This window comes from Oncorhynchus tshawytscha, linkage group LG11, assembly GCF_018296145.1.
Source record: "Oncorhynchus tshawytscha isolate Ot180627B linkage group LG11, Otsh_v2.0, whole genome shotgun sequence".
NCBI classification, from domain to species: domain Eukaryota; kingdom Metazoa; phylum Chordata; class Actinopteri; order Salmoniformes; family Salmonidae; genus Oncorhynchus; species Oncorhynchus tshawytscha.
Genome location: NC_056439.1, coordinates 54,917,214 through 55,061,392, shown reverse-complemented (window position 1 = coordinate 55,061,392; position 144,179 = coordinate 54,917,214). Strand labels below are relative to the sequence as shown.

General features: G+C 44.7%; 2 protein-coding genes and 1 long non-coding RNA gene across 10 annotated transcripts; 2 read left to right on the top strand and 1 right to left on the bottom strand.

The window, feature by feature from the left end:
* Positions 1-3,645: 3,645 nt before the first annotated feature.
* Positions 3,646-7,709, bottom strand: LOC112236224. The gene is made up of 3 exons (XR_006084663.1): positions 7,392-7,709; positions 4,997-6,906; positions 3,646-3,684 (listed from the first exon to the last, which is right to left on the bottom strand). It is a non-coding gene; the product is annotated as an uncharacterized LOC112236224 (long non-coding RNA).
* A 185-nt stretch (positions 7,710-7,894) lies between these two features.
* On the top strand, positions 7,895-16,370 carry LOC112236223 (proline-rich protein 36). The gene is made up of 7 exons (XM_042330395.1): positions 7,895-8,025; positions 8,735-8,816; positions 11,899-11,969; positions 12,061-12,189; positions 12,760-12,937; positions 13,216-13,949; positions 15,008-16,370. The coding sequence occupies exons 4-7, from the start codon at positions 12,064-12,066 to the stop codon at positions 15,923-15,925; spliced, it is 1,956 nt and encodes a 651-aa protein (XP_042186329.1). The 5' UTR covers positions 7,895-8,025; positions 8,735-8,816; positions 11,899-11,969; positions 12,061-12,063; the 3' UTR covers positions 15,926-16,370.
* Positions 16,371-39,326: 22,956 nt separating this feature from the next.
* Positions 39,327-124,868, top strand: LOC112236226 (lysyl oxidase homolog 3B-like). Of its 8 annotated transcripts, none has more exons than XM_042330387.1 (18): positions 39,327-39,542; positions 55,721-56,054; positions 57,347-57,510; positions 60,792-61,003; positions 65,201-65,278; positions 71,565-71,621; positions 74,268-74,368; positions 74,533-74,639; positions 76,937-77,117; positions 79,912-80,066; positions 87,469-87,624; positions 91,897-91,960; positions 92,134-92,229; positions 98,571-98,814; positions 110,675-110,790; positions 111,336-111,472; positions 111,777-111,888; positions 121,341-124,868. In XM_042330387.1, exons 2-18 carry the CDS (start codon positions 55,730-55,732, stop codon positions 121,412-121,414), a joined length of 2,379 nt encoding a protein of 792 aa, XP_042186321.1. In that variant the 5' UTR covers positions 39,327-39,542; positions 55,721-55,729; the 3' UTR covers positions 121,415-124,868. The 8 variants fall into 8 exon arrangements, with proteins under 8 accessions (XP_042186321.1, XP_042186327.1, XP_042186326.1 ...); XM_042330386.1 differs by lacking the exon at positions 87,469-87,624 and adding an exon at positions 84,095-84,265 and having other exon boundaries at positions 39,330-39,542; XM_042330394.1 differs by lacking the exons at positions 65,201-65,278; positions 71,565-71,621 and adding an exon at positions 84,095-84,265 and having other exon boundaries at positions 39,329-39,542.
* Positions 124,869-144,179: the final 19,311 nt, after the last annotated feature.

The window sequence follows — 144,179 nt, the reverse complement described above, 5'->3', positions numbered from 1 at the left end:
CAAATCTGACCATAATTCTATCCTCCTGATTCCTGCTTACAAGCAAAAACTAAAGTAGAAAGTACCAGTGGCTCGCATCAGTACAGAAGTGGTTAGATGAAGCGGATGCTATGCTACAGGACTGTTTTGCTAGACTGGAATTTGTTTTGGGATTCTTACAATGGCATTGAGGGACACACCACCTCGGTCATCGGCTTCATCAATTAGTACATTGTCGACATCGTCCCCAATGTGACCGTATGTACATATCCCAACCAGAAGCCATGGATTACAGGCAACATGTGCATTGAGCTAAAGCAGCTACTTTCAAGGAGCGGGACACTAATCTGGACACGTATAAGAAATCCCGCTATGCCCTCAGACAAACCATCAAACAAGCAAAGCGTCAATAGAGTCTAAGATTGAATCCTACTACACCGGCTCTGACGTTCGCCGGATGTGGCAGGGCTTGAAAACCATTACGGACTACAAAGGGAAACCCAGACGCGAGCCCACCAGACGAGCTAAATGCCTTTTATGCTCGCTTCGAGGCAAACAACACTGAAGCATGCACGAGAGCACCAGCTGTTCTGGATTACTGTGTGATAACGCTCTCGGTAGCCGATGTGAGCAAGACCTTTAAAGAGGTCAACATTCACAAAGCCGCGGGAAAGACAGATGGATTACCAGGACGTGTACTCTAAGCATGCACGGACCAACGGGCAAGTATCTTCACTGACATTTTCAACCTCTCCCTGTCCGAGTCTGTAATACCAACATGTTTTAAACAGACCACCATAGTCTGTGTGCCCAAGGAAGCGAAGGTAACCTGCCTAAATGATTCCCGACCCATAGCACTCACGTCAATAGCCATGAAGTGCTTTGAAAGGCTGGTCATGGCTCACATCAACGGCATCCTCCCGGATGCCCTAGACCTACTCCAATTCGCATACCGCCCTAACAGTTCCAATGATGACGCAATCTCAATCACACTCCACACTTCCCTTTCCCACCTGTACAAAAGAAACACCCATGTGAGAATACTGTTCATCGACTACAGCTCAGCGTTCAACACCATAATGCCCACAAAGCTCATCACTAAGCTATGGACTCTGGGACTAAACACCTCCCCCTGCAACTGGATCCTGGACTTCCTGACTTTCCACCCCCAGGTGGTAAGGGTAGGCAACAACAATGTCTGCCATGCTGATCCTCAACACTGGGTCCCCTCAGGGGTGTGTACTTAGTCCCCTCCTGTACTCCCTGTTCACCCACGACTGCGTGGCCAAGCACAACGCTGACACCATCATTAAGTTTGCTGACGACAACAATGAGACAGCCTATAGGGAGGAGGTCAGAGAACTGGCAGTGTGGTGCCAGGACAAAAACCTCCCGCTCAATGTGAGCAAAACAAAAGAGCTGATCGTGGACTACGGGAAAATACATCAACATTAACATCAACGGAGATGTAGTGGAGCGGGTCGAGAGTCTCAAGTTCCTTGGTGTCCACATCACCAATGATCTATAATGGTCCAAACACACCAACACAGTCATGAAGAGGGCACAACGAAAAATTTTCCCCTTCAGGAGATTTGACATGGGTCCCCAGATCCTCAAAAAGTTCTACAGCTGCACCCTCGAGAGCATCCTGACCGGTTGCATCACCGCCTGGTATGGCAGCTGCTCGGTATCTGACCGTAAGGTGCTACAAAGGGTAGTGCGTACAGCCCAGTACATCACTGGGGCCAAGCTTCCTGACATCCAGGACCTATATTATAGATGGTGTCAGAGGAAAGACCATAAAATTGTCAGACTCCAGTCACCCAAGTCATAGACTGTTTTCTCTGCTACCGCATGGTACGTGGTACCGGAGCGCCAAGTCTAGGACCAAAAGGCTCCTTAACAGCTTCTACCCCCAAGCCATAAGACTGCTGAACAATTAATCAAATGGCCACCAGACTATTCACATTGACCCCCCCCTCCATTTGTTTTGTCCACTGCTGCTACTCGCTATTTAATATCTATGCATAGTTACTTCACCCCTACCTACATGTACAAATTACCTCAACTAACCTGTACCTGGGCACATTGTACCCTAACACCCTGTATATAGCCTCCACATTGACTCTTTACCAGCACCCCCTGTATATAGCCTCCACATTGACTCTGTACCAGCACCCCTTGTATATAGCCTCCACATTGACTCTGTACCGGTACCCCCTGTATATAGCCTCCACACTGACTCGGTACCGGTACCCCTGTATATAGCCTCCACACTGACTCAGTACCGATACCCCCTGTATATAGCCTCCGCACTGACTCGGTACCAGTACCCCTGTATATAGCCTCCACACTGACTCAGTACCGGTACACCCTGTATATAGCCTCCATACTGACTCGGTACCAGTACCCCCTGTATATAAATATAGCCTTATTATTGCTTTCAGGTCCCCCAGCAGGAAAACAGTAAATGACAGATCAACATCAGTCATCGTAGCCAATGTTCTATATAACTTAGTTAAGTACATCCGCTATACATCTGAAGCATCCATCCATTCACCCATCCACACATCCATCCATTCAACCACACATCCATCCATCCCATCCACACATCCATCCACACATCCATCCATCCATCCACACATCCACCCACACATCCATCCATACATCCATCCATCCACACATCCATCCATCCACACATCCATCCATCCACACATCCATCCATCCACGCATCCATCCATACATCCATCCATCCACACATCCATCCATCCATCCATCCACCCATCCACACATCCATCCATCCACGCATCCATCCATCCACGCATCCATCCATCCACGCATCCATCCATCCACGCATCCATCCATCCACGCATCCATCCATCCACGCATCCATCCATCCACATACTTCTCTCATCTCATCAGGATCAGGAACTTCAGCGGACGCTCGTGCGCCATCCCAAACACACCAGTTATGTCCCGTTTCTGGGTTTTGGGTTTGAATCACAGCTCATCCCCGGCTTGAAATCCCGGTAAAAAGGAAGTGAATAAGCACAAGTGAAAAAAAGGTCACATAAGTCAAATCAATTTATATAGCCCTACGTACATCAGCTGATATCTCAAAGTGCTGTACAGAAACCCAGCCTAAAACCCCAAACAGCAAGCAATGCAGGTGTAGAAGCACGGTGGCTAGGAAAAACTCCCTAGAAAGGCAAAAACCTAGGAAGAAACCTAGAGAGGAACCAGGCTATGTGGGGTGGCCAGTCCTCTTCTGGCTGTGCCGGGTGGAGATTATAACAGAACATGGTCAAGATGTTCAAATGTTCATAAATGACCAGCATGGTCGAATAATAATAAGGCAGAACAGTTGAAACTGGAGCAGCAGCACAGTCAGGTGGACTGGGGACAGCAAGGAGTCATCATGTCAGGTATTCCTGGGGCATGGTCCTAGGGCTCAGGTCCTCCGAGAGAGAGAAAGAAAGAGAGAATTAGAGAGAGCATATGTGGGATGGCCAGTCCTCTTCTGGCTGTGCCGGGTGGAGATTATAACAGAACATGGCCAAGATGTTCAAATGTTCATAAATGCATGGTCGAATAATAATAAGGCAGAACAGTTGAAACTGGAGCAGCAGCACGGCCAGGTGGACTGGGGACAGCAAGGAGTCATCATGTCAGGTAGTCCTGGGGCATGGTCCTAGGGCTCAGGTCCTCCGAGAGAGAGAAAGAGAGAAGGAGAGAATTCGAGAACGCACACTTAGATTCACACAGGACACCGAATAGGACAGGAGAAGTACTCCAGATATAACAAACTGACCCTAGCCCCCCGACACAAACTACTGCAGCATAAATACTGGAGGCTGAGACAGGAGGGGTCAGGAGACACTGTGGCCCCATCCGAGGGCACCCCCGGACAGGGCCAAACAGGAAGGATATAACCCCACCCACTTTGCCAAAGCACAGCCCCCACACCACACATAAGCAGTTCATGTTTCATGTAATCTGTTCAACTTAAAAAATACAATTATGGCCAGAATAGTCCAATGCTAGTCGCATCGCTAAGCTTCTCCTGATTTCAATCAAACCCTTTCAACTTCTCCAACATTAGACCAGCTGTTGGTTATACACACAAGACACACAGAAGAGGGCTACTGAAACTAACTGATTGTGAGACACGTTCCATTTCTTCCAAATCCAGTTGGTGTGTCTGATGCTCCTCCTACAAAACAGTAGACTTTGTCTTGGTCACAAAATAACCGCCCAGCAGGTTTGGGACCATCAATAGTGGTCCCAGATGATCTTTTCCTGGGAAAGCCCAAATAGGACATCAGCTGCAATGACTTGATGACCGATTTCCTTTGAAACAATAATGATAATAATGAATTATAGATACAGGAAATTGACGTTTGTAAGGGTTTTACTTTTAAACCCTTTTGTTCTTTGGGAAACATAGGTCATTCATGCTGTAGTTTCTTCGTGAATATATCTGTAATCGGTAGTATCAACTAAGCAGATGATTGGTCCACCTAGCTTTCCCAGAGCCCCGTCATCCAACGTGTTGTGGATCCAGGCAGGCCTACAACAAAACTTTACCCTGTCTGGCCGTACTTGATCTGTTTCCGCCTCCCTCGACTTGTCAGATTGTTTTCTTTTGGAGAGGCTTGTAATGGTATTGCTGCATAACATTACTGCTGTTTGGTAGAATATATATATATATATATATATATATAAGACAGACGACTGAGGTAGTATATATTTCCTCTTATACATGACAAACACTGAATGCAAATAAAAATCCTAGCTTACTGAGACTTTATAGTTGTTCCTTAATTCGTATCATTGCAATATCTGTGGACAGAGAGGACACTGTTCTGTCTGAGGTCAGTGGCGCCAACTTCCTGACAGTCTCTTGTTCAAACTGCCAGTGCTTGAATTCCTCAAATGACTCATTTGAGAGCTTCCGGGTAGAGCTCGACTGTCTGGAGAAGAAACTCCTCATAGTAGAAAAAAAAAAAACACTTACATGTACGGTTTGAGTTCCAATGTAAAATACAATATCTTCCTTCCGGAATTCCTTAAGTCTGGCCAAACCCCCCCTAACCCGGACGACGCTATGCCAATTGTGCGTCGCCCCACGGACCTCCCGGTCGCGGCTGGTTACGACAGAGCCTGGGCACGAACCCAGAGTCTCTGGTGGCACAGCTGGCGCTGCAGTACAGCGCCCTTAACCACTGCGACACCCGGGAGGTCCCTGGGGAGAAAATGTATTTTTTTTAAGAAGGACAAATCATAGATATTATGCTGGGAGGTAGATGTTCAGTCTCCCTTGTCCTCAGCTTTTCAAAACAAAGGAACAGGATGTCATTTATAACCCCCGACCCTAGCCTGGGGTTGACCAATCAGAAGTCCTTGCAGTACAACTGGGCCAATTGCCAAATAACAAGTATCCTGCCCCAGACTCAATGTACAGACCAATGAAAACGTGGCACACGTAGCTGAGTCCAGGACTGACATTCCACAGATTCTAAACAGCTGTTGAACTGAAAACCAACTCCTATTGATCGTTAATTCTAGTCCTCTCGTCCTCTGTGTATTTATCTTTCAAATATTATTTTACTTCCTAGCAAAGGCAGTCATTTTTTGATGTAATATCTGCTGGTACTTGATGGAGTCTATGATACCATGAATCGTAACAAGTTGTCCAGGGCCTTTGAAAGAAAAACAGCCCCACAACATCAAAGATCCACCACCATACTTCATAGTGGGGATGAGGTACTTTTCTGCATAGCTATCTTTCTGTCCATGCCAAAGCCACCTCTGGTGTTTGTTTCTAAAAAGCTCTATTTTGGTCTCATCTGACCATAGAACCCGTTCGTTCCCATTGAAAGTTCCAGTAACGTTTGGCAAATTGTAGGCGCTTGAGTTTGTTGTTATGTAGTTGGTGTCTGATCGTAGTTTTGGAGATTTTCTGACCCAGCTAACGTCTGACAACCCTCCTAAACAACTTGTGGTTATGTAGTTGGTGTCTGATCGTAGTTTTGGAGATTTTCTGACCCCATGACCCAGCTAACGTCTGCAATTCTCCAGCTGTGATCCTTGGAGATTATTTGACCACTCTAACCATCCTCCTCACTGTGCGTGGGGTCAATATAGACACACGTCCTCTTCCAGGCCGATTGTTAACATCTCCAGTTGTTTTAAACTTCTTAATTATTGCCTTGATAGTGGAAATGGGCATTTTCAACCTTTGAGCTATTTTCTTATAGCCATTTCCTGATTTGTGCAGCTCAACAACCTTTGTTGCAAATCATTACTGTATTCTCTAGACTATGGGTCTTTCCCATAGTGAAGGATGACTATGGGAACTTGGCCTGTGTGTCTCGTCATATTTATACCCCAGTAAAACAGGAAGTCATGGCTTACCACTTAAGTGTTCCTAATCACTCAGGTGAACTTTAAAAACGTAAAAAATGAATAGGAATATACTTCAGTTAGAATTTACTCATAAGAACTTCTTGGAGTGCCAATAATTGTGGCAAACATGTTTTTGTAAAAAAATATTTAATTTATTTTGCATACATTTATTTCAATCATTTGACTTCAATTAAAAGGTTCAATTTTTGTGAATATTTTTGAATGAAAGACCAAGAGGATAAACAGCAAAGAAAATAAATTCACAGCCCGTTTTGCTCATATTTACCATGGGTGCCAATATTAGTGGAGGGCACTGGAGATGTGTGGTGGGTGGAGTAGGGGCCTGAGGGCACACAGTGTGTTGTGACATCTGTGAATGTATTGTAATGCTTTTAAAATTGTATAAACTGCCTTAATTTGGCTGGACCCCAGGAAGAGTGGCAGGGGTGTACGTGCTATCCCGCCTCTAGTCAGGTCTCTGTAAACCAGAGTGGTTCTTTTTCTTCTAAAAGGTGGCATCTGTAAAGAAAAACAAGACAATGACAACTAAATTGGATTCATTCTAAATTAAGAAACTGAATTACAATTTTTATTTTATTACCTTTATTTTTAACTAGGTAAGTCCAGTTAAGAACAAATTCTTATTTACAATGACGGCTTAGGAACAGTCGGTTAACTGCCTTGTTCAGGGGCAGAACGACAGATTTTTACCTTGTCAGCTCGGGGATTTGAATTTACAACCTTTCGGTTACTAGTCCAAAACTCTAACCACTAGGCTGATTCTATATTCAGATCAAATTGCACTCAAGAAATCTTCCTCCCTACTATGGGTCATATCAGCGGGCTATCCCTGGATAAAAATACTTTTTTTAAATCCACGACATTAGCTTTGTAAATCACAGTTAAAAATAACGTGATTATGTACCCTTGACACAGGGAAAGGACGTCAGAAGAATTTATTCTAGATTCAGTTACAGGACAATAAAAATGACCATTATACTTACACAGGGGTGTAATAAAATCCGTGGTTGATGTTTTTTTGCCTACTCGGAAATGCCGATATGACACGTTGATTTGAACCTTCTGACCAACTAGTGGGCCAGGTGGCTCCCCACTGTCTGATTCATATCGCGTCATTTCTGATGAATGTTCTCGATTATATCGACTGATTGGTTCTGTATGGGAGAGGCGGAACATGCAGCGCGTCAACCCTCAAAATTAGAACAGGTTTTTATTTTAGCGCCTGGCGAGCAGTTTGGATGAAATGATTGAATAACATGAACATTTATTTATCAACCCTTGCGTTAGTGGTCGGCATGTTAGCAGGGAGGGAACAGTTACTATTTGCTGACTTTTTCATGCTCCCTACTGTCCTCCAATGATAAGCGAGAGATTGCGGATTTCAACCAACCAGATGACACGGTGGGTGGAGCCACCACCTCTTGCTGTTGCAGGCACATGGGTGATTAAACGGGACATCTGGTTTTTATATTTGGATGCGTCTCAATTGACCGAATCCGCCTATGTAACACTTCCGCATCTGCTGCGCTGACAGAAAACATCGGTCTTCTCACAAAAGCGTCTGTAGCCTCCGAACGGTTTGGCCTAAACACTAATATGACTCATCTGAGTCTAAAGGTAAGACTCGCACGAACACGTCGGTTGTTTTGCTCTAGGAGGCTCACAAGACGCGTCGGAAGGCCCTGGTACCAGTAGAAAAAAAGAATGGGTTAAATACATGTCAAAAATTAAATGTTTCCTGATCTTTCTTATATCTCAGATACAGGACAGACAATTTAGAACAAACTTCCTTTAGATTTTTTTGGTGGGACTATATGTTCCGTGTAGTGAATTCCATGTGTTTTTATGGGCAAACAGTAGTAAGGACAAACAAATTATGCCATCAAAATCTTCTTTTTTTAAATATATTTTTTGGATTACTTGAAGGGGTCTTAAAAGTGCTGCAAATATATTAGTCCCGCAAATAACAGCTACGACGCTAATAAGTGTGTAAACTCTGCCCAGTTGTGTTCTGTGGGTGTCACTGAGTAGACTGATACCCTATTTCATTGATCCACAATCCATAGGTACAGTTAACTGTATGCCCCAATGCAATCCTGAAGACGTACATATATATCTACAATGCGATTTCACATTATTGTCAACTTAACTAATTATTGTATTTTGTTGCATTCATGTAACATTCCCAACCTTGTTCAGAATTACTTGGTACAAATATGGCACGATTCCACTATTTGTGGCCGTTTGCATCACTTTCAATTAAGGACCTTTATTTTGAAGGCGATCTTCAAATTCCACTGTTGTGACTAATCCTTATTGTGGCTAGCTTCACATAGGTGCTGGCGTGTATGTACTTCAACCGCACAGGAGTGCCTAATTCATCGTCTGCCGAAGTGCTAAACGGAAAGGTAAGACCATTTGGTAATTCTGACATTTACGGGTCCCTCACTTCAACCGACATTGTTATTGCTTTTCTCCATCGTTGATCCGAGCTCAACTGTCGACAAAAGGATTTCCTGTATTTGGTCAGAAAATTGAATGAGGACGAAAATTGAATGAGGACGAAAGAACGACATAGCAGTTTGTTACTTCATAATATACAAGCTACTAGTCTGCTCAATGTTACAAACTTGAACATGGGAAATGTAGCGTAGAAGAGAGATCTGTTCCCTTCTGAAGTGCGCAACAGTCTCCAGACACTTCGGTCTTCACCTCACTTTTGCACTGAACATGGACTGATCATTAACGCAAAACATCTGTTTTATTTAATCTGTGATAATATTGAAAATATAAACGCATGATTTACACTTCAGTCTGCAGTGAATATGCGTTTCTTATTGTGTATTTTCTGATGTGTTTTTACATTTTTTTTTTAATTAAACAATATTGTAGTCCTTATCAATAATTTATTCTGGATCTTCTAAACATGGCTTGATAATATCCCTTACACACCTGAGCAGGTAACTGTCCAACCAGGTGAGCCAGTGTTTGACCTAGTGTTTAGACTAGAGGGCATTCCCCTGGCAGAGCTCTGCGCAGGTGCCCTTGTCTCCTCAAGGTGATTTTTCTCTCAACGTTTAACATAAAACATTTTATTAACTAGGCATGTCAGTTAACAACAAATTCTTATTTACAAAGACGGCCTACCTTGTTCATGGGGAAAATGACAGATTTGTACCTTTTCAGCTTGGGGATTCGATCCAGCAACCTTTGGGTTATTGGCCCAACGCTCTAACCACTAGGCTACCTGCCACCCCAAGTTCATTAGTCTGTCCTTTACTGTTTCACCCGAATACCTGTTTCTTAACTCTCTCAAAAGTAATTTTCTTACATTGTAAAACTTTTGCTACCCGCCCAACAATGGTTTCACAGGTTGTGTGTGTGTGTGAGAGACGGGTTAAGCAGAGAATGACGTATTAGCTCTTTAGCTGTAACAGCAGTTCAAAGGGAGAAGACTGCTCCTTGGCTTTATTCTACACTATTCATATCACCCTGACAGTCTCCTAGGTTGAGACACTCTCTCCGTGGGTTTAAATCAACCCTGACAGTTTCCTTGGTCTGGACACTCTCCGGGGTTTAAATCAACCCCAACAGTCTCCTAGGTCGGGACACTCTCTCCCGGGGTTTAAATCAACCCTAACAGTCTCCTAGGTCGGGACACTCTCTCCTAGGTCGGGACACTCTCTCCGGGGTTTAAATCAACCCTGACAGTCTCCTAGGTCTGGACACTCTCCCCGGGGGTTTAAATCAACCCTGACAGTCTCCTAGGTTGGGACACTCTCCGGGGGTTTAAATCAACCTGCTAGATTTCAACTGTCAACTTAAACTGAAAATCTGCAGTTCAAACAACAAAGTGGACACCCCGCCACTGTTTTGGTAAACGTGCTAGCTAGAAAGAAAGCAGCTATCAATGATAATGCTAGCTGTAGTGGGCCATGGAGAGAGGGCTTCCTGGGAATTAAGGAGTTCCTATTCCCTAGTGCACCACAGCCCTGAGTTCCTATGCCCTGTATAGTGCACTACTTTTGACCACAGCCCAACACGCTATGGGCAAAGGTAGTGCACTAGATATTGGATAGGGTGCCATTTGTAGTAGACTTATGTAGACTAGATGTCCTATGAATGAAGGGCTTCCTCCTTCCTTATTGAACATAACAACAACAGATTGTCTGGCAGTGTGTCTGTAGGTATGAACCCGGGAAGGATTGTAAGTGTATTCAATAAACAATGTTTGTCCTCTGCTGTAAAGGGCTGTGCCTGGTTTCCCGATAGCCATGGGGCTTAGGAGTTGTTTTTTTAACAATACATCTTTGGTCGTTGTAAGAAAGATGCACCATGCTTTTCCCAAAACAACACGCAGAGGGAACGGTTGCTAAATGCGTAGTTGGTGCACTGCCCTCAGGGAGTACTGCCCTCAGATCAGCTTTCTCTATTCAAATCTTTCCTTAACATTAGAATTATTTCAAAATACTGAAGATGGATCAGCTCCTAGAGATATTACCACCTACGGCTGTACATATTGAGGCAGCTTATTCTAATATTTACTGGTTCTAGTGGAGGTCCTTCGCGGTAGACACAGGCCTGGGTGTTTTCCCTGGTTCTAGTGGAGGTCCTTCGTGGTAGACGCAGGCCTAGGTGTTTTCCCTGGTTCTAGTGGAGGTCCTTCGTGGTAGACGCAGGCCTGGGTGTTTTCCCTGGTTCTAGTGGAGGTCCTTCGCGGTAGACGCAGGCCTGGGTGTTTTCCCTGGTTCTAGTGGAGGTCCTTCGCGGTAGACGCAGTTCTGGGTGTTTTCCCTGGTTCTAGTGGAGGTCCTTCGCGGTAGACGCAGTTCTGGGTGTTTTCCTGGTTCTAGTGGAGGTCCTTCGCGGTAGACGCAGGCCTGGGTGTTTTCCCTGGTTCTAGTGGAGGTCCTTCGCGGTAGACGCAGGCCTGGGTGTTTTCCCTGGTTCTAGTGGAGGTCCTTCGCGGTAGACGCAGTTCTGGGTGTTTTCCCTGGTTCTAGTGGAGGTCCTTCGCGGTAGACGCAGTTCTGGGTGTTTTCCCTGGTTCTAGTGGAGGTCCTTCGCGGTAGACGCAGTTCTGGGTGGTTTCCCTGGTTCTAGTGGAGGTCCTTCACGGTAGACGCAGTTCTGGGTGGTTTCCCTGGTTCTAGTGGAGGTCCTTTGGCTGCGTCTCAGATGACACACCATACAGGGCACTACTTTTGACCAGGGCTCATAGGGGGGAATAGGGTGCTACAGTAGTTTTTCCTCAGCTAGACTAAAGCTCCTTGACTTGTGATATTAAGCTCTCAGAGTCTGGAGGTCATTAATTAGTTACTAGACTAGGCCTGTCTCTCTCTCATTGTCCTGAACCATTATCAGACAGAGCAGCAGTGACTATTATCTTAACTTCTGAACATGAAACTATGTTGCCTGTACTGATGCTGCAACAGGAGTCTTGCATAATCTGACATACTTTTTTTTTTTTTTTTTTTTTTTTTTTTTCAGGGTTCAACACCTGCCAATAGGATCCGTTTGAGGTCCGTACTGAGGTAGAATATATCCGCCTGAGAGACCAGGTAACAACCCTGCATTGTTAGCAAGGCTGCATATTCATGCATCATAGCCACTGTACCTATGGTCATGTCTCCTCTCCTGCTCTCGCCACAGCACATGATGTCGTCGTTCACCCGTGAAAAACTGTCTTTGCACCTGCGGCGCAGAATGGGGGTGTTTGTGAGCAGAGTGAAAGCCACAGAGCTCATGGCCAATCTCCCTTGCCTTACACCTTCTGACAAGGTGAGTAGCTTCTGGCTGGGCGGGTAGCTGGGTGAGTAGCTTCTGGCAAGGTGGGTGGCAGGGTGGGTAGCTGGGTGGATAGCTTTTGGCTGGGTGGATAGCTTTTGGCTGGGTGGGTAGCTTTTGGCTGGGTGGGTAGCTTTTGGCTGGGTGGGTAGCTTTTGGCTGGGTGGGTAGCTTTTGGCTGGGTGGGTAGCTTTTGGCTGGGTGGGTAGCTTTTGGCTGGGTGAGTAGCTGCTGGCTGAGTAGCTGCTGGCTGGGTGGGTAGCTTCTGGCTGGGTGGGTAACTTCTGGCAAGGTGGGCGGCTGGGTGAGTAGCTTTTGGCTGGGTGAGTAGCTTTTGGCTGGGTGACTAGCTTTTGGCTGGGTGACTAGCTTTCGGCTGGGTGAGTAGTTAGTTGGATGTTGTTGGTCATTTAGGACATTTTATTCAGATTATTAATCCAATTATCACAATCTTTATTTGATGTATAATCTGAACCAGATTATGTACCTGGTAAATGAATATATTAACTATATTTTCTGATATGTTTATTTTTTAAATGAAACAATTATTCATTGTACTTTCAGGAGGAGATCCAGGCCAAGAAGGACTTTTCTGGTAACTATGCAGCCATGCAACTCCTGCTGGACTATGTACAGAAGAGAATGAATTGGCCAGAAGAGTTGATGTCAGCCCTGGAGCTGTTGGAGCATCAGGATCTGGCTGATGAACTGAGGGCAGAGTGGAACAAGCACAACCAGAACAGTAAGTCACACACAAATCAAACTTTATTTCAAGTGCATTTAAAAAAACTGGACACCTAGGATCTCTGTTGTGACTCAGTTCAACATTGTGGATATGATGACAGAGAACATGTATTTTTGTGTGTGTGCTATTGCTCAATCAACAATGCTGCCCAGAACTGTAAAATCCAATCCAAGGTTTCAACCACTTACAGTAAATGTCAAAACATAACATGGTGCTTATTATGTGTGAGGAATGGTGATATGCCTCAATCTGTTAGTGTTTCTCTTACTCCTTAGATCCCTACCCTCCTTCACCTGCTGCTACCACCACAGTCAGGACCCATGTTCATCCAATTCCTTCTACCAGCTCTGAGGGGTCGCCATGTTCTCTGGTCCTCCCAGGTCAGCCAGCCCCACCGGAGGTTGCTGCCCCACTGGAAGTAGCCCCACCTGAGGCTTCACTCCCTCCTGAAGTAGCCCCAGAGGTTTTGCCACCTCCTGTAGTGGCTGCCCAGCCAGAAGCCCCCCCAAGCTCAGTTCCCAAGGCTCCCATGGCTGGCTCCTCTTCAAAACATGCTCCCAAAGCAGCAGTGAGCCCTGAAATAGCCTCAGAGGCAGCACCTTCTCCTGTTGCTGCCCCTCAGGCAGAGCCCCAGGCAGCCCCTCTGTCTCCTGTCTCAGTGGAGGAGCCCACAGTGATCTCTGAACCTCCAGCCTCATCCCAGCCTGGTTCTATTGAAACCGTCAGTCTGGAGGACAACTTGTGTCATAGTGATGCTCCAACACAGATGGCCCTGTCTGAAACCACTCCTACCTTGTCTGGTTCACACCTAATCCCAGTTGTATCTGAAATCACTCCCACGTTGCCTGTCTCACACCTAGCCCTGTCCCAAACTGAATCCACCCCCACCCCTGCCGCCTTGGCCACATTCCAGTCCCCTGAGAGACGGCCAGTTCAGGACACCTCGCCACACACAGTCAAAGTGCCTACCTTCCACCAGGAGGCTGTGGAGAACTCTGATCCAACCCAGGTAAATAAGTCTACCTTCTACCAGGAGGCTGTAGACTCTGATCCAACCCAGGTAAATAAGCCTACCTTCTACCAGGAAGCTGTAGAGAACTCTGATCCAACCCAGGTAAATAAGCCTACCTTCCACCAGGAGGCTGTAGACTGATCCAACCCAGGTAAATAAGTCTACCTTCTACCAGGAGGCTGTAGACTCTGATCCAACCCAGGTAAATAAGTCTACCTTCTACCAGGAGGCTGTAGACTCTGATCCAACCCAGGTAAATAAGTCTACCTTCTACCAGGAGGCTGTAGACTCTGATCCAACCCAGGTAAATAAGTCTACTTTCCACCAGGAGGCTGTAGACTCTGATCCAACCCAGGTAAATAAGTCTACTTTCCACCAGGAGGCTGTAGACTCTGATCCAACCCAGGTAAATAAGCCTACCTTCCACCAGGAGGCTGTAGACTGATCCAACCCAGGTAAATAAGTCTACCTTCTACCAGGAGGCTGTAGAGAACTCTGATCCAACCCTGGTAAATAAGTCTACCTTCTACCAGGAGGCTGTAGACTCTGATCCAACCCAGGTAAATAAGCCTACCTTCCACCAGGAGGCTGTAGACTCTGATCCAACCCAGGTAAATAAGCCTACCTTCCACCAGGAGGCTGTAGACTCTGATCCAACCCAGGTAAATAAGTCTACCTTCCACCAGGAGGCTGTAGAGAACTCTGATCCAACCCAGGTAAATACGTCTACCTTCCACCAGGAGGCTGTAGAGAACTCTGATCCAACCCAGGTAAATAAGTCTACCTTCCACCAGGAGGCTGTAGAGAACTCTGATCCAACCCAGGTAAATAAGCCTACCTTCTACCAGGACGCTGTGTGTTGGATTTTCCTGTTTCTCCAGTTTTGCCTCGAGCTCTTTCAAATCAGCTTTGGGTGTGTTCGGTTCTTTTTTGAATTCAAGTTGCTAATGAAATGAAATCTGTTGACCACATCTACACTTTTTTTGAAATATGCCTGAAACTGAAGATAGTGAAAACATTGAGAAGCTTAGAACTAAAATAAATCTCTCCTGCAGGTGACTGAAGATGAGCAACACACTGAGCCGTCTCAGAGCCAGCACTTCTCCCCGGCCGCGGCCCCAGCGGATACCTCCATGAATGAGGATGACGTGAACTTTAGCAAGCCTGAAGTCCTCCGCAGTGAGGTCATGGACAGCCAGCCATACTCAGGAGACTCAACGCGTCTACAGAGGTCTGTGTCAGACCTTGTACTTGCTACAGCTGATGTGAACAGTCCTGTTGTTATCCCCAACCCCGTCACTACTTCCACCCCTCTGCCATGTCAGGAGAATGGAGTTCCTGAGGAAATAATCGAACCCCTGTCCCATAACGAGCCCCAAGAGGACACCTACGAGTCCCCCTGCCTGAGCTCCCTGGGGGACCAGGAGGTGCTGCTCAATGTTGTTCACGTGTCTGAGGACGCGTCCATCCAGAACAACGACGGCCAGACACCGAGCATGCTGGGTTTTGTAGTCCACGTGTCCGAGGAGCCATCTATCTGGAATCAAGATGGCCAAACACAGAGCATGCTGGGTAATAATGATGTGGCTGTGTCTGGAACCCCCCTACCAGTTCAGAACCACAACAGCCAATCTCAGATCACACCTCTCTCTGGATCTAATGCCCTTGACCTGTCGTCTGGTCCAAACCAGCACGGCCAATCACCGGGTCTGATTATGATCGTTAACGGCCAAGACGCCAGCCCCTCAACCAAACATCCTGATGCTCCTCCTCCAGCTCCTGGCCTCATCGTCAACGGCTCTTCCTCGGCTGAGAACCGTCATCCACTGGAGCCTATGGGGGCAGAGGTCATGATGGAGGCTAGAGCTGTTCCTGAACTGAAGCAGGAGGGAGCGATAGGAGAGAGATACTATCTTCTGGGGGCTGCTATAGTGGCCGTCTCGCTGTTCATGGCCTGGAGGATGAGGAATTAACAACCGGGGTTTAGGATAGGTTGTCTCAAATGGCACCATGTTTATATATAAAGGCAGGGTGAGTAACCTTGTGTTTGGCAACTGTCCTTTTGGGCGGTTCTGGCCGATCTACTGTTTCTGTAGTGTGAGGCAGCTTGAAAAATAATTACACAGCCTAGACAAAGTATTGCAATATATTGGAAATAGGGCCACGGCAAAAGTATTGCAAAAAAAACACAAAATATAATAGTTCAATATGTCAAGAGATTATTATATTGGTTCAGTCGCTTATTGTATTGATAGGAGTGAAGGAGCTGAAATTAATTATTTATTCGGTGAGGCAATGAGTTCAACCCAATTAATATATATATATATGAGTGAACAAAACATTAGGAACACCTGCTCTTTCCATAATATAGACTGACCAGGTGAAAGCTAGGATTCATTATTGATGTCACTTAAATCCACTTCAGTCAGTGTAGATGAATGGGAGGAGACGGGATAAAGGAAGGATTTTTAAACCTTGAGACATGGATTGTGTATCTGTGTCAATCAGAGGGTGAATAGGCAAGACAAAAGATTTAAGTGCCTTTGAACGGGGTATGGTAGTAGGTGCCAGGCACACCAGTTTGTGTCAAGAACTCCAACGCTGCTGGGTTTTTTACGCTCAACAGTTTCCCGCGTGTATCAAGAATGGTCCACCACCCAAAGGACATCCAGCCATCTTGACAGAACTGTGGGAAGCATTGGAGTCGACATGGGCCAGCATCCCTATGGAACGCTTTCAACACCTTGTAGAGTCCATTTCCTGATGAATTGAGGCAGTTCTGAGGGAAAAAGAGGGTGCAACTCAATATTAGGAAGGTGTTCCTAATGTTCTGTACACTCAGTGTAAGTACCTATCCAGGACTTTGATTGACGGTCAAAATCAATTAATAATTAGTAGCATGATACAGCATGTCCTAATTTGGGATAAATAAAATGTATCTTTTATGATGAATTTTAGAAGCCCAAGTGATTATTTGTCCACCATATACCTAAGCTGCTTAATCAGTAAACATATTCGTAATTTAGCAGACTCTTTTATCCAGAGCCACTACAGTAGTGAGTCATTTAACAGACTCTTTTATCCAGAGCCACTACAGTAGTGAGTCATTTAACAGACTCTCTGATCCAGAGCCTCTACAGTAGTGAGTCATTTAACAGACTCTCTGATCCAGAGCCACTACAGCAGTGAGTGCGTACATTTTCATATGGGAATCGACCCCACAACGCTCTACCAACTGAGCTACACTGAACCTTCCTACTGTATACAGGTGCAGGGTCTTAATTTGAACCAGTTTGTTACAGCAGGAAAATAATCCTGCAGCAACAGGAAATGTGTATTATAATGAATGACAAGAGGCTGCGCTCTTTGGTCTTTACTACTGAGTAGTGGCTGTTCCAGGTGTGTTCCAGGTATATAGGAGTTAATACGAATACTGGAGGAGATGGAGACCCGCACACTGTCGAGGAAAAAATAAATGCAAAAATGAAGACGTTTATTTAAAACGTCACAGTGCCCCCCCCAAAAAAAAAAAAAAAAAATCAGTGCATAAATAAAACACAAACATTTGTGTTCTCAGACCGTCATCAGTGTGGATGTCAGACCACACACCTGTCTTCTACAGATCATTTCATGTCACATGACCATGAAAGAAAACCTCAAAGTATAACAGAAGGTATAGTGATCACCAACCTGTCCATCTCCAAGCCTTGCTTGTCATTCACCAAATATACTTTATGGCCAAAAGTAGGTGAACACCTGCTTGTTGAACATCATCATTATAAAATCATGAGCTTTAATATGGAGTTGGTCCCCTCTTTGCTGCTATAACAGCCTCCAGTCTTCTGGGAAGGCTTTAATATGGAGTTGGTCCCCCCTTTGCTGCTATAACAGACTCCAGTCTTCTGGGAAGGCTTTCCACTAGATGTTGGAACATTGTTGCTATAACAGCCTCCACTCTTCTGGAACGGCTTTCCACTAGATGTTGGAACATTGCTGCTATAACAGCCTCCAGTCTTCTGGGAAGTCTTTCCACTAGATGTTGGAACATTGCTGCTATAACAGCCTCCACTCTTCTGGGAAGGCTTTCCACTAGATGTTGGAACATTGCTGCTATAACAGCCTCCAGTCTTCTGGGAAGTCTTTCCACTAGATGTTGGAACATTGCTGCTATAACAGCCTCCAGTCTTCTGGGAAGTCTTTCCACTAGATGTTGGAACATTGCTGCTATAACAGCCTCCAGTCTTCTGGGAAGTCTTTCCACTAGATGTTGGAACATTGCTGCTATAACAGCCTCCAGTCTTCTGGGAAGGCTTTCCACTAGATGTTGGAACATTGCTGCTATAACAGCCTCCAGTCTTCTGGGAAGGCTTTCCACTAGATGTTGGAACATTGCTGCTATAACAGCCTCCACTCTTCTGGGAAGGCTTTCCACTAGATGTTGGAACATTGCTGCTATAACAGCCTCCAGTCTTCTGGGAAGGCTTTCCACTAGATGTTGGAACATTGCTGCAGGGACTTGCATCCATTCAGCCACGAGCATTAGTGAGGTCGGGCGCTGATGTTGGGCGATTTAGGCCTGGCATGCAATCGGCGTTCCAATTCATCCCCAAGGTATTCGATGGGGTTGAGGTCAGGGCTCTGTGCAGGCCCGTCAAGTTCTTCCATACAGATCTCGACAAACCATTTCTGTATGGGCCTCGCTTTGTGCTCGGGGGCATTGGCATGCTGAAACAGGAAAGGGCCGTCCCCAAACTGTTGCCACAAAGTTGGAAGCACAAAATGTCAGCACACACACCTGGCTTCTACAGTGTGCTGAATGTCATTGTGCTGAATGTCATTGTATGTTAAGGTTTCCCTTCCCTGGAACTAAGGGGCCTGAACCAGCCGCAGACCATTATTCCTCCTCCACCAAACATTACAGTTGGCACTATGCATTCATGCAGGTAGTGTTCTGACATCCGCCAAATCCAGATTCGTCCGTCGGACTGCCAGATGGTGAAGCGTGATTGATTCTTCACTCCAGAGAACAAGTTTCCACTGCTCCAGAGTCCAATGGCGGCGAGCTTTACACCACTCCAGACGATGTTTGGCATTGCTCATTGTGATCTTAGGCTTGTGTGCGTGCGGCTGCTCGGCCATGGAAATTGCTTCCAGAGGCAGTTTGGAACTTGGTAGTGAGTGTTGCAACCAAGGACAGATTATTTTTTACACGCTACACACTTCAGCACTCTGCGGTCCCTGTTCTGTGAGCTTGTGTGGCCTACCATTTTGTTTCTGAACCGTTGTTTCTCCTAGACATTTCCACTTCACAATAATAGCACTTACAGTGGACTGGACAGCTCTAGCAGGGCAGAAATTTGATGAACTGACTTGTTGGAAGGTGGCATTGTACAGTATGATGGTGCCATGTTGAAAGTCACTACAGGCCATTCTACTGCCAATGTGTGTCTATGGAGATTGCTTGGCTGTGCACAATGTTATACACATCAGCAACGGGTGTGGCTGAAATGGATGAATTATCTGGATCCACTCATTTGAAGGGGTGTCCACATACTTTTGTCCACATCCATATTGTGTATTTCTGTAAAAAATAAATAAATGATAGCCTTTCCTTCCTAATTCGTTGTGTTTTTGACGCTACACCTGATTTAGCAGAAGGCAAAGTGTTTCCGTGTTGAACCATTTCATGTGTCTGAAGGTAGAGCTCCACCTACCCAGAGAGCAAATCAGAGGTCAGATCACTGTGACAGCAGTTTCCTCGCACCAATAGAAAGAAGACTCGAACACACAGCAAAGTTGATTGTTAGTTTTCTTTTAAAAAAGAGATATGACTAGAGAGAGACTCCATACATACAGCAAAGAGCTGTTGTTAAATAAATTCATTTTGAATGAAGTTGTTTTTCAGCACTTTGTTCAACAATTTTATGAACCATAAAATGCTTGTTTCGATGAGCTTGTCTTTTTTAATATCGAGGAATATTTCAACTTCTCTGATTATAGGAGTAACAACATCAATTGATGCATGAGGCAGAAATAATGCAGTGCGACTTGAGTTTCGCCATCAGCTGGAAGACGGTCCCCTTTTCTCAGCGGAGGGAGGGAGGGAGGGAGGGTTGGGAGATGGGGGGGATGGTGAGTCAGATGAGAGGCAGCCTCACCGCTGCCCCCCCACCTCCCCTCAGACTGGCCATCAGCTGGAAGACGGTCCCCTTTTCTCAGCGGAGGGAGGGTTGGGAGATGGGGGGATGGTGAGTCAGATGAGAGTCAGCCTCACCGCTGCCCCCCTCCCCTCAGACTGGCCATCAGCTGGAAGACTGTCCCCTTTTCTCAGCGGAGGGAGGGAGTGTTGGGAGATGGGGGGGACGGTGAGTCAGATGAGAGGCAGCCTCACAAGCAGTGGCGACCTGTCATTCAGAGCAAGTGGGAATTGTTTTTTTGGGGGGGTGCTTGCCTGTTTTGCATGTTGTTTTGGCATTAATACATGTCACATCAGTTTGCAAACATTAAGTTAATAAAGCCACGTACAAACATGGTCTCTTTTTTTGTTTTCTTGAGTAATGCAGCTCCAAAATGTAGGTGTTTCAGCTTAGCTCAGTGCTTTCTGTGGTGGTGGGGCATCCAGTGGAAAATACGGAGCGTTGCGCCGTGATTGGCTCAGTGTTCTGTCACTCATGGGGACACTACGTCACTGGGAAGTCCGGGTAGACTTAGAAAATTGTAGCCTTTTGGGTGCTACCATAGTTACATAAAAAAGTCCCATCCAAGAAGGGTCAAGGTCATTGGCCACAGATAAAATGTCAACATATTTTCAAAATCTACACTACTGGCAAATCCTTGTCATATGAAGAGAAATAATTAGGATAAATTATAGACATATTGGTGCTCATTGGACGTAAACATTACACAACAATTTGGAAATTACAAATTCAACAATGAGTGGTTTGGAAGGAAGTGAACACAACACAACAAGGTGAGTCCACAATATGCCTTGTGTGCTGCTGAATAAATGATGGAATATAACAGGGAGATGTGTATACTGTAGCTAAGAAACTAATACCAAGTGTATGTTGTGTTGTAAGCTGTTAGTAGCCCATGTGCCTCACGCTAATCATTTTAGTCCTTTTTCACCTCTTAATTTCACCTAGTTGGTGGTGACTTGGTGGTGCACATGTAGCCTATAGCCTGTTTTAGAGAAATGTAATGAACAAATATTGTAAGAGCTTTCATTGTCTGCTTATATGTCCCCGTTATTTATCCTACTGTTCTGACTTGGTGTACAGGGAGAATACTGTAAGAACGGCCCATGTTCTGAATTCTGTCGCTGTACATTTTAAAAAACGAATAGTTATACCGACAACATCCTTCCTAGCTCACTCATTGTCTTCATCGAAATTAGGTATAGCCTCTTATCAGCTCGTCGTTCCCTTATGCCATAGTTTCTACATCTCAATTGTCGTCAGTAGAAACTACATTTGTTTAAACAAGTCAGCCATATCAGCTGTGTTTTTTTAGAAGGCAGTAAATGAGGCTGAATGAACTGTTTCACTGCCAGACAAGGCTCTGCTGAAAGCCAGGTGTAGCAGTGGTAAGGTGTTGGGACAGCTTTATGTAGGCCCTAACAGTTTGTGGGCACCTTTTATCAACGTTATTTATCACCGTTATAGTGCAATTCATGTATTGTTTAGTGTTGTGTTGTGGCCATGCATCATTTCTTAATTTTTGCCCCATCAATATTTACATGCTAAAATTGCCACAAAAGTAATACAACAAATGACCAATGTGATCATATACCTACAATTTTAAATCTAATTTGAGAAGAACAACATTGGCAGGGAAATTCAAGTGTAGCCAATATGGAGTGATAATGTATTGGGCCTATAGCCTACTGCACAAACTGCTACAGAACTGTTTTTAATTGGTTAATGTTGCATAGGCTTATGTTTTCTAAGTCAATCAGAGCAGTGTATCTTGGCTTGCATTTTGACTCAGAAAGTGATCTTGGCTCAGAAAAGGTTGGTATTATTTAGTCTGTAAAAAGTGATTGACACTCCAGTACTGTAAGTGGCGGCATGTAGGTGACTGACACAGCTGATGCTTAAACCGGCTAGCCAAAAGCTAAAATTGACCCTTACCTTATTTTAATATATTCTGAATTGAAATATCGGTTTGGGCGCCAGGCATGTTATTATAGTATTTTCCAGCTCAGAGCTCCTGCCACTCGCATCCTCTTGTTGCGAAAACGGACTGACACATCAAAACATAGGTAAAATAGATCTTGCAAGCTAGATCATTTTTCATCTGGCTAGCTTGTTTGTCAACTATAGAGATTATCGCAGTCGGAATACAGAAGGTATACTATACTAATTGTATATCAAGTCACCCTTCCTTCAGCTGATTCAAATAACCAACTCCTGATTCAAATAACCAACTCCCGATTCAAATAACCAACTCCCGATTCAAATAACCAACTCCTGATTCAAATAACCAACTCCTCAAGCTTTGATAATGGTTGAAGTGGGATGCACTGTTGAGCACTACATCCTGAGGCGTTCGTGCTGATTGTGACAGCCGGTTAAATGGCGTCCCTTGATGTCAAATCTTGTCACGTGCCGAATACAACAGGTAGACCTTACAGTGAAATGCTTACTTACAAGCCCTTAACCAACAATGCAAAAAGTAAGAAATAAAAGTTACAAATATTTAAAGAGCAGCAATAAAATAACAATAGTGAGGCTATATACAGGGGGTACCGGTTGAGGTAATATGTACATGTAGGAAGAGTTATTAAAGTGACTATGCATAGATAATAACAGAGAGTAGCAGCAGGGGGGGTGGCAATGCAAATTGTAGCCATTTGATTAGATGTTCAGGAGTCTTATGGTTTGGGGGTAGAAGCTGATTAGAAGCTTCTTGGACCTAGACTTGGCGCTCCGGTACCGCTTGCTGTGCAGTAGTAGAGAGAACAGTCTATGACTAGGGTGGCTGGGGTCTTTGAACATTTTTAGGGCCTTCCTCTGACACCGCCTGGTATAGAGGTCCTGGTTGGCAGGAAGCGGTCCCGGTGATGTACTGGGCCGTACGCACTACCATCTGAAGTGCCTTGCGGTTGGATGCTGAGCAGTTGCCATACCAGGCACTGACGCAACCCATCAGCATGCTCTCGATGGTGCAGCTGAAGAACCTTTTGAGGATCTGAGGACCCAAGCCAAATCTTTTCAGTCTCCTGAGGGGGAATAAGTTTTGTCGTGCCCTCTTCACGACTGTCTTGGTGTGCTTGGACCATGTTAGTTTGTTGGTGATGTGGACGCCAAGGAACTTGAAGCTCTCAACCTGCTCCACTACATTCCCGTCGATGAGAATGGGGGCGTGCTCTGTCCCCTTTCCCCTGTTGTCCACAATCATCTCCTTTGTCTTGATCACGTTGAGGGAGAGGTTGTTGTCGTTGCACCACACGGCCAGGTCTCTGACCTCCTCCCTATAGGCTGTCTTGTCGCTGTCTATGATCAACCTACCACTGTTGTCATCTGAAAACTTAATGATGGTGTTGGAGGCGTGCCTGGCCGTGCAGTCATGATAGAACAGGGAGTACAGGAGGGGACTGAGCATGCCCCCTTGTTTAGGCCCCCTTGTTTAGGATCAGCGTGGCAGATGTGTTGTTATCTACCCTTACCACCTGGGAGTGGACCGTCAGGAAGTCCAGGATCCAGTTGCAGAGGGAGGTGTTTAGTCCCATGGTCCTTAGCTTAGTGATGAGCTTTGAGGGCACTATGGTGTTGAACGCTGAGCTGTAGTCAATGAATAGCATTCTCACATAGGTGTTCCTTTTGTCCAGGTGTGAAAGGGCAGTGTGGAGTGCAATAGAGATTGCATCATCTGTTGGGGCGGTATGCGAATTGGAGTGGGTCTAGGGTTTCTGGGATAATGGTGTTGATGTGAGCCATGACCAGCCTTTCAAAGCTCAGCCTTTAGGGGCGGCAGCGTACCCTAGTGGTTAGAGCGTTGGACTAGTAACCGAAAGGTTGCAAGATCGAATCCCCGAGCTGACAAGGTACAAATCTGCCGTTCTGCCCCTGAACAAGGTAGTTAACCCACTAGGCCGTCATTGAAGATAAGAATTTGTTCTTAACTGACTTGCCTAGTTAAAGGTAAAATAAATAAAGGTAAAATAAAAGATGGCTAAAGATGTGAGTGCTACGGGTCAAAAGTCATTTAGGCAGGTTACCTTTGTGTTCTTGGGCACAGGGACCATGGTGGTCTGCTTAAAACATGTTGGAATTACAGACTCAGACAGGGAGAGGTTGAAAAAGACACTTGCCAGTTGGTCAGTGCATGCTTGTAGTACACGTCCTGGTAATCTGTCTGGCCCTGCGGCCTTGTGAATGTTGACCTGTTTAAAGGTCTTCCTCACATCGGCTGAAAAGAGCGTGATCACACAGTCGTCCGGAATAGCTGATGCTCTCATGCATGTTTCAGTGTTAAATGCCTCGACGCGATCAAAGAAGTAATTTAGCTTGTCTGGTAGAGTATCTTATGATAAGCTGTATGTCAAACGAAGTGTAGTGTTATCATATGGAATACGGAGGAGGAATGGGGTGGAAAAGGACAGGAGATCTAAGAGAGAGAGAGGGAGGAAGAGGGTGAGCTTGAGTCTGTTAAAAATGTCAGAAAAAAGGGAGATGATTTGTTCAAGAAGAATGGTAGAAAGTGTAAGCAGAGGGAGCTGAAGACAGGAGGAGAAATGGAAGTGAAGGAGGGCGAAGTATTTGGAGGTGGTAGGTGTGGTGAAGTTCTCGGAGCCTCAGGCTTGCACCGAGGGTCAGGATAAAGGTGAATCTGTGACAGGAGGAGTGAAGTTTTTGGAAAAAGTGGACCCTTGCCTTTTGGCTGATCCATTTGTGGTTTCAGAGATGGGTGCTGTGGAATCGTGAGGTGGTCTGGTGATAATTGTTTCTGTTTCTGCAGGTCAGAGGAAGCAGGCGCTCCGTGTTAAACTAATGGGGACGAGATGTGAATTGTTTTTCTCTCAAGAAATTGGCCCCATTGATAGGACTGATTACTGGGGTAGAGGTAAATGTGAAAGCTGACCAACTGAAGGGGAAGATTCCAGGTGTTTGTGATGCTCATCGCTTTGGTCAGATAGGGTGGCGACAGTGGTGAAACAGAAGAGAGTCATTGTCTGTTCTTTTGAGTTTTTGCCCGACAAAGTGATGAAAAGGCTAGATCAGTTATCCTGTACGAGCTTTTGTGCCGAAAACATTAAGTTGTCAAGCTTATGGGCTTGTGGCAGCAGTGTGTAGAAGAGAGGTTCCTAGATGTGAGAAATGTGCAGAAGGGCACGAGACAAAGGAATGTGTAGTATTGGGGAAAGTAGTGGTATGTGTTAATTGTAGGAGCTGGAGATCAGAAATGTCCGGTGGGAGAGAGCCAGGTTTCCAGGGTAGTGCAGAAGTTGTCCTATGCTGAGCTGATGGGTTAAAGGGGAGGAGTGGTGAGAGTAGTAGAGAGAACCCAGTACAGAGGAAGGAGTGGTGAGAGTAGTAGAGAGAACCCAGTACAGAGGAAGGAGTGGTGAGAGTAGTAGAGAGAACCCAGTACAGAGGGAGGAGTGGTGAGAGTAGAGAGAACCCAGTACAGAGGGAGGAGTGGTGAGAGTAGTAGAGAGAACCCAGTACAGAGGGAGGAGTGGTGAGAGTAGTAGAGAGAACCCAGTACAGAGGAAGGAGTGGTGAGAGTAGTAGAGAGAACCCAGTACAGAGGGAGGAGTGGTGAGAGTAGTAGAGAGAACCCAGTACAGAGGAAGGAGTGGTGAGAGTAGTAGAGAGAACCCAGTACAGAGGGAGGAGTGGTGAGAGTAGTAGAGAGAACCCAGTACAGAGGGAGGAGTGGTGAGAGTAGTAGAGAGAACCCAGTACAGAGGGAGGAGTGGTGAGAGTAGTAGAGAGAACCCAGTACAGAGGGAGGAGTGGTGAGAGTAGTAGAGAGAACCCAGTACAGAGGGAGGAGTGGTGAGAGTAGTAGAGAGAACCCAGTACAGAGGGAGGAGTGGTGAGAGTAGTAGAGAGAACCCAGTACAGAGGGAAGAGTGGTGAGAGTAGTAGAGAGAACCCAGTACAGAGGGAAGAGTGGTGAGAGTAGTAGAGAGAACCCAGTACAGAGGAATAGGACAGTATTTGGGTGTGCAAGACTTGACATCAGAAGAGTTACAGGGTATGTTAAGTGATGGTGTACCGTAGGACTAGATAGGTTTAAATAGTGGACTAGGATTTTTTTTTTCGTGTAGTGTTAGGTGGTAGGGAATTTGTTTATTTAGTTTTTTTCAAGCAAAGTATAAGGGAGTTATACTCCAGTCCGGTAGGTGGCGGTAATGCAACATTTATTCAATGCCAACCGCTGTTAAACATCATCGGAGAAGAAGAAGAAACTTAGATGATTTTGTTATTTATAATGTGTTTTATGACAAGGCAACTGTTTTAATAGAGGGGAAGCTGTACAACGGTACGAAGGTACAGATTTATATAGGCTGGAAAGGCGACAACCACATTAATGCTTAGTTAGATATCGTTAAAAAACTGCCACAAGAAATGTTTTGAATGAGCTGTCTAGTTAGTCTGTTGTCTGATAAAATTTTATACCTGCTGAACAAATGTCACTCTCTCTTTCCTCCCACTGGCACAGAGACACTGAAGGGTCATTATGTTACTGGCTGATATGTCACTTTACCTACATGTACAAATTACCTCGACGAACCTGTACACCTGCACATTGACTCTGTACCGGTACCCCATGAATAGTGGGGAGAACAAGTATTTGATACACTGCCGATTTTGCAGGTTTTCCTACTTACAAAGCATGTAGAGGTCTGTAATTTTTATCATAGGTACACTTCCAGTGTGAGAGACGGAATCTAAAACAAAAATCCAGAAAATCATATTGTATGATTTTTAAGTAATTAATTTGCATTAAGTTACAGTTTTGTCTTAAATCTACGGCAAGACTTGAAAATGGTTGTTTAGCAATGATCAACAACCAATTTGCCAGAACTTGAATAAAAATTTTTTTTTTTTTAAGTGCAAATGTTGCGCAACCCAGGTGTAGAAAGCTCTTAGAGACTTACCAAAAAAGCTGTAATGCTGCCAAAGGTGCTTCTACAAAGTATTGACTCAGGAATATAGTTCAAAAGTATTGTGGATTTCCTGCAGCTATTCAGACCCCTTGACTTTTACACCATACACCATCATGACAAAGCGAAAACAGTTTTTTAGACATTTTTGCAAATGTAAAAATTATACTTTACAGAAGTATTCAGACCCTTTGCTATGAGCTCAGCTGCATCCTGTTTCCATTGATCATCCTTGAGATGTTTCTGTCCTCTCAGGTGGCTGGCCTCCTGTCCTCTCAGGTGGCTGGCCTCCTGTCCTCTCAGGTGTTTCTACAACTTGATTGGAGTTCACCTGTGGTAAATTCAAATGATTGGACATGATTTGAAAAGGCACACACCTGTCTATATAAGGTCCCACAGTTGACATGCATGTCAGAGCAAAAACCAAGCCATGAGGTTGAAGGAATTGTCCGTTGAGCTCCGAGACAGGATTGTGTCGAGGCACAGATCTGGGGAAGGGTACCAAAACATTTCTTCAGCATTGAAGGTCCCCAACAAAACAGTGACCTCCATCATTCTTAAATGGAAGAAGTTTGGAACCACCAAGACTCTTCCTAGAGTTGGCCACCCGTCCAAACTGAGCAATGGGGGAGAAGGGCCTAGGTCAGGGAGGTGACCAAGAACCCAATGGCCACTCTTGACAGAGCTCCAGAGTTCCTCTATGGAGAAGGGAGAACCTTCCAGAAGGATAACCATCTCTGCAGCACTCCACCAATCAGGCCTTTATGGTAGAGTGGCCAGACGGAAGCCATTCCTCAGTAAAAGGCACATGACAACCCGCTTGGAGTTTGCCAAAAGGCACCTAAAGGACTCAGACCATGAGAAAAAACATTATCTGGTCTGATGGAACCAAGATTGGACTCTTTGGCCTGAATGTCAAGCGTCACGTCTGGAGGAAGCCTGGCACCATCCTTACGGTGAAGCATGGTGGTGGCAGCATCATTCTGTGGGGATGTCTTTCAGTGGCAGGGACTGGAGACTTGTCAGGATCGAGGGAAAGATGATTGGAGCAAAATACAGAGAGATCCTTGATGAAAACCTGCTCCAGAGGACTCAGGACCTCAGACTGGTGTGAAGGTTCACCTTCCAACAGGACAACGACCTTAAGCACACAGCCAAGACAATGCAGTAGTGGCTTCAGGACAAGTCTTTGAATGTCCTTGAGTGGCCCAGCGGAGCCCGAAGTTGAACCTGATCGAACATATCTGGAGAGGCCTGACCATAGCTGTACAGCGATGCTCCCCATCCAACCTGACAGAGCTTGAAAGGGTATTTTAGGAAAGAATGGGAGAAACTCCCCAAATACAGTAGTGCCAAGTTTGTAACATCATCCGCAAGAAGACTTGAGGCTGTAATCGCTGCCAAAGGTGCTTCAACAAAGTAATGAGTAAAGGGTCTGAATACATATGTAAATGTGATATTTCCGTTTTTTTTTGCGAGCGTTTCTAAAAAACAGTTTTTCTTTGTCATTACTCCTCTCAGGTGGCTGGCCTAGTGTCCTCTCAGGTGGCTGACCTCCTGTCCTCTCAGGTGGCTGACCTCCTGTCCTCTCAGGTGGATGACTTCCTATCCTCTCAGGTGGATGGCCTCCTGTCCTCTCAGGTGGTTGACTTCCTGTCCTCTCAGGTGGCTGACCTCCTGTCCTCTCAGGTGGCTGACCTCCTGTCCTCTCAGGTGGCTGACCTCCTGTCCTCTCAGGTGGCTGACCTCCTGTCCTCTCAGGTGGCTGACCTCCTGTCCTCTCAGGTGGCTGACCTCCTGTCCTCTCAGGTGGCTGACCTCCTGTCCTCTCAGGTGGCTGACCTCCTGTCCTCTCAGGTGGCTGCCCTCCTGTCCTCTCAGGTGGCTGCCCTCCTGTCCTCTCAGGTGGCTGGCCTCCTGTCCTCTCCTGTCAGGTGGCTGGCCTCCTGTCCTCTCCTGTCAGGTGGCTGGCCTCCTGTCCTCTCCTGTCAGGTGGCTGGCCTCCTGTCCTCTCCTCTCAGGTGGCTGAACTCCTGTCCTCTCCTCTCAGGTGGCTGACCTCCTGTCCTCTCAAGTGGCTGACCTCCTGTCCTCTCAAGTGGCTGGCCTCCTGTCCTCTCAGGTGGCTGGCCTCCTGTCCTCTCAGGTGGCTGGCCTCCTGTCCTCTCCTCTCAGGTGGCTGGCCTCCTGTCCTCTCAGGTGTTTGGCCTCCTGTCCTCTCAGGTGGCTGGCCTCCTCTCCTCTCAGGTGGCTGGCCTCCTCTCCTCTCAGGTGGCTGACCTCCTGTCCTCTCAGGTGGCTGGCCTCCTGTCCTCTCAGGTGGCTGGCCTCCTGTCCTCTCAGGTGGCTGGCCTCCTGTCCTCTCAGGTGGCTGGCCTCCTGTCCTCTCCTCTCAGGTGGCTGGCCTCCTGTCCTCTCAGGTGTTTGGCCTCCTGTCCTCTCAGGTGGCTGAACTCCTGTCCTCTCAGGTGGCTGACCTCCTGTCCTCTCAGGTGGCTGACCTCCTGTCCTCTCAGGTGGCTGACCTCCTGTCCTCTCAGGTGGCTGACCTCCTGTCCTCTCAGGTGGCTGAACTCCTGTCCTTTCCTCTCAGGTGGCTGGCTTCTTGTCCTCTCAGGTGGCTGAACTCCTGTCCTCTCAGGTGGCTGAACTCCTGTCCAGATAAGGACTAGGTAGGGTTAGTAGTCAGTAGTCACTGGGACCAGGTAAGGACTAGGTAGGGTTAATAGTTAGTAGTTCCTGGGACCAGGTAAGGACTAGGTAGTGTTAGTAGTCTGTAGTTACTGGGACCAGATAAGGACTAGGTAGGGTTAGTAGTCTGTAGTTACTGGGACCAGATAAGGACTAGGTAGGGTTAGTAGTCAGTAGTCACTGGGACCAGGTAAGGACTAGGTAGGGTTATTAGTTAGTAGTCAGTAGGTAAGGACTAGGTAGGGTTAATAGTTAGTAGTTACTGGGACCAGGTAAGGACTAGGTAGGGTTAGTAGTTACCGGGACCAGGTAAGGACTAGGTAGGGTTAGTAGTTAGTAGTTACTGGGACCAGGTATGGTTAGTAGTCAGTAGTTACTGGGACCAGGTAAAGACTAGGTAGGGTTAGTAGTCAGTAGTCGGTAGGTAAGGTCTAGGTAGGGTTAATAGTTAGTAGTTACTGGGACCAGGTACGGACTAGGTAGGGTTAGTAGTTACTGCGACCAGGTAAGGACTAGGTAGGGTTAGTAGTTAGTAGTTCCTGGGACCAGGTAAGGACTAGGCAGGGTTGGTAGTTAGTAGTTACTGGGACCAGGTAAGGACTAGGTATTGTTAGTAGTTACTGGGACCAGATAAGGACTAGGTAGGGTTAATAGTTAGTAGTTACTGGGACCAGTTAAGGACTAGGTATGGTTAGTAGTTACTGGGACCAGATAAGGACTAGGTAGGGTTAATAGTTAGTAGTTACTGGGACCAGGTAAGGACTAGGTAGGGTTAGTAGTTCGTAGTTACTGGGACCAGGTAAGGCCTAGTTAGGGTTAGTAGTTAGTAGTTATTGGGACCAGGTAAGGACTAGGTAGGGTTAGTAGTTAGTAGTTACTGGGACCAGGTAAGGACTAGGTAGGGTTATTAGTTAGTAGTTACTGGGACCAGGTAAGGACAATGTAGGGTTAGTAGTTAGTAGTTACTGGGAACAGGTAAGGACTAGGTAGGGTTAGTAGTTAGTAGTTACTGGGACCAGGTAAGGACTAGGTACGGTTAATAGTTTGTAGTTACTGGGACCAGGTATGGTTAGTAGTCAGTAGTTACTGGGACCAGGTAAGGACTAGGTATGGTTAATAGTTAGTAGTTCCTGGGACCAGGTAAGGACTAGGTAGTGTTAGTAGTCTGTAGTTACTGGGACCAGATAAGGACTAGGTAGGGTTAGTAGTCAGTAGTCACTGGGACCAGGTAAGGACTAGGTAGGGTTAATAGTTAGTAGTTACTGGGACCAGGTAAGGACTAGGTAGGGTTAGTAGTTACTGGGACCAGGTAAGGACTAGGTAGGGTTAGTAGTCAGTAGTTACTGGGACCAGGTAAAGACTAGGTAGGGTTAGTAGTCAGTAGTCACTGGGACCAGGTAAGGACTAGGTAGGGTTATTAGTTAGTAGTCGGTAGGTAAGGTCTAGGTAGGGTTAATAGTTAGTAGTTACTGGGACCAGGTAAGGACTAGGTAGGGTTAGTAGTTACTGCGACCAGGTAAGGACTAGGTAGGGTTAGTAGTTAGTAGTTACTGGGACCAGGTAAGGACTAGGCAGGGTTGGTAGTTAGTAGTTACTGGGACCAGGTAAGGACTAGGTAGGGTTAGTAGTTACTGGGACCAGATAAGGACTAGGTAGGGTTAGTAGTTACTGGGACCAGTTAAGGACTAGGTATGGTTAGTAGTTACTGGGACCAGATAAGGACTAGGTAGGGTTAATAGTTAGTAGTTACTGGGACCAGGTAAGGACTAGGTAGGGTTAGTAGTTAGTAGTTACTGGGACCAGGTAAGGACTAGTTAGGGTTAGTAGTTAGTAGTTATTGGGACCAGGTAAGGACTAGGTAGGGTTAGTAGTTAGTAGTTACTGGGACCAGGTAAGGACTCTGTAGGGTTAATAGTTAGTAGTTACTGGGACCAGGTAAGGACTAGGTAGGGTTAGTATTGGGTTACTCAGATGGTCACTGTCCTCTGTTTCCTGAAGCACTCATTGTCATACCAAAGATATTTACTTTGAGATAAAAAAATATATATATAATAATCCTGTTTCACAGTTAAGAGGGTTGTTAGCATGTAGGTCATGAAAACAAAAGACCTTCCCTCTCAGATGTTTATCTCTACATGTTCATTGACTGGTTCTTGCTCTAGCCTGATGTCCAGAACCTGTTTTGTGCTAACATTCCACTCCTTGTACTCACTCTATCATGACGAGGAGTGGAATGCTAGCTAAACAGACTGGTACCCCAGGCTAAGGTTGCTCTGCTACTCCCCTCTTCTCTGTTTGTTGTCCCTGGTAGGTTCCCTGTCTGTCTGCCTGCCTGCCTGCTTGCCTGCCTGCCCTGAAAGAGACTCTTTGATTGAGTCTGGCACATGACTGCTCAGTCCCTGTCTGGTATAATGGGCCTCTGTGCTGTGTGCTTAGAGGCAGGAGGAGACAGGGAACTGTTCCACTGCTATAGGGTGTTGCCCCTAGACGCTGATCTCAAGTTAGATTTGTATTTTCCCCCACTGGTTAAATGTAGGATTGGGGAGTGTAAGCTGATCCTAGATCTGTACTTAGGGAAACTTCACCCTGGAGCCTGTTCCACTAGGGGAGGGAATCTTATATTCAGAGGGGTGGGTGTTCTCTTAAACATGGTGCTACTGTCTGTCAAACATAGAGGGAGTTCCTGTAGAGCAGTGGTTCCCAACTCCAGTACCCCCGACATTCCAACTCCACACCTCCTGGACACCCAACTGCCCAACTCCAGTCCTCCTGGACCCCCGACAGGCCAACTCCAGTCCTCCTGGACCCCCGACAGGCCAACTCCAGTCCTCCTGGACCCCCGACAGGCCAACTCTAGTCCTCCTGGACCCCCGACAGGCCAACTCCAGTCCTCCTGGACCCCCGACAGGCCAACTCCAGTCCCTCTGGACCCCAAACAGCACACGTTGTTGTTGACCCGAACAAACGCACCAGGTTCAACTCATCATCAAGCGCTCAATGAGTTGAATCAGGTATGTTGTCCAGGTCTACAGGAGATAGACAAGTGTCCTGTCCAAGGGGTGTCCTTTACATCAAGCTGTCTCACTACAGAAACAGGAGATAGACTAGTGTCCTGTCCAGAGGTTATAACAGTGTCCTGTGGGTTCTGACCTGGCTACTTAATATTACAGCATGGCTCAGTTATAAGAGGTTATAACAGTGTCCTGTGTGCCCCCGTGCAGTCTAGGTGGAGGAACGCTCCTGGAGCTGTCTGCTGACTGGTTGCTGGAGATGGCAGGGGAAGAGCACGGGGTGGACAAGCTAGTATGGGACATCTATGAAGAGGACTACGAACACGTCGGCGTCCCCCGCTGAGCTGTGGCCTCCAGGTAAACAGTTAGCAGTACCAGGGGTGTATTCATTAGTGCACACAGTAGAAACAGTTTTGCAACAGAAACAAGAGTTTGTTATTGTAAAAATTGAGGTAGGTCCCTCCCCGTTTCAGCCCATTTGCTTCTGTTTGGTTCCTTGTAAATACACCCCAGAACATGTTGCCAGGTTGCAAACGAGGTTTTGAACCTCAAAGAACTTTCCTGGTTAAACCAAAACATTCTAATTCCATGAGGGTTTACAAACATCAATGTTTCCTCTCTCACTAAAGACTTGAATGAATCAGACTTTAACCATTTCAAGTAGCATCCTGTCCTTCCATCCTATACATACGTAGCTTCTACTTCTTATCTAAGAACTCATACCAGTTAAACACATCTGCATGTCTGTCTTCTAGTTTTGGGAACATGATGTATTTCTGTCTTCTAGTTTTGGGAACATGATGTATTTCTGTCTTCTAGTTTTGGGAACATGATGTATTTCTGTCTTCTAGTTTTGGGAACATGATGTACAGTACCAGTCAAAAGTTTGGACACACCTACTCATTCAAGAGTTTTTATTTATTTTTATTTTTATTTATTTTTTATTTAATTTCTACATTGTAGAATAATAGTGAAGATATCAAAACTATTAAATAAAACATATGGAATCATTTAGTAACCAGAAAAGTGTTAAACAAATCAAAATATATTTGAGATTCTTCAAAGTAGCCACCCTTTGCCTTGATGACAGCTTTGCACACACTTGGCATTGGCATTTGGCTGTTCAGGGTGGTGCTTGGCTGTCCAGGGTGGTGATTGGCTGTTCAGGGTGGTGTTTGGCTGTCCAGGGTGGTGATTGGCTGTCCAGAGTGGTGTTTGGCTGTTCAGGGTGGTGCCTGGCTGTCCAGGGTGGTGCCTGGCTGTCCAGGGTGGTGCCTGGCTGTCCAGGGTGGTGTTTGTCTGTCCAGGGTGGTGATTGGCTGTCCAGTGTGGTGCCTGGCTGTCCAGGGTGGTGTTTGTCTGTCCAGGGTGGTGATTGGCTGTCCAGTGTGGTGCCTGGCTGTCCAGGGTGGTGCCTGGCTGTCCAGGGTGGTGATTGGCTGTCCAGGGTGGTGCCTGGCTGTTCAGGGTGGTGATTGGCTGTCCAGAGTGGTGCCTGGCTGTCCAGGGTGGTGATTGGCTGTCCAGGGTGGTGCCTGGCTGTCCAGGGTGGTGCCTGGCTGTCCAGGGTGGTGCCTGGCTGTCCAGGGTGGTGCCTGGCTGTTCAGGGTGGTGCCTGGCTGTCCAGGGTGGTGATTGGCTGTCCAGGGTGGTGCCTGGCTGTCCAGGGTGGTGCCTGGCTGTCCAGGGTGGTGCCTGGCTGTCCAGGGTGGTGCCTGGCTGTTCAGGGTGGTGCCTGGCTGTCCAGGGTGGTGCCTGGCTGTCCAGTTAGTATGTAGCTAAAGGTCTACTTCCAAGAAAACAACATCTTAAATGGAATGCAATCAGGTTTTATGTCTGGCCACAGCACTGTTTCAGCAACATGGAAGGTTTTAAATGACATCCACTGTGCTCTTGATAAGAAGTTACATTGTGTGTCTGTTTGTTTTTATTTGTCGAAGGCTTTTGACACCGTGGACCATGCTGTGCTAGTGCAAAGGTTAAAATGTTGTGGAATTACTGGTCATACTCTAGATTGGTTTATAAATTACCTATCAAATCGTACACAATGTGTAATGGCAGATGATTGTAAATCTGAGTCCATAGAAGTGTGCTAAGGTGTTCCACAAGGTTCTATTTTGGGCCCACTGTTGTTTATTTTGTACATCAACAACATTGGGGATCTTATTGAAACAGCAGATGTTCATTTTTTTGCAGATGATACTGTTCTTTATTCAAGTGGTAGTAGTTTATCGTTGGCTTTTGAAAATGCCCAAAGAGCATTTAACGTCATACAACAGAATCTGTATGATTTAAAGCTGATTCTAAATTTGGGTTAAACAAAATGTATGATATTTTCAAATGCCAGGCATGTTACGAATCATGGCATTGCCACATTGGCTGGACATACTATAGATCAAGTTAAAGTGTACAAATATTTGGGTGTGGGGGTTGATGATAAGGTGAGCTTCACTGTGCATGTAGAGAACCTGTTAAGGAAGCTCAAGCTGAAAATAGGTTTTAATTACCGGCATAAGGCTTGTTTTTCTCTGGAGACCAGGAAGGAGCTGGTACGATATACATTACTGGCGGTTTTAGATTTTAGTGATGTGATATATATGCAGGCCTCAGCCACTATCCTGTTCTATCTCTGTTCTTTTTTTAATCAGATCAGTAAATAATTATCATTTGCGGTCCCATTCTGATTTGCTTCTAACAGTACCAAAAATTAGAACAGGTCATGGTAGAAATAGTTTTAGTTACTCAGCTCCATGGTCCTGAAATTCTCTCCTGAACATTGTAAAATTTGATGATCTAGTTTCGTTGGTGGAGTTTAAACACCTTATCGATGTATATATCACAGAAGAGTGTAATGTTTTTAGGCCAGCTGTTTTTAGTCAAGACGTTTGTGTTTTTAACGTAATATGTAATTGTTGTACTGTATGTGTGTTTTTATAGTTTTATTTAATGTTGTGTTAGTGTATGTACGTTGTTTTGTCTGAAACGTTGTTCCCCCTGCTGCTATTGGACCAGGTCTCTCTTGGAAAAGAGCTATGTCTGAATACAGTTCCAGGCACAATCATTTCTTTATTGGGCGTATAATACAAACAAGGCAGAGGGTTTAACATACATCCAAACTGTTCACAGTGTGGCGAAATCCTGCAAGGAGCCTTCACTGTGCGCTGCCACTTTAAGAGCGCATCATCAGTAAGGAAGGAGGAGATAAAGATAGCTCTTCCTGCTCTCTGGGAAGTAGCTCTCGTTTGGCAGTTTGATTGTGTGTGAAATGCTGCAGAAGTCCTTGTTTATTTTCAGCGTGTTTGGTTTGTAAAGTGTTTTAACTCGATTATCGGTGTTACCGCTCTAGGTCGGGGTTGAGCTGGATAAAAGGCAAGGCAAGTCAGAGGGTTTAACACACAGTAACAGACACAAGCTAAAGCTCTTACTTGGTCAATCGTTGAGGCAAAGTAAAGAGATGGAGCAGAACAACATTTCTCATTGGACAGTATGTGCTCAGTTTGTATATAAAACGCCATGAGAAGTGAGCGATATTGCAGTTAACTTGACTATCATTGACTACCCAAAGACCCCCCACCCAAAGACCCCCTACCCAAAGACCCCCTATCCAAAGACCCCCTACCCAAAGACCCCCACCCAAAGACCCCCTACCCAAAGACCCTCCTACCCAAAGACCCCCTACCCAAAGACCCCCTACCCAAAGACCCCTACCCAAAGACCCCCTACCCAAAGACCTCCTACCCAAAGACCCCCACCCAAAGACCCCCACCCAAAGACCCCCTACCCAAAGACCCCCTACCCAAAGACCCCCTACCCAAAGACCCCCTATCCAAAGACTGCTCCCACCCAAAGACTGCTCTCACCCAAAGACCAGCCTACCCAAAGACCAGCCTACCCAAAGACCCCCCCCTACCCAAAGACCAGCCTACCCAAAGACCCCCTACCCAAAAATGACTGGAAGTTTACACTTGAGTGTAATTCCATCACCAATAGTCTGATGAAATCTGCATTAGCCTTTAACCGAACCATCCAGACAGAGAGGATTTGAGAAGTGTCTCTCTGCCACCATCAGCAGCTGATGGCTTATCCAGAGTCGCTTGCCCCCGTGTCCTCACCATAAACGCCTCGTTTGCTACGTTTGCTGTATTGTACATTTCTCTCCGTTCCTCTTTTTAAATTTTTAAATCAGCATTAGTACAGTATACATGATCCCAGTTCTAGCTCCATTTGAGAAAAAAAAACTAAAAAGTAGACTGTGCTGATTGACTGGCACATTGAACCATGTCGCACGCCGTAGTTGAACAACTCTGTGGGTAGGGCTCAAAACGATGACGTCATATCTCCATGCACCTTCACCATTAGGCTACTCCGGTATTTGATCAACGAGTCCTCCAGATGTGATGTGTTGAGCGCATCTGACTAGAATTATTGTAGGCGTTGACAAGCATGAGCGGATTTTTAGATCAAAGCGAGCACATTTATGAAAAATCAGATGTTATTGGTCACATACACATGGTTAGCAGATGTTAATGCAAGTGCAGCGAAATGCTTGTGCTTCTAGTTCCGACAGTGCAGTAATATCTAACAAGTAATCTAACAATTCCCTAACAACTACCTAATACACACAAATCTAAAGGGGTGAATGAGAATATGTACATATAAATATATGGATGAGTGATGGCCGAGCGGCATAGGCAAGGTGCAGTAGATGGTATAAAATACAGTATATACATATGAGATGAGTAATGAAAGATATGTAAACATTATTAAAGTGGCATTATTAAAGTGACATTTATTAAAAGCATGTCTTCATAGGATTGTCTGTCTTTCTACAGGCTACATACCAGGATCTCAATGTTCAAAATATACCAGAGAGCTACATTTTGTGACAGAGGATCAATAGTTTAACAAAATAACAGTGTATTAAAATGATCTCACAAGCACACACACGTAACTACCAAAATAAAGGAAACACCAACAAAGTGTCTTATTAAAAGGTTCCATGAGCATCCAGAACAACTTCAATGCTCCATGGCATAGATTCTACTAGTGGACCTAAACCATGCCAGGAAAACGCACCCCACCACACAGCATATACTTTGTATCACTTATTTACTCAAGTGTTTCCTTTATTTTGCGGGAACAAGGTACAGTTTGGAAAGTAAATGCCTACTGCTGAAAAGAGAAGACTAGTATAAACAATTCTCAACACCCAACACACTGCATATGACTTTAACATTAATGCATGCTAATAGCTTAATAGTTAACTAGCAAAATAGCCAATTCAAAATATGGTGTGTAGTTTGGCTGGTTATCTAGTTTGTCTGTTGTATATCATTATAATACCTGCTGCACAAATATCTCTCTCTCCTCTGGCAACTGCCCACTGGCATACACACCACACTATGACTTTTACAGGATTTTCTGGGCTATTAATGTGCAGATAACTCAGTAACTAGCACCGCCCCCCTATCCACATCAACGGGGCAGCGGTGGAGAAGGTGAAATGTTTTAAGTTACTTGGCGTACACATCACGGACAAACTGAAATGGTCCACCCACACAGACAGCGTGGTGAAGAAGGCGCAACAGGAAGCTGAAGGCTGAAGAAATTTGGCTTGTCACCTAAAACCCTCACAAACAAGGTCAGTACAGATGCACAATTGAGAGCATCCTGTCGGGCTGTATCACCGCCTGGTACGGCAACTGCACCGCCCACAACTGCAAGGCTCTCCAGAGGGTGGTGCGGTCTGTACAACGCATCACCGGGCGCAAATTACCTGCCCTCCATGACACCTACAGCACCCCATGTCACAGGAAGGCCAAAAAGATCATCAAGGACAACAACCACCCGAGCCACTGCCTGATCACCCCGCTATCACCCAGAAGGCGAGGTCAGTACAGGTGCATCAAAGCTGGGACCGAGAGACTGAAAAACAGCTTCTATCTCAAGGCCATCAGACTGTTAAACAGCCACCACTAACACAGAGAGGCTGCTGCCTACATACAGACTTGAAATCATTGGCAACTTTAAAATCAGACCCATCTTTCACTCCATAAACCAAGGTTTCCATCTTTTGGTGACATAACATGTACAATGTGCATAGAACCGTTTGTGCTTTTTTTTATAACAGTGTTTGTAATAGATTTATTTGGTATGGAAAATAAATGATTTTAATGTCAGGTGGTGCTTAAACAGCCTACTTTTACTTGTTGCAAATTCTGTAATGGAAATCCACGTGTTTTCGATTGAAAGATAGCCAAATTAAATCCGAGGAAAAATGTTTTTAGAAAGCTGTCATAACCTAAATAATGGTAATGAAAGTCAGATTTTTCTCTATATCTTCTTGGAAATAGAAAGACATAAATATGAATTATTGTGAACATTTTTATTGATGTTATAAAAGCGTTATGAAAGTGGAAAATCTCTTACAAAATCATCCATGAAAGGGGCAGTGTCTTCAGGAAAATCCGTCCCCTTTTAAAGTCGTGCAACAAATCGACGAATCAGCTCCAGCTCTCCCTCCTCTCTCTCTCTGAGGGCTGTACAGCTGGCAATGTACAGACAGACGGCATGAAAGTCAATTGGCTAGGAGGTCCAAGCCCCGCACACTGAACGCTTCTAATAAGGTGCATAAATCAAGACGAAACCATTTCAATTTTTATTTTATCAACGTTTGAAAACTGAGAAAATACCATTTAGTATAGAAGTCTATCCCTGAAACCATCTAATACCGTTATAAAACTTCCGAGGCTGGACACGTTGTAACCGGTAAGTTCAAGCTTTTTCCGTTAGGGTAAAACAAATGTCATCGGGGCAGCGATGTGGTACTTGCTAAGATACATCTCCTCATTCTTCCTTTCCAAATTATACATTTTATAAATGTAGACGAACTACTTGGTAACATTTGAAACGTTCAGGTTGTGGTTTGAGAAAGATGAGCATCTACTTGAACCTACATGAGCTAGACAGACGGCTGGAAAGTTAGACAGCTGGATAGTAATTTATAGGTCCCGTGGCGTGTCTGGGATATTATCAGCACAGGTAATGATAGCTGTCTTTTCATATCTGTCCCAAAAGCAAGTCTGTCCCGTCTAACACAGAACCATCACGTTGGTGGTGTAATGCTAATGACTACAATATTGATGTGTAGTCTGAATCTTAGTGCCTGAGGAAATTCTCACGTATTAATCTGCCATTTGCCTGTAAAGTGTTCTGATAACTTATATAATAGTAGTAATCGTGTAGCGTTAATAGCCTTATTTCATCAATTGTCCTTTGGAGAGAGAGAGAGAGAGAGAGAGAGAGAGAGAGAGAGAGAGAGAGAGAGAGAGAGAGAGAGAGAGAGAGAGAGAGAGAGAGAGAGAGAGAGAGAGAGAGAGAGAGAGAGAGAGAGAGAGAGAGAGAGAGAGAGAGAGAGAGAGAGAGAGAGAGCAACCTGGTCTCAGAGCATCTCGTATTATTCTGCACGTAAAAATCCGAGGGAGAGAGGGCTTCAAGTAGTTTCCACTAGATAACACAGCCACAAAGTCTGCATTCGCAACAATTGTTTTTTGGTCTTACTTTAGGGTTCGGTGTAAGGTTATGGTTAGGTGAAAATAAGAGTTTAACAAAGATAAATTGAATAAATGGGCTGGGTTTAGCCTAATTATGACTTTGTGTCTGTTAACTAGTGACGATCACTTAAAATGTTGAAATTACTGATTTTCTTTCAAGCGCTATTGCCTGTCACTCAAAGGGCATTTTTTTACAAACCTATCTTAGCGCTGGCTGTAGGGTTATAGGTCCGGGGGTGTGTCTGAAATATTTTTGCTATTTTCACTGCTGGAATAATGAGCGCAATAGCTGATGGTTGTGCGAAAAGAGGATACCTAGTCAGTTGTCCAACTGAATGTATTCAACTGAAATGTGTCTTCTGCATTTAACCCAACCCCTCTGAATCAGAGAGGTGTGTCTTCCATGTTTAACCCAACCCCTCTGAATCAGAGAGGTGTGTCTTCCATGTTTAACCCAACCCCTCTGAATCAGAGAGGTGTGTCTTCCATGTTTAACCCAACCCCTCTGAATCAGAGAGGTGTGTCTTCCACATTTAACCCAACCCCTCTGAATCAGAGAGGTGTGTCTTCCGCGTTTAACCCAACCCCTCTGAATCAGAGAGGTGTGTCTTCCATGTTTAACCCAACCCCTCTGAATCAGAGAGGTGTGTCTTCCATGTTTAACCCAACCCCTCTGAATCAGAGAGGTGTGTCTTCCACGTTTAACCCAACCCCTCTGAATCAGAGAGGTGAGGGGGGCTGCCTTTAATCAACATCCACGTCTTCAGCGCCCGGGGAACAGTGGGTTAACTGCCTTGCTCAGCCGAGGACTACCGTTGAAATGGCCTTATTGGACGGAATCATTTCAATATGTTTGGAGGAGCTCGTCTTTGGTAACCAGACAAAGGCTCTCTTTGGAAATGGGGATGTAGCCTGTACACTGTAGGTAGGGATACTATCTGAATGGAGTAGTCTGTACACTGCAGGTAGGGATACTATCTGAATGGAGTAGCCTATACACTGCAGGTAGGGTATACTAGCTGAATGGAGTAGTCTATACACTGCAGGTAGGGGATACTAGCTGAATGGAGTAGTCTGTACACTGTAGGTAAGGATACTAGCTGAATGGAGTAGTCTATACACTGCAGATAGGGTATACTAGCTGAATGGAGTAGTCTATACACTGCAGGTAGGGGATACTAGCTGAATGGAGTAGCCTATACACTGTAGGTAGGGGATACTAGCTGAATGGAGTAGTCTATACACTGTAGGTAGGTTATACTAGCTGAATGGAGTAGTCTATAAATCCAATTTCAAATCCAATTTATTTATATAGCCCTTCGTACATCAGCTGATATCTCAAAGTGCTGTACAGAAACCCAGCCTAAAACCCCAAACAGCAAGCAATGCAGGTGTAGAAGCACGGTGGCTAGGAAAAACTCCCTAGAAAGGCCAAAACCTAGGAAGAAACCTAGAGAGGAACCAGGCTATGTGGGGTGGCCAGTCCTCTTCTGGCTGTGCCGGGTGGAGATTATAACAGAACATGGCCAAGATGTTCAAATGTTCATAAATGACCAGCATGGTCGAATAATAATAAGGCAGAACAGTTGAAACTGGAGCAGCAGCACAGTCAGGTGGAAGTTGAAACTAGAGCAGCAGCATGGCCAGGTGGACTGGGGACAGCAAGGAGTCATCATGTTAGGTAGTCCTGGGGCATGGTCCTAGGGCTCAGGTCAGTTGAAACTGGAACAGCAGCATGGCCAGGTGGACTGGGGACAGCAAGGAGTCATCATGTCAGGTAGTCCTGGAGCTCAGGTCCTAGGGCTCAGGTCCTCCGAGAGAGAGAAAGAAAGAGAGAAGGAGAGAATTAGAGAACGCACACTTAGATTCACACAGGACACCGAATAGGACAGGAGAAGTACTCCAGATATAACAAACTGACCCCAGCCCCCCGACACATAAACTACTGCAGCATAAATACTGGAGGCTGAGACAGGAGGGTCTGAATGTAGTAGCCTATACACTGTAGGTAGGGATACTAGCTGAATGTAGTAGCCTATACACTGTAGGTAGGGTATACTAGCTGAATGGAGTAGCCTATACACTGTAGGTAGGGTATACTAGCTGAATGGAGTAGCCTATACACTGTAGGTAGGGTATACTAGCTGAATGTAGTAGCCTATACACTGTAGGTAGGGTATACTAGCTGAATGTAGTAGCCTATACACTGTAGGTAGGGTATACTAGCTGAATGGAGTAGCCTATACACTGTAGGTAGGGTATACTATCTGAATGTAGTAGCCTATACACTGTAGGTAGGGTATACTAGCTGAATGGAGTAGCCTATACACTGTAGGTAGGGTATACTAGCTGAATGGAGTAGCCTATACACTGTAGGTAGGGTATACTAGCTGAATGGAGTAGCCTATACACTGTAGGTAGGGTATACTAGCTGAATGGAGTAGCCTATACACTGTAGGTAGGGTATACTAGCTGAATGGAGTAGCCTATACACTGCAGGTAGGGTATACTAGCTGAATGGAGTAGCCTATACACTGTAGGTAGGGTATACTAGCTGAATGTAGTAGCCTATACACTGTAGGTAGGGTATACTAGCTGAATGGAGTAGCCTATACACTGTAGGTAGGGTATACTAGCTGAATGGAGTAGCCTATACACTGTAGGTAGGGTATACTAGCTGAATGGAGTAGCCTATACACTGCAGGTAGGGGATACTAGCTGAATGTAGTAGCCTATACACTGTAGGTAGGGTATACTAGCTGAATGGAGTAGCCTATACACTGCAGGTAGGGGATACTAGCTGAATGTAGTAGCCTATACACTGTAGGTAGGGTATACTAGCTGAATGGAGTAGCCTATACACTGTAGGTAGGGTATACTAGCTGAATGGAGTAGCCTATACACTGTAGGTAGGGTATACTAGCTGAATGGAGTAGTCTGTACACTGTAGGTAGGGTATACTAGCTGAATGGAGTAGCCTATACACTGTAGGTAGGGTATACTAGCTGAATGGAGTAGCCTATACACTGTAGGTAGGGTATACTAGCTGAATGGAGTAGCCTATACACTGTAGGTAGGGTATACTAGCTGAATGGAGTAGCCTATACACTGTAGGTAGGGTATACTAGCTGAATGTAGTAGTCTATACACTGCAGGTAGGGTATACTAGCTGAATGTAGTAGCCTATACACTGTAGGTAGGGTATACTAGCTGAATGGAGTAGCCTATACACTGCAGGTAGGGGATACTAGCTGAATGTAGTAGCCTATACACTGTAGGTAGGGTATACTAGCTGAATGGAGTAGCCTATACACTGCAGGTAGGGGATACTAGCTGAATGGAGTAGCCTATACACTGCAGGTAGGGTATACTAGCTGAATGGAGTAGTCTATACACTGCAGGTAGGGGATACTAGCTGAATGGAGTAGTCTGTACACTTTAGGTAAGGATACTAGCTGAATGGAGTAGTCTATACACTGCAGATAGGGTATACTAGCTGAATGGAGTAGTCTATACACTGCAGGTAGGGGATACTAGCTGAATGGAGTAGCCTATACACTGTAGGTAGGGGATACTAGCTGAATGGAGTAGTCTATACACTGTAGGTAGGTTATACTAGCTGAATGGAGTAGTCTATAAATCCAATTTCAAATCCAATTTATTTATATAGCCCTTCGTACATCAGCTGATATCTCAAAGTGCTGTACAGAAACCCAGCCTAAAACCCCAAACAGCAAGCAATGCAGGTGTAGAAGCACGGTGGCTAGGAAAAACTCCCTAGAAAGGCCAAAACCTAGGAAGAAACCTAGAGAGGAACCAGGCTATGTGGGGTGGCCAGTCCTCTTCTGGCTGTGCCGGGTGGAGATTATAACAGAACATGGCCAAGATGTTCAAATGTTCATAAATGACCAGCATGGTCGAATAATAATAAGGCAGAACAGTTGAAACTGGAGCAGCAGCACAGTCAGGTGGAAGTTGAAACTAGAGCAGCAGCATGGCCAGGTGGACTGGGGACAGCAAGGAGTCATCATGTTAGGTAGTCCTGGGGCATGGTCCTAGGGCTCAGGTCAGTTGAAACTGGAACAGCAGCATGGCCAGGTGGACTGGGGACAGCAAGGAGTCATCATGTCAGGTAGTCCTGGAGCTCAGGTCCTAGGGCTCAGGTCCTCCGAGAGAGAGAAAGAAAGAGAGAAGGAGAGAATTAGAGAACGCACACTTAGATTCACACAGGACACCGAATAGGACAGGAGAAGTACTCCAGATATAACAAACTGACCCCAGCCCCCGACACACATAAACTACTGCAGCATAAATACTGGAGGCTGAGACAGGAGGGTCTGAATGTAGTAGCCTATACACTGTAGGTAGGGATACTAGCTGAATGTAGTAGCCTATACACTGTAGGTAGGGTATACTAGCTGAATGGAGTAGCCTATACACTGCAGGTAGGGTATACTAGCTGAATGGAGTAGCCTATACACTGTAGGTAGGGTATACTAGCTGAATGGAGTAGCCTATACACTGTAGGTAGGGTATACTATCTGAATGGAGTAGCCTATACACTGTAGGTAGGGGATACTATCTGAATGGAGTAGCCTATACACTGTAGGTAGGGTATACTATCTGAATGTAGTAGCCTATACACTGTAGGTAGGGTATACTAGCTGAATGGAGTAGCCTATACACTGTAGGTAGGGTATACTAGCTGAATGGAGTAGCCTATACACTGTAGGTAGGGTATACTAGCTGAATGGAGTAGCCTATACACTGTAGGTAGGGTATACTAGCTGAATGTAGTAGCCTATACACTGTAGGTAGGGTATACTAGCTGAATGGAGTAGCCTATACACTGCAGGTAGGGTATACTAGCTGAATGGAGTAGCCTATACACTGTAGGTAGGGTATACTAGCTGAATGTAGTAGCCTATACACTGTAGGTAGGGTATACTAGCTGAATGGAGTAGCCTATACACTGTAGGTAGGGTATACTAGCTGAATGGAGTAGCCTATACACTGTAGGTAGGGTATACTAGCTGAATGGAGTAGCCTATACACTGCAGGTAGGGGATACTAGCTGAATGTAGTAGCCTATACACTGTAGGTAGGGTATACTAGCTGAATGGAGTAGCCTATACACTGCAGGTAGGGGATACTAGCTGAATGTAGTAGCCTATACACTGTAGGTAGGGTATACTAGCTGAATGGAGTAGCCTATACACTGTAGGTAGGGTATACTAGCTGAATGGAGTAGCCTATACACTGTAGGTAGGGTATACTAGCTGAATGGAGTAGTCTGTACACTGTAGGTAGGGTATACTAGCTGAATGGAGTAGCCTATACACTGTAGGTAGGGTATACTAGCTGAATGGAGTAGCCTATACACTGTAGGTAGGGTATACTAGCTGAATGGAGTAGCCTATACACTGTAGGTAGGGTATACTAGCTGAATGGAGTAGCCTATACACTGTAGGTAGGGTATACTAGCTGAATGTAGTAGTCTATACACTGCAGGTAGGGTATACTAGCTGAATGTAGTAGCCTATACACTGTAGGTAGGGTATACTAGCTGAATGGAGTAGCCTATACACTGTAGGTAGGGTATACTAGCTGAATGTAGTAGTCTATACACTGCAGGTAGGGTATACTAGCTGAATGGAGTAGCCTATACACTGTAGGTAGGGTATACTAGCTGAATGTAGTAGTCTATACACTGTAGGTAGGGTATACTAGCTGAATGTAGTAGCCTATACACTGTAGGTAGGGTATACTAGCTGAATGGAGTAGCCTATACACTGTAGGTAGGGTATACTAGCTGAATGTAGTAGCCTATACACTGTAGGTAGGGTATACTAGCTGAATGGAGTAGCCTATACACTGTAGGTAGGGTATACTAGCTGAGGCTGTTCATTGTAAAATTAAAATAAAGTTCTTTAATGGTTTATGGTTTATGTTCCCTGATGGACATATAGTCTACATGGTTTATATATAGTCTACATGGTTTATATATAGTCTACATGGTTTATATATAGTCTACATGGTTTATATATAGTCTACATGGTTTATGTTCCCTGATTGACATATAGTCTACATGGTTTATGTTCCCTGATGGACATATAGTCTACATGGTTTATATATAGTCTACATGGTTTATATATAGTCTACATGGTTTATATATAGTCTACATGGTTTATATATAGTCTACATGGTTTATATATAGTCTACATGGTTTATATATAGTCTACATGGTTTATATATAGTCTACATGGTTTATATATAGTCTACATGGTTTATATATAGTCTACATGGTTTATATATAGTCTACATGGTTTATATATAGTCTACATGGTTTATATATAGTCTACATGGTTTATATATAGTCTACATGGTTTATGTTCCCTGATGGACATATAGTCTACATGGTTTATATATAGTCTACATGGTTTATATATAGTCTACATGGTTTATATATAGTCTACATGGTTTATATATAGTCTACATGGTTTATGTTCCCTGATGGACATATAGTCTACATGGTTTATATATAGTCTACATGGTTTATATATAGTCTACCTGGTTTATGTTCCCTGATGGACATATAGTCTACATGGTTTATATATAGTCTACATGGTTTATGTTCCCTGATGGACATATAGTCTACATGGTTTATATATAGTCTACATGGTTTATATATAGTCTACATGGTTTATATATAGTCTACATGGTTTATGTTCCCTGATGGACATATAGTCTACATGGTTTATGTTCCCTGATGGACATATAGTCTACATGGTTTATGTTCCCTGATGGACATATAGTCTACATGGTTTATGTTCCCTGATGGACATATAGTCTACATGGTTTATATATAGTCTACATGGTTTATGTTCCCTGATGGACATATAGTCTACATGGTTTATATATAGTCTACATGGTTTATGTTCCCTGATGGACATATAGTCTACATGGTTTATATATAGTCTACATGGTTTATATATAGTCTACATGGTTTATATATAGTCTACATGGTTTATATATAGTCTACATGGTTTATATATAGTCTACATGGTTTATATATAGTCTACATGGTTTATATATAGTCTACATGGTTTATATATAGTCTACATGGTTTATGTTCCCTGATGGACATATAGTCTACATGGTTTATATATAGTCTACATGGTTTATGTTCCCTGATGGACATATAGTCTACATGGTTTATGTTCCCTGATGGACATATAGTCTACATGGTTTATATATAGTCTACATGGTTTATATATAGTCTACATGGTTTATGTTCCCTGATGGACATATAGTCTACATGGTTTATATATAGTCTACATGGTTTATATATAGTCTACATGGTTTATATATAGTCTACATGGTTTATATATAGTCTACATGGTTTATATATAGTCTACATGGTTTATATATAGTCTACATGGTTTATGTTCCCTGATGGACATATAGTCTACATGGTTTATATATAGTCTACAGTAATGTAATAGCCTACATAGAGGTTATGCTGGTTATAATAATGTAATAGCCTACATAGAGGTTATGCTGGTTATAATAATGTAATAGCCTACATAGAGGTTATGGTGGTTATAATAATGTAATAGCCTACATAGAGGTTATGCTGGTTATAATAATGTAATAGTCTACGTAGACGGGTTATGCTGGTTATAATAATGTAATAGCCTACATAGAGGTTATGCTGGTTATAATAATGTAATAGCCTACATAGAGGTTATGGTGGTTATAATAATGTAATAGCCTACATAGAGGTTATGGTGGTTATAATAATGTAATAGCCTACATAGAGGTTATGGTGGTTACAATAATGTAATAGCCTACATAGATAAATGGGATGCTCCCAAACTGGATCTTTATTAACAGCTTTGGTGATTAAGATTTATTTTAGTGGTCTCACGATCCAATCACGATCCACTCACGATCCACTCACGATCCAATCACGATCCAATCACGATCCAATCCCTTGATGGTAGTCTTGACTGCTTGGCGAATGCATTGGGCAGGACAAAAACACACAGCGTTCATTGAGAGGAGGGAAGGCTATGCTTGGTTTTAATAAAATTGAACTAAATTGGTAAAAAAAAAGAATACGTTTTTATTTGACAAAATATTAGGTTTTTGGGCAAAAATGCACATTTCTCTTTCCGTGTGCATATGGGCACTGTGTGTTACGGTTGGATAGGCTGTTCTTCCACTGTCAAATCCACGCCATAGCCAATCACGTTATCGCTAAGACCAGGTTTTGGTGGTCTTAAACATCCCCATCAGCGCTGCCTGTATTTGGTACTTTGGAGCACGTTTTGAAGGACAAGTCTCAGATATTGCCACTCCTCCCACCTCAGTGCAAGCCAGCTCATATAAAACAGGTACATTACCAATCCTGGCGCTAGAAAACAGATGAGCGCCGTCTTTAACAGGTCTCCGTCTCTCCGTCTCTCAATCTCTCCGTCTTTCCGTCTCTCCGTCTCATAATCTCTCCATCTCTCTCTCTCTCTCTCTCTCCCATTCACTCTCTGTCCGTCTCTCCGTCTCTCCATCTCTCTGACTCTCTCTCCCATTTACTCTCTGTCCCTCTCTCTGTCTCTCTATCTCTCTCTCCCATTCATTCTCTGTCCCTCTCTCCGTCTCTCCATCTCTCTGCCTCTCTCTCCCATTCACTCTCTGTCCCTCTCTCTGTCTCTCCATCTCTCTGCCTCTCTCTCTCATTCATTCTCTGTCCCTCTCTCCGTCTCTCAATCTCTCTGTCTCTCTCTCCCATTTACTCTCTGTCCCTCTCTCCGTCTCTCAATCTCTCTGTCTCTCTCTCCCATTTACTCTCTGTCCCTCTCTCCGTCTCTCTGCCTCTCTCTCTCCCATTTACTCTCTGTCCCTCTCTCCGTCTCTCCATCTCTCTGCCTCTCTCTCCCATTCACTCTCTGTCCCTCTCTCTGTCTCTCCATCTCTCTGCCTCTCTCTCCCATTCATTCTCTGTCCCTCTCTCTGTCTCTCCATCTCTCTGTCTCTCTCTCCCATTTACTCTCTGTCCCTCTCTCTGTCTCTCCATCTCTCTGCCTCTCTCTCCCATTCACTCTCTGTCCCTCTCTCCGTCTCTCCATCTCTCTCTCCCATTCATTCTCTGTCCCTCTCTCCGTCTCTCCATCTCTCTGCCTCTTTCTCCCATTCACTCTCTGTCCCTCTCTCTGTCTCTCCATCTCTCTGCCTCTCTCTCCCATTCATTCTCTGTCCCTCTCTCCATCTCTCTGTCTCTCTCTCCCATTCATTCTCTGTCCCTCTCTCCGTCTCTCCATCTCTCTGTCTCTCTCTCCCATTTACTCTCTGTCCCTCTCTCCGTCTCTCCATCTCTCTGCCTCTCTCTCCCATTCACTCTCTGTCCCTCTCTCCGTCTCTCCATCTCTCTCTCCCATTCATTCTCTGTCCCTCTCTCCGTCTCTCCATCTCTCTGCCTCTCTCTCCCATTCACTCTCTGTCCCTCTCTCTGTCTCTCCATCTCTCTGCCTCTCTCTCCCATTCATTCTCTGTCCCTCTCTCCCATTCATTCTCTGTCCCTCTCTCCGTCTCTCCATCTCTCTGTCTCTCTCTCCCATTTACTCTCTGTCCCTCTCTCCGTCTCTCCATCTCTCTGCCTCTCTCTCCCATTCACTCTCTGTCCCTCTCTCCGTCTCTCCATCTCTCTCTCCCATTCATTCTCTGTCCCTCTCTCCGTCTCTCCATCTCTCTGCCTCTCTCTCCCATTCACTCTCTGTCCCTCTCTCCGTCTCTCCATCTCTCTCTCCCATTCATTCTCTGTCCCTCTCTCCATCTCTCTGCCTCTCTCTCCCATTCACTCTCTGTAACTCTCTCCTTCTCTCAATCTCTCTCTCCCATTCACTCTCTGTAACTCTCTCCTTCTCTCAATCTCTCACTCAATTCAATTTCAATTCAAAGGGCTTTATAGGCATATGAAACAATATGTTTACATTGCCAATGCAAAGTGAAATGTTTCATTATTTATACTTTTATTTTTTATTTATACATTTCTTTTCTGAACTGCGTTGTTGGTTAAGGGCTTGTAAAGTAAGCATTACAACTTTATTATTCGGCTCGTGACAAATTACATTGGATTTGAAATGAAAAGTAAACATTACACTCACAAAAGTATTAAAATAGACATGTCCAGTGTTATATTATTGACTATGTACGGTGTTGTAACAATGTGCAAATAGTTCATGTACAAAAGGTAATAATAAACAGATAAATATAGGTTGTATTTGCAATGGTGTTTGTGTTCCACTGGTTGCCCTTTTCAAATCAAATCAAACTTTATTTGTCAAATGTGCCGAATACAACAGTGATATGCCAATGTACTGGGCCGTACGCGCTACCCTCTGTAGTGCCTTGCGGTCAGAGGCCGAGCAGTTGCCATACCAGGCAGTGATACAACCAGTCAGGATGCTCTCGATGGTGCAGCTGTAGAACCCTATGAGGATCTGAGGACCCATGCCAAGTCTTTTCAGTATCCTGATGGGGAATAGGCTTTGTCGTGCTCTCTTCACGACTGTCTTAGTTTCTGTCTTAGTTTCACATGGCAACGGGCCACAAATCTTGCTGCTGTGACTGCACACTGTGGCATTTCACCTAATAGATATGGCAGTTTGTCAAAATTGCATTGGTTTTCTAATTTGTGGGTCTGTGTAATCTGAGGGAAATATGTGCCCTTATATGTTCTAGCTGTGTCTGAATCCTGGCTTAGGAAAGAAAGACCACCAAAAATTCAGAAATTTTAATTCCAAACTACAACATTTTCAGACAAGATAGAACTGCCAAAGGGGGCGGTGTTGCAATCTACTGCAAAGATAGCCTGCAGAGTTCTGTCCTACTATCCAGGTCTGTACCCAAACAATTTGAACTTCTACTTTTAAAAATCCACCTCTCTAAAAACAAGTCTCTCACCGTTGCCGCCTGCTATAGACCACCCTCTGCCCCCAGCTGTGCTCTGGACACCATATGTGAACTGATTGCCCCCATCTATCTTCAGAGTTCGTGCTGCTAGGCGACCTAAACTGGAACATGCTTAACACCCCAGCCATCCTACAATCTAAACTTGATGCCCTCAATCTCACACAAATTATCAATGAACCTACCAGGTACCTCCCCAAAGCCTTAAACACGGGCACCCTCATAGATATCATCCTAACCAACTTCCCCTCTAAATACACCTCTGCTGTCTTCAACCAAGATCTCAGCGATCACTGCCTCATTGCCTGCATCTGTAATGGGTCAGCGGTCAAACAACCTCCACTCATCACTGTAAAACGCTCCCTGAAACACTTCTGCGAGCAGGCCTTTCTAATCGACCTGGCCGGGGTATCCTGGAAGGATATTGATCTCATCCCGTCAGTAGAGGATGCCTGGATATTTTTTAAAAATGCCTTCCTAACCATCTTAAATAAACATGCCCCATTCAAGAAATTTAGAACCAGGAACAGATATAGCCCCTGGTTCTCCCCAGACCTGACTGCCCTTAACCAACACAAAAACATCCTATGGTGTTCTGCATTAGCATCGAACAGCCCCGTGATATGCAGCTGTTCAGGGAAGCTAGAAACCATTATACACAGGCAGTTAGAAAAGCCAAGGCTAGCTTTTTCAAGCAGAAATTTGCTTCCTGCAACACTAACTCAAAAAGTTCTGGGACACTGTAAAGTCCATGGAGAATAAGAACACCTCCTCCCAGCTGCCCACTGCACTGAAGATAGGAAACACTGTCACCACTGATAAATCCACCATAATTGAGAATTTCAATAAGCATTTTTCTACGGCTGGCCATGCTTTCCACCTGGCTACTCCTACCCCGGTCAACAGCACTGCACCCCCAACAGCAACTCGCCCAAGCCTTCCCCATTTCTCCTTCTCCCAAATCCATTCAGCTGATGTTCTGAAAGAGCTGCAAAATCTGGACCCCTACAAATCAGCCGGGCTAGACAATCTGGACCCTTTCTTTCTAAAATTATCTGCCGAAATTGTTGCCACTCCTATTACTAGCCTGTTCAACCTCTCTTTCGTGTCGTCTGAGATTCCCAAAGATTGGAAAGCAGCTGCGGTCATCCCCCTGTTCAAAGGGGGACACTCTTGACCCAAACTGCTACAGACCTATATCTATCCTACCGTGCCTTTCTAAGGTCTTCGAAAGCCAAGTCAACAAACAGATTACCGACCATTTCGAATCTCACCATACCTTCTCTGCTATGCAATCTGGTTTCAGAGCTGGTCATGGGTGCACCTCAGCCACGCTCAAGGTCCTAAACGATATCTTAACCGCCATCGATAAGAAACATTACTGTGCAGCCGTATTCATTGATCTGGCCAAGGCTTTCGACTCTGTCAATCACCACATCCTCATCGGCAGACTCGACAGCCTTGGTTTCTCAAATGATTGCCTCGCCTGGTTCACCAACTACTTCTCTGATAGAGTTCAGTGTGTCAAATCGGAGGGTCTGCTGTCCGGACCTCTGGCAGTCTCTATGGGGGTGCCACAGGGTTCAATTCTTGGACCGACTCTCTTCTTCTCTTGTATACATCAATGAGGTCGCTCTTGCTGCTGGTGAGTCTCTGATCCACCTCTACGCAGACGACACCATTCTGTATACTTCTGGCCCTTCTTTGGACACTGTGTTAACAACCCTCCAGGCAAGCTTCAATGCCATACAACTCTCCTTCCGTGGCCTCCAATTGCTCTTAAATACAAGTAAAACTAAATGCATGCTCTTCAACCGATCGCTACCTGCACCTAACCGCCTGTCCAACATCACTACTCTGGACGGCTCTGACTTAGAATACGTGGACAACTACAAATACTTAGGTGTCTGGTTAGACTGTAAACTCTCCTTCCAGACCCATATCAAACATCTCCAATCCAAAGTTAAATCTAGAATTGGCTTCCTATTTCGCAACAAAGCATCCTTCACTCATGCTGCCAAACATACCCTTGTAAAACTGACCATCCTACCAATCCTCGACTTTGGCGATGTCATTTACAAAATAGCCTCCAATACCCTACTCAACAAATTGGATGCAGTCTATCACAGTGCAATCCGTTTTGTCACCAAAGCCCCATATACTACCCACCATTGCGACCTGTACGCTCTCGTTGGCTGGCCCTCGCTTCATACTCGTCGCCAAACCCACTGGCTCCATGTCATCTACAAGACCCTGCTAGGTAAAGTCCCCCTTATCTCAGCTCGCTGGTCACCATAGCATCTCCCACCTGTAGCACACGCTCCAGCAGGTATATCTCTCTAGTCACCCCCAAAACCAATTCTTTCTTTGGCCGCCTCTCCTTCCAGTTCTCTGCTGCCAATGACTGGAACGAACTACAAAAATCTCTGAAACTGGAAACACTTATCTCCCTCACTAGCTTTAAGCACCAACTGTCAGAGCAGCTCACAGATTACTGCACCTGTACATAGCCCACCTATAATTTAGCCCAAACAACTACCTCTTTCCCAACTGTATTTAATTTTAATTAATTTATTTATTTTGCTCCTTTGCATCCCATTATTTTTATTTCTACTTTGCACATTCTTCCATTGCAAAACTACCATTCCAGTGTTTTACTTGCTATATTGTATTTACTTTGCCACCATGGCCTTTTTTGCCTTTACCTCCCTTCTCAGCTCATTTGCTCACATTGTATATAGACTTGTTTATACTGTATTATTGACTGTATGTTTGTTTTACTCCATGTGTAACTCTGTGTCGTTGTATCTGTCGAACTGCTTTGCTTTATCTTGGCCAGGTCGCAATTGTAAATGAGAACTTGTTCTCAACTTGCCTACCTGGTTAAATAAAGGTAAAATAAAATAAAATAAATAAATATGGTCATATATTTGGCAGCTCAGTTTCCACCTCATTTTGTGGGCAATGTGCTCATTGCCTGTCTTCTCTTGAGAGCCAGGTCTCGCTACGGCGACCTCTCTCAATAGCAAGGCAATGCTCACTGAGTCTGTACATAGTCCCTCTGTTTAGGGCCAAATCACATTCTAGTTTGGTCTGTTTTTGGTCATTCTTTCCAATGTGTCAAGTAATCATGATTTGGTTGGGTTTAATTGTGTTGCTGTCCTGGGGCTCTGTGGGGTGTGTTTGTGTTGCTGTCCTGGGGCTCTGTGGGGTCTGTTTGTGTTGCTGTCCTGGGGCTCTGTGGGGTATGTTTGTGTTTCTGTCCTGGGTCTCTGTGGGGTCTGTTTGTGTTGCTGTCCTGGGGCTCGGTGGGGTGTGTTTACGCCGAGGTAGGTATAGGTATATAGGTAGGTTTAGGTATAATTTCCTGTGTGTTATAGGGCATGTATTTCTGAACTGGGGTAACGCCATCGGGGTACGCCAAATAAAATATGCAGGGGTTGTGTTAAAACCTGTTTCAAGATTGTAACAATGGGAAACCACACTCTGAGCAAAGGAATAAAAAATGAATTTCTTCCATAAATAAAGTAAATACTCACAACAATAATCAGACGAGGCATGAAGGTCAGTAAATTAGAAACAACCAAAAGGTACCTGTATGCATGGAGAGAGGAATCTCTTGCTGAATGGGAAACAGTGGCTTTATCCCCAGGTGTACCCCATCAGCACCGCCCACCCTCTCCTACTCCGCCCACCAATCTGCTACAGGAAGTAAGCACAGCAAAACACAGTAGACAGAGCAGGGAGGGACGACAGTGGTGTTGATGTGAGTCATTACCAGCCACACTTGACATTAACCTGTTTATCCACTTGTCCTTCAGACAAGGAGATGACTGGATGTGTGCCCTCGTTAATTCTTTGATTATATATGCTGAAGTGGGTGCGGCTCAAGCTGCATCTCTGTTTCACCCCCCCCAGCCCTGTGGAAATGAATCTGTGTGTTTTTATGCCAATTTTAACCTATTGACCTCCCCTGTCCCTCCCAGGGGACCTATTGACCTCTACTGCCCCTCCCAGGGGACCTATTGACCTCTCCTGCCCCTCCCAGGGGACCTATTGACCTCTACTGCCCCTCCCAGGGGACCTATTGACCTCTACTGCCCCTCCCAGGGGACCTATTGACCTCTACTGCCCCTCCCAGGGGACCTATTGACCTCTACTGCCCCTCCCAGGATACCTATTGACCTCTCCTGTCCCTCCCAGGGGACCTATTGACCTCTCCTGTCCCTCCCAGGATACCTATTGACCTCTCCTGTCCCTCCCAGGGGACCTATTGACCTCTACTGCCCCTCCCAGGGGACCTATTGACCTCTCCTGTCCCTCCCAGGGGACCTATTGACCTCTCCTGTCCCTCCCAGGATACCTATTGACCTCTCCTGTCCCTCCCAGGGGACCTATTGACCTCTCCTGTCCCTGCCCCTACAGGTCGGAAAGATGAAGACCTCAAGATGGTGGCAGCAATGTTCAGTCATCAGCTTCCTGTTAGCTGTTTGGCTTCCAGCCTGGATCATGGCCCAGACAACGCCCCCTACCCAGGGCACCACCTCTCCCAAACCCCAGAATGACCGGCTGCAGTTTCGTCTGGTGGGGTACCCCCGGAAGCACAACGAGGGGCGCATCGAGGTCTTCTACAAGGGAGAGTGGGGGACCATCTGTGATGACGACTTCTCTCTGTCCAATGCCAACGTCCTCTGTCGCCAGCTGGGCTTCATTTCCGCTACGGGGTGGACACATAGTGCCAAGTACGGCAAGGGACTAGGTGAGGGACCTACTGCAAAATGGCATGTATCATTATGTTCTGTTTATATATTATTATCTAATATGTTCTGTTCTGTTTATATATTATTATTTAATATGTTCTGTTTATATATTATTATTATTAAATATGTTATGTTTATATATTATTATTATTAAATATGTTCTGTTTATATATTAATATTTAATATGTTATGTTTATATATTATTATTATTAAATATGTTATGTTTATATATTATTATTATGAAATATGTTCTGTTTATATATTATTATTATTATTTAATATGTTCTGTTTATATATTAATATTAAATATGTTCTGTTTATATATTAATATTTAATATGTTCTGTTTATATATTATTATTATTTAATATGTTCTGTTTATATATTATTATTATTTAATATGTTCTGGTTATATATTTGTATTCTTTAATATGTTCTGCATATATGTTATTATTATTTAATATGTTCTGTTTATTATTATTTAATATGTTCTATTTATATATGTTATTATTATTTAATATGTTCTGGTTATATATTTGTATTCTTTAATATGTTCTGCATATATGTTATTATTATTTAATATGTTCTGGTTATATATTTGTATTCTTTAATATGTTCTGCATATATGTTATTATTATTTAATATGTTCTGCATATATGTTATTATTATTTAATATGTTCTGTTTATATATTAATATTAAATATGTTCTGTTTATATATTAATATTTAATATGTTCTGTTTATATATTATTATTATTTAATATGTTCTGTTTATATATTATTATTATGAAATATGTTCTGTTTATATATTATTATTCTTTAATATGTTCTGCATATATGTTATTATTATTTAATATGTTCTGTTTATTATAATTGAATATGTTCTATTTATATATGTTATTATTATTTAATATGTTCTGTTTATTATTATTTAATATGTTCTGTTTATATATTATTATTATTTAATATGTTCTATTTATATATGTTATTATTCTTTAATATGTTCTGTTTATTATAATTGAATATGTTCTGTTTATGTATTATTATTTAATATGTTGTATGTCAGAGCATGGCGTCATGTTAAAGACGTATTAAACGTTTCCTGTTTGAAAAGTGGTAAAGTGTCATTTTAGAAGGAGCTTGGCATTCAAGGTGTTGGTCTGATGGAAACTCGTGATGTCATCAGCCTCCATCTTTAGTTCAGTAAATCAGGTGTTAAATGAGGTGAAAAGGAGAGTGGAGTACCACTGTAAAGTGGTAACTATTAGTGACTGTCTGTCTGCTCTCCATGCAGGGAAGATCTGGCTGGATAATGTGCAGTGTAACGGAGGAGAGAAGAGCATTGAGCTGTGTAAATCTCGGGGTTGGGGCAACAGTGACTGCACACACGATGAGGACGCTGGAGTCGTCTGCAAGGACGAGAGGCTTCCTGGTTTTGTCGACTCCAACATCATCGATGTAAGGCACTAATTGTATTGTCATGCGCAGTAGGTGGGTTGGGGTCAATTCCATTTCAATTCCAGTCAATTCAGGAAGTACATCGAAACCCTAATTCTATTCAATGCTTTTCAATTAGGAACATTTTGAATTGGAATTGCTTTATCCATAGGTCTCTGGTCAAAAGTAGTGCAATATATAGGGATTAGGATGCTATTTGGGATGTTAACAGTGACTAGGCCTACTGATTAATGTAACACTGTGTTCTTGGTGGATTAATATGAGTCTATAGGGTTCATATGAGTCAGGGTTCATGGACTCTACATAGGGTCCTGTCTGTCAGGGTTCATGGACTCTACATAGGGTACAGTCTGTCAGGGTTCATAGACTCTACATAGGGTACAGTCTGTCAGGGTTCATGGACTCTACATAGGGTACAGTCTGTCAGGGTTCATAGACTCTACATAGGGTACAGTCTGTCAGGGTTCATAGACTCTACATAGGGTCCAGTTTGTCAGGGTTCATGGACTACATAGGGTACAGACTGGTAGGGTTCATAGACTCTACATAGTGTCCAGTCTGTCAGGGGTCATGGACTACATAGGGTACAGACTGGTAGGGTTCATAGACTCGACATAGTGTCCAGTCTGTCAGGGTTCATAGACTCTACATAGTGTCCAGTCTGTCAGGGTTCATAGACTCTACATAGTGTCCAGTCTTTCAGGGTTCATAGACTCTACATAGTGTCCAGTCTGTCAGGGTTCATAGACTCTACATAGGGTCCAGTCTTTCAGGGTTCATAGACTCTACATAGTGTCCAGTCTGTCAGGGTTCATAGACTCTACATAGTGTCCAGTCTTTCAGGGTTCATAGACTCTACATAGTGTCCAGTCTGTCAGGGTTCATAGACTCTACATAGGGTACAGTCTGTCAGGGTTCATAGACTCTACATAGGGTACAGTCTGTCAGGGTTCAAAGACTCTACATAGGGTACAGTCTGTCAGGGTTCATAGACTCTACATAGGGTACAGTCTGTCAGGGTTCATAGACTCTACATAGGGTACAGTCTGTAGGATTATGCAACATTCAGTCTGCTGTCTGTCTGTCTGTAGTAAACACTACATTACATGTACTGTAAATAGTACAGTATATTTATTTATTTAACTAGGCAAGTCAGTTAAGAACAAATTCTTATTTACAATGATGTTTTACCCCCGGCAAACCCTAAACCGAATTGAACTAGGGTCTGTAGTGAAGCCTCTTGCACTGAGATTCATTACCTTAGACCGCTGCTCCACTCGGGAGCCAGTACATGCTACAGGACATATTACTGTTTCTGGTGGGCTGGAGAGGCTTGTGTTCCTGGAGAGCAACCCTCCTGTAGGTTTAAACCCCAACCCTGTTCCTGGAGAACAACCCTCCTGTAGGTTTAAACCCCAACCCTGTTCCTGGAGAGCAACCCTCCTGTAGGTTTAAACCCCAACCCTGTTCCTGGAGAGCAACCCTCCTGTAGGTTTTAACTCCGACCCTGTTCCTGGAGAGCTACCCTCCTGTAGGTAAAAACTCCAACCCTGTTCCTTGAGAGAAACCCTCCTGTAGGTTTTAACACCGACCCTGTTGCTGTAGAGAAACCCTCCTGTAGGTTTTAACTCCAACCCTGTTCCTGGAGAACTACCCTCCTGTAGGTTAAAACTCCAACCCTGTCCCTGGAGAGAAACCCTCCTGTAGGTTTTATCTCCAACCCTGTTCCTGGAGAGCTACCCTACTGTAGTTTTTAACTCTGACTCTGTTCCCTTAGAGAAACCCTCCTGTAGGTTTTTAACTCTGACCCTGTTCCTGGAGAGCTAACCTCCTGTAGGGTTTCAATAGATTAGGGTTGGAGAGCTGCCCTCCTGTAGGTTTTAACTCCGACCCTGTTCCAGGAGAGCTACCCTCCTGTAGGTTTTCAATAGATTAGGGTTGGAGAGCTGCCCTCCTGTAGGTTTTAACTCTGACCCTGTTCCTGGAGAGCTACCCTCCTGTAGGGTTTCAATAGATTAGGGTTGGAGAGCCCTATACTACAGTTTACAATTACACTCTCATAGACCATTCACTATGTTATAACATGGCCGTGTCATAAGTTAACCGCTAGTGAGGGATTGTCCAACACAGTTGTAGTGTTGAACAGCACATAGGTGCCAGACTGCCAGTCTTTTTCCATTTCCTTTTTCCTCTCTCCCTCCCCCTTATTGGACGGTAAGAGCTCTCTAAACAAGAGCTTTCATAAGGGTTGAAGTTTTAATTTTCTTAAACATGGAATTCCTCCACTCCTCAAGCTCCTCCCCCTCCAGCTCCTCCCCCTCAAGCTCCTCCCCCTCCAGCTCCTCCTCCTTCCACCTCCTCCTCCTTCTTATCCTCCGGCGATTGCTTCTCCTGCTCTTCCAGCTCCTCCTCCTCTCTGTGTTCCTGACTCCTCATCTGACCAGTCTGGCGAACAGACAACAAACCAGGAGTTCAGCCTTCTCCTCTTCCACCCACTCAGTCTGATCTGACTCAATGCAACGCAGCCTGGGAATGAAGAATCCACAGTTACAAACCAGTTACTATTACTGCCTTTAGTCAACCAGTTACTATTACTGCCTTTAGTCAACCAGTTACTATTACTGCCTTTAGTCAACCAGATACTATTACTGCCTTTAGTCATGACCAGTTACTATTACTGCCTTTAGTCAACCAGTTACTATTACTGCCTTTAGTCAACCTGTTACAATTACTGCCTTTAGTCAACCAGATACTATTACTGCCTTTAGTCAACCAGATACTATTACTGCCTTTAGTCAACCAGTTACTATTACTGCCTTTACTCAACCAGTTACTATTACTGCCTTTAATAACAACCAGTTACTATTACTGCCTTTAGTGAACCAGTTACTATTACTGCCTTTAGTCAACCAGTTACTATTACTGCCTTTAGTCAACCAGTTACTAGTACTGCCTTTAGTCAACCTGTTACTATTATTGTATCTGTAGGGTGTAACACGGTAGCCTGCCCTGATTCCAGATCAGTTTGTATCTGTGCTGCTGCTTTCTTGTCATAGGAGTTAGCAAGACACCCCAAAGAGATCTGGCAACATGCCACATCACGCCAGCCTCGTTGGACCATGCTAATCTTGAGAGATCCCATTCCGTTCCTTTAACAAAACAAGTCAGGATGTTGGATCAGGCGAACACAACTCAGGAGGCCTGTTTTATTGCTCTGAGGGGTCACCGGCCTCGCCCCAGCACTCTGTATAACCCCGGACCCCTGAAACCCATCGTTACAGGTGCAGATGGATGAGAACAAGGTGGAGAAGGTGCGTCTGCGTCCGGTGGTGCCCACCAAAAAGATGCCCGTCACCGAGGGTGTGGTAGAGATTAAGTACAGGAACGGCTGGGTCCAGATCTGTGATGTGGGATGGACCTCCAAAAACACTCGGGTCATCTGTGGTATGCTGGGGTTCCCTGATGAGAAAAAGGTCAACAAGAACTTCTACAAGTAAGTTATACATTTTAAATGTACATTTTTGATATTTTGCAGACACAGTTATCCACAGCGACTTACAGTTTGTGCATTCATCTTAAGGTAGCTAGGAAGCAGGGATTCACTCATATCAGTCATTAACGACGGGTTGGTTGTTTAGCAACAAAACAGACGGTGTTGAAAACATGTAACCTATATTTCATCACCATATGTTTATTGTAAACATAAATGCATTTGCACAATGGGCACTTGTTGTCTCTCAAATACATTGTTACATTTGTTGGTTAGCTAGCCATATTAGCATTGACATAAAATCAATCAAAACACCTCAAAACAAGACATGGTATCAATAACAAGACAACAACGAGCTGAAACGAGCCACATACAGTTCCTCACATGGCAGCTTCTTGTCATTGTTGCTAGCTATTTGACCGTTTAGAATCATAACAACGGGTGGCGTCCGGCCACAACGGTAACCATGGTAACTACTGGGCTCTGTTAGAGAGAACAACGGTAACCATGGTAACTACTGGGCTCTCTTAGAGAGAGAGAACAACGGTAACCATGGTAACTACTGGGCTCTCTGAGAGAGAGAGAGAGAGAACAACGGTAACCATGGTAACTACTGGGCTCTCTTAGAGAGAGAGAGAGAACAACGGTAACTACTGAGCTCTGTTAGACTACTGGGCTCTGTTAGAGAGAGAGAACAACGGTAACTACTGGGCTCTCTTAGAGAGAGAGAACAATGGTAACCATGGTAACTACTGGGCTCTGTTAGACTACTGGGCTCTGTTAGAGAGAGAGAGAACAACGGTAACCATGGTAACTACTGGGCTCTCTCAGGGAGAACAGCGGTAACCACTGTAACTACTGGGCTCTGTTAGAGAGAGAGAACAGTGGTAACCATGGTAACTACTGGGCTCGCTTAGAGAGAACAACAGTAACCATGGTAACTACTTGGCCCTGTTAGATAGAACAACAGTAACCATGGTAACTACTGGGCTCTCTTAGAGAGAGAGAGAGAGCAGCGGTAACCATGGTAACTACTGGGCTCGGTCAGAGAGAGAGAGAACAACGGTAACTACGGGGCTCTCTTAGAGAGAGAGAACAACAGTAACCATGGTAACTACTTGGCTCTGTTAGATAGAACAACAGTAACCATGGTAATTACTGGGCTCTCTTAGAGTGAACAACGGTAACCATGGTAACTACTGGGCTCTTAGAGAGAGCGAACAACAGTAACCATGGTAACTACTGAGCTCTCTTAGAGAGAGAGTTAAATCCACAAACACACACACACACAATAAACCACAGACAGAAGGGTCCTTAAGATGTTTGTGTTTGGTTCTGGGACAGGTCTTTTTAGTGTTCTTGCTGTTTGTTTTGGGTGTTCTATGCACACAGTGAAGGAAAGGAATGCTAGTTAATTGTCTGCAGAACAGAACAGAGTCGAACAAAACAGAGTATAGCAGAACATAACAGAGCAGAACATAACAGAGCAGAACAGAACAGAACAGAACAGAACAGAGCAGAACAGAGCAGAGCAGAACAGAACAGAGCAGAGCAGAGCAGAGCAGAACAGAACAGAGCAGAGCAGAGCAGAGCAGAGCAGAACAGAACAGAACAGAACAGAACAGAACAGAACAGAACAGAACAGAACAGAACAGAACAGAGCAGAGCAGAGCAGAGCAGAGGAGAACGGAGCGGAACGGAGCGGAACGGAACAGAGCGGAACAGAGCAGAACAGAGCGGAACAGAACAGAGCGGAACAGAACAGAGCGGAACAGAACAGAGCGGAACAGAACAGAGCGGAACAGAGCAGAGCGGAACAGAGCAGAGCGGAACAGAGCAGAGCGGAACAGAGCAGAGCGGAACGGAACAGAACAGAGCGGAACAGAACAGAGCGGAACAGAGCAGAGCGGAACAGAGCAGAGCGGAACAGAACAGAGCGGAACAGAACAGAGCGGAACAGAACAGAGCGGAACAGAGCAGAGCGGAACAGAGCAGAGCGGAACAGAGCAGAGCGGAACAGAGCAGAGTGGAACAGAGCAGAGTGGAACAGAGCAGAGTGGAACAGAGCAGAGTGGAACAGAACAGAGTGGAACAGAGCAGAGGTTTTTCATGAAGCGGTATGATATTCTGGACAGGGAAAACAACACAGGCTTTTCCAGATACAACAGGCAGTTGTCATTTCAAGCAAATGTTTCTGACAACATAAAGGATGTATAGACTGTGTAGTATAGTAAAGTACTAAAGGGACTTTTCTTCTGTGGTGGTTTCATAACAATACGTTTGAGAAATAGATTATACTTTACTGCCTGGCCTGGCTAGGGGAACTGGTCCAAAACATGGTAGAAGGATTAATGATCATTTCATAGTGTCCATAAAGCTTTTGACTGGTTTTGGTTGATTTTCCTCATACAGATGCCTCGGATTTTACACATAGTTTATGAGGCCTGGTAACAGACTGGGGGGCCAGTACATAGTTAGGTTACTGGTATGTTACCTGGTAACAGACTGGGGGGCCAGTACATAGTTAGGTTACTGGTATGTTACCTGGTAACAGACTGGGGGCCAGTACATAGTTAGGTTACTGGTATGTTACCTGGTAACAGACTGGGGGCCAGTACATAGTTAGGTTACTGGTATGTTACCTGGTAACAGACTGGGGGCCAGTACATAGTTAGGTTACTGGTATGTTACCTGGTAACAGACTGGGGGCCAGTACATAGTTAGGTTACTGGTATGTTACCTGGTAACAGACTGGGGGGCCAGTACATAGTTAGGTTACTGGTATGTTGCCTGGAGACAGACTGGGGGGCCAGTACATAGTTAGGTTACTGGTATGATGCCTGGAGACAGACTGGGGGGCCAGTACATAGTTAGGTTACTGGTATGTTGCCTAAAATAAAAAATAGTCAGACCCTTTACTGTGAGACTCGTAATTGAGGTCAGGTTCATCCTGTTTCCATTGATCATCCTTGAGATGTTTTGACAACTTGATTGGAGTCCACCTGTGTTAAATGCAATTGATTGGACATGATTTGGAAAGGCACACACCTGTCTATATAAGGTCCCACAGTTGACAGAGCATGTCAGAGCAAAAACCAAGCCATGAGGTCGAAGGAATTGTCCGTTGAGCTTCGAGACAGGATTGTGTTGAGGCACAAATCTGGGAAGGGTACCAAAACATTTCTGCTGCATTGAAGGTCCCCAAGAACACAGTGGTCTCCATCATTCTTAAATGAAAAAAGTTTGGAACCACCAAGACTCTTCCTAGAGCTGGCATATTCTCTGGTCTGATTAAACCAAGATTGAACTGTTTGGCCTGAAAGCCAAGCGTCATGTCTGGAGGAAACGTGGCACCATCCCTACGGTGAAGCATGGTGGTGTCAGCATCATACTGTGGGGATGTTTTTCAGCGGCAGGGACTGGGAACCTAGTCAAGATCGAGGGAAAAATGAACAGAGCAAAGTACAGCGATCCTTGATGATAACCTGCTCCAGAGCGCTCAGGACCTCAGACTGGGGTGAAGGTTCACCTTCCAACAAGACAATCACCCTAAGCACACAGCCAAGACAACGCAGAAGTGGCAAGTCTTTGAATGTCCTTGAGTGACCCAGCCAGAGCCCAGACTTGAACACCAATTTAAAATCTCTGGAGAGACCTGAAAATAGCTGAGTAAAGGGTCTGAATACATGTAAATGTCATATTTCATTTTTAAAATATTTTTTTATATACATTTGCAAAAATTTATAATAGCCTGTTTTTGCTTTGTCATTATGGGTATTGTGTGTAGATTGATGAGAGAGAAACATTTTTTTTTTAGAATAAGGCTGTAACGTAACCAAATGTGTAAAAAGTCAAGGGGTCTGATTACTTTCCGAAGGCTCTGTAAGCCCACCTTACTGCTATCCTTTAAACCTGACAACCAAACTGTCTGTGTTATGGCTGTTATATCATCTACTATCGTGTGTGTGTGTGTGTGTGTGTGTGTGTGTGTGTGTGTGTGTGTGTGTGTGTGTGTGTGTGTGTGTGTGTGTGTCTGCACATGCATGTGTGTGTATTATTGGGTGTGTGTGTGTGTGTGTGTGTGTGTGTGTGTGTGTGTGTGTGTGTGTGTGTGTGTGTGTGTGTGTGTGTGTGTGTGTGTGAACGTCTGTTCACCATCACTAGTGTCTCGGTGATGTGTCGGTGATGTTTCCGTTGCAGAAACCGTCTGCGAAAGAGAGCAGCAGAGAGCCAAGGTCAAAAGGTCAAAGCCAAGGTTCATGTTTCTGCTGGTGCCAGGTATAGTTACAGGGAACAACCCACTGTCCTGCCCCTCTCCCCCCAAAGACTGGAGCTGCCGTCCAAACACCACACTATCTCTATGTAGTGCACTACTTCTAACCAGGGCCCATAGGGTAGTGCACTACTTCTAACCAGGGCCCATAGGGTAGTGCACTACTTCTAACCAGGGCCCATAGGGTAGTGCACTACTTCTAAACAGGGCCCATAGGGTAGTGCACTACTTCTAACCAGGGCCCATAGGGTAGTGCACTACTTCTAACCAGGGCCCATAGGGTAGTGCACTACTTCTAAACAGGGCCCATAGGGTAGTGCACTACTTCTAAACAGGGCCCATAGGGTAGTGCACTACTTCTAAACAGGGCCCATAGGGTAGTGCACTACTTCTAAACAGGGCCCATAGGGTAGTGCACTACTTCTAAACAGGGCCCATAGGGTAGTGCACTATGTAGGGAATCGGGTGCAGTTTGGGACTCTGACAGTGGGTTTCCTGCAGTGGTCATAGTAGTAGTAGTAACTTTCTAGAACGTTCAAGAACCTTTACCCAGCTGGCTTTCATTCCCTCACTGCCTCATCTAACTAACATGGTGTGACTTCATCTAACTCTAGCTTATTTAGCTTATTTAACCGTTCCTAGTCACACAAATGCACCTCAACTAATCTGGGCATAGAGCTCAGGCTCACACATACAGTTAAAGTCGGAAGTTTACATACACCTTAGCCAAGTACATTTCAACTCAGTTTTTCACAATTCCTGACATTTAATCCTAGTAAAAATTCCCTGTCTTAGGTCAGTTAGGATCACTACTTTATTTCAAGAATGTGAAATGTCAGAATAATAGTAGACAGAATGATTTATTTCAGCATTTATTCCTTTCATCACATTCCCAGTGGGTCAGAAGTTTACATACACTCAATTAGTATTTGGTAGCGTTGCCTTTAAATTGTTTAACTTGGGTCAAACGTTTCAGGTAGCCTTCCACAAGCTTCCCACAATAAGTTGGGTGAATTTTGGCCCATTCCTCCTGACAGAGCTGGTGTAACTGAGTCAGGTTTGTAAGCCTCCTTGCTCGCACACGCCTTTTCAGTTCTGCCCACAAATATTCTATTGGATTGAGGTCAGGGCTTTGTGATGGCCACTCCAATGAACTGAAGCCATTTTACCACAGCTTTGGAAGTATGCTTGGGGTCATTGTCCATTTGGAAGACCCATTTGCGACCAAGCTTTAACTTCCTGACTGATGTCTTGAGATGTTACTTCATCATATCCACATAATTTCCCCCTCGGCATGATGGTGATCTATTTTGTGAAGTGCACCAGCCCCTCCTGCAGCAAAGCACCCCCACAACATGATGCTGCCACCCCTGTGCTTCACGGTTGGGACGGTGTTCTTCAGCTTGCAAGCCTCCCCTTTTTCCTCCAAACATAACGATGGTCATTATGGCCAAACAGTTCTATTTTTGTTTCATCAGACCAGAGGACATTTCTCTAAAAAGTACCATCTTTGTCCCCATGTGCAGTTGTAAACCGTAGCCTGGCTTTTTTATTGGGGTTTTGGAGCAGTGGCTTATTCCTTGCTGAGCGGACTTTCAGGTTATGTCGATATAGGACTCGTTTTACTGTGGATATAGATACTTTTGTACCTGTTTCCTCCAGCATCTTCACAAGGTCCTTTGCTGTTGTTCTGGGATTGATTTGTACTTTTCACACCAAAGTACGTTCATCTCTAGGAGACAGAACGCGTCTCCTCCCTGAGCAGTATGACGGCTGCGTGGTCCCATGGTGTTTATACTTGCGTACTATTGTTTGTACAGATGAATGTGGTACCTTCAGGCATTTGGAAATTGCTCCCAAGGATGAACCGGACTTGTGGAAGTCTACAATGTTTTTTCTGAGGTCTTGGCTGATTTCTATTGATTTTCCCATGATGTCAAGAAAAGAGGCACTGAGTTTGAAGGTAGGCCTTGAAATACATCCACAGGTACACCTCCTATTGACTCAAATGATGTCAATTAGCCAATCAGAAGCTTCTGGAATGTTCCAAGCTGTTTAAAGGCACAGTCAACTTACTGTATGTAAACTTCTGACCCACTGGAATTGTGATACAGTGAATTATAAGTGAAATAATCTGTCTGTAAACAATTGTTGGAAAAATTACTTGTCATGCACAAAGTAGATGTCCTAAACAACTTGCCAAAACTATAGTGTGTTATCAAGAAATTTGTGGAGTGGTTGAAAAACGAGTTTTAATGACTCCAACTTAAGTGTATGTAAACTTTCCACTGTATGATTGAAAAATGTAAAAGCGTGTTACATTTTGTGAAGATATTCTCTTTTAAAGCAGGAAGTCCTTTGGAAAAGACCTTTTTATGTGACTAATGGCAATCTTGTTTGAATGTGCATTTATAGTTTAACATAGTTATATTTCTATAGTTTAACATAGTTATATTTCTATAGTTTAACATAGTTATATTTCTATAGTTTAACATAGTTATATTTCTATAGTTTAACATAGTTATATTTAGTTATATTTCTATAGTTTAACATAGTTATATTTCTATAGTTTAACATAGTTATATTTAGTTATATTTCTATAGTTTAACATAGTTATATTTCTATAGTTTAACATAGTTATATTTCTATAGTTTAACATAGTTATATTTCTATAGTTTAACATAGTTATATTTAGTTATATTTCTATAGTTTAACATAGTTATATTTCTATAGTTCGCAGTTGTAAATGAGAACTTGTTCTCAACTAGCCTACCTGGTTAAATAAAGGTGAAAAAAAAATATATATATATATACACTGCTCAAAAAAATAAAGGGAACACTTAAACAACACAATGTAACTCCAAGTCAATCACACTTCTGTGAAATCAAACTGTCCACTTAGGAAGCAACACTGATTGACAATAAATTCACATGCTGTTGTGCAAATGGAATAGACAACAGGTGGAAATTATAGGCAATTAGCAAGACACCCCCAATAAAGGAGTGGTTCTACAGGTGGGGACCACAGACCACTTCTCAGTTCCTATGCTTCCTGGCTGATGTTTTGGTCACTTTTGAATGCTGGCGGTTCTTTCACTCTAGTGGTAGCATGAGACGGAGTCTACAACCCACACAAGTGGCTCAGGTAGTGCAGCTCATCCAGGATGGCACATCAATGCGAGATGTGGCAAGAAGGTTTGCTGTGTCTGTCAGCGTAGTGTCCAGAGCATGGAGGCGCTACCAGGAGACAGGCCAGTACATCAGGAGACTTGGAGGAGGCCGTAGGAGGGCAACAACCCAGCAGCAGGACCGCTACCTCCGCCTTTGTGCAAGGAGGAGCACTGCCAGAGCCCTGCAAAATGACCTCCAGCAGGCCACAAATGTGCATGTGTCTGCTCAAACGGTCAGAAACAGACTCCATGAGGGTGGTATGAGGGCCCGACGTCCACAGGTGGGGGTTGTGCTTAGAGCCCAACACCGTGCAGGACGTTTGGCATTTGCCAGAGAACACCAAGATTGGCAAATTCGCCACTGGCGCCCTGTGCTCTTCACAGATGAAAGCAGGTTCACACTGAGCACATGTGACAGAGTCTGGAGACTCCGTGGAGAACGTTCTGCTGCCTGCAACATCCTCCAGCATGACCGGTTTGGCAGTGGGTCAGTCATGGTGTGGGGTGGCATTTCTTTGGGGGGCCGCACAGCCCTCCATGTGCTCTCCAGAGGTAGCCTGACTACCATTATGTACCGAGATGAGATCCTCAGACCCCTTGTGAGACCATATGCTGGTGCGGTTGGCCCTGGGTTCCTCCTAATGCAAGACAATGCTAGACCTCATGTGGCTGGGTCTAGCACATCTGGGATATCATGTCTCACTCCATCCACCAACGCCACGTTGCACCACAGACTGTCCAGGAGTTGGCGGATGCTTTAGTCCAGGTCTGGGAGGAGATCCCTCAGGAGACCATCTGCCACCTCATCAGGAGCATGCCCAGGCATTGTAGGGAGGTCATACAGGCACGTGGAGGCCACACACACTACTGAGCCTCATTTAGACTTGTTTTAAGGACATTACATCAAAGTTGGATCAGCCTGTAGTGTGGTTTTCCACTTTAATTTAGAGTGTGACTCCAAATCCAGACCTCCATGGGTTGATAAATTTGATTTCCATTGATCATTTTTGTGTGATTTTGTTGTCAGCACATTCAACTATGTAAAGAAAAAAGTATTTAATAAGAATATTTCATTCATTCAGATCTAGGATGTGTTATTTTAGTGTTCCCTTTATTTTTCCGAGCAGTGTAGTTTAGAGTGCCAGTGTCAAGACCAGAGGTGACATTCACTATTGGCAAAACCATCAGTAGAGTTTAAAATGAGACCTATTCATCTTCGGACATTGGAATTTAACCGCAAAAAGTATTTTCATGTGCACTAAGTCATCACACAGCCTTTTATCTGCAACAAGTCAATGTGATGGAAACAACTGTTGGGGGAAAATGTGCATTTTGTTTTTAATGCAGATTTTACAATATTCGCATGAAAATCTGTCACCGCTGATTGGATGGAAACCTAGCTAGTGTTGATGGTATTTCTGATGTTTCCAATAAGACATGCTGTTGGGTGTGGAACATCATGTTTCCAATAAGACATGCTGTTGGGTGTGGAACATAATGTTTCCAATAAGACATGCTGTTGGGTGTGGAACATAATGTTTCCAATAAGACATGCTGTTGGGTGTGGAACATCATGTTTCCAATAAGACATGCTGTTTGGTGTGGAACATAATGTTTCCAATAAGACATGCTGTTTGGTGTGGAACATAATGTTTCCAATGAGACATGCTGTTGGGTGTGGAACATCATGTTTCCAATAAGACATGCTGTTTGGTGTGGAACATAATGTTTCCAATAAGACATGCTGTTGGGTGTGGAACATAATGTTTCCAATAAGACATGCTGTTGGGTGTGGAACATCATGTTTCCAATAAGACATGCTGTTGGGTGTGGAACATCATGTTTCCAATAAGACATGCTGTTGGGTGTGGAACATAATGTTTCCAATAAGACATGCTGTTGGGTGTGGAACATAATGTTTCCAATAAGACATGCTGTTGGGTGTGGAACATAATGTTTCCAATAAGACATGCTGTTTGGTGTGGAACATAATGTTTCCAATAAGACATGCTGTTGGGTGTGGAACATCATGTTTCCAATAAGACATGCTGTTTGGTGTGGAACATAATGTTTCCAATAAGACATGCTGTTGGGTGTGGAACATAATGTTTCCAATAAGACATGCTGTTGGGTGTGGAACATCATGTTTCCAATAAGACATGCTGTTGGGTGTGGAACATAATGTTTCCAATAAGACATGCTGTTGGGTGTGGAACATAATGTTTCCAATAAGACATGCTGTTGGGTGTGGAACATAATGTTTCCAATAAGACATGCTGTTGGGTGTGGAACATAATGTTTCCAATAAGACATGCTGTTTGGTGTGGAACATAATGTTTCCAATAAGACATGCTGTTGGGTGTGGAACATCATGTTTCCAATAAGACATGCTGTTGGGTGTGGAACATAATGTTTCCAATAAGACATGCTGTTGGGTGTGGAACATAACGATCACATTATAGTCTTCTAAAGTGCTGCTCTGTTACCTTCTGTTAACCTCTGCAATGCTCTGTTAACCTCTGCAATGCTCTGTTAACCTCTGCAATGCTCTGTTAACCTCTGCAATGCTCTGTTAACTTCTACAATGCTCTGTTAACTTCTACAGTGCTCTGTTAACTTCTACAGTGCTCTGTTAACTTCTACAATGCTCTGTTAACCTCTGCAATGCTCTGTTAACCTCTGCAATGCTCTGTTAACTTCTACAATGCTCTGTTAACTTCTACAGTGCTCTGTTAACTTCTACAGTGCTCTGTTAATTTCTACAGTGCTCTGTTAACTTCTACAGTGCTCTGTTAACTTCTACAGTGCTCTGTTAACTTCTACAGTGCTCTGTTAACTTCTACAGTGCTCTGTTAACTTCTACAATGCTCTGTTAACTTCTACAATGCTCTGTTAACTTCTACAATGCTCTGTTAACTTCTACAGTGCTCTGTTAACTTCTACAATGCTCTGTTAACTTCTGAAATGAATGGTGTGTTTTCGTGTTGTACCCAAACACATAATGTAACATGTGTTACTAACTTGGTTAATATTTTCTTCTATTGCTTTTATCATAATCTTCATCATCATCATCATCATCATCATCATCATCATCATCATCTAACCACTGTTTACTTTGCAGGCTGCCACCCAAAGCTAAAGCTAGGGCTAAACCATTCACCTCTGGGTTAAACAAAAGGTAAACTAAAACCACAAGCAGCTATTTCCCCTTAATATCCTCCTGATGAATAATGGTTGTCTTTGTGTGTCGGTGGGACGTTTGATTCTTTCCCAGCTCACCAGGATCTGTCCCAAATGGCAGCCTGTTCCATTCATAGTGCACTACTTTTGACCTGAACCATATGGGCATAACAGTAGGACTATAACTCTGTCCAGGGGGAACCAGTAGGATTATAACTCTGTCCAGGGGGAACCAGCAGGACTACAACTCTGTCCAGGGGGAACTAGTAGGATTATAACTCTGTCCAGGGGGAACCAGTAGGACTATAACTCTGTCCAGTGGAAACCAGTAGGACTATAACTCTGTCCAGGGGGAATCAGTAGGACTATAACTCTGTCCAGGGGGAACCAGTAGGTATGTCTCTCTGTCCAGGGGGAACCAGCAGGTATATAACTCTGTCCAGGGGGAACCAGCAGGTATGTCTCTCTGTCCAGGGGGAACCAGCAGGTATGTCTCTCTGTCCAGGGGGAACCAGCAGGTATATAACTCTGTCCAGGGGGAACCAGCAGGTATATAACTCTGTCCAGGGGGAACCAGCAGGTATGTCTCTCTGTCCAGGGGGAACCAGTAGGACTATAACTCTGTCCAGGAGGAACCAGTAGGACTATAACTCTGTCCAGGGGGAACCAGTAGGACTATAACTGTCCAGGGGGAACCAGTAGGTATACAACTCTGTCCAGGGGGAACCAGCAGGTATATCTCTCTGTCCAGGGGGAACCAGCAGGTATATAACTCTGTCCAGGGGGAACCAGTAGGTATGTCTCTCTGTCCAGGGGGAACCAGCAGGTATATAACTTTGTCCAGGGGGAACCAGCAGGTATATAACTCTGTCCAGGGGGAACCAGTAGGTATATAACTCTGTCCAGGGGGAACCAGCAGGACTATAACTCTGTCCAGGGGGAACCAGTAGGTATATAACTCTGTCCAGGGGGAACCAGTAGGTATGTCTCTCTGTCCAGGGGGAACCAGCAGGTATATAACTCTGTCCAGGGGGAACCAGTAGGTATATAACTCTGTCCAGGGGGAACCAGCAGGACTATAACTCTGTCCAGTGGGAACCAGCAGGACCATAACTCTGTCCAGGGGGAACCAGTAGGTATATAACTCTGTCCAGGGGGAACCAGTAGGTATGTCTCTCTGTCCAGGGGGAACCAGCAGGTATATAACTCTGTCCAGGGGGAACCAGTAGGTATATAACTCTGTCCAGGGGCAACCAGCAGGTATATCTCTCTGTCCAGGGGGAACCAGTAGGTATGTCTCTCTGTCCAGGGGGAACCAGCAGGACTATAACTCTGTCCAGGGGGAACCAGCAGGTATATCTCTCTGTCCAGGGGCAACCAGCAGGTATATCTCTCTGTCCAGGGGGAACCAGTAGGTATGTCTCTCTGTCCAGGGGGAACCAGCAGGACTATAACTCTGTCCAGGGGGAACCAGTAGGTATGTCTCTCTGTCCAGGGGGAACCAGTAGGTATGTCTCTCTGTCCAGGGGGAACCAGTAGGCATGTCTCTCTGTCCAGGGGGAACCAGTAGGTATGTCTCTCTGTCCAGTCCAGGGGGAACCAGTAGGCATGTCACTCTGTCCAGGGGGAACCAGTAGGTATGTCTCTCTGTCCAGTCCAGGGGGAACCAGTAGGCATGTCTCTCTGTCCAGTCCAGGGGGAACCAGCAGGTATATCTCTCTGTCCAGGGGGAACCAGTAGGTATGTCTCTCTGTCCAGGGGGAACCAGCAGGACTATAACTCTGTCCAGGGGGAACCAGCAGGTATATCTCTCTGTCCAGGGGGATCCAGCTGTTCATGTGTGGTTGAAAACATACAGGTAGATACTGCATAAAATATTACTAAGCCAGGTTGTATCTTGGCTGTAGGTGCACAAATAAGACGGTCGTCTTTCCTGAAGACAAAAGGTAACTTCAGGTTTTCTGTGAAAGTCTGGTTTTGACGTCCAACCATACAGCTGCAAGTGTTTTGAAAAGGATTTAGGAGTTCATAGTTTATACAAGTATAAATGAAAAACATCTACGTGCATCATTGTACATTTGGCAGACAGTCAGCCAGACTCTGTGTCTGGTGCAACAATCCAATGAGGAACTGAAAAGCTGAGTATCAGTGATATGCAACTGAGAATAATAAAATCACTCACTTACTCCAGTGTTGGGGTCAATTACATTTAAATGAGTCAATTCAGGAAGTACACTGACAATCTGTATGCTTTTTAATTAACAATCATTTGGATTTGGAATTTGGTTTACTTTCTGATTTGACTGGTACGGCAATGGAATTGACTAAACCCCCGATGCACACAGCCAAGTTCCTCAGAGCTTCAGCCTTGTGTTCAGACTACAGCCAAGTTCCTCAGAGCTTCAGCCTTGTGTTCAGACTACAGCCAAGTTCCTCAGAGCTTCAGCCTTGTGTTCAGACTACAGCCAAGTTCCTCAGAGCTCCAGGCTTGTGTTCAGTCTACAGCCAAGTTCCTCAGAGCTCCAGCCTTGTGTTCAGACTACAGCCCGTCTTTTCCTCAGATCTTCAGCCTTGTGTTCAGACTGTAGACTGTCTTTTTTGCACCCTCCTCCTCCCCCCTCCTCCCCCATTCAAACCCCTCCAGACTGAACACAGAGCGTCAGAAGAACCAGTACCACCTCCACTCTGTGGCATGTGTTGGCACTGAGGTCCACCTGGCAGCCTGCCCCCTGGAGTTCAACAAGGGTAATTATAGAGGGAGACTCAGAATGATGTAAATCTATTGAGCATAACTCCCAAACAAGCACCATGATCAGACTGTATGTGTGATATATTGGTGTGTATTTGTGAGTATTTGTGAGTTATGTTCTGTGTATTTACGTAATTCTGTGTGTAATCTGACTCCATAGGTAATGCCACAGGTTCCTGTAAGGGCGGCATGCCAGTTGTGGTCAGCTGTGTACCTGGACCACAGTACGTACACAACAACGGACTGAAGAAGAAACTGAAAACCACGGTAAAGTACCTGGGTGGGTGGGTACACCTGTGCATTTGTAGCTCACTGGCATATACTTGAAGCTTCAACTACAGTTTTTGATTCTCTCTCCCCTGTGTCTCCTCCCCTCCCTCCCCTGTGTCTCCTCCCCTCCCATGTGTCTCCTCCCCTCCCCTGTGTCTCCTCCCCTCCCATGTGTCTCCTCCCCTCCCTGTGTCTCCTCCCCTCCCATGTGTCTCCTTCCCTCCCCGGTGTCTCCTCCCCTCCCTGTGTCTCCTCCCCTCCCCTGTGTCTCCTCCCCTCTCTCCCATGTGTCTCCTCTCTCCCATGTGTCTCCTCTCCTCCCCTGTGTCTCCTCCCCTCCCCTGTGTCTCCTCCCCTCCCATGTGTCTCCTTCCCTCCCCGGTGTCTCCTCCCCTCCATGTGTCTCCTCCCCTCCCATGTGTCTCCTCTCCTCCCCTGTGTCTCCTCCCCTCCCCTGTGTCTCCTCCCCTCCCATGTGTCTCCTTCCCTCCCCGGTGTCTCCTCCCCTCCCTGTGTCTCCTCCCCTCCCTGTGTCTCCTCCCCTCCCCTGTGTCTCCTCCCCTCTCTCCCATGTGTCTCCTCTCCTCCCTTGTGTCTCCTCTCCTCTCTCCCCTGTGGCTCCTCCATCCCCTGTGTCTCCTCTCCTCCCCTCCCCTGTGTCTCCTCCCCTCCCCTGTGTCTCCTCCCCTCTCTCCCATGTGTCTCCTCTCCTCCCTTGTGTCTCCTCTCCTCCCCTGTGTCTCCTTCCCTTCCTCCCCTGTGTCTCCTCTCCTCCCCTCCCCTGTGTCTCCTCTCCTCCCCTCCCATGTGTCTCCTCTCCTCCCATGTGTCTCCTTCCCTTCCTCCCCTGTGTCTCCTCTCCTCCCCTCCCCTGTGTCTCCTCTCCTCCCCTCCCATGTGTCTCCTCTCCTCCCATGTGTCTCCTCTCCTCCCCTCCCCTGTGTCTCCTCTCCTCCCCTCCCATGTGTCTCCTCTCCTCCCATGTGTCTCCTCTCCTCCCATGTGTCTCCTCTCCTCCCCTGTGTCTCCTTCCCTTCCTCCCCTGTGTCTCCTCTCCTCCCCTCCCCTGTGTCTCCTCTCCTCCCCTCCCATGTGTCTCCTCTCCTCCCATGTGTCTCCTCTCCTCCCCTCCCCTGTGTCTCCTCTCCTCCCCTCCCCTGTGTCTCCTCTCCTCCCCTCCCCTGTGTCTCCTCTCCTCCCCTCCCCTGTGTCTCCTCCCCTCTCTCCCCTGTGTCTCCTCTCCTCCCCTCCCCTGTGTCTCCTCTCCTCCCCTCCCCTGTGTCTCCTCTCCTCCCCTCCCCTGTGTCTCCTCTCCTCCCCTCCCCTGTGTCTCCTCTCCTCCCCTCCCCTGTGTCTCCTCTCCTCCCCTCCCCTGTGTCTCCTCTCCTCCCCTCCCCTGTGTCTCCTCTCCTCCCCTCCCCTGTGTCTCCTCTCCTCCCCTCCCCTGTGTCTCCTCTCCTCCCCTCCCCTGTGTCTCCTCTCCTCCCCTCCCCTGTGTCTCCTCTCCTCCCCTCCCCTGTGTCTCCTCTCCTCCCCTCCCCTGTGTCTCCTCCCCTCTCTCCCCTGTGTCTCCTCTCCTCCCCTCCCCTGTGTCTCCTCCCCTCTCTCCCCTGTGTCTCCTCTCTCCCATGTGTCTCCTCCCCTCCCATGTGTCTCCTCTCCTCCCATGTGTCTCCTCTCTCCCATGTGTCTCGTCTCCTCCCCTGTGTCTCCTCTCCTCCCTCCCCTCCCCTGTGTCTCCTCCCCTCTCTCCCATGTGTCTCCTCTCTCCCATGTGTCTCGTCTCCTCCCCTGTGTCTCCTCTCCTCCCTCTCCTCCCCTGTGTCTCCTCCCCTCCCCTCCCCTGTGTCTCCTCCCCTCCCCTCCCCTGTGTCTCCTCCCCTCCCCTCCCCTGTGTCTCCTCCTCTCCCCCTCCCCTGCGTCTCCTCCTCTCCCCTGTGTCTCCTCCCCTTCCTCCCCTGTGTCTCCTCCCCTCTCTCCCATGTGTCTCCTCTCTCCCATGTGTCTCCTCTCCTCCCCCTGTGTCTCCTCCCCTCTCCTCCCCTGTGTCTCCTCCCCTCTCCTCCCCTGTGTCTCCTCTCCTCCCCTCCCCTGTGTCTCCTCCCCTCCCCTCCCCTGTGTCTCCTCCTCTCCCCTCCCCTGCGTCTCCTCCTCTCCCCTGTGTCTCCTCCCCTTCCTCCCCTGTGTATCCTCCCCTCTCTCCCATGTGTCTCCTCCTCTCCCCTGTGTGTCTCTCCCCCCTCCTCTCCTCTCCTCCCTTGTTTCTCCTCCCTCTCCTCTCCTTCTTTCATCAGAGCACGGTGAGGCTGAAGGGTGGTGCCAAGCTGGGTGAGGGCAGAGTGGAGGTACTGAGGAACAATGAGTGGGGCACGGTGTGTGACGACCGTTGGACCCTGCTGTCTGCCAGCGTAGTGTGTAGGGAGCTGGGCTTTGGATCTGCCAAGGAGGCCCTGACTGGAGCTCGCATGGGACAAGGTGAGGACTGAGCACTGTGGTTTAATCTTCTAAGTGTGGAAGAGGTGAAAAAATGATTGTTGTCTATCAACAATGACAAGCCACCGGGGTCTGACAACTTGGATGGAAAATTACTGAGGATAATAGCGGACAATATTACATCTCCTATTTGCCACATCTTCAAATTAAGGCTACTAGAGAGTGTGTTCCCTCAGGCCTGGAGGGAAGCTAAAGTCATTCCTCTACCTAAGAATAGTAAAGCCCCCTTTACTGGCTCAAATAGCCGACCAATCAGCCTGTTATCAACCCTTAGTAAACTTCTGGAAAAAACTGTCTTTGACCAGATACAATGCTATTTTACAGTAAACAAATTGACAACAGACTTTCAACACGCTTATAGGGAAGGACATTCAACAAGCACAGCACTTACACAAATGACTGATGATTGGCTGAGAGAAATTGATGATAAAAAGATTGTGAAAAAGAAAATGAAAAAAGTGATCCTTTTAAGATAAAACTATACTAAATATATTCACGTCACCAAATAATTGATAAAAATGTTGCAATGAAGGTTTACAGTAGACTCAACAGCACTCTGTAGAGTAGCACCGTGGTGTAGCCGGAGGATAGCTAGCTTCCATCCTCCTCTGGGTACATTGACTTCAATACAAACTTAGGAGGCTCGAGGTTCTCACCCCCTTCCATAGAATGACACTCTAATTATGACAACTTCCGGAGGACGTCCTCCAACCTATCAGAGCTCTTGCAGCATGAACTGACATGTTGTCCACCCAATCAAAGGATCAGAGAATTAATCTAGTACTGAAAGCATAAGCTACAGCTAGCTAGCACAGCAGTTTATAAAATGTGGTGAGTAGTTGACTGAGAGAGAGAGAGAGAGAGACACACACACAGAGACAGACACACACAGAGAGAGAGACACACAGAGACAGACACAGAGAGAGAGAGAGAGAGAGACACACAGAGACAGACATATATATAGAGAGAGAGAGACACAGAAACAGACACACAGAGAGAGAGAGACACACAGAGACAGACACACAGAGAGAGAGGGAGACACACAGAGACAAACACAGAGAGAGAGAGAGAGAGAGAGAGAGACACACACAGAGACAGACACAGAGAGAGAGAGAGAGACACAGAGAGAGAGAGAGACACAGAGAGAGAGAGAGAGAGAGACACAGAGAGAGAGAGAGAGAGAGAGAGAGACACAGAGACAGAGAGAGAGAGAGAGAGACACAGGGACAGAGAGAGAGCTAGCTATATTTTGCAGTACATATATTTTTTCACCTGGTCACAGACTGCTGATGTGTTCTACACTGATGTCCACAAGCGAAGGGAAAATGTGAGAGGAGCAGAGCTCATAAATGGAATTATATATACAATGAGCTGTTTGTAGGTGTCTGCTATGAAAGTGAACTGTGTTTGCGTGTGATCAGGGGTGTATTCATTGCACCGATTCTGCTAAAAAAGCAAACGGAACAAAACGGGGTTAAACATACCTGAATTTGTCCAATAGAAACTCTCGTTTGCCACTGTTGGACTAATGATTACACCCTAGATCAGCTAGATGCAGGCCAGAGTGTGCAAGACGGTACTGAATGTGTCACTCTGTCACCTTGATTACTCTAAATTCTCTCGACCTGTGTGCACTTACGTTGTAAACATTCATTCATAGGTTGTAGTAACCTCATGATGGGTACAGGGACCATTAGAGTGTCATGTAATAGCCTAAACCTGTCACTGTTACATTGACCTGGGTGAATATGAATGACAGTAGCCTAAACCTGTCACTGTTACATTGAACTGGGTGAATATGAATGACAGTAACCTAAACCTGTCACTGTTACATTGAACTGGGTGAATATGAATGACTGTAACCTAAACCTATCACTGTTACACTGAACTGGGTGAATATGAATGCCAGTAACCTAAACCTATCACTGTTACATTGAACTGGGTGAATATGAATGACAGTAACCTAAACCTGTCACTGTTACATTGAACTGGGTGAATATGAATGACAGTAACCTAAACCTGTCACTGTTACATTGAACTGGGTGAATATGAATGACAGTAACCTAAACCTGTCACTGTTACATTGAACTGGGTGAATATGAATGACAGTAACCTAAACCTATTACTGTTACATTGAACTGGGTGAATATGAATGACAGTAACCTAAACCTGTCACTGTTACATTGAACTGGGTGAATGGAATATGAATGACAGTAACCTAAACCCATCACTGTTACATTGAACTGGGTGAATGGAATATGAATGACAGTAACCTAAACCTGTCACTGTTACATTGAACTGGGTGAATGGAATATGAATGACAGTAACCTAAACCTGTCACTGTTACATTGAACTGGGTGAATGGAATATGAATGACAGTAACCTAAACCTGTCACTGTTACATTGAACTGGGTGAATGGAATATGAATGACAGTAACCTAAACCTGTCACTGTTACATTGAACTGGGTGAATGGAATATGAATGACAGTAACCTAAACCTGTCACTGTTACATTGAACTGGGTGAATGGAATATGAATGACAGTAACCTAAACCCATCACTGTTACATTGAACTGGGTGAATGGAATATGAATGACAGTAACCTAAACCCATCACTGTTACATTGAACTGGGTGAATGGAATATGAATGACAGTAACCTAAACCTGTCACTGTTACATTGAACTGGGTGAATGGAATATGAATGACAGTCATCCGATATCCTCCCTCATCTTAAACGTCGGCGACCGCCACTGGTGTGTCTGTGTGTGTCTTTAGGGATGGGTCCTATCCACATGAATGAGGTCCTGTGTCTGGGGACGGAGAAGTCGATGTGGAACTGTGGCTTTAAGAACATAACCTCAGAGGACTGCCAGCATGTAGAAGACGCCGCTGTGAGGTGCAACACGCCATACATGGCTCTGGAGAACTCGGTCAGAGACTAACTATTCAGTTTAAACTCAGTTCCATTCATCCAGACTAACTACTTATCTCTGTTCTGTTCTATTCTGTTCTGTTCTGTTCTATTCTATTATGTTCTGTTCTATTCTGTTCTGTTCTATTCTGTTCTATTCTATTATGTTCTGTTCTATTATGTTCTGTTCTATTCTATTCTATTCTATTATGTTCTGTTCTATTCTATTATGTTCTGTTCTGTTCTATTCTATTATGTTCTGTTCTATTCTGTTCTATTCTGTTCTATTCTGTTCTGTTCTATTCTATTATGTTCTGTTCTATTCTGTTCTGTTCTATTATGTTCTGTTCTATTCTATTATGTTCTGTTCTGTTCTATTATGTTCTATTCTATTATGTTCTGTTCTATTATGTTCTGTTCTATTATGTTCTATTCTATTATGTTCTGTTCTATTATGTTCTGTTCTATTATGTTCTATTCTATTATGTTCTGTTCTATTATGTTCTGTTCTATTATGTTCTGTTCTATTATGTTCTGTTCTATTCTGTTCTATTCTGTTCTGTTCTATTCTACTATGTTCTGTTCTATTCTATTATGTTCTGTTCTATTATGTTCTGTTCTATTCTATTCTGTTCTATTCTATTATGTTCTGTTCTATTCTACTATGTTCTGTTCTATTATGTTCTGTTCTATTCTATTATGTTCTGTTCTACTCTGTTCTATTATGTTCTGTTCTATTCTATTCTATTATGTTCTGTTCTACTCTGTTCTATTATGTTCTGTTCTATTATGTTCTGTTCTATTCTGTTCTATTCTATTATGTTCTGTTCTATTATGTTCTGTTCTATTCTGTTCTGTTCTATTCTATTATGCTATATTCTGTTCTATTATGTTCTGTTCTACTATGTTCTGTTCTATTATGTTCTGTTCTATTCTGTTCTGTTCTATTATGTTCTGTTCTACTATGTTCTGTTCTATTCTGTTCTGTTCTATTATGTTCTGTTCTATTCTGTTCTGTTCTATTCTGTTCTGTTCTATTATGTTCTGTTCTATTATGTTCTGTTCTATTCTGTTCTGTTCTATTATGTTCTGTTCTATTCTGTTCTGTTCTACTATGTTCTGTTATGTTCTGTTCTGTTCTACTATGTTCTGTTCTGTTCTATTCTATTATGTTCTGTTCTACTCTGTTCTATTCTATTCTGTTCTGTTCTATTATGTTCTGTTCTACTCTGTTCTGTTCTGTTCTACTCTATTATGTTCTGTTCTATTCAAATCAAATCAAATGTATGTATATAGCCCTTCTTACATCAGCTGATATCTCAAAGTGCTGTACAGAAACCCAGCCTAAAACCCCAAACAGCAAGCAATGCAGGTGTAGAAGCACGGTGGCTAGGAAAAACTCCCTAGAAAGGCCAAAACCTAGGAAGAAACCTAGAGAGGAACCAGGCTATGTGGGGTGGCCAGTCCTCTTCTGGCTGTGCCGGGTGGAGATTATAACAGAACATGGCCAAGATGTTCAAATGTTCATAAATGACCAGCATGGTCAAATAATAATAATCACAGGCAGAACAGTTGAAACTAGAGCAGCAGCACAGCCAGGTGGACTGGGGACAGCAAGGAGTCATCATGCCAGGTAGTCCTGAGGCATGGTCCTAGGGCTCAGGTCCTCCGAGAGAGAGAAAGAAAGAGAGAAAGAAAGAGAGAAAGAGAGAATTAGAGAGAGCATACTTAAATTCACACAGGACACCGGATAAGACAGGAGAAGTACTCCAGATATAACAAACTGACCCTAGCCCCACGACACGTAAACTACTGCAGCATAAATACTGGAGGCTGAGACAGGAGGGGTTAGGAGACACTGTGGCCCCATCCGATGATACCCCCGGACAGGGCCAAACAGGAAGGATATAACCCCACCCACTTTGCCAAAGCACAGCCCCCACACCACTAGAGGGATATCTTCAACCACCAACTTACCATCCTGAGACAAGGCCGAGTATAGCCCACAAAGATCTCCGCCACGCCACAACCCAAGGGGTGGCGCCAACCCAGACAGGAAGATCACATCAGTGACTCAACTCTTATGTTCTGTTCTATTCTATTCTGTTCTATTCTATTCTATTATGTTTTGTTCTATTCTATTATGTTATGTTCTATTCAATTATGTTCTATTCTATTATGTTCTGTTCTACTATGTTCTGTTCTATTATGTTCTGTTCTACTATGTTCTGTTCTATTCTATTATGTTCTATTCTATTATGTTCTATTCTATTATGTTCTATTCTATTATGTTCTGTTCTATTATGTTCTATTCTATTATGTTCTGTTCTACTATGTTCTGTTCTATTATGTTCTGTTCTACTATGTTCTGTTCTATTCTATTATGTTCTATTCTATTATGTTCTGTTATGTTCTGTTCTATTATGTTCTGTTCTATTATGTTCTATTCTATTATGTTCTGTTCTACTATGTTCTGTTATGTTCTGTTCTGTTCTATTATGTTCTGTTCTATTCTATTATGTTCTGTTCTATTATGTTCTATTCTATTATGTTCTGTTCTACTATGTTCTGTTATGTTCTGTTCAATTCTATTATGTTCTGTTCTATTATGTTCTGTTCTACTATGTTCTGTTCTATTATGTTCTGTTGTATTCTATTATGTTCTATTCTATTATGTTCTGTTCTATTATGTTCTGTTCTGTTTTATTCCATTCTGTTCTATTCTGTTCTATTATGTTCTGTTCTATTATGTTCTGTTCTATTATGTTCTGTTCTATTATTTTATGTTCTATTATATTCTATTCTATTCTATTATGTTCTATTCTATTCTATTCTGTTCTGATTTATTCTGTTATGCTCTGTTCTATTCTATTATGTTCTATTCTGTTCTGTTCTATTGTATTATGTTCTATTCTATTATGTTCTATTCTATTCTATTATGTTCTGATTTATTCTGTTATGCTCTGTTCTATTCTATTATGTTCTATTCTATTCTGTTCTATTATGTTCTATTCTGTTCTGTTCTATTGTATTGTGTTCTATTCTGTTCTATTGTATTATGTTCTGATCTATTCTGTTATGTTCTATTCTGTTCTGTTCTTTTCTATTATGTTCTGTTCTGTTCTTTTCTATTATGTTCTGTTCTGTTCTTTTCTATTATGTTCTGTTCTGTTCTGTTCATTGCAGTCATTGTTATATCCTGTTTTACTGATAAAATGATGTTAATATGATCATAGAGAACAAACTAAGTAAAAGTTTAATCAAGTAATTTAGTTTAGCAAAGAGGGGGATATATTGTTTACTGTGAATCTTAAACTGTTTATTGATTAATGACGTGTTGACATTGGTAATAGATTCCTGATCGAGGAGTGTTTGCCTCAGTAATGTTCAATACAATGTTAGTAGTATTGTGATGAGAGATGTAAACCTGGACGCATCCTGACTATGTGATGTGTGTAATGACATCCTTTACTCTCATCAAACACATGCCTTTAACCCATAAATCAAAGTATCCATCACAAATGCACCCTAATCCCTACAAAGTGCACTACTTTTGATCAAAGCCCTATGGGCCCTGGTAAAAAGTAGTACATTATATAGGGAATAGGGTGCCATTTGGATGGCAGAGATTTAATCAGATCAAGCCTTAACTGAGATAGCTGACTCCCGCATTGCTGTGATTTTGGCAGTGACAGAGGTGGAACTGAGTTAAAGTTTACAACATTCCACTGTTCCAAATTGTATCAAGGCAATGTGGGATTATTACTAATCCAATGGCAACATCCAATGGCAACGTCCGCAATAGGGATAACGGCGGGAGCTGCTTGCTGATTTAACGCAGTTCCACCTCCGACATCGCCTAAATAAAAACAATGAAACTGCTATGCAGTTGTCGGTTATCGAAGGGTTAAGGCAGAACTGATTGAATCAAAGTGCTGTATGTCTGGATAAATGCCCTGTGTTCAGCCACACCGTAATCGCCCATACTAACCCCAATCCACACACTCCGCCTGCCCTCCGCTTCCTAACCCGTCTGCCCAACCACAGATCCGCCTGACAGGGGGCCGTACGCGGTATGAGGGGCGGGTGGAGGTGCTGAGCACAGAGGCTAACGGGACCAGGATCTGGGGGCTGATCTGTGGAGGGGCCTGGAGTACCAAGGAGGCCATGGTGGCCTGCAGACAGCTGGGGCTAGGCTACGCTAACCACGGCCTGCAAGTAGGTGTATTAACCAAGCTAACGGCTTGTACAGTGCTAATAGAACATGCTTAAACCAGGTTATAACCACGGACTACAATTACCATGAATCTCCAACCTCGGATTTGTTCCGCAGATCTCATGGCTAGGGAGCTCATGGCTAGGGACCTCATGGCTAGGGTTCTCATGGCTAGGGACCTCATGGCTAGGGATCTCATGGCTAGGGATCTCTGGCTAGGGACCTCTGGCTAGGGACCTCATGGCTAGGGACCTCTGGCTAGGGACCTCTGGCTAGGGACCTCTGGCTAGGGACCTCTGGCTAGGGACCTCTGGCTAGGGATCTCATGGCTAGGGACCTCTGGCTAGGGACCTCATGGCTAGGGACCTCTGGCTAGGGACCTCTGGCTAGGGATCTCATGGCTAGGGACCTCTGGCTAGGGACCTCTGGCTAGGGACCTCATGGCTAGGGACCTCTGGCTAGGGACCTCTGGCTAGGGACCTCTGGCTAGGGATCTCATGGCTAGGGTTCTCATGGCTAGGGACCTCTGGCTAGGGACCTCATGGCTAGGGACCTCTGGCTAGGGACCTCATGGCTAGGGACCTCTGGCTAGGGACCTCTGGCTAGGGACCTCATGGCTAGGGACCTCTGGCTAGGGACCTCTGTCTCAAACCTCTGTCTCAAACAGTGGTATTCAAAGTCGGCTGAGTTTTTCCCCACAAAAGGGCTTCATTACAGACAGAAATACTCCTCAGTTTCATCAGCTGTCCGGCTGGCTGGTCGAAGACGATCCCGCAGGTGAAGAAGCCGGATGTTGAGGTCCTGGGTGGTTACATGTGGTCTGCGGTTGTGAGGCCGGTTGAACGTACCACCAAATTCTCTAAAACGACGCTTCTGGTGGACATTCCTGCAGTCAGCACACCAGTTGCACACTCCCTCAAAACTTGAGACATCTGTGACATTGTGTTGTGTGACAAAACTGCACATTTTAGAGTGACCTTTTATTGTCCCCAGCACAAGGTGCACCTCTGTAATGATCATGCTGTTCAATTAGCTTCTTGATATGCCACACCTGGTGGCTGGCTTATCTTGGCAAAGGTGAAAGGCTTACTAACAGGGATGTATACAAATTTCTGCACAAAATCTGAGAGAAATAAGCTTTTTTGTGGGAATAAAACATGCGACCAACACTTTACATGTTTATATTTTAGTTTAGTATATATATATATATATATAATACCTTTTATAAGAGTACATATTATTGTAAGGAACAATATACAAATGTTTTTGAGAAAGATATTTTGAAAGATACAACTTTATTGTGAGTAATATTTTTTTATGTAATTATTGGTTTGTTTTTCTTGTTGAAAAAAAGGTTTATTTGTCGACGTAAACATCCAAATGTACCGATTTGAAGGTTGTTTCAGTAGATTTGGGGTGCGGAAAAATAACTGTAAGAATAATGGGGTTCCCCGCTGAAAACGTTTGAATACCACTAGTCTTAAAAACTGGACCAAGACGATATCCTCATGGTTGGAGAGCCATGACATTTGGACTCCTCTCTCAGGCTACCTCATCACGATAGTGTTAACCTCTCAGGCTACCTCATCACGATAGTGTTAACCTCTCAGGCTACCTCATCACGATAGTGTTAACCTCTCAGGCTACCTCATCACGATAGTGTTAACCTCTCAGGCTACCTCATCACGATAGTGTTAACCTCTCAGGCTACCTCATCACGATAGTGTTAACCTCTCAGGCTACCTCATCACGATAGTGTTAACCTCTCAGGCTACCTCATCACGATAGTGTTAACCTCTCAGGCTACCTCATCACGATAGTGTTAACCTCTCAGGCTACCTCATCACGATAGTGTTAACCTCTCAGGCTACCTCATCACGATAGTGTTAACCTCTCAGGCTACCTCATCACGATAGTGTTAACCTCTCAGGCTACCTCATCACGATAGTGTTAACCTCTCAGGCTACCTCATCACGATAGTGTTAACCTCTCAGGCTACCTCATCACGATAGTGTTAACCTCACAGGCTACCTCATCACGATAGTGTTAACCTCTCAGGCTACCTCATCACGATAGTGTTAACCTCTCAGGCTACCTCATCACAAGAGTGTCAACCTCTCAGGCTACCTCATCACGATAGTGTTAACCTCTCAGGCTACCTCATCACGATAGTGTTAACCTCTCAGGCTACCTCATCACAAGAGTGTCAACCTCTCAGGCTACCTCATCACGATAGTGTTAACCTCTCAGGCTACCTCATCACGATAGTGTTAACCTCTCAGGCTACCTCATCACGATAGTGTTAACCTCTCAGGCTACCTCATCACGATAGTGTTAACCTCTCAGGCTACCTCATCACGATAGTGTTAACCTCTCAGGCTACCTCATCACGATAGTGTTAACCTCTCAGGCTACCTCATCACGAGAGTGTCAACCATAACAGCCAACCATAACATGCCAGGTAGCGACATCTCATTGGTTCTCCCAACCCACCAGGAAGGAACCAATGTGGCTCCCCGCTCCATGACATGTTCACCCTGACATGTTCACCTTGACATGTTCACCCTGACATGTTCACCCTGACATGTTCACCTTGACATGTTCACCCTGACATGTTCACCCTGACATGTTCACCCTGACATGTTCACCCTGACATGTTCACCTTGACATGTTCACCTTGACATGTTCACCTTGACATGTTCACCCTGACATGTTCACCCTGACATGTTCACCCTGACATGTTCACCCTGACATGTTCACCTTGACATGTTCACCCTGACATGTTCACCCTGACATGTTCACCCTGACATGTTCACCCTGACATGTTCACCTTGACATGTTCACCCTGACATGTTCACCCTGACATGTTCACCCTGACATGTTCACCCTGACATGTTATTCTGTGAGTCTATGAACTAACCCCACAGCTGTAGCTGCATCAGCAAACCCCTGACCCTCAGGACTGTGCACAGACTAGACTTTGGAGGAAGCACAGACAGGCTACAGCAGTGTTTCTCATCTCCAGTCCTCGACTATCCCGAACAAACACCTCTGATTCAACTAGTCAAGGGCTTGATGATTAACTTACTAGTTTAATCAGGTGGTCCGAGGCTACAGCAACAACCAGTACTGTTGGGGGTATTCCAGGACTGGAGTTGAGACAGGAGGTGCCCTCTCACTGACATCCCCTAGGGCCCCTTTACAGGTGCGTATCGTGGGAGGCAGGACGTACTATGAGGGCCGTGTGGAGGTTCAGGTGGGGGCGCGGTGGGGCACGGTGTGTTCTGCCAGCTGGACCACTAAAGAGGCCATGGTAGTCTGCAGACAGCTAGGCCTGGGATACTCCATGCATGCCATCACTGTGAGTAAGACTGGGAGAAGCAGAAATCAATTCCTTCACAGTATGATGTGTGTTGGAAGTATGATACTGTACTATAGAGCTGGGACAGGTCGTATAGAGCTGGGACAGGTCGTATAGAGCTGGGACAGGTCGTATAGAGCCGGGACATGTAGTATAGAGCCGGGACAGGTAGAATAGAGCCGGGACAGGTAGTATAGAGCCGGGACAGGTAGTATAGAGCCGGGACAGGTAGTATAGAGTTGGGACAGGTTGAATATAGAGATGGGACAGGTAGTATAGAGCTGGGACAGGTAGTATAGAGCAGGGACAGGTAGTATAGAGCAGGGACAGGTAGTATAGAGCAGGGACAGGTAGTATAGAGCCGGGACAGGTAGTATAGAGCCGGGACAGGTAGTATAAAGCCGGGACAGGTAGTATAGAGCCGGGACAGGTAGTATAGAGCTTGGACAGGTAGTATAGAGCTGGGACAGGTAGTATAGAGCCGGGACAGGTAGTATAGAGCTGGGACAGGTAGTATAGAGCCGGGACAGGTAGTATAGAGCTGGGACAGGTAGTATAGAGCTGGGACAGGTAGTATAAAGATGGGACAGGTAGTATAAAGCTGGGACAGGTAGTATAGAGATGGGACAGGAAGTATATAGCTGGGACAGGAAGTATAAAGATGGGACAGGTAGTATAAAGCGTCAGTGATGTCATCATGTAGGTAGGCTCCCCACACTGTATCTGACTAGAGCGCCAGTGATGTCATCATGTAGGTAGTCTCCCCGCACTGTATCTGACTAGAGCGCCAGTGATGTCATCATATAGGTAGGCTCCCGCACTGTATCTGACTAGAGCGCCAGTGATGTCATCATGTAGGTAGGCTCCCTGCACTGTATCTGACTAGAGCGCCAGTGATGTCATCATAGAGCGCCAGTGATGTCATCATATAGGTAGGCTCCCGCACTGTATCTGACTAGAGCGCCAGTGATGTCATCATGTAGGTAGGCTCCCTGCACTGTATCTGACTAGAGCGCCAGTGATGTCATCATGTAGGTAGGCTCCCTGCACTGTATCTGACTAGAGCGCCAGTGATGTCATCATAGAGCGCCAGTGATGTCATCATGTAGGTAGGTTCCCAGCACTGTATCTGACTAGAGCACCAGCATGATAGAGCGCCAGTGATGTCATCATGTAGGTTACCCCAACATATCTGACAAGAGCGCCAGTGATGTCATCATAGAGCACAGTGATGTCATCATGTAGACTATACCCCCCTGTATCTGACTAGAGCGCCAGTGATGTCATCATAGAGCACCAGTGATGTCATCATGTAGACTATACCCCCTGTTTCTGACTAGAGCGCCAGTGATGTCATCATGTAGACTATACCCCCTGTATCTGACTAGAGCACCAGTGATGTCATCATGTAGACTATACCCCCTGTTTCTGACTAGAGCACCAGTGATGTCATCATGTAGACTATACCCCCTGTATCTGACTAGAGCACCAGTGATGTCATCATGTAGACTATACCCCCTGTATCTGACTAGAGCACCAGTGATGTCATCATGTAGACTATACCCCCTGTTTCTGACTAGAGCACCAGTGATGTCATCATGTAGACTATACCCCCCTGTATCTGACTAGAGGGCCAGTGATGTCATCATGTAGACTATACCCCCCCTGTATCTGACTAGAGCACCAGTGATGTCATCATGTAGACTATACCCCCCTGTATCTGATTAGAGCACCAGTGATGTCATCATAGAGCGCCAGTGTCAAGACCAGAGGTGACATTCGCTGTAGACATAACCATCAGTAGAGTTTAACATGAGATGGAAACCTATTTAACTTGGGACATGGGAATTTAACCACAAACTGTATTTTTATGTGCACTACGCCATCACACACAGCCTTTTATCCGTAACAAGCCAATTTGATGGAAACACAACTCTTGGGGTAAAATGAGAATATTGTTTTCATGCAGACTTTAGAATATTCATGTGAAAATGTGTTGCCAATTGGATGGTGTCGTGGAAATTTCCTCTATTTACCAAATCATGAGAGCAAACCACACACAAGTCAGAGTTAGTTATCACAAAGTCCATCTTTAATTATATCAGTTCTATCACAACCCTGTGACTCTCAGATCAATTCAGTGTCTATCAATGAATTCTCTGAGAGTCCCTTCCACATTGCCACTGAGATCCTTTAATACCAAAAAACACACATAGCTAGACAGCATAAACATAATTTATCGTTCAGCTTTGTCTCCTAAACTATGTTCTCTTCTCAAACTCAGAACCATAAACAAATCCTCCATATCAACAGCCATATATCAAATCCATCCTATCTTGACAAGATCACAGAGACACATTGACTGGCACACAGACATTGTGGAGCCAAGAGATACACGTTTGACCTCTCCCCTCTCCAGGCAGTGGCTCGGGTGGTTGATGTCCTTGATGATCTTTATGGCCTTCCTGTAACATCGGGTGGTGTAGGTGTCCTGGAGGGCAGGTAGTTTGCCCCCGGTGATGCGTTGTGCAGACCTCACTACTCTCTGGAGAGCCTTACGGTTGAGGGCGGAGCAGTTGCCGTACCAGGCGGTGATACAGCCCGCCAGGATGCTCTCGGTTGTGCATCTGTAGAAGTTTGTGAGTGCTTTTGGTGACAAGCCGAATTTCTTCAGCCTCCTGAGGTTGAAGAGGCGCTGCTGCGCCTTCTTCACGATGCTGTCTGTGTGAGTGGACCAATTCAGTTTGTCTGTGATGTGTATGCCGAGGAACTTAAAACTTGCTACCCTCTCCACTACTGTTCCATCGATGTGGATAGGGGGTGTTCCCTCTGCTGTTTCCTGAAGTCCACAATCATCTCCTTAGTTTTGTTGACGTTGAGTGTGAGGTTATTTTCCTGACACCACACTCCGAGGGCCCTCACCTCCTCCCTGTAGGCCGTCTCGTCGTTATTGGTAATCAAGCCTACCACTGTTGTGTCGTCCGCAAACTTGAGGATTGAGTTGGAGGCGTGCATGGCCACGCAGTCGTGGGTGAACAGGGAGTACAGGAGAGGGCTCAGAACGCACCCTTGTGGGGCCCCAGTGTTGAGGATCAGCGGGGAGGAGATGTTGTTGCCTACCCTCACCACCTGGGGCGGCCCGTCAGGAAGTCCAGTACCCAGTTGCACAGGGCGGGGTCGAGACCCAGGGTCTCGAGCTTGATGACGAGCTTGGAGGGTACTATGGTGTTAAATGCTGAGCTGTAGTCGATGAACAGCACTCTCACATAGGTATTCCTCTTGTCCAGGTGGGTTAGGGCAGTGTGCAGTGTGGTTGAGATTGCATCGTCTGTGGACCTATTTGGGCGGTAAGCAAATTGGAGTGGGTCTAGGGTGTCAGGTAGGGTGGAGGTGATATGGTCCTTGACTAGTCTCTCAAAGCACTTCATGATGACGGAAGTGAGTGCTACGGGGCGGTAGTCGTTTAGCTCAGTTACCTTAGCTTTCTTGGGAACAGGAACAATGGTGGCCCTCTTGAAGCATGTGGGAACAGCAGACTGGTATAGGGATTGATTGAATATGTCCGTAAACACACCGGCCACCTGGTGTACGCATGCTCTGAGGGCGCGGCTGGGGATGCCGTCTGGGCCTGCAGCCTTGCGAGGGTTAACACGTTTAAATGTCTTACTCACCTCGGCTGCAGTGAAGGAGAGACCGCATGTTTTCGTTGCAGGCCGTGTCAGTGGCACTGTATTGTCCTCAAAGCGGGCAAAAAGTGATTTAGTCTGCCTGGGAGCAAGACATCCTGGTCCGTGACTGGGCTGGATTTCTTCCTGTAGTCCGTGATTGACTGTAGATAGCTGGTGTGTGGTGATCGTTTCACCCCTCACCTCTCCACCAAGATAGCTGATGTGTGGTGATCGTTTCACCCCTCACCTCTCCACCAAAATAGCTGATGTGTGGTGATCGTTTCACCCCTCACCTCTCCACCAAAATAGCTGGTGTGTGGTGATCGTTTCACCCCTCACCTCTCCACCAAGATAGCTGATGTGTGGTGATCGTTTTGGCACCTTTCAGATGGGTGCTACACATTGGTAGAGGAAGAGGTTTTCCCATTACTACATAAAGCTCTTTGAGCTACAGGAAAAGCACTCCAATCAATTATTATTATTATTATTATCATAACCTATTGCCAAGTGTCCCTTGTAAAATAGGTCTCAATGGGACTTCCTGGATAAATCAAGGTTTGATGATAACCTCCTGCTATTTGTTTGTGTTTCTCCTGTTGCTAAGGAAACATGGTACTGGGACAGTAGTAATGTGACCGAGATGGTGATGAGTGGAGTGAAATGTACAGGTAGGGTTGTGAAACTCCCGGTAATTTACCAAATATTAAACAAAAAAACTTATTTATATAGTTTACATGTTATGAAAATTCCTTAAAATCCTTGAAAATTACCAAAAAAATCAGATTAGTTTACTGGTAAATTTCAGAAAAGTGTCTAATAACATCCCCTTCCCTTTGTATAGGAAACGAGATGTCTCTGAGCCACTGCCAGCATCACAGGACTGTCAGCTGTCAGAAGACTGCTGCCAAGTTCTCTGCTGGGGTCATCTGCTCAGAGAGTGAGTTCCTGAAGGACCTGTTGGGCTGGATATTCTTCAGGGCTTCTTAGCTCCACGTGTTCCAGGTGTTTGTAAGGGCACGGGCGTCAGATTGAGGTGGTTTAATAACGCTGATTCACATAGAGCAGGAACGGCACAGCACAGTGAATGGGCTAAGGTACTTTAAGGTATTACTTGGCAATTGTTTTAACCAAGAGTGTGTTTAGTTCTGAAAAAGTGGAAAATGAAATACAACAGTGAACTATTTAATGCATGAGTTCTCCCGTCAATCAATTAATCAAACGTATTTATAAAGCCCTTCATACATCAGCTGATATCTCAAAGTGCTGTACAGAAACCCAGCCTAACAGCAAGCAAAACCCCAAACAGCAAGCAATGCAGCTGTAGAAGCACGGTGGCTAGGAAAAACTCCCTAGAAAGGCCAAAACCTAGGAAGAAACCTAGAGAGGAACCAGGCTATGACAAATGTTTTTTGTTTTTAGAGGTGCGACTGCATCTAGGGTATTACGCAAGGTTACATTTAGATCCCCTGTTAGGTGGTTAACTGATTTTTGTCCTCTGACGTCCTTGGGTAGGTGGAGGGAGTCTGGAAGAGTATCTAGGAATCTTTGGGATGTCCGAGAATTTATAGCACAGCTTTTGGTGATCCTTGGTTGGGGTCTGAGCAGATTATTTGTTACGATTGCAAACGTAATAAAATGGTGGTTCGATAGTCCAGGATTATGAGGAAAAACATTAAGATCCACAATATTTATTCCATGGGACAAAACTAGGTCCAGAGTATGACTGAGGCAGTGAGCAGGTCCGGAGACATGTTGGACAAAACCCACTGAGTCGATGATGACTCCGAAAGCCTTTTGGAGTGGGTCTGTGGACTTTTCCATGTGACTACTAAAGTCACCAAAAATGTGAATATTATCTGCTATGACTACAAGGTCCGATATGAATTCAGGGAACTCAGTGAGGAACGCTGTATATGGCCCAGGAGGCCTGTAAACACTAGCTATAAAAAGCGATTGAGTAGGCTGCATAGATTTCATGACTAGAAGCTCAAAAGATGAAAACGCAGTCATTTTCTTTTTTGTAAATTGAAATTTGGTATCGTAAATGTTAGCAACACCTCCGCCTTTGCGGGATGCGCGGGGGATATGGTTACTAATATAACCAGGAGGGGAAGCCTCATTTAACACAGTAAATTCATCAGGTTTAAGCCATGTTTCAGTCAGGCCAATCACATCGATCTTATGATCAGTGATTAGTTCATTGACTATAACAGCCTTGTGAGGGATCTAACATTAAGTAGCCCTATTTTGAGATGTGAGATATCACAATCTCTTTCAATAATGGCAGGAATGGAGGAGGTCTTTATTCCAGTGAGATTGCTAAGGCGAACACCGCCATGTTTAGTTTTGCCTAACCCAGGTCGAGGCACAGACACGGTCTCAATGGGGATAGCTGAGCTGAGCAAATAGCAACGCGCACGGCAAATAGCAACGCGCACGACAAATAGCAACGAGCACGACAAATAGCAACAAGCACGACAAATAGCAACGCGCACGGCAAATAGCAACGAGCACGGCAAATCGCAACGAGCACGACAAATAGCAACGCGCACGGCAAATAGCACGGCAAATAGCAACGAGCACGACAAATAGCAACGAGCACGGCAAATAGCAACGAGCACGACAAATAGCAACGAGCACGGCAAATAGCAACGAGCACGACAAATAGCAACGAGCACGGCAAATAGCAACGAGCACGACAAATAGCAACGAGCACGACAAATAGCAACGAGCACGACAAATAGCAACGAGCACGACAAATAGCAACGAGCACGACAAATAGCAACGAGCACGGCAAATAGCAACGAGCACGACAAATAGCAACGAGCACGGCAAATAGCAACGAGCACGGCAAATAGCAACGAGCACGACAAATAGCAACGAGCACGACAAATAGCAACGCGCACGGCAAATAGCAACGAGCACGGCAAATAGCAACGAGCACGGCAAATAGCAACGAGCACGGCAAATAGCAACGAGCACGACAAATAGCAACGAGCACGACAAATAGCAACGAGCACGACAAATAGCAACGAGCACGACAAATAGCAACGAGCACGACAAATAGCAACGAGCACGACAAATAGCAACGAGCACGGCAAATAGCAACGAGCACGACAAATAGCAACGAGCACGACAAATAGCAACGAGCACGACAAATAGCAACGAGCACGGCAAATAGCAACGAGCACGGCAAATAGCAACGAGCACGGCAAATAGCAACGAGCACGGCAAATAGCAACGAGCACGGCAAATAGCAACGAGCACGACAAATAGCAACGAGCACGGCAAATAGCAACGAGCACGACAAATAGCAACGAGCACGGCAAATAGCAACGAGCACGGCAAATAGCAACGAGCACGACAAATAGCAACGAGCACGACAAATAGCAACGAGCACGACAAATAGCAACGAGCACGACAAATAGCAACGAGCACGACAAATAGCAACGAGCACGACAAATAGCAACGGGCACGACAAATAGCAACGAGCACGACAAATAGCAACGAGCACGACAAATAGCAACGAGCACGACAAATAGCAACGAGCACGACAAATAGCAACGAGCACGACAAATAGCAACGAGCACGGCAAATAGCAACGAGCACGACAAATAGCTGGTTGTTGAGTTGCAGCTGTCATTGAAAAGCAGTAGCTGTCATTGAAAAGCAGTTGGTTGTTGAGTTGCAGCTGTCATTGAAAAGCAGTTAACTATCGCAATATTTCTAAATACAATCGTAAGAAAAGCATAGTTTAGAAAGCAAATGGTTATTGCTGAAAAGAGAAGACAAAGAAAAACACTCATCTAGTTATCAAAATTCTCAACTCCCAATTGAGCGAACAGTAGCCTCTGTTCGCTCAATAGCAACGAGCAGCATATACCCAGGGAGAGCAGCTTATACCCAGGGAGAGCAGCTTATACCCAGGGAGAGCAGCTTATACCCAGGGAGAGCAGCATATACCCAGGGAGAGCAGCATATACCCAGGGAGAGCAGCATATACCCAGGAGAGCAGCATATACCCAGGGAGAGCAGCATATACCCAGGGAGAGCAGCATATACCCAGGAGAGCAGCATATACCCAGGGAGAGCAGCATATACCCAGGGAGAGCATCATATACCCAGGGAGAGCAGCTTATACCCAGGGAGAGCAGCTTATACCCAGGGAGAGCAGCTTATACCCAGGGAGAGCAGCATATACCCAGGGAGAGCAGCATATACCCAGGAGAGCAGCATATACCCAGGGAGAGCAGTGCATACCCAGGAGAGCAGCATATACCCAGGGAGAGCAGCTTATACCCAGGAGAGCAGCATATACCCAGGAGAGCAGCATATACCCAGGGAGAGCAGCATATACCCAGGGAGAGCAGCATATACCCAGGGAGAGCAGCATATACCCAGGAGAGCAGCATATACCCAGGGAGAGCAGCTTATACCCAGGGAGAGCAGCATATACCCAGGGAGAGCAGCATATACCCAGGGAGAGCAGCATATACCCAGGGAGAGCAGCATATACCCAGGGAGAGCAGCTTATACCCAGGGAGAGCATCATATACCCAGGGAGAGCAGCTTATACCCAGGGAGAGCAGCTTATACCCAGGGAGAGCAGCTTATACCCAGGGAGAGCATCATATACCCAGGGAGAGCAGCATATACCCAGGGAGAGCAGCTTATACCCAGGGAGAGCAGCATATACCCAGGAGAGCAGCATATACCCAGGGAGAGCAGCATATACCCAGGGAGAGCAGCATATACCCAGGAGAGCAGCGCATACCCAGGGAGAGCAGCATATACCCAGGGAGAGCAGCATATACCCAGGAGAGCAGCATATACCCAGGAGAGCAGCGCATACCCAGGGAGAGCAGCATATACCCAGGAGAGCAGCATATACCCAGGAGAGCAGCATATACCCAGGGAGAGCAGCATATACCCAGGAGAGCAGCATATACCCAGGGAGAGCAGCATATACCCAGGGAGAGCAGCATATACCCAGGGAGAGCAGCATATACCCAGGGAGAGCAGCATATACCCAGGGAGAGCAGCTTATACCCAGGGAGAGCAGCATATACCCAGGAGAGCAGCTTATACCCAGGGAGAGCAGCTTATACCCAGGGAGAGCAGCATATACCCAGGGAGAGCAGCATATACCCAGGGAGAGCAGCTTATACCCAGGGAGAGCAGCATATACCCAGGGAGAGCATATTCACTGTCTTTATATCATTGGATCAGTTCCACTGGTCACCGGAATGTTTTTTTGGGGGGGAAATGATTCCCCTCCTCCAGGCTAGATTGACGTCATATTGTCCAATTTGGGTCTCCTCTTTTCGTAGGACTAGCTTAGATGGTTATATTCAAGACAAGGTTGTTTTTACTGATCTGTTTGTCAGTAGAGTAGGTTGGTAATTTGTGTCGTATTATAAAGTGTAGTAGAATTGCATGAAATGTGTTTATAAAAGGCCACGTTTTCCCAGGCATTATTAGCCTAAATGATGACTATCCAATCCACTCATCACAGGAATATCGGCCTATCTAACATTAGTCTGCTAATGCGATGATAGATGCGTTCAAACATTTATTATTAATTAAAGGTGCGATTTTATGGTGAACAAAATATCTTCCCCAAACTTGAAGCTCACACGCTGCCTATGGACATTGGTATTTGAAGTTGGCCTTGTGACTTGACAGTGTATATTATGCTTCTATTGCACACTGCGACTGTATGCGCCTTTCCACAGGTAAATGAGTCAATTTATGATGAGGTTGAGTAGTGGTTGACACATCCGTTCCACAGACCTTTAAACCTGATAGTGATGATTAAAGACTGGGGTCATTTTTGTTTGTTTCTGATGTTCTCCAAATATCAGTTTAGAGTGTGTAAATTGTGTAGAAATTCAGTAAATTAGCTTCCCACACCTGACCTGACCCCACTCTGACGCACCCTGAACTGACCCCACTCTGACACACCCTGAACTGACCCCACTCTGACACACCCTGAACTGACCCCACTCTGACGCACCCTGAACTGACCCCACTCTGACGCACCCTGAACTGACCCCACTCTGACGCACCCTGAACTGACCCCACTCTGACACACCCTGAACTGACCCCACTTTGACACACCCTGAACTGACCCCACTCTGACGCACCCTGAACTGACCCCACTCTGACGCACCCTGAACTGACCCCACTCTGACGCACCCTGAACTGACCCCACTCTGACGCACCCTGAACTGACCCCACTCTGACACACCCTGAACTGACCCCACTCTGACACACCCTGAACTGACCCCACTCTGACGCACCCTGAACTGACCCCACTCTGACGCACCCTGAACTGACCCCACTCTGACGCACCCTGAACTGACCCCACTCTGACACACCCTGAACTGACCCCACTCTGACGCACCCTGAACTGACCCCACTCTGACGCACCCTGAACTGACCCCACTCTGACGCACCCTGAACTGACCCCACTCTGACACACCCTGAACTGACCCCACTCTGACGCACCCTGAACTGACCCCACTCTGACGCACCCTGAACTGACCCCACTCTGACGCACCCTGAACTGACCCCACTCTGACGCACCCTGAACTGACCCCACTCTTACGCACCCTGAACTGACCCCACTCTGACGCACCCTGAACTGACCCCACTCTGACGCACCCTGAACTGACCCCACTCTGACACACCCTGAACTGACCCCACTCTGACACACCCTGAACTGACCCCACTCTGACGCACCCTGAACTGACCCCACTCTGACGCACCCTGAACTGACCCCACTCTGACGCACCCTGAACTGACCCCACTCTGACGCACCCTGAACTGACCCCACTCTGACACACCCTGAACTGACCCCACTCTGACACACCCTGAACTGACCCCACTCTGACGCACCCTGAACTGACCCCACTCTGACGCACCCTGAACTGACCCCACTCTGACGCACCCTGGGTTTAGCTAAACTGACCCCACTGTTCTAAACAGCCAACATAAAACAAGTGGCAATGGAAACTACTGCGCAGTACATGTTGACAGTTTGACCGTTCCTCCTCTCTCCTCCTCTCTCCTCCTCCCCCTCCTCCTCCTCTCCTCCTCTCTCCTCCTCCCCCTCCTCCTCCTCTCTCCTCCTCCCCCTCCTCCTCTCTCCTCCTCTCTCCTCCTCCCCCCCTCCTCCTCTCTCCTCCTCTCTCCTCCTCTCTCCTCCTCCTCTCCTCCTCCTCTCCTCCTCTCTCCTCCTCCCCCTCCTCCTCCTCTCCTCCTCTCTCCTCCCAGCTGCGTCTGACCTGGTCCTGAATGCTCCCCTGGTCCAGCAGTCCGTGTACATTGAGGACCGCCCACTCCACATGTTGTACTGCGCAGCGGAGGAGAACTGTCTGTCTAAGTCTGCTGCTAGTGCTAACTGGCCCTACGGACACCGCCGCCTGCTACGGTTCTCCTCTCAGATCCACAACATCGGACGGGCCGACTTCAGGCCCAAGGCCGGTCGCCACTCCTGGGTCTGGCACGCCTGTCACGGGTAACTATGGCAACCTAGTCATCTAGCGCAGTGGTTTCCAACCTGTGGCCCGCAGAGGTGCTGCAGGTGGTCCGCCAATTATTTTCAATAAAATAAAATAAATTATAACAGTTGGGAGTATTTACGGTATAATAAGTCGTTTTACATTATCGTAACATTACATTACCTTTAACCATGCATTACCTTTATATATACCTTTGACAATACATTACTTTTACAATACATTACATTTACCTTACCGTTAAGAATACATTACCTTTTACAATACATTACCTTTACCTTACCATTAATAATACATTACCTTTAACAATACATTACCTTTACCTTACCATTAATAATACATTACCTTTAACAATACATTACCTTTACCTTGCCATTAATAATACATTACCTTTAACAATACATTACCTTTACCTTACCATTAATAATACATTACCTTTAACAATACATTACCTTTAACAATACATTACCTTTACCTTACCATTAATAATACATTACCTTTAACAATACATTACCTTTAACAATACATTACCTTTACCTTACCATTAATAATACATTACCTTTAACAATACATTACCTTCAACAGTGCATTGCCTTTAGTGATACATTACCTTTAACGATACATTACCTTTGACATTACATTACTGTTGACAATACATTACCTTTAACAATACGTTACCTCTGTTACATTACCTTTGTCAATACATTAACTTTGACAGTACATTACCTTAAACAATATATTAACTTTAACAATACAAATGGTTTACAATAATAATAGGCCTTTAATCTGTCAATAACTGATAACATTGACTCTCAATTTGACTGCCCAAGATATTGAAAATATTTCTGCGAATGGTGGTCCTCGAGCTGTTGACGGTGATTTGGAAGGGGAAAAGTTGGGAATCGCTGATGGAGAGAATACCTTCAATTGTCTATATAATAGATGGGTTAGCTGACAATGTCACGGACACCATATGCGTGCTTCCATGGGGCAGAAGTCAGCCTGTTGCTGTCATTCTGAATGGCCAGATTGCTAGCGACAATGAGAAGGAACTGTCATGTGGGGAATCGGAAGTGGCTGGTTTCAGCTGGTTTCAGCTGGTTTCAGCTGGTTTCAGCTGGTTTCAGCTGGTTTCGTCTTGTTCTTGATACCATGTCGTGTTTTCAGGTTTTTGACTGTGACAGGCGTTGGTTTTTACGTTTAATATGTTTTCAATTAACACTGGAGATCAAATATAACTTCAATGTTGTTAACAATTTAAGCCAACCGTGTGTTTTTTGTCCCATAGTGGCGCACGCATCAGTTTTATTGCCAATCAACCTTCCCATTTATACGATCGCAGGTTGTAGGTCTGCTGAGCACAAACTTCCAGCGCACGTTTACTGTGAACACTGAGGCTGTATCTGCTTTAAGTTAGTTTTACTGTGAACACTGAGGCTGTACCTGCTTTAAGTTACAGTTTTACTGTGAACACTGAGGCTGTACCTGCTTTAAGTTACAGTTTTACTGTGAACACTGAGGCTGTACCTGCTTTAAGTTACAGTTTTACTGTGAACACTGAGGCTGTACCTGCTTTAAGTTACAGTTTTACTGTGAACACTGAGGCTGTATCTGCTTTAAGTTACAGTTTTACTGTGAACACTGAGGCTGTACCTGCTTTAAGTTACAGGTTTACTGTGAACACAGGCTGTACCTGCTTTAAGTTACAGTTTTACTGTGAACACTGAGGCTGTACCTGCTTTAAGTTACAGGTTTACTGTGAACACTGAGGCTGTATCTGCTTTAAGTTACAGTTTTACTGTGAACACTGAGGCTGTATCTGCTTTAAGTTACAGTTTTACTGTGAACACTGAGGCTGTATCTGCTTTAAGTTACAGGTTTACTGTGAACACTGAGGCTGTATCTGCTTTAAGTTACAGTTTTACTGTGAACACTGAGGCTGTATCTGCTTTAAGTTAGTTTTACTGTGAACACTGAGGCTGTACCTGCTTTAAGTTACAGTTTTACTGTGAACACTGAGGCTGTACCTGCTTTAAGTTACAGTTTTACTGTGAACACTGAGGCTGTATCTGCTTTAAGTTACAGTTTTACTGTGAACACTGAGGCTGTACCTGCTTTAAGTTACAGTTTTACTGTGAACACTGAGGCTGTACCTGCTTTAAGTTACAGTTTTACTGTGAACACTGAGGCTGTATCTGCTTTAAGTTACAGGTTTACTGTGAACACTGAGGCTGTGCCTGCTTGAAGTTACAGTTTTACTGTGAACACTGAGGCTGTACCTGCTTTAAGTTACAGTTTTACTGTGAACACTGAGGCTGTACCTGCTTTAAGTTACAGTTTTACTGTGAACACTGAGGCTGTACCTGCTTTAAGTTACAGGTTTACTGTGAACACAGGCTGTACCTGCTTTAAGTTACAGTTTTACTGTGAACACTGAGGCTGTACCTGCTTTAAGTTACAGGTTTACTGTGAACACTGAGGCTGTACCTGCTTTAAGTTACAGTTTTACTGTGAACACTGAGGCTGTACCTGCTTTAAGTTACAGTTTTACTGTGAACACTGAGGCTGTACCTGTTTTACTGTGAACACTGAGGCTGTAGCTGCTTTAAGTTAGTTTTACTGTGAACACTGAGGCTGTACCAACTTTAAGTTACAGTTTTACTGTGAACACTGAGGCTGTACCCACTAAGTTACAGGTTTACTGTGAACACTGAGGCTGTACCTGCTTTACTGTGAACACTGAGGCTGTACCTGCTTTACTGTGAACACTGAGGCTGTACCTGCTTTAAGTTACAGGTTTACTGTGAACACTGAGGCTGTACCTGCTTTAAGTTACAGTTTTACTGTGAACACTGAGGCTGTACCTGCTTTAAGTTACAGTTTTACTGTGAACACTGAGGCTGTACCTGCTTTAAGTTACAGGTTTACTGTGAACACTGAGGCTGTAGCTGCTTTAAGTTAGTTTTACTGTGAACACTGAGGCTGTACCAGCTTTAAGTTACAGTTTTACTGTGAACACTGAGGCTGTACCTGCTTTAAGTTACAGTTTTACTGTGAACACTGAGGCTGTATCTGCTTTAAGTTACAGGTTTACTGTGAACACTGAGGCTGTGCCTGCTTGAAGTTACAGTTTTACTGTGAACACTGAGGCTGTACCTGCTTTAAGTTACAGTTTTACTGTGAACACTGAGGCTGTACCTGCTTTAAGTTACAGTTTTACTGTGAACACTGAGGCTGTACCTGCTTTAAGTTACAGGTTTACTGTGAACACAGGCTGTACCTGCTTTAAGTTACAGTTTTACTGTGAACACTGAGGCTGTACCTGCTTTAAGTTACAGGTTTACTGTGAACACTGAGGCTGTACCTGCTTTAAGTTACAGTTTTACTGTGAACACTGAGGCTGTACCTGCTTTAAGTTACAGTTTTACTGTGAACACTGAGGCTGTACCTGTTTTACTGTGAACACTGAGGCTGTAGCTGCTTTAAGTTAGTTTTACTGTGAACACTGAGGCTGTACCAGCTTTAAGTTACAGTTTTACTGTGAACACTGAGGCTGTACCCACTAAGTTACAGGTTTACTGTGAACACTGAGGCTGTACCTGCTTTACTGTGAACACTGAGGCTGTACCTGCTTTACTGTGAACACTGAGGCTGTACCTGCTTTAAGTTACAGGTTTACTGTGAACACTGAGGCTGTACCTGCTTTAAGTTACAGTTTTACTGTGAACACTGAGGCTGTACCTGCTTTAAGTTACAGTTTTACTGTGAACACTGAGGCTGTACCAGCTTTAAGTTACAGTTTTACTGTGAACACTGAGGCTGTACCTGCTTTAAGTTACAGTTTTACTGTGAACACTGAGGCTGTACCTGCTTTAAGTTACAGGTTTACTGTGAACACTGAGGCTGTACCTGCTTTAAGTTACAGTTTTACTGTGAACACTGAGGCTGTATCTGCTTTAAGTTACAGGTTTACTGTGAACACTGAGGCTGTACCTGCTTGAAGTTACAGTTTTACTGTGAACACTGAGGCTGTACCTGCTTTAAGTTACAGTTTTACTGTGAACACTGAGGCTGTACCTGCTTTAAGTTACAGTTTTACTGTGAACACTGAGGCTGTATCTGCTTTAAGTTACAGTTTTACTGTGAACACTGAGGCTGTACCTGCTTTAAGTTACAGGTTTACTGTGAACACAGGCTGTACCTGCTTTAAGTTACAGTTTTACTGTGAACACTGAGGCTGTACCTGCTTTAAGTTACAGGTTTACTGTGAACACTGAGGCTGTATCTGCTTTAAGTTACAGTTTTACTGTGAACACTGAGGCTGTATCTGCTTTAAGTTACAGTTTTACTGTGAACACTGAGGCTGTACCTGCTTTAAGTTACAGTTTTACTGTGAACACTGAGGCTGTACCTGCTTTAAGTTACAGTTTTACTGTGAACACTGAGGCTGTATCTGCTTTAAGTTACAGTTTTACTGTGAACACTGAGGCTGTACCTGCTTTAAGTTACAGTTTTACTGTGAACACTGAGGCTGTACCTGCTTTAAGTTACAGTTTTACTGTGAACACTGAGGCTGTATCTGCTTTAAGTTACAGGTTTACTGTGAACACTGAGGCTGTGCCTGCTTGAAGTTACAGTTTTACTGTGAACACTGAGGCTGTACCTGCTTTAAGTTACAGTTTTACTGTGAACACTGAGGCTGTACCTGCTTTAAGTTACAGTTTTACTGTGAACACTGAGGCTGTACCTGCTTTAAGTTACAGGTTTACTGTGAACACAGGCTGTACCTGCTTTAAGTTACAGTTTTACTGTGAACACTGAGGCTGTACCTGCTTTAAGTTACAGGTTTACTGTGAACACTGAGGCTGTACCTGCTTTAAGTTACAGTTTTACTGTGAACACTGAGGCTGTACCTGCTTTAAGTTACAGTTTTACTGTGAACACTGAGGCTGTACCTGTTTTACTGTGAACACTGAGGCTGTAGCTGCTTTAAGTTAGTTTTACTGTGAACACTGAGGCTGTACCAGCTTTAAGTTACAGTTTTACTGTGAACACTGAGGCTGTACCCACTAAGTTACAGGTTTACTGTGAACACTGAGGCTGTACCTGCTTTACTGTGAACACTGAGGCTGTACCTGCTTTACTGTGAACACTGAGGCTGTACCTGCTTTAAGTTACAGGTTTACTGTGAACACTGAGGCTGTACCTGCTTTAAGTTACAGTTTTACTGTGAACACTGAGGCTGTACCTGCTTTAAGTTACAGTTTTACTGTGAACACTGAGGCTGTACCTGCTTTAAGTTACAGGTTTACTGTGAACACTGAGGCTGTAGCTGCTTTAAGTTAGTTTTACTGTGAACACTGAGGCTGTACCAGCTTTAAGTTACAGTTTTACTGTGAACACTGAGGCTGTACCTGCTTTAAGTTACAGTTTTACTGTGAACACTGAGGCTGTATCTGCTTTAAGTTACAGGTTTACTGTGAACACTGAGGCTGTGCCTGCTTGAAGTTACAGTTTTACTGTGAACACTGAGGCTGTACCTGCTTTAAGTTACAGTTTTACTGTGAACACTGAGGCTGTACCTGCTTTAAGTTACAGTTTTACTGTGAACACTGAGGCTGTACCTGCTTTAAGTTACAGGTTTACTGTGAACACAGGCTGTACCTGCTTTAAGTTACAGTTTTACTGTGAACACTGAGGCTGTACCTGCTTTAAGTTACAGGTTTACTGTGAACACTGAGGCTGTACCTGCTTTAAGTTACAGTTTTACTGTGAACACTGAGGCTGTACCTGCTTTAAGTTACAGTTTTACTGTGAACACTGAGGCTGTACCTGTTTTACTGTGAACACTGAGGCTGTAGCTGCTTTAAGTTAGTTTTACTGTGAACACTGAGGCTGTACCAGCTTTAAGTTACAGTTTTACTGTGAACACTGAGGCTGTACCCACTAAGTTACAGGTTTACTGTGAACACTGAGGCTGTACCTGCTTTACTGTGAACACTGAGGCTGTACCTGCTTTACTGTGAACACTGAGGCTGTACCTGCTTTAAGTTACAGGTTTACTGTGAACACTGAGGCTGTACCTGCTTTAAGTTACAGTTTTACTGTGAACACTGAGGCTGTACCTGCTTTAAGTTACAGTTTTACTGTGAACACTGAGGCTGTACCAGCTTTAAGTTACAGTTTTACTGTGAACACTGAGGCTGTACCTGCTTTAAGTTACAGTTTTACTGTGAACACTGAGGCTGTACCTGCTTTAAGTTACAGGTTTACTGTGAACACTGAGGCTGTACCTGCTTTAAGTTACAGTTTTACTGTGAACACTGAGGCTGTATCTGCTTTAAGTTACAGGTTTACTGTGAACACTGAGGCTGTACCTGCTTGAAGTTACAGTTTTACTGTGAACACTGAGGCTGTACCTGCTTTAAGTTACAGTTTTACTGTGAACACTGAGGCTGTACCTGCTTTAAGTTACAGTTTTACTGTGAACACTGAGGCTGTACCTGCTTTAAGTTACAGGTTTACTGCGAACACAGGCTGTACCTGATTTAAGTTACAGTTTTACTGTGAACACTGAGGCTGTACCTGCTTTAAGTTACAGGTTTACTGTGAACACTGAGGCTGTACCTGCTTTAAGTTACAGTTTTACTGTGAACACTGAGGCTGTACCTGCTTTAAGTTACAGTTTTACTGTGAACACTGAGGCTGTACCTGTTTTACTGTGAACACTGAGGCTGTAGCTGCTTTAAGTTAGTTTTACTGTGAACATTGAGGCTGTACCAGCTTTAAGTTACAGTTTTACTGTGAACACTGAGGCTGTACCCACTAAGTTACAGGTTTACTGTGAACACTGAGGCTGTACCTGCTTTACTGTGAACACTGAGGCTGTACCTGCTTTACTGTGAACACTGAGGCTGTACCTGCTTTAAGTTACAGTTTTACTGTGAACACTGAGGCTGTAGCTGCTTTAAGTTACAGGTTTACTGTGAACACTGAGGCTGTACCTGCTTTACTGTGAACACTGAGGCTGTACCTGCTTTAAGTTACAGGTTTACTGTGAACACTGAGGCTGTACCTGCTTTAAGTTACAGTTTTACTGTGAACACTGAGGCTGTAGCTGCTTTAAGTTACAGGTTTACTGTGAACACTGAGGCTGTACCTGCTTTACTGTGAACACTGAGGCTGTACCTGCTTTAAGTTACAGGTTTACTGTGAACACTGAGGCTGTAGCTGCTTTAAGTTACAGTTTTACTGTGAACACTGAGGCTGTAGCTGCTTTAAGTTACAGGTTTACTGTGAACACTGAGGCTGTACCTGCTTTACTGTGAACACTGAGGCTGTACCTGCTTTAAGTTACAGTTTTACTGTGAACACTGAGGCTGTACCTGCTTTAAGTTACAGTTTTACTGTGAACACTGAGGCTGTACCTGCTTTAAGTTACAGTTTTAACAGTGGTCAAGTAGGCTACTGTGGCTATTTGATCATAATGTAGGCCTACCAGAGTAGCCTACCATTAAAAACAATGGATAAAATGCATCCCATAACATTTTACCATGGAAATGTCTGTTCTATCATTCAGCCTACTGTAGCAGTTCAATGTGTTTGGTTCAATGTAGATCTACATTCCATGAGACTTACATACAAACATACAGGGCTTCACATGAACCTGTTTATCCACTTGTCCTTCAGACAAGGAGGTGACTGAACATGTTGTGTTGTTTGATGCAAGAAACCACTTTTCAAAATAAAATGCATCATTATTCCCTTAACATTATTCGTGAGAATCAGACAAATTAAGATACCCTCTGCCTATTGGCTATTTAGCTTATTCAATCATGTTGACAGGGAAAACTCTAGAACAACGGTCACCAACCTTTTCTGAGTCAAGACTTTAAAAAACATGACTTTAAAAAAAGAGTCTATGTAACATTAACTAATTAAAAACAGTTCTGTAGCAGTTTGTGCAGTAAGCTATAGGCCCAATACATTATCACTGCATATTGGCTTTGATTAAATTGCCCTGCCAATGAATGCATTGTTGTTCTGCCAATGTAAAAAGATATATTTCAAAATTTGAGGTAGACTATATGATCACACTGGTAATAGATCCGTTGTTGTATTACTTATGAAGCACAACTGAGTGAGAATACATTTGAAATCATTAGCTGGTACGATGGTGCCTGTATCTGATAGTCAGTCTCAGCAGAGGGAGAGAGCAGCAGACTGAGGGTCCGTCTCAGCAGAGGGAGAGAGCAGCAGACTGAGGGTCAGTCTCAGCAGAGGGAGAGAGCAGCAGACTGAGGGTCAGTCTCAGCAGAGGGAGAGGGCAGCAGACTGAGGGTCAGTCTCAGCAGAGGGAGAGAGCAGCAGACTGAGGGTCAGTCTCAGCAGAGGGAGAGAGCAGCAGACTGAGGGTCAGTCTCAGCAGAGGGAGAGAGCAGCAGACTGAGGGTCAGTCTCAGCAGAGGGAGAGAGCAGCAGACTGAGGGTCAGTCTCAGCAGAGGGAGAGAGCAGCAGACTGAGGGTCAGTCTCAGCAGAGGGAGAGGGCAGCAGACTGAGGGTCAGTCTCAGCAGAGGGAGAGAGCAGCAGACTGAGGGTCCGTCTCAGCAGAGGGAGAGAGCAGCAGACTGAGGGTCAGTCTCAGCAGAGGGAGAGAGCAGCAGACTGAGGGTCAGTCTCAGCAGAGGGAGAGAGCAGCAGACTGAGGGTCAGTCTCAGCAGAGGGAGAGAGCAGCAGACTGAGGGTCAGTCTCAGCAGAGGGAGAGAGCAGCAGACTGAGGGTCAGTCTCAGCAGAGGGAGAGAGCAGCAGACTGAGGGTCAGTCTCAGCAGAGGGAGAGAGCAGCAGACTGAGGGTCAGTCTCAGCAGAGGGAGAGAGCAGCAGACTGAGGGTCAGTCTCAGCAGAGGGAGAGGGCAGCAGACTGAGGGTCAGTCTCAGCAGAGGGAGAGAGCAGCAGACTGAGGGTCAGTCTCTCTCTCTAGTCGTGGTTTTGACATTTAGAAACAGTAGCTCTGTGCTGTATTCGTTGACAGTCTCTAGTCGTGGTTTTGACGTTTAGAAACAGTAGCTCTGTGCTGTATTCGTTGACAGTCTCTAGTCGTGGTTTTGACGTTTAGAAACAGTAGCTCTGTGCTGTATTCGTTGACAGTCTCTAGTCGTGGTTTTGACGTTTAGAAACAGTAGCTCTGTGCTGTATTCGTTGACAGTCTCTAGTCTCTACTCTCAGATCAGATACCCCTGACCTATACTCTCAGATCAGATATCCCTGACTATACTCTCAGATCAGATACCCCTGACCTATACTCTCAGATCAGATATCCCTGACTATACTCTCAGATCAGATAGCCCTGACCTATACTCTAAGATTAGATAGCCCTGACCTATACTCTCAGATCAGATAGCCCTGACCTATACTCTCAGATCAGATACCCCTGACCTATACTCTCAGATCAGATAGCCCTGACCTATACTGTCAGATCAGATACCCCTGACCTATACTGTCAGATCAGATAGCCCTGACCTATACTCTCAGATCAGATAGCCCTGACCTATACTCTCAGATCAGATACCCCTGACCTATACTCTCAGATCAGATACCCCTGACCTATACTCTCAGATCAGATAGCCCTGACCTATACTCTCAGATCAGATACCCCTGACCTATACTCTCAGATCAGATACCCCTGACCTATACTCTCAGATCAGATAGCCCTGACCTATACTCTCAGATCAGATACCCCTGACCTATACTGTCAGATCAGATACCCCTGACCTATACTGTCAGATCAGATACCCCTGACCTATACTGTCAGATCAGATAGCCCTGACCTATACTCTCAGATCAGATACCCCTGACCTATACTGTCAGATCAGATAGCCCTGACCTATACTCTCAGATCAGATACCCCTGACCTATACTCTCAATCAGATACCCCTGACCTATACTGTCAGATCAGATAGCCCTGACCTATACTCTCAATCAGATAGCCCTGACCTATACTCTCAGATTAGATAGCCCTGACCTATACTCTCAGATCAGATAGCCCTGACCTATACTGTCAGATCAGATAGCCCTGACCTATACTGTCAGATCAGATAGCCCTGACCTATACTCTCAATCAGATAGCCCTGACCTATACTGTCAGATCAGATAGCCCTGACCTATACTGTCAGATCAAATACCCCTGACCTATACCGTCAGATCAGATAGCCCTGACCTATACTCTCAGATTAGATAGCCCTGACCTATACTCTCAGATCAGATAGCCCTGACCTATACTGTCAGATCAGATAGCCCTGACCTATACTGTCAGATCAGATAGCCCTGACCTATACTGTCAGATCAGATAGCCCTGACCTATACTGTCAGATCAGATAGCCCTGACCTATACTCTCAATCAGATAGCCCTGACCTATACTGTCAGATCAGATAGCCCTGACCTATACTCTCAATCAGATAGCCCTGACCTATACTGTCAGATCAGATACCCCTGACCTATACTCTCAGATCAGATACCCCTGACCTATACTCTCAGATCAGATACCCCTGACCTATACTCTCAGATCAGATAGCCCTGACCTATACTGTCAGATCAGATACCCCTGACCTATACTCTCAGATCAGATACCCCTGACCTATACTCTCAGATCAGATAGCCCTGACCTATACTCTCAGATCAGATACCCCTGACCTATACTCTCAGATCAGATACCCCTGACCTATACTCTCAGATCAGATAGCCCTGACCTATACTCTCAGATTAGATACCCCTGACCTATACTCTCAGATCAGATACCCCTGACCTATACTCTCAGATCAGATAGCCCTGACCTATACTCTCAGATCAGATACCCCTGACCTATACTGTCAGATCAGATACCCCTGACCTATACTGTCAGATCAGATACCCCTGACCTATACTGTCAGATCAGATAGCCCTGACCTATACTCTCAGATCAGATACCCCTGACCTATACTGTCAGATCAGATAGCCCTGACCTATACTCTCAGATCAGATACCCCTGACCTATACTCTCAATCAGATACCCCTGACCTATACTGTCAGATCAGATAGCCCTGACCTATACTCTCAATCAGATAGCCCTGACCTATACTCTCAGATTAGATAGCCCTGACCTATACTCTCAGATCAGATAGCCCTGACCTATACTGTCAGATCAGATAGCCCTGACCTATACTGTCAGATCAGATAGCCCTGACCTATACTCTCAATCAGATAGCCCTGACCTATACTGTCAGATCAGATAGCCCTGACCTATACTGTCAGATCAAATACCCCTGACCTATACCGTCAGATCAGATAGCCCTGACCTATACTCTCAGATTAGATAGCCCTGACCTATACTCTCAGATCAGATAGCCCTGACCTATACTGTCAGATCAGATAGCCCTGACCTATACTGTCAGATCAGATAGCCCTGACCTATACTGTCAGATCAGATAGCCCTGACCTATACTGTCAGATCAGATAGCCCTGACCTATACTCTCAATCAGATAGCCCTGACCTATACTGTCAGATCAGATAGCCCTGACCTATACTCTCAATCAGATAGCCCTGACCTATACTGTCAGATCAGATAGCCCTGACCTATACTGTCAGATCAGATAGCCCTGACCTATACTGTCAGATCAGATAGCCCTGACCTATACTGTCAGATCAGATAGCCCTGACCTATACTGTCAGATCAGATAGCCCTGACCTATACTGTCAGATCAGATAGCCCTGACCTTTACTCTCAGATCAGATACCCCTGACCTATACTCTCAGATCAGATAGCCCTGACCTATACTCTCAGATCTGAGGTTCTACTGTTTTCTGTTCCCTATGCAGCCACTACCACAGCATGGATATCTTCACCCACTATGATCTGCTGTCGTCCAACGGGACCAAGGTGGCTGAGGGACACAAGGCCTCCTTCTGTCTGGAGGACACTGAGTGTCACGAAGGTGAGTCTGGGAGGGAAACTTATCAGAACAGAGTCTACTGGAGGTCCAGCCAATCAGAGTAGACTACTGGAGGTCCAGCCAATCGAAACATACTCCACTAGAGGGCCAGCCAATCAAACCGTCTTTATTTGGGTGTTAAGATCAGGGATATCTTATCCAACATTCAAAATGGAACATTCTGTATCCTGTTTCGGAGGATGTGTAATTGTTGGTGGTAGAAGTCTTATTGGTGTAATATGTGTTCTCCAGGTATCTCTAAGAGGTATGAGGGTTCTGTGTTCTCCAGGTATCTCTAAGAGGTATGAGTGTTCTGTGTTCTCCAGGTATCTCTAAGAGGTATGAGTGTTCTGTGTTCTCCAGGTATCTCCAAGAGGTATGAGTGTTCTGTGTTCTCCAGGTATCTCTAAGAGGTATGAGTGTTCTGTGTTCTCCAGATATCTCTAAGAGGTATGAGGGTTCTGTGTTCTCCAGGTATCTCTAAGAGGTATGAGGGTTCTGTGTTCTCCAGGTATCTCTAAGAGGTATGAGGGTTCTGTGTTCTCCAGGTATCTCTAAGAGGTATGAGTGTGCTAACTTCGGAGAGCAGGGCATCACCGTGGGGTGTTGGGACCTGTATCGCCATGACATCGACTGCCAGTGGATCGACATCACCGACATCAAACCAGGAAACTACATCTTACAGGTGAACAACCTTGTCTTCTATTGCTGTTAAAACATTGTGGGGAGGCCCTGAATCAGACTAAACATCGAAAAACTGGAAACTGCGTGAGGTTATAAATATTGCAAACTACACATATGAGTTGTCAAACAGTGCTTCCCCAAAAAATATCAAAATCAAACTTGTGCTGCCGATATTCTGTCTGCATTTAATTGGACCCTTTGAAGAGTCAGACTAAGTGCAGACTACGGAGTGACAGAAGAACAGTGGCTTAATGATGTGAACTCAATATTATTTACTAATTGTGTTTGATGTTCCATCATTTCAGATTGTGATCAATCCAAACTTTGAAGTGGCAGAGAGTGACTTCACCAACAACGCCATGAAATGCAATTGCAAATACGACGGACACCGGATCTGGCTTCACAATTGCCATATGGGTGAGAAGCTCTACCTCTATATTTGTCATGGAAAACTGACCTGGGTCTATAAGGGCAGCCTGTTACTGACCTGGGTCTATAAGGGCATCCTGTTACTGACCTGGGTCTATAAGGGCATCCTGTTACTGACCTGGGTCTATAAGGGCATCCTGTTACTGACCTGGGTCTATAAGGGCAGCCTGTTACGGACCTGGGTCTATAAGGACAGCCTGATACTGACCTGGGTCTATAAGGGCATCCTGTTACTGACCTGGGTCTATATGGGCAGCCTGTTACTGACCTGGGTCTATAAGGGCATCCTGTTACTGACCTGGGTCTATAAGGGCATCCTGTTACTGACCTGGGTCTATAAGGGCAGCCTGTTACTGACCTGGGTCTATAAGGGCATCCTGTTACTGACCTGGGTCTATAAGGGCATCCTGTTACTGACCTGGGTCTATAAGGGCAGCCTGTTACTGACCTGGGTCTATAAGGACAGCCTGATACTGACCTGGGTCTATAAGGGCATCCTGTTACTGACCTGGGTCTATAAGGGCAGCCTGTTACTGACCTGGGTCTATAAGGACAGCCTGATACTGACCTGGGTCTATAAGGGCATCCTGATACTGACCTGGGTCTATAAGGGAAGCCTGTTACTGACCTGGGTCTATAAGGTCATCCTGATACTGACCTGCGTCCATAAGGGCAGCCTGATACTGACCTGGGTCTATAAGGGCAGCCTTTTACTGACCTGGGTCTATAAGGACAGCCTGATACTGACCTGGGTCTATAAGGACAGCCTAAAACTGACCTGGGTCTATAAGGGCAGCCTGTTACTGACCTCGGTCTATAAGGGCATCCTGTTACTGACCTGGGTCTATAAGGGCAGCCTGTTACTGACCTGGGTCTATAAGGGCATCCTGTTACTGACCTGGGTCTATAAGGGCAGCCTGTTACTGACCTGGGTCTATAAGGACAGCCTGATACTGACCTGGGTCTATAAGGGCATCCTGTTACTGACCTGGGTCTATATGGGCAGCCTGTTACTGACCTGGGTCTATAAGGGCATCCTGTTACTGACCTGGGTCTATAAGGGCAGCCTGATACTGACCTGGGTCTATAAGGGCATCCTGATACTGACCTGGGTCTATAAGGTCATCCTGATACTGACCTGGGTCTATAAGGGCATCCTGTTACTGACCTGGGTCTATAAGGGCATCCTGTTACTGACCTGGGTCTATAAGGGCAGCCTGTTACTGATCTGGGTCTATAAGGTCATCCTGATACTGACCTGCGTCCATAAGGACAGCCTGATACTGACCGGGGTCTATAAGGGCATCCTGATACTGACCTGGGTCTATAAGGGAAGCCTGTTACTGACCTGGGTCTATAAGGTCATCCTGATACTGACCTGCGTCCATAAGGGCAGCCTGATACTGACCTGGGTCTATAAGGGCAGCCTTTTACTGACCTGGGTCTATAAGGACAGCCTGATACTGACCTGGGTCTATAAGGACAGCCTGATACTGACCTGGGTCTATAAGGGCAGCCTGTTACTGACCTGGGTCTATAAGGGCATCCTGTTACTGACCTGGGTCTATAAGGGCAGCCTGTTACTGACCTGGGTCTATAAGGGCATCCTGTTACTGACCTGGGTCTATAAGGGCAGCCTGTTACTGACCTGGGTCTATAAGGACAGCCTGATACTGACCTGGGTCTATAAGGGCATCCTGTTACTGACCTGGGTCTATATGGGCAGCCTGTTACTGACCTGGGTCTATAAGGGCATCCTGTTACTGACCTGGGTCTATAAGGGCAGCCTGATACTGACCTGGGTCTATAAGGGCATCCTGATACTGACCTGGGTCTATAAGGGCATCCTGATACTGACCTGGGTCTATAAGGGCATCCTGTTACTGACCTGGGTCTATAAGGGCATCCTGTTACTGACCTGGGTCTATAAGGGCATCCTGTTACTGACCTGGGTCTATAAGGGCAGCCTGTTACTGACCTGGGTCTATAAGGTCATCCTGATACTGACCTGCGTCCATAAGGGCAGCCTGATACTGACCTGGGTCTATAAGGGCAGCCTGTTACTGACCTGGGTCTATAAGGACAGCCTGATACTGACCTGGGTCTATAAGGACAGCCTGTTACTGACCTGGGTCTATAAGGGCAGCCTGTTACTGACCTGGGTCTATAAGGGCAGCCTGTTACTGACCTGGGTCTATAAGGGCATCCTGTTACTGACCTGGGTCTATAAGGGCATCCTGTTACCCTCTCCTCCAATTCCCCCAGCCTGTCCTAAACTCTCCTCCATTACCTCCAGCCTGTCCTAGCCTCTCCTCCAGTACCCCCAGCCTGTCCTAACCTCTCCTCCATTACCCCCAGCCTGTCCTAACCGCTCCTCTAGTACCCCCAGCCTGTCCTAACCCCTCCTCCATTACCCTCAGCCTGTCCTAACCTCTCCTCCAATACCCCCAGCCTGTCCTAACCTCTCCTCCAGTACCCCCAGCCTGTCCTAACCTCTCCTCCAATACCCCTAGCCTGTCCTAACCTCTCCTCCAGTACCCCCAGCCTATCCTAACCTCTCCTCCAGTACCCCCAGCCTATCCTAACCTCTCCTCCAGTACCCCCAGCCTATCCTAACCTCTCCTCCAGTACCCCCAGCCTGTCCTAACCTCTCCTCCAGTACCCCCAGCCTGTCCTAACCTCTCCTCCAATACCCCTAGCCTGTCCTAACCTCTCCTCCAGTACCCCCAGCCTGTCCTAACCTCTCCTCCAGTACCCCCAGCCAGTCCACTTCTTTGATCATTCCAGAACTAGCACCACTGATTCAAATGGTCACTGAATCATCAAGCCCCTCATTAGTTAAATCAGCTAGTTTCACATAGGTGGACTGGCTGGGGGGAACTTGACGGGTTTGGGAAACACTTCCCTAGTTTGTTCCAGACTCTTCCATTGCTTTCTGTCTCTTGTTCCAGACTCTTCCATTACCTTTTGTCTCTTGTTCCAGACTCTTCCATTACCTTTTGTCTCTTGTTCCAGACTCTTCCATTACCTTTTGTCTCTTGTTCCAGACTCTTCCATTGCTTTCTGTCTATTGTACCAGACTCTTCCATTGCTTTCTGTCTCTTGTTCCAGACTCTTCCACTGCTTTCTGTCTCTTGTTCCAGACTCTTCCATTGCTTTCTGTCTCTTGTTCCAGACTCTTCCACTGCTTTCTGTCTCTTGTTCCAAACTCTTCCATTGCTTTCTGTCTCTTGTACCAGACTCTTCCATTGCTTTCTGTCTCTTGTTCCAGACTCTTCCATTGCTTTCTGTCTCTTGTTCCAGACTCTTCCATTACCTTTTGTCTCTTGTTCCAGACTCTTCCATTACCTTTCTGTCTCTTGTTCCAAACTCTTCCATTGCTTTCTGTCTCTTGTTCCAGACTCTTCCATTACCTTTCTGTCTCTTGTTCCAAACTCTTCCATTGCTTTCTGTCTCTTGTTCCAGACTCTTCCATTGCTTTCTGTCTCTTGTACCAGACTCTTCCATTGCCTTTTGTCTCTTGTTCCAGACTCTTCCATTGCTTTCTGTCTATTGTACCAGACTCTTCCATTGCTTTCTGTCTATTGTACCAGACTCTTCCATTGCCTTTTGTCTCTTGTTCCAGACTCTTCCATTGCTTTCTGTCTATTGTACCAGACTCTTCCATTGCTTTCTGTCTATTGTACCAGACTCTTCCATTGCTTTCTGTCTCTTGTTCCAGACTCTTCCATTGCTTTCTGTCTCTTGTTCCAGACTCTTCCATTGCTTTCTGTCTCTTGTACCAGACTCTTCCATTACCTTTTGTCTCTTGTTCCAGACTCTTCCATTACCTTTTGTCTCTTGTACCAGACTCTTCCATTACCTTTTGTCTCTTGTACCAGACTCTTCCATTGCTTTCTGTCTATTGTACCAGACTCTTCCATTGCTTTCTGTCTCTTGTTCCAGACTCTTCCATTGCCTTTTGTCTCTTGTACCAGACTCTTCCATTGCTTTCTGTCTATTGTACCAGACTCTTCCATTGCCTTTTGTCTCTTGTACCAGACTCTTCCATTGCCTTTTGTCTCTTGTTCCAGACTCTTCCATTGCCTTTTGTCTCTTGTACCAGACTCTTCCGTTGCCTTTTGTCTCTTGTACCAGACTCTTCCATTACCTTTTGTCTCTTGTACCAGACTCTTCCATTACCTTTTGTCTCTTGTTCCAGACTCTTCCATTGCTTTCTGTCTCTTGTACCAGACTCTTCCATTGCTTTCTGTCTCTTGTACCAGACTCTTCCATTGCCTTTTGTCTCTTGTACCAGACTCTTCCATTGCCTTTTGTCTCTTGTACCAGACTCTTCCATTGCCTTTTGTCTCTTGTACCAGACTCTTCCATTGCCTTTTGTCTCTTGTACCAGACTCTTCCATTACCTTTTGTCTCTTGTTCCAGACTCTTCCATTACCTTTTGTCTCTTGTTCCAGACTCTTCCATTACCTTTTGTCTCCAGACTCTTCCATTGCTTTCTGTCTCTTGTTCCAGACTCTTCCATTACCTTTTGTCTCTTGTTCCAGACTCTTCCATTGCCTTTTGTCTCTTGTTCCAGACTCTTCCATTGCCTTTTGTCTCTTGTTCCAAACTCTTCCATTGCTTTCTGTCTCTTGTTCCAGACTCTTCCATTACCTTTTGTCTCTTGTTCCAGACTCTTCCATTACCTTTTGTCTCTTGTTCCAGACTCTTCCATTGCTTTCTGTCTCTTGTTCCAGACTCTTCCATTGCTTTCTGTCTCTTGTTCCAGACTCTTCCATTGCTTTCTGTCTCTTGTTCCAGACTCTTCCATTGCTTTCTGTCTCTTGTTCCAGACTCTTCCATTGCTTTCTGTCTCTTGTACCAGACTCTTCCATTGCTTTCTGTCTCTTGTTCCAGACTCTTCCATTGCTTTCTGTCTCTTGTTCCAGACTCTTCCATTGCTTTCTGTCTCTTGTACCAGACTCTTCCATTACCTTTTGTCTCTTGTTCCAGACTCTTCCATTGCCTTTTGTCTCTTGTTCCAGACTCTTCCATTGCTTTCTGTCTCTTGTTCCAGACTCTTCCATTGCCTTTTGTCTCTTGTTCCAGACTCTTCCATTACCTTTTGTCTCTTGTTCCAGACTCTTCCATTACCTTTTGTCTCTTGTTCCAGACTCTTCCATTGCCTTTTGTCTCTTGTTCCAGACTCTTCCATTACCTTTTGTCTCTTGTTCCAGACTCTTCCATTACCTTTTGTCTCTTGTTCCAGACTCTTCCATTGCTTTCTGTCTCTTGTACCAGACTCTTCCATTGCCTTTTGTCTCTTGTTCCAGACTCTTCCATTACCTTTTGTCTCTTGTTCCAGACTCTTCCATTGCCTTTTGTCTCTTGTTCCAGACTCTTTCATTGCCTTTTGTCTCTTGTTCCAGACTCTTCCATTGCCTTTTGTCTCTTGTTCCAGACTCTTCCATTACCTTTTGTCTCTTGTTCCAGACTCTTCCATTACCTTTTGTCTCTTGTTCCAGACTCTTCCATTGCTTTCTGTCTCTTGTACCAGACTCTTCCATTGCTTTCTGTCTCTTGTTCCAGACTCTTCCATTGCTTTCTGTCTCTTGTTCCAGACTCTTCCATTGCTTTCTGTCTCTTGTACCAGACTCTTCCATTGCTTTCTGTCTCTTGTTCCAGACTCTTCCATTGCTTTCTGTCTCTTGTTCCAGACTCTTCCATTGCTTTCTGTCTCTTGTACCAGACTCTTCCATTACCTTTTGTCTCTTGTTCCAGACTCTTCCATTGCCTTTTGTCTCTTGTTCCAGACTCTTCCATTGCTTTCTGTCTCTTGTTCCAGACTCTTCCATTGCCTTTTGTCTCTTGTTCCAGACTCTTCCATTACCTTTTGTCTCTTGTTCCAGACTCTTCCATTGCCTTTTGTCTCTTGTTCCAGACTCTTCCATTGCCTTTTGTCTCTTGTTCCAGACTCTTCCATTACCTTTTGTCTCTTGTTCCAGACTCTTCCATTACCTTTTGTCTCTTGTTCCAGACTCTTCCATTGCTTTCTGTCTCTTGTACCAGACTCTTCCATTACCTTTTGTCTCTTGTTCCAGACTCTTCCATTGCCTTTTGTCTCTTGTTCCAGACTCTTCCATTGCTTTCTGTCTCTTGTTCCAGACTCTTCCATTGCCTTTTGTCTCTTGTTCCAGACTCTTCCATTACCTTTTGTCTCTTGTTCCAGACTCTTCCATTGCCTTTTGTCTCTTGTTCCAGACTCTTCCATTGCTTTCTGTCTCTTGTTCCAGACTCTTCCATTACCTTTTGTCTCTTGTTCCAGACTCTTCCATTACCTTTTGTCTCTTGTTCCAGACTCTTCCATTGCTTTCTGTCTCTTGTTCCAGACTCTTCCATTGCCTTTTGTCTCTTGTACCAGACTCTTCCATTGCTTTCTGTCTATTGTACCAGACTCTTCCATTGCCTTTTGTCTCTTGTACCAGACTCTTCCATTGCCTTTTGTCTCTTGTTCCAGACTCTTCCATTGCCTTTTGTCTCTTGTACCAGACTCTTCCATTGCCTTTTGTCTCTTGTACCAGACTCTTCCATTACCTTTTGTCTCTTGTACCAGACTCTTCCATTACCTTTTGTCTCTTGTTCCAGACTCTTCCATTGCTTTCTGTCTCTTGTACCAGACTCTTCCATTGCTTTCTGTCTCTTGTACCAGACTCTTCCATTGCCTTTTGTCTCTTGTACCAGACTCTTCCATTGCCTTTTGTCTCTTGTACCAGACTCTTCCATTGCCTTTTGTCTCTTGTACCAGACTCTTCCATTGCCTTTTGTCTCTTGTACCAGACTCTTCCATTACCTTTTGTCTCTTGTTCCAGACTCTTCCATTACCTTTTGTCTCTTGTTCCAGACTCTTCCATTACCTTTTGTCTCTTGTTCCAGACTCTTCCATTGCTTTCTGTCTCTTGTTCCAGACTCTTCCATTACCTTTTGTCTCTTGTTCCAGACTCTTCCATTGCCTTTTGTCTCTTGTTCCAGACTCTTCCATTGCCTTTTGTCTCTTGTTCCAGACTCTTCCATTGCTTTCTGTCTCTTGTTCCAGACTCTTCCATTACCTTTTGTCTCTTGTTCCAGACTCTTCCATTGCCTTTTGTCTCTTGTTCCAGACTCTTCCATTGCTTTCTGTCTCTTGTTCCAGACTCTTCCATTGCTTTCTGTCTCTTGTTCCAGACTCTTCCATTGCTTTCTGTCTCTTGTTCCAGACTCTTCCATTGCTTTCTGTCTCTTGTTCCAGACTCTTCCATTGCTTTCTGTCTCTTGTTCCAGACTCTTCCATTGCTTTCTGTCTCTTGTACCAGACTCTTCCATTACCTTTTGTCTCTTGTTCCAGACTCTTCCATTGCCTTTTGTCTCTTGTTCCAGACTCTTCCATTGCTTTCTGTCTCTTGTTCCAGACTCTTCCATTGCCTTTTGTCTCTTGTTCCAGACTCTTCCATTACCTTTTGTCTCTTGTTCCAGACTCTTCCATTACCTTTTGTCTCTTGTTCCAGACTCTTCCATTGCCTTTTGTCTCTTGTTCCAGACTCTTCCATTACCTTTTGTCTCTTGTTCCAGACTCTTCCATTACCTTTTGTCTCTTGTTCCAGACTCTTCCATTGCTTTCTGTCTCTTGTACCAGACTCTTCCATTGCCTTTTGTCTCTTGTTCCAGACTCTTCCATTACCTTTTGTCTCTTGTTCCAGACTCTTCCATTGCCTTTTGTCTCTTGTTCCAGACTCTTTCATTGCCTTTTGTCTCTTGTTCCAGACTCTTCCATTGCCTTTTGTCTCTTGTTCCAGACTCTTCCATTACCTTTTGTCTCTTGTTCCAGACTCTTCCATTACCTTTTGTCTCTTGTTCCAGACTCTTCCATTGCTTTCTGTCTCTTGTACCAGACTCTTCCATTGCTTTCTGTCTCTTGTTCCAGACTCTTCCATTGCTTTCTGTCTCTTGTTCCAGACTCTTCCATTGCTTTCTGTCTCTTGTACCAGACTCTTCCATTGCTTTCTGTCTCTTGTTCCAGACTCTTCCATTGCTTTCTGTCTCTTGTTCCAGACTCTTCCATTGCTTTCTGTCTCTTGTACCAGACTCTTCCATTACCTTTTGTCTCTTGTTCCAGACTCTTCCATTGCCTTTTGTCTCTTGTTCCAGACTCTTCCATTGCTTTCTGTCTCTTGTTCCAGACTCTTCCATTGCCTTTTGTCTCTTGTTCCAGACTCTTCCATTACCTTTTGTCTCTTGTTCCAGACTCTTCCATTGCCTTTTGTCTCTTGTTCCAGACTCTTCCATTGCCTTTTGTCTCTTGTTCCAGACTCTTCCATTACCTTTTGTCTCTTGTTCCAGACTCTTCCATTACCTTTCTGTCTCTTGTTCCAAACTCTTCCATTGCTTTCTGTCTCTTGTTCCAGACTCTTCCATTACCTTTTGTCTCTTGTTCCAGACTCTTCCATTGCCTTTTGTCTCTTGTTCCAAACTCTTCCATTGCTTTCTGTCTCTTGTTCCAGACTCTTCCATTACCTTTTGTCTCTTGTTCCAGACTCTTCCATTACCTTTTGTCTCTTGTTCCAGACTCTTCCATTACCTTTCTGTCTCTTGTTCCAAACTCTTCCATTGCTTTCTGTCTCTTGTTCCAGACTCTTCCATTACCTTTTGTCTCTTGTTCCAGACTCTTCCATTGCTTTCTGTCTCTTGTTCCAAACTCTTCCATTGCTTTCTGTCTCTTGTTCCAGACTCTTCCATTACCTTTTGTCTCTTGTTCCAGACTCTTCCATTACCTTTTGTCTCTTGTTCCAGACTCTTCCATTGCCTTTTGTCTCTTGTTCCAGACTCTTCCATTGCTTTCTGTCTCTTGTTCCAGACTCTTCCATTGCCTTTTGTCTCTTGTTCCAGACTCTTCCATTACCTTTTGTCTCTTGTTCCAGACTCTTCCATTGCCTTTTGTCTCTTGTTCCAGACTCTTCCATTGCTTTCTGTCTCTTGTTCCAGACTCTTCCATTACCTTTTGTCTCTTGTTCCAGACTCTTCCATTGCTTTCTGTCTCTTGTACCAGACTCTTCCATTGCTTTCTGTCTCTTGTTCCAGACTCTTCCATTGCTTTCTGTCTCTTGTTCCAGACTCTTCCATTACCTTTTGTCTCTTGTTCCAGACTCTTCCATTACCTTTTGTCTCTTGTTCCAGACTCTTCCATTGCCTTCTGTCTCTTGTTCCAGACTCTTCCATTACCTTTTGTCTCTTGTTCCAGACTCTTCCATTACCTTTTGTCTCTTGTTCCAGACTCTTCCATTGCCTTTTGTCTCTTGTTCCAGACTCTTCCATTGCTTTCTGTCTCTTGTTCCAGACTCTTCCATTGCCTTTTGTCTCTTGTACCAGACTCTTCCATTGCTTTCTGTCTCTGACTATTGTGTTCTGTTGTGTCATTGCCCCGACAGGTGATGCCTTCAGTGAGGAGGCAGAGAGGAGGTTTGAGAAGTACCCAGGGCAGTTCAACAATCAGATCTCATAATCCTCCTAGCAACACACCAATCTGTTCCAGACCCATGTACAAACCAAAGACGAGGGCTGATGCCTTTCATCATGTTAAACAATGGGACAACCAATCACCCTTCATCACCTAGCTACCTATCAGAACCAACCATTCATCATCAGATCACAAAGCAACCAACCAATCACACACCTAAATTCCACAAGGCAGCAGTCTGATCTGAAGGATCCATGCCAAAGTCATGTTGTATTGTGAATGTGTTGGTGTGTGTCTCAGTTAGTATTATTGTTATATTATACTGGAATACTCAGTGCTTGGTTTTCAAAAACAAACTTACTTTAGATGTTTTGTTCAAATGTGAGTATATTATGTTACATTGCGTGACAGAAGAACAATTCATAAGCTTTCATACAACTAGTCTTAATGTGATTTATTGATATGCAACCTTTTTTCATTCACGTTTTGTTTAAGTTATGAATGAAGTTTTATTTTTATAGCCAGTCTAGTTTTGAAAGGTGCTCCAGGAGAAGACCTCATTGTTCTAACAGCATGAGGCATCAGTCAGAGAACCATTCTACTGCCTCTCCTCATAGACTTAGATAGACAGCTCTAAAGCCCTAAAGCACAGCAGCGCCATTGAGGACTTTCACCATACTGAAGTAGTCAACTGGGTGGGACTTCCTATTGGTTAAGGAATGATCACATGATTCCGCCCAGGTCATCAGGAGGGATCAGCCAATGAATTATACTCCTGAGCAAACATTCCGTAACTCCAGGGGGCAGTAAATCCCCAACCATGTCTTTATACCTGTTCAGACAACACCCTGGGGGCAGTAAATCCCCAACCTTGTCTTTATACCTGTTCAGACACAGCCTCCAGGGGGCAGTAAATCCCCAACCTTGTCTTTATACCTGTTCAGACACAGCCTCCAGGGGGCAGTAAATCCCCAACCTTGTCTTTATACCTGTACAGACACAGCCTCCAGGGGGCAGTATGCATGTTTGTTAACCAACTCATAGAAGTCATAGAGAATGTCTTTAATGGTGCCGCCCATGCTGTCAAAAAAGCTATTATGGCTCAGATGTAAAGACACCTCCTTTATCAACCTCTTTGATCTCCATGCAGTTCTGCTATAGATCATAGTCAAGATCTAATTGTTAAGTGTTAAACCATCCACCCCTAGTCAAGTGTTAAACCATCCACCTCTAGTCAAGTGTTAAACCATCCACCCCTAGTCAAGTGTTAAACCATCCACCCCTAGTCAAGTGTTAAACCATCCACCCCTAGTCAAGTGTTAAACCATCCACCCCTAGTCAAGTGTTAAACCATCCACCCCTAGTCAAGTGTTAAACCATCCACCCCTAGTCAAGTGTTGAACCATCCACCCCTAGTCAAGTGTTAAACCATCCACCCCTAGTCAAGTGTTAAACCATCCACCCCTAGTCAAGTGTTAAACCATCCACCCCTAGTCAAGTGTTAAACCATCCACCCCTAGTCAAGTGTTAAACCATCCACCCCTAGTCAAGTGTTAAACCATCCACCCCTAGTCAAGTGTTAAACCATCCACCCCTAGTCAAGTGTTAAACCATCCACCCCTAGTCAAGTGTGTCATTGTGCCTGATTGTACCATCGGGTGTTTTAACGCGGTGCTCAGACCTAGTGGGACCTAGTGGTCTCTTATGGTTTCAGCTGGTTGAGGAGTTCCTATGGGGATATAGTTTAGATTTGCTTTTACGCAAAGGGGACGATTCCGACGTAGGAATTTACACCTTCCCACGCAGGCCTTTCCTACACACTTCTCAGTATTTGGTATTCAGACTTTGCTTATTCAGTCTTGTAATGCGCTCTGCAGGCGTGGTTCCCTTGCGCTCTGAATAAACGTCATTCAACCGAGGAAAACCCTCCCACTTGCTGCCCAACAGATGTTCTCATGGAGTTTTTATTCAATAGGGTTTTCAGTATATTTATCTGAAGCCATCCCTTTAAATACTGTGTACCTTTTAATGTTGTCGACAGACTAGACTACATGGAGACAACGGGTTCTGGGATCAATTTAAAAAAATATATATATATTTACAACAAAATATATATATATACAACAGTATATATATATATACAACAAAATTAAAAGGTACACTGTATTTAAAGGGATGGCTTCAGATAAATATATATATTTTGATGGTTTTCTCTCATGTAAAGGGGGTGGAATTATGTCAATGTTAGAATACAGCGTATCTGTAGACACATCTCATGTCTTAGCTTTCCAACCCAAACGAATAGCGTTGATATTCTCATGCTGATGTTCAAGGTCAGAATACACAGACAGGGTGCTATTCTCATGCTGATGTTCAAGGTCAGAATACACAGACAGGGTGCTATTCTCATGCTGATGTTCAAGGTCAGAATACACAGACAGGGTGCTATTCTCATGCTGATGTTCAAGGTCAGAATACACAGACAGGGTGCTATTCTCATGCTGATGTTCAAGGTCAGAATACACAGACAGGGTGCTATTCTCATGCTGATGTTCAAGGTCAGAATACACAGACAGGGTTCTATTCTCATGCTGATGTTCAAGGTCAGAATACACAGGCAGGGTGCTATTCTCATGCTGATGTTCAAGGTCAGAATACACAGACAGGGTGCTATTCTCATGCTGATGTTCAAGGTCAGAATACACAGACAGGGTGCTATTCTCATGCTGATGTTCAAGGTCAGAATACACAGACAGGGTGCTATTCTCATGCTGATGTTCAAGGTCAGAATACACAGGCAGGGTGCTATTCTCATGCTGATGTTCAAGGTCAGAATACACAGACAGGGTGCTATTCTCATGCTGATGTTCAAGGTCAGAATACACAGACAGGGTGCTATTCTCATGCTGATGTTCAAGGTCAGAATACACAGACAGGGTGCTATTCTCATGCTGATGTTCAAGGTCAGAATACACAGACAGGGTGCTATTCTCATGCTGATGTTCAAGGTCAGAATACACAGACAGGGTGCTATTCTCATGCTGATGTTCAAGGTCAGAATACACAGACAGGGTGCTATTCTCATGCTGATGTTCAAGGTCAGAATACACAGACAGGGTGCTATTCTCATGCTGATGTTCAAGGTCAGAATACACAGACAGGGTGCTATTCTCATGCTGATGTTCAAGGTCAGAATACACAGACAGGGTGCTATTCTCATGCTGATGTTCAAGGTCAGAATACACAGACAGGGTGCTATTCTCATGCTGATGTTCAAGGTCAGAATACACAGACAGGGTACATGAAAAGGGAATAACGTTCCATTTACGAGCTCTTACCTCGGGTCGGATTCGGCCTGATACAGCACAGACCTGAAAGTGAATCATATTTGTGAATGTATTTATTGTCCAGTGTTTCCAGGTGCTAAAGGATTATTATGCCAGACTGAGATAAGGGATATTCATTAGGCTATGATACATTAAACAACAGGCTGACTGACTGACTGACTGTGTTGTGTGTCTGTATACCTTAGGATACATTACCTTTAAAACAACACAGGAACCGAATGCATTACCTTTAAAACAACACAGGAACCTAATACATTACCTTTAAAACAACGCAGGAACCTAATGCATTACCTTTAAAACAACACAGGAACCTAATACATTACCTTTAAAACAACACAGGAACCGAATGCATTACCTTTAAAACAACACAGGAACCTAATACATTACCTTTAAAACAACACAGGAACCGAATGCATTACCTTTAAAACAACACAGGAACCTGATACATTACCTTTAAAACAACACAGGAACCTAATACATTACCTTTAAAACAACACAGGAACCTAATACATTACCTTTAAAACAACACAGGAACCGAATGCATTACCTTTAAAACAACACAGGAACCTAATACATTACCTTTAAAACAACACAGGAACCTAATACATTACCTTTAAAACAACACAGGAACCTAATACATTACCTTTAAAACAACACAGGAACCTAATACATTACCTTTAAAACAACACAGGAACATAATACATTACCTTTAAAACAACACAGGAACCGAATGCATTACCTTTAAAACAACACAGGAACCTAATACATTACCTTTAAAACAACACAGGAACCGAATGCATTACCTTTAAAACAACACAGGAACCTGATACATTACCTTTAAAACAACACAGGAACCTAATACATTACCTTTAAAACAACACAGGAACCTGATACATTACCTTTAAAACAACACAGGAACCTAATACATTACCTTTAAAACAACACAGGAACCTGATACATTACCTTTAAAACAACACAGGAACCTAATACATTACCTTTAAAACAACACAGGAACCTGATACATTACCTTTAAAACAACACAGGAACCTGATACATTACCTTTAAAACAACACAGGAACCTGATACATTACCTTTAAAACAAAACAGGAATCTTTATACAGTACCTTTAAAACAACACAGAAACCTAATACATTACCAAGACGCTAACATACTACCTGCATTACCAAATAAGCCAATCAGTCAAGAACAGTGAAACGTGTGTTGATGTACTGTCATTTCTTGTGGATAGAAAGTAACATACCAGAGATTTTCTGTTCTGGGATGCCAAGAATAGTAGAATAGTATATCTGTATCTGACTTTAAGACTTGGAAACGTCAACATCTTCAAAAAGCCTGTTGTGAAGTCAGCGTAAAAATCTTGAGCTCACAACTGATACATTATCTTATAGTGAAAAGCTTTGTATCCTTGGATTGAATCTGATCAGGCATGTAGATCATGCAGCTTTAAGGCAATGTTACCGTGTTCGGGATGACACATTTCAGATGTCGGCTCAATCAGAAAGAAATTACCTAGAGTCTAAGCCGCATTGAATAACAGATTCATACATGGAAAGACACATAGTCAACAAAATAAATAAATCAAGTTTGTTTTGAAATGTCTTTCCTATACAGTGCATTCTGAAAGAAGTTTGGAACCACCAAGCCTCTTCCTAGAGCTGGGCGTCCTGCCAAACTGAGCAATTCGGGGAGAAGGGCCTTGGTCAGGGAGGTGACCAAGAACCCGATAGTCACTCTGACAGAGCTCCAGAGTTCCTCTGTGAAGAAGGGAGAACCTTCCAGAAGGACAACCATCCCTGCAGGGCTCCACCAATCAGGCCTTTATGGTAGAGTGGCCAGACGGAAGCCACTCCTCAGTGGTTAGGGTTAAATCAAATCAAATCAAATCAAAGCCTACCTACCGGTTAGAATAGTTTCAGACAGCAGCCATTCAAAGGAAAGGTCTATACTGTACACTAGGCTGGGGATAGCTACTTATACATGTACTTATACATGTATATACACACCAACATCTATAAAATAAACATGATGAAGAGGTCTATACTGTACACTAGGCTGGGGATAGCTACTTATACATGTATATACACACCAACATCTATAAAATAAACATGATGAAGAGGTCTATACTGTACACTAGGCTGGGGATAGCTACTTATACATGTACTTATACATGTATATACACACCAACATCTATAAAATAAACATGATGAAGAGGTCTATACTGTACACTAGGCTGGGGATAGCTACTTATACATGTATATACACACCAACATCTATAAAATAAACATGATGAAGAGGTCTATACTGTACACTAGGCTGGGGATAGCTACTTATACATGTATATACACACCAACATCTATAAAATAAACATGATGAAGAGGTCTATACTGTACACTAGGCTGGGGATAGCTACTTATACATGTATATACACACCAACATCTATAAAATAAACATGATGAAGAGGTCTATACTGTACACTAGGCTGGGGATAGCTACTTATACATGTATATACACACCAACATCTATAAAATAAACATGATGAAGAGGTCTATACTGTACACTAGGCTGGGGATAGCTACTTATACATGTATATACACACCAACATCTATAAAATAAACATGATGAAGAGGTCTATACTGTACACTAGGCTGGGGATAGCTACTTATACATGTATATACACACCAACATCTATAAAATAAACATGATGAAGAGGTCTATACTGTACACTAGGCTGGGGATAGCTACTTATACATGTATATACACACCAACATCTATAAAATAAACATGATGAAGAGGTCTATACTGTACACTAGGCTGGGGATAGCTACTTATACATGTATATACACACCAACATCTATAAAATAAACATGATGAAGAGGTCTATACTGTACACTAGGCTGGGGATAGCTACTTATACATGTATATACACACCAACATCTATAAAATAAACATGATGAAGAGGTCTATACTGTACACTAGGCTGGGGATAGCTACTTATACATGTATATACACACCAACATCTATAAAATAAACATGATGAAGAGGTCTATACTGTACACTAGGCTGGGGATAGCTACTTATACATGTATATACACACCAACATCTATAAAATAAACATGATGAAGAGGTCTATACTGTACACTAGGCTGGGGATAGCTACTTATACATGTACTTATACATGTATATACACACCAACATCTATAAAATAAACATGATGAAGAGGTCTATACTGTACACTAGGCTGGGGATAGCTACTTATACATGTATATACACACCAACATCTATAAAATAAACATGATGAAGAGGTCTATACTGTACACTAGGCTGGGGATAGCTACTTATACATGTATATACACACCAACATCTATAAAATAAACATGATGAAGCAGAAGTGTTTCAAAAAGAGGGAATATAGTCACCTTTATTTAACCAGGTAGGCCAGTTGAGAACACCTTTATTTAACCAGGTAGGCTAGTTTAGAACACCTTTATTTAACCAGGTAGGCTAGTTGAGAACACCTTTATTTAACCAGGTAGGCCAGTTGAGAACACCTTTATTTAACCAGGTAGGCTAGTTGAGAACACCTTTATTTAACCAGGTAGGCCAGTTGAGAACACCTTTATTTAACCAGGTAGGCTAGTTGAGAACACCTTTATTTAACCAGGTAGGCTAGTTGAGAACACCTTTATTTAACCAGGTAGGCTAGTTGAGAACACCTTTATTTAACCAGGTGGGCTAGTTGAGAACACCTTTATTAAACCAGGTAGGCTAGTTGAGAACACCTTTATTTAACCAGGTAGGCTAGTTGAGAACACCTTTATTTAACCAGGTGGGCTAGTTGAGAACACCTTTATTTAACCAGGTAGGCTAGTTGAGAACACCTTTATTTAACCAGGTAGGCTAGTTGAGAACACCTTTATTTAACCAGGTAGGCTAGTTGAGAACACCTTTATTTAACCAGGCAGGCTAGTTGAGAACACCTTTATTTAACCAGGTAGGCTAGTTGAGAACACCTTTATTTAACCAGGTAGGCCAGTTGAGAACACCTGTATTTAACCAGGTAGGCTAGTTGAGAACACCTTTATTAACCAGGTAGGCTAGTTGAGAACACCTGTATTTAACCAGGTAGGCTAGTTGAGAACACCTTTATTTAGCCAGGTAGGCCAGTTGAGAACACCTTTATTTAACCAGATAGGCCAGTTGAGAACACCTGTAATTAACCAGGTAGGCCAGTTGAGAACACCTGTATTTAGCCAGGTAGGCTAGTTGAGAACACCTGTATTTAACCAGGTAGGCCAGTTGAGAACACCTGTATTTAACCAGGTAGGCCAGTTGAGAACACCTGTATTTAGCCAGGTAGGCTAGTTGAGAACACCTTTATTTAACCAGGTAGGCTAGTTGAGAACACCTTTATTTAACCAGGTAGGCCAGTTGAGAACACCTTTATTTAACCAGGTAGGCTAGTTGAGAACACCTGTATTTAACCAGGTAGGCCAGTTGAGAACACCTGTATTTAGCCAGGTAGGCCAGTTGAGAACACCTGTATTTAGCCAGGTAGGCCAGTTGAGAACACCTGTATTTAACCAGGTAGGCTAGTTGAGAACACCTTTATTTAACCAGGTAGGCTAGTTGAGAACACCTGTATTTAACCAGGTAGGCCAGTTGAGAACACCTGTATTTAACCAGGTAGGCCAGTTGAGAACACCTGTATTTAACCAGGTAGGCTAGTTGAGAACACCTGTATTTAACCAGGTAGGCTAGTTGAGAACACCTGTATTTAACCAGGTAGGCCAGTTGAGAACACCTGTATTTAGCCAGGTAGGCTAGTTGAGAACACCTTTATTTAACCAGTTAGTCCAGTTAAGAACAAGTTCTCATTTACAACTGCGACATGGTCAAGATAAAGTGTAGCTATTTGACACATACAACAACACAGAGTTACACATGGAATAAACAAAACATACAGTCAATAATACAGTAGAACAAAAGAAAACAACAAGTCTATATACAGTGAGTGCAAATGAGGTAAGTTAAGGAAATAAATAGGCCATGGTGGCAAAGTAATTACAATATACCAATTAAACACTGGAATGGTAGATTGGCAGAAGATGAATGTGCAGGTAGAGATACTGGGGTGCAAAGGAGTAAGATAAATAAATAAATACCAGTATGGGGATGAGGTAGGTAGATAGATGGGCTGTTTACAGATAGGCTAAGTACAGGTGCAGTGATCTGTAAGCTGCTCTGACAGCTGGTGCTTAAAGCTAGTGAGGGAGATGTGAGTCTCCAGCTTCAGAGATTTTTGCAATTCGTTCCAGTCATGGGCAGCAGAGAACTGGAAGGAAAGACGACCAAAGGAGGAATTGGCTTTGGGGGTGACCAGTGAGATATACCTGCTGGAGCGCGTGCTACGAGTGGGTGCTGTTATGGTGACCAGTGAGCTGAGATAAGGTGGGGCTTTACCTAGCAAAGGTTTGTAGATGACCTGGAGCCAATGGGTTTGGCGACGGATATGTAGCGAGGACCAGGCAACGAGAGCGTACAGGTCACAGTGGTGGGTAGTATATGGGGCTTTGATGACAAAACGGATGGCTCTGTGATAGACTACATCCAATTTGCTGAGTAGAGTGTTGGAGGCTATTTTGTAAATGACATCGCCGAAGTCAAGGATCGGTAGGATAGTCAGTTTCACGAGGTTATCTTTGGCAGCATGAGAGGAGGCTTTGTTTGCGAAATAGGAAGACGATTCTAGATTTAATTTTGGATTGGAGATGTTTAATGTGAGTCTGGAAGGAGAGTTTACAGTCTAACCAGACACCTAGGTATTTGTAGTTGTCCACGTATTCTAAGTCAGAGCCGTCTAGAGTAGTGATGCTGGACGGGCGAGCAGGTGTGGGCAGCGATCTGTTATCTTGACGAAAAATGTTGTAGTTGGGGATGGAAATGTCATAATTTTTGGTAGACCTCCTAAGTCAGGATTCAGACAAGGCTCAGACATCAGGGTTGGCGGAGTGTGCTGAAGCAGTGAATGAAACAAACTTAGGGAGGAGGCTTCTGATGTTAACATGCATTAAACCAAGGCTTTAACTGTTACAGAAGTCAACAAATGAGAGTGACTGGGGAATAGGTGTTAGGGGTTAACCTCTACATCACCAGAGGAACAGAGGAGGAGTATGCTAAAGCAGTGAGTAAAACAAACTTAGGGAGTAGGCATGAAACCAAGGCTTTTACGGTTACAGAAGTCAACAAATGAGAGCACCTGGGGAATAGGAGCGGAGCTGGGCACTGCAGGGCCTGGATTAACCTCTACATCACCAGAGGAACCAAGGAGGAGTAGGATAAGGGTACGGCTAAAGGCTATAAGAACTGGTCGTCTAGTGCATTGGGAACGGAGAATAAGAGGAGCAGATTTCTGGGCGTGGTAGAATAGATTCAGGGCATAACATACAGACAAGGGTATGGTAGGATGTGAGTACAGTGGAGATAAACCTAGGCATTGCATGACGATGAGAGAGGTTGCATCTCTGGAGGCACCAGTTAAGCCAGGTGAGGTCTCTGCATGCATGGGGGTGGGACAAAAGAGCTATCTAAGGCATGTTGAGCGGGACTGGGGGATCTACAGTGAAATAAAACAATTGTAAATAACCAACACAGCAGTAGACAAGGCATATTGACATTAGAGATATAAAGCAATCATGGGGTGTTGGTCGGGAGAGCTAAGACGACAACGAGTAAATGGTGATGAATGGGCAGAGAGGGTCAGTTAGGTACACACAGGACCTGGGTTCAAGGCTGGGGCCGACAGATTAACAAAATGAGGTGCAGTGTTAATGAACAGGCCAGCAGGCATCAGCTGTGTAGTCGAGTGATCATAGGGTCCAATGAGCAGCAATAGGTGAGTCCAGTAGTCACTAATATGCTAGGCGAGCGGAAGTCGCAGCATTCGGAAAGCTAGCGGGCCGGGGCTAGCAGATGGGTCTTCGGTGACATCGCAATGGAAAAGCCTGTTGAAACCACACCGGAAGATTATGTCGGCAGACCAGTCATGATGGATCGGCGAGGCTCCATGTCGACAATAAAGGGTCAAAGCCAATTGGGAAAAGAGGTATTGTAGCCCAAGAGTTAGCTGGTATACTCTGTCGGCTGGCCGGGAGATGGGCCTAGCTCAAGGTTAACTCAATGTGCTTGCGTCGGGACTGAGACGGTAGCCACTTGGTTCCAGCTAGCTAGCTGCGATGATCTGGTGTAATGGTCCAAAGCTTGCGGCAGGAATGGTGGGTTAGACTAAGCAGGTTAGGGTTACTGGTGGGTTAGACTAAGCAGGTTAGGGTTACTGGTGGGTTAGACAGGTTAGGGTTACTGGTGGGTTAGACTAAGCAGGTTAGGGTTACTGGTGGGTTAGACTAAGCAGGTTAGGGTTACTGGTGGGTTAGACAGGTTAGGGTTACTAGTGGGTTAGATAGGTTAGGGTTACTGGTGAGTTAGACTAAGCAGGTTAGGGTTACTGGTGGGTTAGACTAAGCAGGTTAGGGTTACTGGTGGGTTAGACAGGTTAGGGTTACTGGTGGGTTAGACAGGTTAGGGTTACTGGTGGGTTAGACAGGTTAGGGTTACTGGTGGGTGAGACTAAGCAGGTTAGGGTTACTGGTGGGTGAGACTAAGCAGGTTAGGGTTACTGGTGGGTGAGACTAAGCAGGTTAGGGTTACTGGTGGGTTAGACAGGTTAGGGTTACTGGTGGGTGAGACTAAGCAGGTTAGGGTTACTGGTGGGTTAGACAGGTTAGGGTTACTAGTGGGTTAGACAGGTTAGGGTTACTGGTGGGTGAGACTAAGCAGGTTAGGGTTACTAGTGGGTTAGACAGGTTAGGGTTACTGGTGGGTTAGACTAAGCAGGTTAGGGTTACTGGTGAGTTAGACTAAGCAGGTTAGGGTTACTGGTGGATTAGACTAAGCAGGTTAGGGTTACTGGTGGGTTAGACAGGTTAGGGTTACTAGTGGGTTAGACAGGTTAGGGTTACTGGTGGGTGAGACTAAGCAGGTTAGGGTTACTGGTGGGTTAGACAGGTTAGGGTTACTGGTGGGTTAGACTAAGCAGGTTAGGGTTACTGGTGGGTTAGACTAAGCAGGTTAGGGTTACTGGTGGGTTAGACTAAGCAGGTTAGGGTTACTGGTGGGTTAGACTAAGCAGGTTAGGGTTACTGGTGGGTTAGACTAAGCAGGTTAGGGTTACTGGTGGGTTAGACAGGTTAGGGTTACTGGTGGGTGAGACTAAGCAGGTTAGGGTTACTGGTGGGTTAGACTTAGCAGGTTAGGGTTACTGGTTGGTTAGACAGGTTAGGGTTACTGGTGGGTTAGACTAAGCAGGTTACGGTTACTGGTTGGTTAGACAGGTTAGGGTTACTGGTGGGTTAGACTTAGCAGGTTAGGGTTACTGGTTGGTTAGACAGGTTAGGGTTACTGGTGGGTTAGACTAAGCAGGTTACGGTTACTGGTTGGTTAGACAGGTTAGGGTTACTGGTGGGTTAGACTAAGCATGTTAGGTTTTATATTCGGTAGGGTTAAAGTTAACTGTTTAGTTCCTTTGTGCCCTTTCAATGTCTCAATAAAATGTGTTCTTAACATGCAGTACCTTTAAAGTGTCGCTAGGTGGCGGAATAGGATCATAAATAAAATCAAGATGGTACTGCGTATTAAAAGCAGCAGGCCAGTCCTCTGGAGGGCTGAATTTTCAGGTAAGTCATAAACAAATGCATGCTCTCTAAAATCAATAAGCCTGTTGATAAAAGGTCCTAAAAACAATAAATTCCAAGACAGAAACTCTGTGACATCACGGATGTCATGTCATCGTTTTTACCAGAGGTCCCAGCTGTCTTAAAAGCATCACTAGATCATGACCCGGGAAGTATGCTGTCACCTGGGCCTCACGACTGCGCTGTTGGCTTCAACTTTCACGGGGGCAGCACTCCAGGGGGCAGTAAATCATCAACATTGTCTTTAAACCTGTTCAGACAACACCCTCCAGGGAGCAGTAAATCACCAACATTGTCTTTAAACCTGTTCAGACAACACCCTCCAGGGGGCAGTAAATCCCCAACCTTGTCTTTAAACCTGTTCAGACAACACCCTCCAGAGGGCAGTGTGCACCCTTTCAGTTTATTTGCCAACTCATATAAGTAGTTCAAGAAGAAAATGTACTACTTCAAAATGGAGCTGGTCTCAATGGATCTGCCCTAGCTGCTTTTAGCAACGAGGGTGTATTTACACTACCGTAACTCCCTATTGTATTGGGTTGTACAAAAACAGTTTATGGTTGGTCTTTATGACAGGGGGAATTTTAGACAAAATATATAAAGAAACATACAGTATATATTCAAATGTATGTGGACAAATTAGTAGATTTGGCTATTTCAGCCACACCCGTTGCTAACAGGTGTATAAAATTGAGCACACAGTCATGCAATCTCCATAGACAAACACCGGCTTTACTGAAGAGTTCAGTGAGTTTCAACGTGGCACCGTCATAGGATGCCACCTTTCCAAAAAGTGGTGGGCTACACAGGCTCACAGAACGGGACAGCCGAGTGCTGAAGCACGTAAAACTCATCTGTCCTCGGTTGCAACACTCACTACAGAGTTCCAAACTGCCTCTGGAAGCAAATTCAGCACAAGAACTGTTTTCCGGGAGCTTCATGAAATGGGTTTCCATGGCCGAGCAGCCGCGCACAAGCCTAAGATCACCATGCGCAATGCCAAGCGTCGGCTGGTGTGGTATAAAGCTTGCCGCCATTGGACTCTGAAGCAGTGGAAACACGTTCTCTGGAGTGATGATTCATGCTTCACCATCTGGCAGTCTTACTGGTTTCCTGAGGACATGACGCTTGGCAGTAAGGCCAAAGAGTTCAATCTTGGTTTCATCAGACCAGAGAATCTTGTTTCTCATGGTCTGAGAGTCTTTAGGTGCCTTTTCGCAAACTCCAAGTGGGCGGTCATGTGCCTTTTACTGAGGAGTGGCTTCCGTCTGGTCACTCTATCATCAAGGGCTGATTGGTGGAGTGCTGCAGAGATGGTTGTCCTTTTGGAAGGTTCTCCCATCTCCACAGAGGAAATCTGGAGCTCTGTCAGAGTGACCATCAGGTTCTTGGTCACCTCCCTCACCAAGGCCCTTCTCACCCGACTGCTCAGTTTGGCTGGACGGCCAGCTCTAGGAAGAGGCTTGGTGGTTCCAAACTTCTTCCATTTAAGAATGATGGAGGCTTCTGTGTTCTTGAACCTTCAATGCTGCAGAAATGTTTTGGTACTCTTCCCCAGATCTCTGCCTCAACACAATCCTGGACAATTGTTTCGACCTCATGGCTTTGGTTTTTGCTCTGACATGCATTGTCAACTGTGGGACCTTATATAGACAGGTGTGTGCCTCTCCAAATCATGTCCAATCAATTGAATTTACCACAGGTGGACTCCAATAAAGTTGTAGAAACATCTCAAGGATGATCAATGGAAACAGGATGCATCTGAGCTCAATTTCAAGTCTCATAGCAAAAGGTCTGAATACTTATGAAATAAGGTCTTTGTTTTTTATTTTGAGTACATTTACAAACATTTCTAAAAACCTGCTTATTGCTTTGTCATTAATGGTATTGTCTGTAGATTGCTGAGGATTTGTATTTATATAATCCATTTTAAAATAAGGCTGTAACAAAACAAAATGTGGAAACAGTCAAGGTATCTGAATACTTTCAGAAGGGCTCTTCGTAATTATTGGAACAGTAAAACATGTTTGTTGTTTTGGCTCTGTACTCCAGCACTTTGGATTTTAAATTGTACAATGACTATGAGGTTAAAGTGCCGACTGTCTGCTTTAATTTGAGAGTTGCAACACTCACTAAAGAGTTTCAAACTGCCTCTGGAACCAACGTCAGCACAAGAACTGTTCATCGGGAAGCTTCATGAAATGGGTTTCCATGGCCTAGCAGCCGCACACAAGCCTAATATCACCATGCGCAATGCCAAGCGTCAGCTGGAGTGGTGTAAAGCTCGCCGCCATTGGACTCTGGAGCAGGCCGACAGACGAATCTGAGATTGGCAGCTGCCAGGAGAACACTACCTGCCCGAATGCATAGTGCCAACTGTAAAGTTTGGTGGAAGAGGAATAATGATCTGGGGCTGTTTTTCCTAGTTTGGGCAAGTCCCATTAGTTCCAGTGAAGAGAAACTCTACAGCATACAATGAAATTGTAGACAATTCTGTGCTTCCAACTTTGTGGCAACAGTGTGGGGAAGGCCCTTTCCTGTTCCAACATGACAATGCCTCGGTGCACAAAGCGAGGTCCATTCAGAAATGGTTTGTCGAGATATATGTGGAAGAACTTGACTGGCCTGTACAGAGCCCTGACCTCAACCCCAGCAAACACCTTTGGGATGAATTGGAACGCTGACTGCGAGCCAGGCCTAATAGCCCATCATCAGTGTCCGACCTCACTAATGCTCGTGGCTGAATGGATGCAAGTCCCTGCAGCAATGTTCCAACATCTAGTGGAAAGCCTTCCCAGAAGAGTTGGGGCTGTTATAGCAGCAAAGGGGGGACCAACTCCATATTAATGGCCATGATTTTGGAAAGAGATGTTTGATGAGCAGGTGTCCATACATGTTTGGTCATATAGTGTATCATAGTCAAGCCACACTTTGTTTAACCCTTTGCACTCGTGGGAATTGGCCTATATGAATTGGGATAAATTGGTCTATATCAATAGGGCTAAATTGGCCTGTATGAATTGGGATAAATTGGTCTATATCAATAGGGCTAAATTGGCCTATATGGATAGGGCTAAATTGGCCTATATGGAAAGGGCTAAATTGGCCTGTATGGATAGGGCTAAATTGGCCTTCATCTGACTCACCGTCCCCCCTATCTCCCAACCCTCCCTCCCTCCCTCCGATGAGAAAAGGGGACCGTCTTCCAGCTGATGGCGAAACTCAAGTAGCACTGCATTATTTCTGCCTCATGCATCAATTCATGTTGTTACTCCTGTAACCAGAGAAGGTGAAATATTCCTCAATATTAAAAAATAATAACAAGCTTATTGTAAACCCTGTCCTATTCTCATTCATTTCTACTGCAGTCCTTTTTGTAGTGTCAGTGGAAGTAGGGAGAATGTGCATTTTATGGCTTATAAAAGTGTTGACAGTGCAGAATAACAACTTAAACATGAACTTACTCAGAAAAACAACAGCTCTGTCCTGTATTCGTTGAGTCTCTCTCTAGTCACGGATTTAAAAGTTTTGGAATCTCACAGTTTCAACTTTGCTGTGTACTAGAGGCTTCTTATTACAGCCTATGGTTCGAGGAAACTGTGCAGACACGGTGATTTGAGCTATCTGATTGACCAGTGTTAGGCCAATAGGTGCACTTGATTTTCTCTCTGGGCAGAATTCTACACTCAGACACATGAAATGGTTCATGTGTCTGTCTCGGCACTAGGGATGCTAAATCAAGTGCATCTACCCCTAACAGTACTAAAATGTGATCGACTGCTAATACCTTGGAGATCTACTACTAATACCTTGCAGATCAACTACTAATGCCTTGGAGATTGACCACTAATGCCTTGGAGATCGACTACTAATGCCTTGGAGATTGACCAGTCAAGCGGTTGGTGACCACTGAGGTAGAGCTTCAAGTTCCTTGGTGTCCACAACAACAAACTAACATGGTCCAAACACACCAACACAGTCATGAAGAGGGCACGACAAAGCCGACAACAGAGGGTAGTGTGTACAGCCCAGTACATCACTGGGGCTAAGCTGCCTGCCATCCAGGACCTCTATACCAGGCGGTGTCAGAGGAAGGCCCTAAAAATGGTCAAAGACCTCCAGCCACCCCAGTCATAGACTGTTCTCTCTACTACCGCATGGCAAGCGGTACCGGAGTACCAAGTCTAGGACAAAAAGGCTTCTCAACAGTTTTTACCCCCAAGCCATAAGACTCCTGAACAGGTAATCAAATGGCTACCCAGACTATTTGCATTGTGTTCCCCCCCCCCCGCCAACCCTCCCCAAACCCTCTTTTATGCTGCTGCTACTCTCTGTTTATTATATATGCATAGTCACTTTAACTAAACATTAATGTACATACTACCTCAATTGCCCCGACCAACCAGTGCTCCCACACATTGGCTAACCGGGCTATCTGCATTGTGTCCCACCACCCGCCAACCCCTCTTTTACGCTTCTGCTACTCTATGTTTATCATATATGCATAGTCAATTTAACCATATCTAAATGTACATACTACCTCAATCAGCCTGGCTAACCGGTGTCTGTCTGCTACTTTTATAGCGTAAAATAGTTTTTTGGGGGGGGTCAGAGTGGCAGGTGTGTTGCTACCTACCCTCACCACCTGGGGGCGGCCCATCAGGAAGTCCAGGATCCAGTTGCAGAGGGAGGTGTTTTGTCCCAGGGTCCTTAGCTTAGTGATGAGCTTTGTGGGCACTATGGTGTTGAACACTGAGCTGTAGTCAATGAACAGCAATCTCACATAGGTGTTCCTATTGTCCAGGTGTGAAAGGGCAGTGCGGAGTGCAATAGAGATTGCATCATCTGTGGATCTGTTGGGGCGGTATGCGAATTGGAGTGGGTCTAGGGTATCCGGGAGGATGCCGTTGATGTGAGCCATGACCAGCCTTTCAAAGCACTTCATGGCTACAGACGTGGTGGTCTGGTGGTCTGGTGGTATGGTGGTCTGCTTGAAACATGTTGGTATTACAGACTCAATCAGGGACATGTTGAAAATGTCAGTGAAGAACCTGCCAGTTGGTTAGCACATGCCCGGAGCACACGTCCTGGTAATCCGTCTGGCCCCGCGGCCTTGTGAATGTTGACCTGTTTAAAGGTCTTACTCACGTCGGCTACGGAGAGCGTGATCACACAGTCATCCGGAACAGCTGATGCTCTCATGCATGCCTCAGTGTTGCTTGCCTCGAAGCGAGCATAGAAGTGATTTGGCTCGTCTGGTTGGCTTGTGTCACTGGGCAGCTCGTGGCTGTGCTTCCCTTTGTAGTCTGTAATAGTTTGCAAGCCCTGCCACATCCAACGAGCGTCGGAGCCGGTGTAGTACGATTCAATCTTAGCCCTGTGTTGACGCTTTGCCTGTTTGATGGTTCGTCGCAGGGCATAGCGGGATTTCTTGTAAGCTTACGGGTTTGAGTTCCGCACCTTGAAAGCGGCAGCTCTACCCTTTAGCTCAGTATGAATGTTGCCTGTAATCCATGGCTTCTGGTTGCGGTATGTAAGTACAGTCACTGTGGGGACAACGTCCTCAATGCACTTATTGATAAAGCCAGTGACTGATGTGGTGTACTCCTCAATGCCATCGGAAGAATCCCAGAACATGTTCCAGTCTGTGATAGCAAAATAGTCCTGTAGTTTAGCATCTGCTTCATCAGACCACTTTTCTATAGACCGAGTCACTGGTGCTTCCTGCTTTAATTTTTGCTTGTAAGCAGGAATCAGGAGGATAGAGTTGTGGTCGGAGCATTTTATGCGTCTCTGTGTGTGGAGTACAGGTGGTCTAGAATTGTTTCCCTCTGGTTGCACATTTAACATGTTGATAGAATTGAGGATTGTGGATTGTTCTCCATCCACCCTTGATTCAGAATATACAAAACTCCCCAGGACAGAAGATCCTCAGCAGGGCAAAACTCCCCAGGACAGAAGATCCTCAGCAGGGCAAAACTCCCCAGGACAGAAGATCCTCAGCAGGCAAAACTCCCCAGGACAGAAGATCCTCAGCAGGCAAAACTCCCCAGGCCAGAAGATCCTCAGCAGGCAAAACTCCCCAGGCCAGAAGATCCTCAGCAGGCAAAACTCCCCAGGCCAGAAGATCCTCAGCAGGCAAAACTCCCCAGGCCAGAAGATCCTCAGCAGGTAAAACTCCCCAGGCCAGAAGATCCTCAGCAGGCAAAACTCCCCAGGACAGAAGATCCTCAGCAGGCAAAACTCCCCAGGACAGAAGATCCTCAGCAGGCAAAACTCCCCAGGACAGAAGATCCTCAGCAGGCAAAACTCCCCAGGACAGAAGATCCTCAGCAGGCAAAACTCCCCAGGACAGAAGATCCTCAGCAGGCAAAACTCCCCAGGCCAGAAGATACTGTAGCGACCCGTGTTATGTGTTAGGCTAGTAGGTGGTTGTGTTGTACTTACCAGTTCCCAGTGTTCGCGGGGTCCGACATGCCAATCAACCTGCTATTTGCCAATCACGGGAATGCCTGGGATGTTCTGATGCCGGGCACCTGGCGGTTGGTGGAGGGGCGTGGAGGGGGGTTGGGCAGGGGGATGGAGCATTGGAAGTTAAGACCAGGTTTAGCCTTTGTTCTCTCTCTTACGTCTAGGCTTCACAAGAGAAGGTCACGATTTGCTTGTGGGGTATCTTTCATTTATTTGGCGTGGGCTACGGCCAAACAGTAGCCTGTGTAAAGTTGGTTGAATTAACCGTCAATTCATTAACTCAACCCTCTGTCTGGACAATTGTTCCTTTATGATCTAGTCAGGTCCTTACAATACTATCCTCAGCAGGCACTAAAGGGGTGTGAACATTTAAACGTTAAAACGAAGTTGAGGTCCTTAACGTTAAGAAAAATTCACTGAATTAAAAATCACAATGCAGTTATCACGAAACATATTATTTTATGTGTAATAGTCAATAAGCTATAAAGGCCTGAGAAATTTGTGTAATTCAAATGAAATAGGATAGGTGAACTTTAGGCTACTTTGGTGAATTTGAAAGGCACGCAAGACAATACATGATGAGATGCAGATTACCGAAACATATGGGCATATGGGCACAGAAACCTGCCCTTCCTCTCTCTCCTTCCTATTTATGGCACCGATGTCTCCGGAATACAGAGGTACTGTATCTTCGGGCCAGTCTTGCGAGGATGGGGTAGCCTACTCTTAGTTTTTGCCTCATAATATGAAATCACAGTAGCCTTTATCGATTATTCTTTTCAGACATAAATGGAAAATGGCCGCTTGAAAGCGCCTCGGCTATGGCATTATTTGTTTGGCTGTCTGTTTAGGGTACACTACAGATCTGTAACTACCGACACAAAACCTTCTCTGGAGATATGAACGGGCATTTAACTTGTCTGTAAAGAAATGAGGCTTCTGAAATGGGAATCACATTTAACTTGTCTGTAAATGCTTGTGGTAGATATCACTACATTACTGTAGCTGTGTTCTATAAAGGGTTGTGGTAGATATCACTACATTACTGTAGCTGTGTTCTATAAAGGGTTGTGGTAGATATCACTACATTACTGTAGCTGTGTTCGGTAAAGGGTTGTGGTAGATATCACTACATTACTGTAGCTGTGTTCTATCTGTAAAGGGTTGTGGTAGATATCACTACATTACTGTAGCTGTGTTCTGTAAAGGGTTGTGGTAGATATCTGAGTAACATTAAGAAATGCTATAGATGGAAGGAATGCAGTTTGGAAACCTACCAAAAAACAATTAGGCAACAACAAATTCAATCCCTCTTAGACAATTTCCTGGGTAAAACGTTCCACTGTAATAGTGAAGGTGTAAACTTGGCAGTAGAAAATCTTAACAGTATATTTGACCTCTCAGCTTCCCTATCAAATCTAAAAATCTCAAATAGAAAACCGAAGAAAATTAACAATAATGACAAATGGTTTGATGAAGAATGCAAAAATCTAAGAAAGAAATTGAGAAACCTGTCCAACCAAAAACATAGAGACCCGGAAAACCTGAGTCTACGCCTTCACTATGGTGAATCACTAAAACAATACAGAAATACACTACGGAAAAAGAAGGAACAGCATGTCAGAAATCAGCTCAATGCAATTGAAGAATCCATAGACTCTAACCACTTCTGGGAAAATTGGAAAACACTAAACAAACAACAACACGAAGAATTATCTATCCAAAATGGAGATGTATGGGTAAACCACTTCTCCAATCTCTTTGGCTCTATAACAAAGAATAAAGAGCAAAAACATATACATGATCAAATACAGATCTTAGAATCAACTATTAAAGACTACCAGAACCCACTGGATTCTCCAATTACCTTGAACGAGTTACAGGACAAAATAAAAACCCTCCAACCCAAAAAGGCCTGTGGTGTTGATGGTATCCTCAATGAAATGATCAAATATACAGACAACAAATTCCAATTGGCTATACTAAAACTCTTTAACATCATACTTAGCTCTGGCATCTTCCCCAATATTTGGAACCAAGGACTGATCACCCCAATCCACAAAAGTGGAGACAAATTTGACCCCAATAACTACCGTGGAATATGTGTCAACAGTAACCTTGGGAAAATCCTCTGCATTATTATTAACAGCAGACTCGTACATTTCCTCAATGAAAACAATGTACTGAGCAAATGTCAAATTGGCTTTTTACCAAATTACCGTACAACAGACCATGTATTCACCCTGCACACCCTAATTGACAATCAAACAAACCAAAACAAAGGCAAAGTCTTCTCATTCTTTGTTGATTTCAAAAAAGCCTTCGACTCAATCTGGCATGAGGGTCTGCTATACAAACTGATGGAAAGTGGTGTTGGGGGTAAAACATACGACATTATAAAATCCATGTACACAAACAACAAGTGTGCGGTTAAAATTGGCAAAAAACACACACATTTCTTCACACAGGGTCGTGGGGTTAGACAGGGATGCAGCTTAAGCCCCACCCTCTTCAACATATATATCAACGAATTGGCGAGGGCACTAGAAAAGTCTGCAGCACCCGGCCTCCCCTGCTAGAATCCGAAGTCAAATGTCTGCTGTTTGCTGATGATCTGGTGCTTCTGTCACCAACCAAGGAGGGCCTACAGCAGCACCTAGATCTTATGCACAGATTCTGTCAGACCTGGGCCCTGACAGTAAACCTCAGTAAGACCAAAATAATGGTGTTCCAAAAAAGGTCCAGTCACCAGGACCACAAATACAAATTCCATCTAGACACTGTTGCCCTACAGCACAAAAAACTATACATACCTTGGCCTAAACATCAGCACCACAGGTAACTTCCACAAAGCTGTGAACGATCTGAGAGACAAGACAAGAAGGGCCTTCTATGCCATCAAAAGGAACATAAATCTCAACATACCAATTAGGATCTGGCTAAAAATACTTGAATCAGTCATAGAGCCCATTGCCCTTTATGGTTGTGAGGTCTGGGGTCCGCTCACCAACCAAGACTTCACAAAATGGGACAAACACCAAATTGAGACTCTGCACGCAGAATTCTGCAAAAATATCCTCCGTGTACAACGTAGAACACCAAATAATGCATGCAGAGCAGAATTAGGCCGATACCCACTAATTATCAAAATCCAGAAAAGAGCTGTTAAATTCTACAACCACCTAAAAGGAAGCGATTCACAAACCTTCCATAACAAAGCCATCACCTACAGAGAGATGAACCTGGAGAAGAGTCCCCTAAGCAAGCTGGTCCTGGGGCTCTGTTCACAAACACAAACACACACTACAGAGCCCCAGGACAGCAGCACAATTAGACCCAACCAAATCATGAGAAAACAAAAAGATAACTACTTAACACATTGGAAAGAATTAACAAAAAAACAGAGCAAACTAGAATGCTATTTGGCCCTACACAGAGAGTACACAGCGGCAGAATACCTGACCACTGTGACTGACCCAAAATTAAGGAAAGCCTTGACTATGTACAGACTCAGTGAGCATAGCCTTGCTATTGAGAAAGGCCGCCGTAGGCAGACATGGCTCTCAAGAGAAGACAGGCTATGTGCTCACTGCCCACAAAATGAGGTGGAAACTGAGCTGCACTTCCTAACCTCCTGCCCAATGTATGACCATATTAGAGAGACATATTTCCCTCAGATTACACAGATCCACAAAGAATTTGAAAACAAATCCAATTTTGAAAAACTCCCATATCTACTGGGTGAAATTCCACAGTGTGCCATCACAGCAGCAAGATTTGTGACCTGTTGCCACGAGAAAAGGGCAACCAGTGAAGAACAAACACCATTGTAAATACAACCCATATTTATGCTTATTTATTTTATCTTGTGTCCTTTAGCCATTTGTACATTGTTAGAACACTGTATATATATATAATATGACATTTGTAATGTCTTTACTGTTTTGAAACTTCTGTATGTGTAATGTTTACTGTTAATTTTTGTTGTTTTTCACTTTATATATTCACTTTGTATGTTGTCTACCTCACTTGCTTTGGCAATGTTAACACATGTTTCCCATGCCAATAAAGCCCTTGAATTGAATTGAATTGAATTGATATCACTACATTACTGTAGCTGTGTTCTATAAAGGGTTGTGGTAGATATCACTACATTACTGTAGCTGTGTTCTATAAAGGGTTGTGGTAGATATCACTACATTACTGTAGCTGTGTTCTATAAAG

Bases quoted from the DNA above. Each gene is read 5' to 3' on its own strand.
- LOC112236223 (XM_042330395.1), top strand. From the start codon at position 12,064: ATGATGTCGTCGTTCACCCGTGAAAAACTGTCTTTGCACCTGCGGCGC. The intron at 12,190-12,759 runs GTGAGTAGCTTC...TTGTACTTTCAG, and splicing joins GCCTTACACCTTCTGACAAG to GAGGAGATCCAGGCCAAGAA. The intron at 12,938-13,215 runs GTAAGTCACACA...CTTACTCCTTAG, and splicing joins GAACAAGCACAACCAGAACA to ATCCCTACCCTCCTTCACCT.
- LOC112236226 (XM_042330394.1), top strand. From the start codon at position 55,730: ATGAAGACCTCAAGATGGTGGCAGCAATGTTCAGTCATCAGCTTCCTG. The intron at 74,640-76,936 runs GTAAAGTACCTG...TTCTTTCATCAG, and splicing joins AGAAGAAACTGAAAACCACG to AGCACGGTGAGGCTGAAGGG. The intron at 110,791-111,335 runs GTGAGTCTGGGA...TGTGTTCTCCAG, and splicing joins GGACACTGAGTGTCACGAAG to GTATCTCTAAGAGGTATGAG.